This window comes from Malaclemys terrapin, chromosome 20 (genome assembly GCF_027887155.1).
Source record: "Malaclemys terrapin pileata isolate rMalTer1 chromosome 20, rMalTer1.hap1, whole genome shotgun sequence".
NCBI classification, from domain to species: domain Eukaryota; kingdom Metazoa; phylum Chordata; order Testudines; family Emydidae; genus Malaclemys; species Malaclemys terrapin.
In genome coordinates, this window is record NC_071524.1 from 2834695 (window position 1) to 2959677 (window position 124983).

At 50.0% G+C, this 124983-nt stretch overlaps 2 protein-coding genes and 1 long non-coding RNA gene across 4 annotated transcripts; 2 read left to right on the top strand and 1 right to left on the bottom strand.

Annotated features, from left to right (window-relative positions):
* Positions 1-24957: 24957 nt before the first annotated feature.
* Positions 24958-100777, bottom strand: LOC128826602 (uncharacterized). Of its 2 annotated transcripts, none has more exons than XM_054009970.1 (3): positions 100162-100777; positions 27355-27476; positions 24958-26435 (listed from the first exon to the last, which is right to left on the bottom strand). In XM_054009970.1, exons 2-3 carry the CDS (start codon positions 27462-27464, stop codon positions 25835-25837), a joined length of 711 nt encoding a protein of 236 aa, XP_053865945.1. In that variant the 5' UTR covers positions 27465-27476; positions 100162-100777; the 3' UTR covers positions 24958-25834. The 2 variants fall into 2 exon arrangements, with proteins under 2 accessions (XP_053865945.1, XP_053865943.1); XM_054009968.1 differs by lacking the exon at positions 100162-100777 and adding an exon at positions 32455-32529.
* Positions 73045-78879, top strand: LOC128826603 (uncharacterized). Its single transcript, XR_008442861.1, has 2 exons — positions 73045-73810; positions 75113-78879. It is a non-coding gene; the product is annotated as an uncharacterized LOC128826603 (long non-coding RNA).
* Positions 100778-106514: 5737 nt separating the features above from the next.
* ZBTB45 (zinc finger and BTB domain containing 45) lies at positions 106515-112335 on the top strand. Its single transcript, XM_054010028.1, has 2 exons — positions 106515-108149; positions 109192-112335. Exons 1-2 carry the CDS (start codon positions 106649-106651, stop codon positions 109737-109739), a joined length of 2049 nt encoding a protein of 682 aa, XP_053866003.1. The 5' UTR covers positions 106515-106648; the 3' UTR covers positions 109740-112335.
* The last annotated feature ends 12648 nt before the right edge of the window (positions 112336-124983 follow it).

Here is a 124983-nt window from a genome sequence, read left to right on the forward strand (position 1 = left end):
AAAAGTCCCAGTCTTATTCTCTCCTCATTCAGAAGCTGTTCCATAGTCCTAACCATTTTTGTTGTCCTTTTCAGAACCTTTCCCAATTCCAATATATCTTTTTTGAGATGGGGCGACCACATCTGCACGCAGTATTCAAGATGTGGGCATACCATGGATTTATATAGAGGCAACATGATATTTTCTGTCCTATTTTCTATCCCTTTCTTAATTATTCCCAGCATTCTGTTCGCTTTTTTGACTGCCGCTGCACATTGAGTGGATATTTTCAGAGAACTCTCCACAACGACTCCAAGATCTCTTTCTTGAGTGATAACAGCTAATTTAGACCCCATCATTTTATATGTAGAGTTGGGATTATGCTTTCCAATGTGCATTACTTTGCATTTATCAACATTAAATTTCATTGGCCATTTTGTTGCCCAGTCACTCAGTTTGGAGAGATCCTTTTGTAGCTCTTCGCAGTCTGCCTGGGTCTTAACTATCTGTAGTAATTTTGTATCATCTGCAAATTTTGCCACCTCACTGTTTACCCCTTTTTCCAGATCATTTATGAATATGTTGAATAGGACTGGTCCCAGAACAGACCCCTGGGGGACATCACTATTTACCTCTCTCCATTCTGAAAACTGACCATTTATACCTACCCTTTGTTTCCTAGCTTTTAACCAGTTACCAATCCAGGAGAGCACTTTCCCTCTTATCCCGTGGCAGCTTACTTTGCATAAGAGCCTTTGGTGAGGGACCTTGTCAAAGGCTTTCTGAAAATCTAAGTACTGTACACTATATCCACTGGATCCCCCTTGTCCACATGCTTGTTGACCCCCTCAAAGAATTCTAGTAGATTGGTGACGCATGATTTCCCTTTACTAAAACCATGTTGACTGTTCCTCAACAAATTATGTTCATCTCTATGTCTGACAATATTGTTCTTTATTATAGTTACAACCAGCTTGCCCAGTACTAAAGTCAGGCTTACAGGCCTGTAATTGCTGGGATCACCTCTGGAGCCCTTTTTAAAAACTGGCGTCACATTAACTATCCTCCTGTCATCTGGTACAGAAGCGGATTTAAATGATAGGTTACAGACTACAGTTAGTAGTTCTGCAATTTCACATTTGAGTTCCTTCAGAACTCTTGGGTGAATACCATCTGGTCCTGGTGACTTATTGCTGTTTAATTTATCAATTTGTTCCAAAACCTTCTCTAATGACACCTCAATCTGGGACAGTTCCTCAGATCTGTCACCTAAAAAGAATGGCTCAGGTTTGGGAATCTCCCTCACATCCTCAGCCATGAAGACTGATGCAAAGAATTCATTTAGTTTCTCTGCAATGGCCTCATCGTCTTTGAGTGCTCCTTTAGCACCTTGATCATCCAGTGGCCCCACTGGTTGTTTAGCAGCTTCCTGCTTCTGATGTACTTAAAAAAAATTGCTATTACTTTTTGAGTTTTTGGCTAACTGTTCCTCAAATTCTTTTTTGGCCTTCCTAATTGTATTTTTACACTTCATTTGCCAGTTTTTATGCTCCTTTCTATTTTCCTCATTAGGTGTATAACTAGGAGAACCAGTCATCCCCCATTGTGTTAGGTGCTGTACAAACTCAGAACAGCTCCATCTCACGCCAGGATCTCCATTCCCCCAGCTCTGAGAACATCAAATACAGCAGAGCAACCTGCAAAGACATGGCAGATGATTCCTCCATTGCAGGTGTGATGCTGGCAGACCAGGTCCCGCCTCGTCTCTCAGCTGAACTCTGACAAATACCGAGCTGGGCTCAGTCTGGCTCACCTGTGCATTGGTGCTGGTCATGCAGGTATTAGAATTCCAAACAGCTGTTTGGGGTTTAGACTTTATCGAGTGCTTGTGAGTTGCTGGGCACATTAATCTCACTTATAGCATCTGTACCCCATAGTGTACAGGAATATTTGAGCATCACAGTGTGAATCACCAGCCAGGAGAGAGACATTAACTAGTGGGAAGGGCTGATCTCCAGCAGAAGGTATCACATCCTGCCCAACAAGAAAGGTCCATTGACACCAATGGACCATTGTGGGTCGTTAAAGAGGACAAAATACATTGGTTGTTCTGCCCTCCCTCCTCCCCCAGGGAGATGAGTAATGTAAGTGGATTCCTCCCATCAGGGGAGTTTGCACAAGAGAGGAAGGGGATGAAAATCCTTGACAAGAAGCAACTGGATCTCTATGCAGCTTGGAGTCTGGGGGACAAGGTTTTCTAGCCATAAGCAAGAGATCCCCAGCTGCTTAGCTCTGGTTAGCCTTCAAGGTGAGATAGAGCTGGCTTATTAGAGAAGCTTCTGTTACCTTTGGAAATTTAAGATTGTAACTCCTTTGTGTATCTATGTTCACCTGCTTCAACCTTCAAAATAACTCATGTTTCCTGTTCCTAGTTAATCAATCTGTACATACACCTCTAGCTCGATATAACACTGCCCTCGGGAGCCAAAAAATCTTACCATGTTATAGGTGAAACTGCATTATATCGAACTTGCTTTGATCCACCAGAGTGTGCAGCCTCCCCTCCCCCGCCCCCGGAGCCCTGCTTTACCGCGTTATATCCAAATTCGTGTTATATCAGGTCGTATTAAATCGGGGTAGAGGTGTAGTTTATTATAGGATTGGCTACAAGCGTTGTCTTTGGTGTGAGATCTAAGGTGCAATTGAGGTAGGGTAAGTGACTGGCCCTTTGGGACTGGGAGTAACCTGAATAGTGTTGTGATTCTTGGTGTAGAGAGCCTTCTGTCCCCAAGGCAGGCTCACCTGGGTGGCAGACAGATCGGAGCACCTGGGGGACTATCTGTGGCTCCATGTTAAGGCTGGTACAGGCCTGAAGAGGTTACACGGGATAATTGGTTGGGGACATGTAAGTCTAGAGCTCACAGCCAACTCAGGGTTTGTGCCCTGCGTCCTGACAGTCTGTCCGGAGATCGGCACTCGCGCTCTTCAGCCAGGGCAGGCAGCGTTACAGACCAACACGGCCACAACACCGCAAACAATCTTAAGAGAAGCTGGTGTTGCGGGGAGCTGTATCTCAGGAACCCCTTGGTGAAATGGCTTCAAATTTCGGTCACTCACCTGACCCCAGGCCCCAGTTTATCACAGCAAATTTCAAAGTCATCTGAGGAAGCATGGAGATTTCAGAGCACTTAGACCTGGAGTGTCATCTCAATCTTGTCCTGCTATAACAGCCCCTTCTGGGAACCAAGGAGTTTGCAATGGGACCTGCCTTCTGGGGCAATAAACCTGGTGTTTGGTTCCCCCAGGTACAGCTCCTGTCAGCCAAGAGAGCAGAGAGAGGGGCTGGGAGCTCTGTCCCCCATCGTACTCCACGTGCCCCCCATCCCCGGGGGATCGGAGCTGTCTGCTCCGGGGATCCCTGCCCAGCAAGCAGGGGATGGGGGTTCTAGGGATGGGGAGGGGACCACTCAGGGGTTCTGAACCCAGTAAAACCCAAGCTGCCGCACACCCTGCCAGCTGGGAGCCAGGCTCGATGAGGGGCTGCCTTGGGGACCCAGCACCTCCACGGGACAGAGATGAGAGACCCGGACGCACGGACAGAGACGTGAGGCACCAGGATGCTCAGAAGCTTTATTGACGGCAATCGCAGGGCAGAGAAACAGCAAAAAGCATCACCCGCAGAATGGAACAACCCCAAAGCAGCCCCCAATGACAGAGCCCCGTGCTCCGAGATCCCCACTGCCCCACCGTGGCTATGGTCCATGCCCAGGAATCCCACCTACCACCATCTGAGTAAGGGGTTCCCCCTCTCATCCAGCCCCATCATATACTCACCGGGCACAATGTGCCCTGTTCCCATCCACTGCCCCCTCCCCCTAGCCTCATGCGGGGATGGAGGCTGGGTTCTAGGTACGAGTTCTGAGCTCATTGGGTGGCTCTGTGGGTGCTAGACTGTAGCTCAGAGACCCCCAGGGATGGGGGTCATGTTTTCAATTGGAGCTTGACACGCACTGCGGGGGGTGAAGGTTTAGAACAGAGCATGAGGTGCACTGGGGGTTGGCAATTCTGGATTGGCGCAAACTTGGGGAGAGGGACAGGCTTCTAGATCACAGACTGGAGCACACCCAGGGATGGGCTTCTAGGCTGGAGCACAACTAGCGATGGGGATGGGGTTTTACACTGGAGCACACCCAGCGATGGGGCTCTAGAATGGAGATTTTAGCACATCCAGGGATGGGGTTCTACATGGGAACACACTCTGGAAGCGGTTCTAGGTTGGCACACACCTGTGAATCGAGTTCTAGATCTGTGTGTGCCCGGGAATTGGGATTCTAGATTGGAGCAGACCCATGGATTGGGGCACACATCAGAATGGGGTTCTGGATTGGAGCGTGGTGCCTGGTTGGGTTTCTTTTACACTCAGCGAGCCAGAAGCGCATGGGCAGCGAGGGAGGCCAGTGGCACAAAGAGCCTCACACAGTTTCCAGCTCCACTCCATCATTTGTACCTCTTGCCATCCAGGCAGCGGTTGGGGTGTTTGGCTGTATCATTCCCGGCGCAGTTCTGGCAATCGTTGTCGCAGCGCAGCAGAGGCACATTGTGCAGCCGGTGCCAGGCCTGCAGCAGGTCCTGGCGGGTCACCGTGGACCGCGTATCGTTAACGAAGATCCTCTTGAAAACGAAGGCCTTGTACTTCTCGTTGATGTTCGAGAAGGCAGTGCTGGTCATGTTGAGGATGTTGAAGGGCTTGTTTTCCGCCAGGCACACGTTCGTGCAGGGCGAGTTGAGGGTGAATAAGATCAGGCAGCAGTTCGGTTTGCAGGTCCTGGCCTTGAGCTGGGCCACCCAGCTGTTCTGGCCCCCCTGGAGCAGGCGCCACTCACTGTGCTCCATGTATTTCCCACTCACATTCAATGGCTGGGCGGCCATGATGTTCCCACTGGGAGGGTTGTACAGGCCATCAAACGGGCGAATCGTCTCTCTCATCTCTTTTAGCTGGTGCTTGGGCAGATATGTGGCCACATCCTGGGAATTTCTGCTGTTCTCCTCCCCGTGGAGCAGGCGCCACTCGCTGTGCTCTGAGTGAGTCTTCCCATGTCTAGGCCGGGCAGCTACGATAGGCCAGTTATTCGGGATGTACTGGCCACCGTCCTCAGTGAGCGCCTGATTCATGGCATCCAGCATTTCCTTGGGCAGCTGCTTCTTCAGCTGGGTTGCGTTGGGTTGGTCACACTGCCCACGGGGCAGGCTCACGACGAAGGCGTATTGACGTTGACCTAGTTTGAGGGGCCTGAGAGGGATCAGAGCACAGTGGGGTCAGGGAGAGAAACAGGAATAGGCCCCCCAAATACCCTCTTACCACAAGGCTCCATCTCCCCCTGAACCCCAAACTCACCCCTCCCAGCTCAGGTCCCCTTCTCCCCCCTGCACCCTCAGAATCACCCCTCCAAGCTCTGGGCCCCATCTCCCCATTACAAACCAATAATCACCCCCTCCCATGTCCAGGCTACAGCTCTCTCTGTACCCCTAGAATCACCTCTCCAATCTCCTTCCAGATCCTCCACAATCAGCAACTCCCAGATAGGGGCTCAATCTCCCTCTGCTCCCCCATAACCTCCCCTCCCAGCCGTAGGCTCCATCTCCCCACAGAACGCCCAGAATCACCTTTCCTCATATCTGGGCCCCACCTCCTACACCCTGAGAATCACCCCTCCCAGCTGTGGGCTCAGTCTTCCACCTGCACCCCCAGAAACACCCCCTCCTAGCCATGGGCTTCATCTCCCCCTGTACCCCATTATCAGCCCCTCCCAGTTTTGGTCTCCATCTCCCCCTGGACGTCTAGAATCACCCCTCTCCCAGCTCTGGGCTCTATTTCCCCTCTGCACCCGCAGAATCCCCTCTCTCCAAGACTAATCTAATAATCTAAGTCAGGGGTGAATTCATCACCCAGCATGCTGGGTGCTCTCCGACTATGGTCAGTGTCTGGGCAGAGCTGGGCACAGTGGGGGGGGGCCCTGACCATGCTGGGTTTCCCTACAATCTGGTGGGATCCAACCAGGGCCATTCTCTGCTGCTCTTCACAGCTGGGCTACAGGGGCAGGGAAGGACAGGGACAAACCCCAGGCCGGTCACTCACCTATTCACATGATCCACGATTTTTTTGAGCGCGGTCGGGTCGATGCTCCTGGCGGTCTCTGGACCGAAGCAGAGGAGAAGGGGCAGCAGCAGGAGTCCAGCCCTGGGCATCCATCCCGGCACCTGCACAGGACCCCACAGCGTCAGCGCCCCTGAGCCCAGGGCACAAACCCAGAGCCCCCCCAACCAGGGCCGGTGTAACCACTAGGCGAACTAAGCGGACGCCTAGGGTGCCAAGATTTGGGGGCGCCAAAAAGCGGTGCCCAAAAATTTTGCTACCACCGCTCCCGTCTGGGCAGGGGGAGAACGGCGGGTGGCATGTGTAGGAATCCAGGTGGGGGCTAGGCCAGGCGTGGATGTGCTGCTCGCTCGGAGAGAGTGGAGCTAGGCACCAGCGGGAAGCCGCCTTGCGCTGCCTGGGCTCCGTGGGGAGCAGACCATTGGGTGAGCGGTAAGGGACCTATCGGGGCGTGTGGCGCCATGCCTACACCGCCCCCCTCTCCCCGCGCTCTGCTGCGCCTAGCATCGCAGGGTGGGGGCACCTCCGTTGGGGGCTGGAGGCTTTCGGGGCATTGCATGTGCCATTTCCAGATTGCAGGTGGGGGGGGGGGAGGGGGTGATGGACTTGTCCTCTTGCAGTCCCTGGAGTTTCCTAGGGGAGGATCGGTCTGGGTTCAAAGTGGACAACCCCCCCTCCTTCCCCCGTTGTCCTAATGCAACAAGCCAAGGATCCGAACTACAGCTTCTTTCACCCCTTTCGAGAGGCGCCTCTAATAGTTGCCAGGTGTGCAAAATCAACAACGGTGGGGCCCGATCTGCCCTCAGAGGGTGCCCCAGGACGGCAAGATCAGGCCCCTCCGGCTAGCTAGGCAGCCGCGGCTGAGCCAGTTGTGCTGGCAGTGGCCGATATTCCCCCGCCAAACCCAGCGTTTGCCTGGTCTGGAGCTCTGCAAACACGAGCAGGAATGCGTTTGTCAAAGCCCACATCGCTCGCTCGCTCCCCCTCCACCCCCAATGGTTAGAGCCCTGAAGTTGCATGACCTGTACAGCTCTGTCCAGTAACAGCCCTGGTCACAAACGAACAGCAGCTTACCAAAAACAATTATAAAGCCAGATGATTTCCAGCCTGCATCTGTGTGTCCACATCTACCAGGGCAGCAAAATATGCTGAGCCAGCACTAAATTTTTCATGAAATGTTGCATTACAGTATGGGTGAGCTGTGAAATCTCACCGTGATTACAAGGCAGGAGTGAGCGCTAATGTTCTGTAGTTGCTGTTTCCACACAAATTCAGGGATTTGAGGAAATATATCAACTATACCGAGAACGAAGCAACAAGGTGTCTTTCTTAGAGTGCATGAAAAATTGAAATAATTGGGTTTATTTTGAGATCCTTTGATGTACAATTACAGCTGGCAATAGTCTTTTATTCTTTATCATACTTCCCTTGTTGAGGAGCTGCACATTAACAGTGCAAGACTTTTTTTTTTTCTTTCTTTTTTTTCCCCTAGAGCTGTTGATTGCTTGTGCTACTGGATTTCTTTTCTTTTAGTGGTCTAAGATGTCACAGAAAACACAGCACCCTCATTTCAGGTAACACTTCCCTGGATTTGTTTGGGTGATAAATGTTTTGATCTTGAAAATGTGTAGAAGTGGGGAGGGAGGGTGCAAGGTGGAAGATTCGCCTAGGGCCCCCAACCCACATCCCCTAGCCCCTGCTGTGCTACCAACAGGAGAGGGGGCAGTCAGACCCTCTGGGGCTACATGGGGGGAGAGGGAGTCATCAGGGTTTCCAAGGGTAGGAGGAGGTGGAGGGCAGGAAGCACTCCCCTGGTGCTCCATGGGATAGTGAAGGTGGGGGGCAGAGGGGATTCATAAGAACATAAGAATAGCCATAGTGGGTCAGACCAAAGGTCCATCTAGCCCAGCATCCTGTCTACCGACAGTGGCCAATGGCACGTGCCCCAGAGTTTATGAACAGAACAGGGAATCATCAAGTCACCCATCCCATGTTGCCCATTCTCAGCTTCTAACAAACAGAGGCTAGGGACACCATTCCTGCCCATCCTGGCTTATAGCCATTGATGGACCTGTCCAGGTCCGGCGCAACCCATTAGGCGACCTAGGTGGTTGCCTAGGGCGCTAACATTTGGGGGGCGGCGACCGCGGCAGCCGGATCTTCGGCCGCCCTGGTCATCGGCGGTATTTTGGGGATGGGATATTCCGCAGCCTCTGTTGGGAGCGGCATTTTGGGGGCGGGACCTTCCACCACCTAGGGCAGCAAAAAAGCTGGCGGCGCTCCTGGACCTGTCCTCCATGAATGTATCTAGTTCTTTTTTGAACCCTGTTATAGTCTTGGCCTTTACAACATCCTCTGGCAAAGAGTTCCACAGGTTGAATATGCATTGGGTGAAGAAATACTTCCTTTTATTTGTTGTAAACCTGCTGCCTATTAATTTCATTGGGTGGCCCCTAGTTCGTGTTGTGATGTTACCAGGGCCGGCTCCAGGCACCAGCCCACCAAGCTTGTGCTTGGGGCGGCACCTGGAGGGGGGCAGCGCGGCGCTCCGGCCCCTGGGGAGAGCGGGGCCACGGCCGGGCTCGCCGCCCTCCCCCCGGCGCTCTGGCCGCCCTCCCCCCCGGCGGCCTTCCCCCGGCTGCCGGGGGGAGAGCGGTGAGCCCTGGCTGGGGCTTGCCGCCCTCTCGCCGCCCTGCCCCCTGCACTCTGGCCGCCGGCGGGAGAACGGAGCCCCGGCCGGGGCTCGCCGCCCTCCTCCCAGGGCTCCGGCCGCCCTCTCCCCGGGGCTCGCCGCGTCCTCCCAGGGCTCCGGACGCCCTCCCCCTCCCAGGGCGGGGGGGGCGGCCGGCGGCTTTTTTGCCTGGGGCGGCAAAAAAGCCAGAGCCGGCCCTGGATGTTACATCCCATATTCTTCATAAAAATATGGTATGACTAAGAGATACTTCATGTAAAATGGCTCATGTAAAATATCATTGGAAAGGTTATGATTTACTGAATGTGCTTATCCAATTTGTATACATGTATCATTTATGTATCTGAAGTTAGGAATATTGACTATGTAACAATTACAACTGTGTGTGTACTTGGGAAAACACCCACCAGACAGTAAGGCTGTGTTGACACAGCCTTGTCGCTAAAAGTCAGCATGTGTGAATGCTCTCGGTTGGTATTTTTTCGGCACTTTTGTCAACAAAATACTTCCAGCCCCGTGAGCGGCATTAGCTTTGTCAGGAGGAGAGCGCTCCTGCCGACAAAGCCGCATTCACACTGCCACTTGTGTCGGCAAAAATTTGTCTTTCACAGAGGGCCTTTTTTAAGTACCCGTGAAAGACAAAAGTTTTGTCAACAACGTTGCAGTGTAGACAAGCCCTGAGAGGCTTCCTGGGACCCAGCTGTGACACTACCAGGGCAGGTGGTCCTGTCACCTGATACAAAATACCACCTTGGACACTGCTGGTACTTTTCTTCTGTAGGGGGATGGGGATCAAACAAAGGCTTCGCACTTTAGGTCAATCCTTTTAAAGGGCTGGGGAGGGGGTTGATCTGGACTCTCCTCCATTGCCTACCCAAGAAGAAGGACTGCTGAGAGAACCTGAAGGGAAAGGCAGGGGTGAGTCCAGACTGAGACAGGGGTCCAGTCTGTAAGAAGAAATAACTGGAACTCTAAGCTACAGAAACTCTGCATCCTGCCTAATTCAACATTTAGGGTGAGAAATTACATTTTGTAACCTGTTTCTTTAGTGAATCAAGCTTAGTTTGCGTGTTTTGTTTTATTTGTTTAGTAATCTGCTTTGTTCTGTTTGCTATCACCTATAATCACTTATAATCTGCCCTTTATAGTTAACAAATTTGTTTTGTTTATTATTAAACCCACTTTGTGCAATTTCTAACTGGGGGGGGCAAGGAATTGTGCATATCTCTCTTCACATTGAGGAAGAGGGTGAATTTTTATGAGCTTGTGCTGTGCAGATCTTTCTATACAGCACTGGACAATATACTTTTGGCTCTGCACTCCAAAGGAGGTGGGTACCTGAGTGCTGGGGCAAGTCCCTTCAGCTGAGTCTTCCCAGAGCCGATCTGAGTGTCTGTGTCTTTCTGCAGCTGGCTGTGGCCATGCCTGTGTGTGTGCTAGAGGAGGCTTAAGAGCCCAGCTCAGCAAGACAGGGTAAAGAGGGCCCAGGCTGGCAGAACAGGCAGGCTCAGTGGTATCTCAGTACATCAGGTGGCACCTTAAGGGGGGCCAACCCATCACACACGTGTTATGAGAAGGAATAAATAACACTTCCTTATTTACTTTCTCCACAGAGTCATGATTTTATGGACCTCCATCGTATCCTCCCTTAGTTGTTTCTTTTCCAAGATGAAAAGTTCCAATCTGATTAATCTCTCCTCATACAGAAGCTATTCCATACCCCTGATCTTTTTTGTTATCCTTTTCAGAACCTTTTCCAATTCCAATATATCTTTGCTGAGATGGGGCAACCAGAGTGGCACGCAGCATTCGTGATCATAGAATCATAGACTATAGGACTGGAAGGGACGTGGAGAGGTTATCTAGTCCAGTCCCCTGCACTCATTTTTTATCTAGACCATCCCTGACAGGTGTTAGTCTAACTTGTTCTTAATAATCCCCAATGATGGAGATTCCACAACCTCCGTAGGCAATTTATTTTGATGTTTATTTTGATGATGTGGGCGTACCATGGATTTATATAGAGGCAATACGATATTTTCTGTCTTATTATCCCTCCCTCTCTTAATGATTCCCAGCACTCTGTTCGCTTTTTTTTTTTTTTTTTTTTACATAGAAGAACATAAATTGTTAGGCAAAAGTCAACATGGTTTCTGTAAAGGAAAATTGTGTCTTACTAATCTATTAGAGTTCTTTAAAGGGGTCAACAAACATGTGGACAAGGGGGATCCAGTGGACATAGTGTACTTAGATTTCCAGAAAGCCTTTGACAAGGTCGCTCACCAAAGGCTCTTACGTAAATTAAGTTGTCAAGGGATAAAAGGGAAGGTCATTTCATGGATTGAGAACTGGTTAAAAGACAGGGAACAAAGGGTAGGAATTAATGGTAAATTCTCAGAATGGAGAGGGGTAACTAGTGGTGTTCCCCAAGGATCAGTCCTAGGACCAATCCTATTCAACTTATTCATAAATGATCTGGAGAAAGGGGTAAAAAGTGAGGTGGCAAAGTTTGCAGATGATACTAAACTGCTCAAGATAGTTAAGACTAAAGCAGACTGTGAAGAACTTCAAAAAGAATTCACAAAACTAAGTGATTGGGCAACAAAATGGCAAATGAAATTTAATGTGGATAAATGTAAAGTAATGCACATTGGAAAAAATAACTCCAACTATACATACAATGATGGGGGCTAATTTAGCTACAACAAATCAGGAAAAAGATCTTGGAGTCATTGTGGATAGTTCTCTGAAGATGTCCACGCAGTGTGCAGAGGAGGTCAAAAAAGCAAACAGGATGTTAGGAATATTAAAAAGTGGATAGAGAATAAGACTGAGAATATATTATTGCCCTTATATAAATCGATGGTACGCCCACATCTCGAATACTGCGTACAGATGTGGTCTCCTCTTCTCAAAAAAGATATACTGGCACTGGAAAAGGTTCAGAGAAGGGCAACTAAAATGATTAGGGGTTTGGAACGGGTCCCATATGAGGAGAGATTAAAGAGGCTAGGACTTTTCAGCTTGGCAAAGAGGAGACTAAGGGGGGATATGATAGAGGTCTATAAAATCATGAGTGATGTGGAGAAAATAGATAAGGAAAAGTTATTTACTTATTCCCATAATACAAGAACTAGGGGTCACCAAATGAAATTAATAGGCAGCAGGTTTAAAACAAATAAAAGGAAGTTCTACTTTACACAGCGCACAGTGAACTTGCGGAACTCCTTACCTGAGGAGGTTGTGAAGGCTAGGACTATAACTGCGTTTAAAAGAACTGGATCAATTCATGGTGGTTAAGTCCATTAATGGCTATTAGCCAGGACGGGTAAGGAATGGTGTCCCTAGCCTCTGTTTGTCAGAGGGTGGAGATGGATGGCAGGAGAGAGATCACTTGATCATTGCCTGTTAGGTTCACTCCCTCTGGGGCACCTGGCATTGGCCACTGTCGGTAGACAGGATACTGGGCTGGATGGACCTTTGGTCTGACCCGGTACGGCCGTTCTTATGTTCTTATTTTTTGACTGCCGCTGCACATTGAGTGGATATTTTCATCCACCACGACTCCAAGATCTTTTTCTTGAGTGGTAACAGCTAATTTAGGCCCCATCGTTTTGTAGGTATAATTGGGATTTTTTTTCCCAATGTGCATTACTTTTCATTGATCAACATCACATTTCATCTGCTGTTTTGCTGCCCAGACACCCAGTTTGCTGAGATCCTTTTGTAACCCTTCGCAGTCTGCTTTGGACTTAACTCTGAAGTAGTTTTGTATCATCTGCAAATTTTGCCACCTCACTGTTTACCCCTTTTACCAGATCATTTATGAACATCTTGCATAGCACTGGTCCCAGTACAGATCCCTGGGTGGGGATGCCGCTAATTACCTCTCTCCCCGGGGCTCCATGGGGTAGTGAGGGCAGGGGATTCCCCTGGGCTCCATGGGGCAGAGGTGTTGGGGGTTAGGGGGGCTCACCTGGGGCTCCATGGCGGGTGGTGAAGGGTCCCTGTCTCTGCTGACAGATGCTCACACTCACTCCTGGTGCGACGGGCTCCCTGCACTGCTCTGTGCAGCGCTGCCCCAGGCAGACCAGGTGAATCGCGGGGGGGGGGGGGGGGGGGGGCTGCTGGCCACAGACTCCGGAATCTGGGGGCAGGTGACAGGCCGGGGGGCTGAACAGGGGCTCTGAGAACTTCCTGCTCATCGCAGTGTGACAGCAGCGCGGTCACTGCGGTGCCGGGCTTACCAAGGGACCAGAACCGCCCCCATGCGGGGGTAAGCCCAGCGGGCGCCGGGGCAGGAGCCACCCGCAGGTGCCGCACGGCAGCCGCCACCCAGCGCTGCACCCCGGGCTCGGCCAAGCGGCCGGAGCCGGCCAGGGGATGCGGCAGGGCGGCGCGGAGCAGCGGGAGCGGGACTGGTGCTGCGGGGGGCGCTGCTCTGCGGGGCCCCGCGTTCCGCTCTCCGGCCGGGGCGCGGCTCCCTCCCTCCGCGGCTCAGCCCCTGGCGGGCCGGTCACTCCCCCAGCCGGCTCTGGGTCCCCTCTGCCCCGGCGGGGAGCCGCTGCTGCTGGGGTGAGCGCTCCGCCCGGACACTCGCCCCGACCCTCCCCGCTGCGCTGCCCCTGCCGGCGCCGGGCCGGGCTGGAGGCGAAGGGGGAGCAGCCCGGACACCTGCCCCCCAGTTACAAGTCAGCCCCGGGCGCCAGCCCCCCAAGCCTGTCAGCCCGCAGCCAGCCACTCCTCTCCCCCTAGACCCCGCACTAACTGCCCACGGCCCCCAGAGATTCCCGGTCCAGGATTTGCCTTTAGTCCGCCGATGTAAAGAACCATGTGTCCCCAAGACAGGCTGAGCTGGGGGGCAGACAGATCAGAGGACCCGGGGGACTATCGGTGGCTCCATGTTAAGGCTGGTACAGGCCTGAATAGGTTACAGGGGATAATTGGTTGGGAACAGCTAATTATAGGGCTCCAGCCAACTCAGGTTTGTGCCCTGCGTCCTGACAGTCTGTCCGGAGATCGGCACTCGCGCTCTTCAGCCAGTGCAGGCCGCATTACAGACCAACCCGGCCACAACACCGCAAACAATCTCCCGGCCTCACGCAGGGATGGACGCTGGGCTCTAGATCTGAGTTAAGAGCTCCCAGGGTGGCTCTGTGGGTTCTAGACTGGATTGGTGCACACTTGGGGAGAGGGACAGGGTTCTAGATCACAGTTTGGCGCACTTGGGGATGAGGTTTTACACTGGAGCACACCCAGCGATGGGGTTCTAGATTGGGGTACACATTAAAATGGGGTTCTGGATTGGAGCTTGGTGCCTGTTTGGGAAGTCTTTCTATTATACTCAGTGATCCAGAATCGCATGGGCAGTGAGGGAGGCCAGTGGCAGAAAGAGCCGCACGCGGTTTCCAGCCCCGCTCCATTGTCTATATCTGCCCAGTATCACAGGGGAAGCTGTGTTAGCCTGGATCTGTAAAAAGCAACAAACAGTCCTGTGGCACCTTACAGACTAACAGACATATTGGAGCATAAGCTTTCGTGGGTGAATACCCACTTCATCAGACGCATGTCACATGGTGCCACAGGACTCTTTGTTGCTTTATATCTGCCCAGTCAGGCAGGGGTTGGACGTATCATCCCTGACACAGTCCTGGTAGCCGCTGTTGTCGCAGCGCAGCAGGGGCACGTCGCGCAGCCGGTGACCTGAGCAAACATCTACCCTTCTATCTCTAAGGGTACGTCTATACTTACCTCCAGGTTCGGCGGTAAGCAATCGATCTTCTGGGATCGATTTATCGCGTCTTGTCTAGACGTGATAAATCAATCCTGGATCGATCCCGGAAGTGCTCGCCGTCGACGCCGGTACTCCTGCTCCGTGAGAGAAGTACGCGGAGTCGACGGGGGAGCCTGCCTGCCATGTGTGGACCTTTGGTAAGTACCTTTAAGTTCGAACTAAGGTACTTCGACTTCAGCTACGTTAGTCACGTAGCTGAAGTTGCGTATCTTAGTTCGAACTGGGGGGTTAGTGTGGACCAGCCCGAACAATGCAGACTTGCATTTCAAAGCTCTATTCATTTACATATCTTCCTAACCAGTCTCTAAAGTTCGGCCATGGGTCAGGTCAGTCTGTGAGTTAATTAACTCTTTCTGGCACTGTTACCTTTCAATGAGATATTATATTATACTTATAACGTCACAGCTGGTGCTTGTGCAGATAGGTGGCCACATTCTGGGGGTTACTGTAGGTGGCATGGGGCAGCGTGGCGGCGAAGGCGTATTGACTGTTAACTCCGAAGTTACTGAAAGAGGGCAGGAGACAGAGGTGTCAGGGGACACCCGGCTCCTGGAACTGAGCCAGGAGATGCCTAGTAGAAGGGAGAGAAAGGGGAATGGTTTATTTTATATATAACTTATAACTTAATAGAGAAGTATAATCATATATCATCATAGCTAATGTCATTTATAATAGAATAGACTATAAAATAAATGAAAACAAAGAGTCTTTTCAGAAGGAAAAATTAAATGACACAAAATTTCATCCAAATTGACACAATGCCAGTTTTCATTTCAAGGCAACTGCATTTTCCAATTGAAAACCCACCATCAGAAATTTTTTGAGCAGCCCCATTGTTTATTCTTAATCTTCTGGTAGCGCTTACGAGCCCCAGAGATGGACAAGTACCTCGTAGTGCTAGGTGCTGTATATTATTTATTATGTGTTAGGACAGCACTTGGGAACCAAGGCATGGACCAATGTCCCATTGTTCTAGGTGCTGTACAAGATTTATTAGGTGCATTACGGTAGTCCTAGGAGTACCAGTCATGCACAGGACCCCATTGTGTTAGGTGCTGTACAAACTCAGACCAGCTCCATCTCACCCCAGGATCTCCATCCCCCAGCCCTGAGAATGTCCAATACAGCAGAGCAACCTGCAAAGACAGTGCAGATGATTCCTCCGTTGCAGGTGAGACGCTGGCAGACCAGGTCCCAGCTCGTGACAAAGTCCGCGTGTCTCAGCTGAACTGTGATGAACACTGAGCTGGGCTCAGTCTGGCTCACTGTGCGTTGATGCTGGTCACGCAGGTATTAGAACTCGTCCCCATCCCCCTGTTGTTTTCTTGGAACTGGTTGAAATAAGTGTGGGAAATGGTTTGGGGTGTTATTTCCTGTTGGTTTCTATGAAGGGACACCTTCAGTTTCAAAGTTAAAAACGGCAAAGTGTTCATTATACAGTTTATTTTATAGGCTAACCGATAGTGAAGTCAAGTTCTTTATTTTAGAACCTAAGTAAGTTCTATTTGAAGTGTTAAGATCAGTAAAACAAGGGCAAGAGTTGCTCGCAGTTTGGCTTTAAAAAACTTCGCCAGAAAATACATTCACAAACACGAAGGAGGTTTAGTACAACTAAGAAATAACAAAATGATCTCTGACCATTGTAATACCATAAAGTTTTGTAAGTCAGGTGTTTATTGTAAAAACAGAGCAGAGGAAAAGCGAGGCTGAGCTGGTGACAGGAATAGTTGTCAAATGTCTGCTTGTGGCTTGTAGCTCGCTGGGAGGAAATTAAACAAAAAATTTAAGTTACTCAAAAAAACCCAGCAAACTTGGAAGGAAAAAGAAAAGGCTTTTAAGGAGTTAACAAATCGGCTACATGTCCTGTCGGAGAAGCAATTAGTCCTTTTTCCAAAGAAGCAGGAGTTCAAGAAAAAGGGAGAATGAAGTCGGCATCAAGTGCAGAAAGCAGGAAAGGAAACACGCTTTTGGCAGGAGCGAGCGGCTGGGCTGCCAGCTTACAATCGTGGGGCGGATATAAATCAAACCGTGGTCAGCTGTTGAAAAGAATCAGGGAGTTGAAAAGTGTTTGTCACGTGTTAGAGAGATGAGATTTGTAGCAGTGCAAAGTGCCCACTGTTAAGAGAGAGAAAGAGAAAGCACAGAGGTGCAGACAGTGACACAAATTGTAAAAAAAAATAGAAAATAAGTTAAAGGAGGACGAAGCATCAGTTCCCATCCCCATTGGTCTGGTGGCACCAACAGAAATAAAGCAACCAGTGGAGCTAATTACTTACAAGCCAATAATGACTTTAACTATAACCCCAGCGGGAGAATATAGACAAGAAATGTAGGTGTACTTTGGATAGTTAAATTCAGACAGGCCGGGTCAGACTGGAGGATGGTGATGTTTTTAAAAGTGGGAATAGGGAAAATTGCTTGGTTCCCTATTAAAGTAGGTTGCTTTGGAGTAAAACCAAAATTTTGGTTTGTAAGAGGACACTCCAAGGTACCTTTTTTGATTAGTTACCATGCAAAATTGGCTATTTTTCGCATAGGTTACCCTTTTCATTTGGAGGTTTTTGTCTTGGTTAGCCTTACCAAGCATGACGATGATGATGATTTACTTTGTAACTTCTTTTCCTGTAGTTCACACAGAACAGTGTCTGTTTTAAACACATTACATCTGCAGATGTCCTGAGGCCATTTTTTAGAGCAACAGGCCATCGGTGGCACTTTCCAGGTTGGAGTTTGAGTGTGAATGGCTGATCTCCTGCAGAAGGTGTCACGTCCTGCCCAACAAGAAAGGTCTATCGATATCTGATGGACCATTATAGGTCATTAAAGAGGACAAAAGCCATTGGTTGTTCTGCTCTCCTTCTTCCCCCCACCCCATGAAAATCAGTCATGCAAGTGGATTCTTCCCCTCAGCTGAGTTTGCACAAGGGAGGAAGGGGATAAAAATGCCTGAGAAGAAGCAACTGGATCTCTATGTTACTTGGACTCTGGGGGGCAAGGTTTTCAAGGCATAAGCAAGAGATCCCCAGCTGCTTAGCCTGGGTTAGCCTTAAAGGACACATAAAGCTTACTTAAATATATAACCTTCTATTACCTTTTGAAATTTACAATTGTAACTTGTTTGTGTTCCTATGTTCACCTGCTTTAACCTTCTCAATAAATTTCATGTTTCCATTTCCTAGTTAATAAATCTGTATATAGTTTATTATAGGATTGGCTACAAGTGTTGTCTTTGGTGTGAGATCTAAGGTGCACATGACGTGGGGTAAGTGATTGGCCCTTTGGGACTGAGAGTAACCTGAATATTGCTGTGATTCTTGGTGTAAAGGACCATCGGTGGCCAAGGCACACTTCAAATACAACAACTATTTGTTCTATTGGAAGTGTTAAGATCAGTAAAACAAGGGCAAGAGTTACTCGCAGTTTGGCTTTTAAAAAACTTTGTCGGAAAATACATTCACAAACACGAAAGAGGATTAATACAACCAGGGGCGGCTCTAGCTTTTTTGTTGCCCCAAGCACGGCAGGCAGGCTGCCTTCGGCGGCGTGCCTGCGGGAGGTCCACCGGTCCCACGGCTTCGGCATACCCGCTGCCGAATTGCTGCCGAATCCACGGGACCGGCGGACCTCCCGCAGGCAAGCCGCCGAAGGCAGCCTGCCTGCCGCCCTCGCAGGGACTGGCAGGGCACCCCCCGTGGCTTGCCGCCCCAGGCACGTGCTTGGAGCGCTGGCGCCTGGAGCCGCCGCTGAATACAACTAAGAAATAGCAAAATGATCTCTGACCATTGTAATCCATAAAGTTTTGTAAGTCAGGTGTTTAATGTAAAAACAGAGCAGAAGAAAAGAAAGGCTGAGCTGGTGACAGGAATAGCTGTCGAATGTCTGCTCGTGGCTTGTAGCTCGCTGGGGGGAAATTAAACAAAACATTTAAGCTATTCAAAAAAAGTGAGCAGACTTTGAAGGACACTCCAAGGGACCATATTAGTACCTTTTCTGATTGGTTATCATGCAAAATTGGCTATTTTTAGCATAGGTTACCCTTTTTATTGGAGTTTTTTACTTGGTTAGCCTTACCAGGCATGACGATGATGATGATGATTTATTTTGTAACTTCTTTTCCTGTAGTTCACACAGAACAGTGTCTGTTTTAAACACATTACATCTGCAGATGTCCTGAGGCCCTTTTTTAGAACAACAGTGCGAAAGTTTGAGAACCACTGCTGTAGCGTATGCAGACAAGTAGTCCACAGGGTCCCCTTCTATCTCCTCAGAGGCAGCCAACTCTATACGAGGTGAGGCTGTTCAGAGGGGAGAAGGAAATGAGTCAACAGAGGCCACAGGACGATTCGAGGGTGCTGGGCCTTGGCCTTCTAGCATCAGCTCATTCAAGCATGCTCAGAGTTCCCGAATATCCTGTCGTTGAGCCTCAAGCGTCTGCTGCACTGCCTCAAACATTGTTACAACTGAGTTCTCATCTCTGCGGGAGGCGGTGATCTGGATCCCTGCAGGCGGGAATGGTTCGGGGCTGCATCTGAAAAGAAAGGAACACGGTTCCGGGCCCCCACACGGAGTTTAAACGCATAACCCTGTTGAGGGGTACGTCCACTCGAAGGTCCAGGATTCTTACGTGGGTCAGTTCATTTTGCCAACGCTGGTACCTAGGGAATTTAGGAACACCTCGGCCTAACCCTGGAGGTCCCTCAATCCTCACGGTTGGATTAGCTTGTGGTTCCCGAAGCTTAGCAACAGGGGCTCCGCGACGACCTACTTTTGGGCCTCTCTGGGAATGTGCCTTGTCCAATAGGGCCAATGCCTCCTTCAAAGAAGTGTCATCATTTATATGCATGTTAACCCTTTCCTGCAAATGGGGAAGAGAGTTATTGACCAACAGACTAACATCTTGTGGCTTATCTGTTGTTCTTCTTTATGTGATTGTGCCATGTTGCACTTAGGTGTGGATGGACTTGATGTGGGGACTCATTGGGTCTTTGCTTTAGGTTAGACAGGATGGCCACTCCAGCTTGCCCTGGGTGCTGGTTATGTTCCAATAGGGCTACTGTTTTTTTAAAAGATCTCTCTCCTCCCCTATACTCAGGGGGTAAGGTACTTCATGATGCTTGATTCACTCTGGGCTGTAGGATTTTAACCCAATTTTCCCTTTGTAAGTCAAACACTTTCACTGTTACTTGCACACCCTGTGCATGCATCACAACCGAAGAATTCCTCGTCATTCCTACTTGCTTAGCGACCAAATTTAGGGTCTTAATATCTGTTACAACTGCTACGGGGCAATCTGAATCAGAATCTGGGGTTTTCTCTCTGGATTAGGATCTGGACTTTTTCCATCTGGATCGGAATCTATGGTTTTAGGCTTCGACTTCCCAATGGAGGGGATGGGCTTCTGTGACATTATCTGATTAGAATATGACCATATAGATCATTGTTGCAACCACTGTTCTATATTTGCAGTAAATATTGTACAAAGGTTGTGGAGAGAGGTGTCTATGGAAAGGTTATGTTTTGCTGGTTATTAATTCTGCTATCTGTATGCATGTAGCGTTTTTGTATGTGAAGTTATAAGTACTGGAATATCCACCAGCTTTATGGGATTGTCTGCCCCATTCTTTGCACTTCACCCTAATTGAGTGACCATAGCTATCCCCCCACTGGGGCACCGGTCACAGCCAGATACGCCATGCAAGATATCTGCAAAAATGTTATAATTTGCCAGGTATGATAAACTTGTTTATATGTTTGTATCACCTTTGTACTATGAGTTATGGGTTTGTATGTATGTCTGTATTTCAAACTTGTGCTATGCTTCTGGGTGACACCCCAGACAGTTTGGCATCAGCACTGCCTAGCCTGCTTGATGGCCCATTAAGGACCATCAGCTATACAATTGTCCCATTGACGGATAGCAGATACACCTTATGACTCAGCCAGGCAGGCAGGGGCTGCCTATGGACAGAACTCGAAGGCTTCCAGGCCCTGTGCTGGGCAGCTTGTGTTTGAAACAAAGGAAGCACAGGCCGTATGGCAAAAGACTATAAAAGAGAGCTTCATCTTCTCCATTTTGTCTTCAATCCTGCTTCTGACCTCTGGAGGAACCTTGCAACAAACTGAAACTCTGAACAAGGGACCGAATGACCCATCCCAGCTGGGGATGTTCCAGAGACTTGACTTAAGCCAGCAGTTTATTCCATCACTGCTACAAGCCTGAACCAAGAACTTGGCCATTACTGTATATAATTGATTCCTTTAAACTATTTTAACTCTCACCTTTCTTTCTTTCTTTTTATAAATAAATCTTTAGATTTTAGATACTAAAGGATTGGCACCAGCGTGATTTTTGGGTAAGATCTAAGTTGTGTATTGTCCTGGGTGTGTGGCTGGTCCTTTGGGATCAGAAGAACTTATTATTTGATGAGACTGAATCCAGTGTTTTTGGTGGTGATATAAGAACTGGAATGCCTGAGGAAACTGCCTTTATGTTTTCTTGTTAGCCAGTGTGGTGAGACAGGAGTTTACTTTTGTGGCTGGTTGGTATATATTATAAAAGAATAACCACCATTTTGGGGTTGTGTTTGCCCTATTTCTCAGCAGTTCGTCCTGAATTTGGCATCCTCAGTTGTGACCCACTAAAGCGCGGTTACAGGTTATTTTACCCGAATAACCATTTTCCTTATCAAAGTTATCAGAACTGTCCCCTGAATATAATCCTGGGCGAGCAGGGTAACTTTCCATAAAACCTCTACGTCCTACACATAAGGCATCTCCACACTGATGCAGGACATCCCTCAGTCCATTAAGACTTGGTGTTACTGGGTGTTCTACAGGCACACCAGGTGATACCAGCATATACCAAGGGGGTGAAGAAGGTTCATGAAATTTTAGGGATCTAGGCAGTGTTGGTGATTGCTCAGATGCCAATAAGTGCCCACCCGAAGGGGCTGGGTCTTCCGGCCTACATGGTTGCCAGTGTAACACTGGGTGGAGGAGCAGGAATGGCATATCCCTTTGTTGTTGTGTCTTTCTTTGTTGTAACCTAGAGATTACTACATCACAGCCACTAGCTACTTGTGTCACCTGTGATGCCGCATTTTTTAGTGCCTGAACCAGGGGTCTCAAACTCAAATGACCATGAGGGCCACATGAGGACTAATACATTGGCCCGAGGGCCGCATTACTGACACCTCCCCGCTGCCGCCCTCAGCCCCGCCCCCATTCCACCCCTTCTATGAGGCCCCGCCCCTGCCCCGCCTCTTCCCACCCCTTCCCTGCCCCCATTCCAACCCCTTCCCTGAAATCCCCACCCCAACTCTGCCCCCTCCCTGCCCCCAGGGAGTGCAGGAGGGGTGTGGGGTGTGGCAGGGGCTCAGGGCAGAGAGTTGGGGTGTTTGGTGCAGGGTGGTGAGGGGTACAGCAAGGGGTTAGAGTGCAGGGTGCAGCGGGGGCTCAGGGCAGTGGGTTGGGGTGCAGGAGGGGTGCGGGGTAAGGCAGGGGGTTAGGGCAGAGGGTCAGGGTGCAGGAGGGGTGCGGGGTGCGGCAGGGGGCTCAGGGCAGGGGGTCGGGGTGCAGGAGGGGTGTGGGGTAAGGCAGGGGGTTAGGGCAGAGGGTCAGGGGTGCAGGAGGGGTGCGGGGTGCGGCAGGGGGCTCAGGGCAGGAGGTTCGGCTGCAGGAGGGGTTTGGGGAGCAGGATCTGGCCCGGCGCGTACCGGAGGCAGGGCAGGCTCCCTGCCTGCCTGCCTGTCTGCCCTGCCCCCGCGCTGCTCCGGGAAGAGGCTGGAACATGGGGAAGGGGGGGCAGAGGGGCTGTGTATTGGCTACGGTTCCCCATTCTTGGCAGAGACTAACAAATTTATTTGAGCATAAGCTTTCGTGGGCTACAGCCCACTTCTTCGGATGCATGGAGTGGAAAATACAGTAGGAAGATATATATATACACACACAGAGAACATGAAACAATGGGTGTTACCATAGACACTATAAGGAGAAGAACAGGAGTACTTGTGGCACCTTAGAGACTAACAAATTTATTAGAGCATAAGCTTTCGTGGACTACAGCCCACTTCTTCGGATGCATAGTCTCCAAGGTGTCACAAGTACTCCTGTTCTTCTTTTTGCGGATACAGACTAACACGGCTGCTACTCTGAAACTATAAGGAGAGAGATCAGTTAAGGTGAGCTATTATCAGCAAGAGATAACGTGATCGTTCTCCTTTATTTGACATTGGTGAGGCCTCATCTGGAATACTGTGTCCAGTTTTGGGCCCCACACTACAAGTAGGATGTGGAAAAATTGGAAAGAGTCCAGCGGAGGGCAGGAAAAATGATTAGGGGTCTGGAGCACATGACTTATGAGGAGAGGCTGAGGGAACTGGGATTGTTTAGTCTCCAGAAGAGAAGAATGAGGGGGGATTTGATAGCAGCCTTCAACTACCTGAAGGGGGGTTCCAAAGAGGATGGAGCTCGGCTGTTCTCAGTGGTGGCAGATGACAGAACAAGGAGCAATGGTCTCAAGTTGCAGTGGGGGAGGTCCAGGTTGGATATCAGGAAAAACTATTTCACTAGGAGGGTGGTGAAACACTGGAATGCGTTACCTAGGGAAGTGGTGGAGTCTCCTTCCTTGGAGGTTTTTAAGGCCCGGCTTGACAAAGCCCTGGCTGGGATGATTTAGCTGGGAATTGGTCCTGCTTTGAGCAGGGGGTTGGACTAGATGACCTCTTGAGGTCCCTTCCAACTCTGATATTCTATGATTCTATGATTCTATGATAACACACAGCTCCACCTTCTGCTGTGCCACTGTGGGACTTCCCTTTTCTACCTCAGACAGCCTGAGCTAATAATTACTTACTGTTACTGGGTAAGTAATTATGGTGGGTAAGGAAACTAAGGTTAAATATAGAAGGCTCAAGCACCTATAAAAGGGGTAACCCACCGGGCCAAGAAAGTTTTTCTAAGCTTCAAAACTTGTTTTCTACGTTTCTAAGCTCCAAGCTTCTTTGTTTTTAGTTTATTAGTCTATAGTCTGTAGGTTTTTAATTTTATGTTTTAAGTCAGTCAGTTAAGTAAAACTCTAAATTAGCTTCCATAGCTCTTAGCTCTAGCGTCTCCTAAACTCTGCACCTCCCACTCGATAATTCAAGAACCTGGCCCTGAACTCTCTTGGTAGGCCAAAGTCGAGGCTGGTTCTTTGTCTTCTACCACCAGGTTATCAAGGAAGGGTGTAAGTATATTAATCAAAAGCTTTATAGTCGATAATACCAGATGTATCTTTAAAATAATAGTTCTGCATTTGTCATTCTAATTATTTTACCATTTAATTACTAATTAATTATTATTCCATTTATCTCGGTAAAAGTCTTTAAGGCGATATCTGTCTCCGTGTGAGCATCCTGTCCTACCCCCAAGGGTCCTTTGCAAACTCTGTGTAGCCTAATTCTGGGACAAGAACCTTGTTATCTTCTGATCAAATTAATTGGCAAGACTATAACCCCTATTATCCAAATTAATAATATTAACCTCCTACAATCATGCAACACTCCATGTTAAGGCGGGTACAGCACCTGAAGAGGTTACAGGGGATAATTGGTTGGGAACAGCTAATTATAGAACTCTAGGCAACTCAGGGTTTGTGCCCTGCGTCCTGACAGTCTGTCCGGAGATCGGCACTCGCGCTCTTCAGCCAGTGCAGGCACCGATACAGACTAACCCGGCTACAACAGCACTGCAAACAATCTTCAGAGAAGCTGGTGTTTTAGGGGGAGCTGTATCTTGGGACCCCTTTGGTGAAATGGCTCCAAATTTGGGTAACTCACCTGACCCCAGACCCCCATGTATCACAGCAAATTTCAAGCTAATCCAAGGAAGCATGGAGATTTCATTGTACTTACACCAGATGTATCTTCTCAATCTTGCCCTGCTCTAACAGTCCCTTCTCGGAACCAAGGAGTTTGCAATGGGAGCTGCCATCTGGGGCTGTAAACCTGGTGTTTGGTTCCCAGATGCAGCTCCTGTCAGCCAGTGGAGCAGAGAGAGGGGCTGGGAGCTCTGTCTCCCATCGTGCGCCAGGTGCCCCCCATCCCTGGGGGATCGGGGCTGTCTGCTCAGGGGATCCCCATCCAGGGAGCAGGGGTGGGGCTTCTAGGGATGTTAAGGGGAACTCAGGGACTCTGGACTCAGTAAAACCCAAGCTGCCGCACAGGCTGTCAGCTGGGAGCCAGACTCAACGAGGGGCTGCCCTTGGGGACCCAGCACCTCCACGGGACGATGTGAGACGCCCGAGGCATGGACGGAGATGGGAGACCCAGACGCACAGACAGAGACATTAGACACCAAGATGCTCAGAAGCTTTATTGGCAGCAATCGCAGGGCAGAGAATCAGGAAAAAGTGTCACCTGCAGAATGGAACAACCCCAAAGCAGCCCCCAGTGACAGAGCCCCACACTCCGAGATCCCCTTTGCCCCACCTTGGCTATGGTCCATGCCCAGGAATCCCACCTACCACCATCTGAGTAAGGGGCTCCCCCCTCTCATCCAGCCCCATCATACTGACACTGGGCACAATGTGCCCTGCTCCCATCCACTGCCCCCCCAGCCTTGGGCAGGGATGGAAGCTGGGTTCTAGATCCAAGTTCTGAGCTCACTGGGTGGATGTGGGTTCTAGACTGCAGCTCCGAGACCACCCAGGGATGGGGGTTATGGTCTCGATTGGAGCGTGACACTGCGGGGGATGAGGATTTAGACTGAAGCATGAAGTGCACTGGGGGAATGGCAATTCTGGATTGCAGCACACTTGGGGAGAGGGACGGGCTTCTAGATCACAGATTGGAGCACACCCAGGGATGGGCTCCTAGGCTGGAGCACAACCAGAGCTAGGGATCAGCTTTTACACTAGAGCACTCCCAGCGATGGGGCTCTAGATTGAAGATTTCAGCACATACAGGGATGGGGTTCTAGATGGGAACACACTCTGGAAGGGGTTCTAGGTTGGTGCATACTTGTGAATCGGGTTCTAAATCAGAGCATGCCCATGAACGGGGTTCTAGATTGGAGTATGTCTGTGGATTGGGGTGCACATTAGAATGGGGTTCTGGATTGGAGCTTGGTGCCTGGTTGAGACACGTTTCTTTTACACTCAGCAAGCCAGAAGCGCATGGGCAGTGAAGGAGGCCAGTGGCACAAAGAGCCTCACGTGGTTCTCAGCTCCACTCCATCATTTCTCCTTCTTCCCAGCCAGGCAGGGGTTGTTTCGGGGGTCCACCGAAGCACAGTCCTGGCAGGGGTTGTTGTCGCAGCGCAGCAGGGGCACGTTGCGCAGCCGGTGCCAGGCCTCCAGCAGGTCCTTCCGGGTCACTTCAGGCTTCATGTCATAGTGGAAGATCTTCTGGAACACGAAGGCCTTGTAGTTTTTGTTGATGGCTGAGAAGGCAGCGCTGGTCATCCCCATGATGTTGAATTGCCCAGTCTTGTTCAGACACTTGGTGGAGCAGGGAGAGTTCAAAGTGAATAAGATCAGGCAGCTGTCCCGGCGGTAGGTCCTGGCCGTGAGCTGGGCCACAAGGCTGTTTGGGCCGGAGAGCAGACGCCACTCGCTGTGCTCCGTGTAGTTCCCTTTCGTTGTATTCACTTCCTTTGGCCGGGCGGCCACAATGTTCCCGCTGGGCGGGTTGTACAGGGCATTGGACTGATTTATCGTCGTTCTCATTGAGTTTAGCTCAGTCATGGGCAGATAGGTGGCCACATCCTGGGGGTCGGTGCAGGTGGCATGGGGCAGTGAGACGGCAAAGGCGTATTGATATTTAACTCCACCGTAACTGAAAGAGGGCAGGAGACAGAGGGGTCAGGGGGCACCGGGCTCCTGGGACTGAGCCAGGAGATGCAAAGTAAAAGGGAGAAAAGAGGAATAGGCCCTGAAAAAAAATCCCAGCTCTGGGCTCCATCTCCCCCTACATCCCCCAGAATTTTGTTATTTACACCTCATAACACAAGAACTAGGGGTCACCAAATGAAATTAATAGGCAGCAGGCTTTAAAAAAAGGGGAAGTATTTCTTCACCCAACGCACAGTCAACCTGTGGAACTCTTTGCCAGAGGATGTTGGGAAGGCCAAGACTATAACAGGGCTCAAAACGGAACTAGATAAATTCATGGAGGATAGGTCCATCAATGGCTATTAACCAGGATGGGCAGGGATGGTGTCCATAGCCTCTGTTTGCCAGAAGCTGGGAATGAGCGACAGGGGATGGATCACTTGAACATTACCTGTTCTGTTCATTCCCTCTGGGGCAGCCGGCATTGGCCACTGTCGGCAGACAGGAAACTGGGCTAGATGGACCTTTGGTCTGACCCAGTATGGCCATTCTTATGTTCACCCCCTCCCTCCTCTGGACTCTGTTTCCTTTGGACCCCCAGAATCACCCCTCCAGCTGTAGGCTCCATCTCCCCCTGCACCCCCAGAATCACCCCTAGCAATGATACGGTGTGTGATCTAATGCAGGGGTCAGTGCATCCCTGGCATGCTGGGTGCTCTCTGCCCTCGTTTAGGTGTCTCTAGTGCCTGGCACAATAGCAGCCCCCTGCAGGCAGGGTCTGGGCAGAGCTGGGCACAGTGGGCCCCCCCGACCCTGCTGGGCGTCCCTACAAGCCCGCTGGGTACAACCAGGGACATTCTCTGCTGCTCTTCAGAGCAGGGCTACAGGGAAGGACAGAGACAAACCCCAGGCCGGTCACTCACCGGTTCACATGATCCACAATTTTTTTGAGCGCTGTCAGGTTGATGCTCCCGGCGGTCTCTGGCCCGAAGCAGAGGAGAAGGGGCAGCAGCAGGAGTCCAGCCCTGGGCATCCATCCCGGCACCTGCACAGGACCCCGCAGTGTCAGCGCCCCTGAGCCCAGGGGACAAACCCAGAGCCCCCCAACCCACATCCCCTAGCTCCTGGTGTGCTACCAACAGGAGAGGGGGCAGTGGGGTTCCCTGGGGCATTGGGGGAATTGGGGAGCAGGCAGGACTCTGCTGAGGTGCCATGGGGCAGGATAGATGGGTGGCAGAGGGGACTCCCTGAGGCTGGGTGGAGGTGGGTGGCAGAGGGGACACCCCTGGGCCTATGAGATTGTGTTGAGTGGTTATCTCTAAAATAGGCTGTGGGTTTGGGAAGCACCCAGGTACTAGCTCCCCAAAGACAATAATTGGGGGATAACCGACACCAGGGCGGGTGTCAAACAGCCATCAACAGCCATTGTCCAGCAAGGGAGCTACAATTCAATGACTCACTTGCACGAGACCACACCAGGGAAATTGCTCAACCTTGCCTGGGGACTCAGCAACGTCCCCCAGACATGCCTGGACTTGTACTCTCCCACCTCATGGACTAAGGGTATCAAACAGAACACAGTGGCCCCATGCTTCCTCTTTTTACCTCCCCCCACCCCTGCTGCAAGCAACAAGGACACTGAGAAGACTGAAGACTCCAGCAGAGGAGGTTGGCCCAGGTTTAAGGGACAAACCTGTGAACTATGAACTGCAATATCCAGTGGGGTGAGAAAAACGGCTTAATCTAGATGTTGCCCAGTCTAATAGGGTTGAGCATTTAGACTGTGTGCTTATATTTTATTTTCATTTGGTAACTGTTGTAGGAGCACCAGTGATCTGAACGCTATGTATAACCTGTATGCTCAAAAGGTCTGTTACACTCCCCCTCCTCCCCCTTTGTCTCCTCTCCCTCTCTGAATACCTGTGAAGTGGCTTTCCCCCTCCCCCTCCCTCCTGGAATGGTTGAGGGATGAATGGGCTGGTTGAACAGCCGGAAGATCAGAAGAGCTCCCAGAGAGACAAGGTGTCTGGGACTCTAATTAGGCAGCGCTCACACACCCAATGCATGGACGCTACATGGACGCTGCCCGAGGTGGAGTGTGACCAACCAGATGCAGCCAACTCATCTCTAGTCACAGGCCATGAGGAGCAGGTCGGTAAAAGGGGAAGGGGCCATGTGCTTGGCAGTGCACTCACAAGCTTGTACCTCCCATGAAGGCCCTTCGCCCGGACTGCTTAGCCAGCGGTTCACTGCGTTACATTCCATTGTGCCTCGGGAAGACTTACCTTCATCGCACCGTCCATCGCTGCGCTGTGAGACACTTATCTGGAGACCAAAGCCCTAAGGTAAGTGGGGAAATGGGATCCTGGGAGGAAGCACGAGCAGGAGAGCGCAAGAGGGGAGGACTCCTGTCTCATGCTGAGAAAGAGGGACGATCGATGAGTTATCTTAAGTGCCTATACACAAATGCAAGAAGCCTGGGAAACAAGCAGGGAGAACTGGAAGTCCTGGCACAGTCAGGGAACTATGATGTGATTGGAATAACAGAGACTTGGTGGGATAACTCACATGACTGGAGTACTGTCATGGATGGATATAAACTGTTCAGGAAGGACAGGCAGGGCAGAAAAGGTGGGGGAGTTGCGTTGTATGTAAGAGAGGAGTATGACTGCTCAGAGCTCCGGTATGAAACTGCAGAAAAACTTGAGAGTCTCTGGATAAAGTTGAGAAGTGTGAGCAACAAGGGTGATGTCCTGGTGGGAGTCTGCTATAGACCACCAGACCAGGGGGATGAGGTGGACGAGGCTTTCTTCTGGCAACTAACAGAAGTTGCTAGATCGCAGGCCCTGGTTCTCATGGGAGACTTTAATCACCCTGATATCTGCTGGGAGAGCAATACAGCGGTGCACAGACAATCCAGGAAGTTTTTGGAAAGTGTAGGGGACAATTTCCTGGTGCAAGTGCTGGAGGAACCAACTAGGGGCAGAGCTTTTCTTAACCTGCTGCTCACAAACAGGGAAGAATTAGTAGGGGAAGTAAAAGTGGATGGGAACCTGGGAGGCAGTGACCATGAGATGTTCGAGTTCAGGATCCTGACAGAAGGAAGAAAGGAGAGCAGCAGAATACGGACCCTGGACTTCAGAAAAGCAGACTTTGACTCCCTCAGGGAACAGATGGGCAGGATCCCCTGGGAGAATAACATGAAGGGCAAAGGGGTCCAGGAGAGCTGGCTGTATTTTAAAGAATCCTTATTGCGGTTGCAGGAACAAACCATCCTGGTGTGTAGAAAGAATAGTAAATATGACAGGCGACCAGCTTGGCTTAACAGTGAAATCCTTGCTGATCTTAAACGCAAAAAAGAAGTTTACAAGAAGTGGAAGATTGGACAAATGACCAGGGAGGAGTATAAAAATATTGCTCAGGCATGCAAGAGTGAAATCAGGAAGGCCAAATTGCACTTGGAGTTGCAGCTAGCAAGAGATGTTAAGAGTAATAAGAAGGGTTTCTTCAGGTATGTTAGCAACAAGAAGAAAGTCAAGGAAAGTGTGGGCCCCTTACTCAATGAGGGAGGCAACCTAGTGACAGAGGATGTGGAAAAACCTAATGTACTCAATGCTTTTTTTGCCTCTGTCTTCACAAACAAAGTCAGCTCCCAGACTGCTGGACTGGGCAGCGCAGTATGGGGAGGAGGTGACCAGCCCTCCGTGGAGAAAGAAGTGGTTCGGGACTATTTAGAAAATCTGGATGAGCACAAATCCATGGGGTCGGATGCGCTGCATCCGAGGATGCTAAAGGAGTTGGCGGATGTGATTGCGGAGCCATTGGCCATCATCTTTGAAAACTCATGGCGATCGGGGGAGGACCCGGATGACTGGAAAAAGGCTAATGTAGTGCCCATCTTTAAAAAAGGGGAGAAGGAGGATCCGGGGAACTACAGGCCAGTCAGCCTCACCTCAGTCCCTGGAAAAATCATGGAGCAGGTCCTCAAGGAATCAATTATGAAACACTTAGAGGAGAGGAAAGTGATCAGGAACAGTCAGCATGGATTCACCAAGGGGAAGTCCTGCCTGACTAACCTAATTGCCTTCTATGATGAGATAACTGGCTCTGTGGATGAGGGGAAAGCAGTGGATGTGTTATTCCTTGACTTTAGCAAAGCTTTTGATACTGTCTCCCACAGTATTCTTGCCACCAAGTTAAAGAAGTATGGGCTGGATGAATGGATTATAAGGTGGATAGAAAGCTGGCTAGATCGTCGGGCTCAATGGGTAGTGATCAATGGCTCCATGTCTAGTTGGCAGCCGGTTTCAAGTGGAGTGCCCCAAGGGTCGGTCCTGTGGCCGGTTTTGTTTAATATCTTTATTAATGATCTGGAGGATGGTGTGGACTGCACTCTCAGCAAGTTTGCAGATGACACTAAACTGGGAGGCATGGTAGATACACTGGAGGGTAGGGATCGGATACAGCGGGACCTAGACAAATTAGAGGATTGGGCCAAAAAAAACCTGATGAGGTTCAACAAGGACAAGTGCAGAGTCCTGCACTTAGGACGGAAGAATCCTATGCACTGCTACAGACTAGGGACAGAATGGCTAGATGGCAATTTTGCAGAAAAGGACCTAGGGGTCACAGTGGACGAGAAGCTGGATATGAGTCGACAGTGTGCTCTTGTGGCCAAGAAGGCTAACAGCATTTTGGGCTGTATAAGTAGGGGCATTGCCAGCAGATCGAGGAACGTCATCGTTCCCCTTTATTTGACATTGGTGAGGCCTCATCTGGAATACTGTGTCCAGTTTTGGGCCCCACACTACAAGAAGGATGTGGAAAAATTGGAAAGAGTCCAGCGGAGGGCAACAAAAATGATTAGGGGTCTGGAGCACATGACTTATGAGGAGAGGCTGAGGGAACTGGGATTGTTTAGTCTCCAGAAGAGAAGAATGAGGGGGGATTTGATAGCAGCCTTCAACTACCTGAAGGGGGGTTCCAAAGTGGATGGAGCTCGGCTGTTCTCAGTGGTGGCAGATGACAGAACAAGGAGCAATGGTCTCAAGTTGCAGTGGGGGAGGTTTAGGTTGGATGTTAGGAAACACTATTTCACTAGGAGGGTGGTGAAGCACTGGAATGCGTTACCTAGGGAGGTGGTGGAATCTCCTTCCTTAGAGGTTTTTAAGGCCCGGCTTGATAAAGCCCTGGCTGGAATGATTTAGTTGGAAATTGGTCCTGCTTTGAGCAGGGGGTTACACTAGATGACCTCTTGAGGTCCCTTCCAACCCTGATATTCTATGATTCTATGATTCTATATTATATGTATTTTATTTTTTATGGTTTTAATTATTTGTTTTATTATAATAGGTTATAATAGGTTTATCTTAAAGTAGTTTGGCTGTAATGCAAGGGCCCCATCGTTTTGTAGGTATAGTTGGGATTTTATTTCCCAATGTGCATTACTTTGCACTTATCAACATCGCATTTCATCTGCTGTTTTGTTGCCCAGACACCCAGTTTGGTGAGATCTCTTTATAACCCTTTGCAGTCTGCTTTGGGCTTAACTCTCTTGAGTAGTTTTGTATCATCTGCAAATTTTGCCACCTCACTGTTTACCCCTTTTCCCAGATCATTTATGAACATCTTGACTAGCACTGGTCCCAGTACAGATCCATGGGTGGGGGACGCTGCTATTTACCTCTCTGACCTGGGGCTCCATGGGCAGGGGCAGCTCTATGTTTTTTGCCACCCCAAGCACAGCAGTCAGGCGGCCTTCGGTTGCACGCCTGCGGGCGGTCTGCTGATCACACAGATTCGGCGGTATTTCTGCGGGTGATCTGCTGGTCCCGCGTGTTCGGCGTATCCGCCGCCAAATTACCGCCGAAGCACCGGCAGACCTCCCGCAGGCATGCCACCGAAGGCCGCCTGACTGCCACCCTCACGGTGACCGGCACGCCGCCCCCCGTGGCTTGAAAACGCTTGCTGCGCTGGTGCCACCCCTGTCCATGGGGCAGGAGTGGTGAGGGGGGAGGACTCACCTGGGGCTCCATGGCGGGTGGTGAAGGGTCCGTGTCTCTGCTGACAGATGCTCACACCAGCTTCTGGTGCGACGGGCTCCCTGCACTGCTCTGTGCAGCTCTGCCCCAGGCAGACCCGGTGAGCAGCAGGGTGGGGGCTGCTGGCCACAGACACCGGAATCTGGGGGCAGGTGACAGGCCGGGGGGCTGAACAGGGGCTCTGAGAACTTCCTCCTCATCGCAGCTAGACAGCAGCACCGGGCAGGGCGGTCACTGCGGTGCCGGGCTGACAGCAGCACCCAGGGGCTCAGAACCGCTCCCATGTGGAGGATGAGCCCGGCGGGCACTGGCTCTGGGGCTGGGGCAGGGCGGCGCGGAGCAGCGGGAGCGGGACTGGTGCTGCGGGGGGCGCTGCTCTGCGGGGCCCCGCGTTCCGCTCTCCGGCCGGGGCGCGGCTCCCTCCCTCCGCGGCTCAGCCCCTGGCGGGCCGGTCACTCCCCCAGCCGGCTCTTGTTCCCCTCTGCCCCGGCGGGGAGCCGCTGCTGCTGGGGTGAGCGCTCCGCCCGGACACTCGCCCCGACCCTCCCCGCTGCCCTGCCTCTGCCGGCGCCGGGCCGGTCTGGAGGCGAAGGGGGAGCAGCCCGGACATCTGCCCCCCAATTACAAGTCAGCCCCGGGCGCCAGCCCCCCAAGCCTGTCAGCCCGCAGCCAGCCACTCCTCTCCCCCTAGACCCCGCACTAACTGCCCACGGCCCCCAGAGTTTCCCGGTCCAGGATTTGCCTATAGTCCGCCGATGGACAGCAGCACCTGGTGTAAAGAACCATCTGTCACGAAAACAAGCTGAGCTGGGTGGCAGACAGATCGGAGCACCGGGGGGACTATCGGTGGCTCCATGTTAAGGCTGGTACAGGCCTGAAGAGGTTACATGGAACAATTGGTTGGGAACAGCTAATTATGGAGCTCACAGCCAACTCAGGGTTTGTGCCCTGCGTCCTGACAGCCTGTCCGGAGATCGGCACTCGCGCTCTTCAGCCAGTGCAGGCACCGATACAGACCAACCCGGCCACAACACCACAAACAATCTCCCGGCCTCACGCAGGGATGGACGCTGGGCTCTAGATCTGAGTTCTGAGCTCCCTGGGTGGCTCTGTGGGTTCTAGACTGGATTGGTGCACACTTGGGGAGAGAGACAGGGTTCTAGATCACAGTTTGGCACACACCCAGGGATGGGCTCCTAGGCTGGAGCACAACCAGAGATGGGGTTCGGGTTTTACACTGGAGCACACCCAGCGATGGGGTTCTAGATTGGGGTACACATCAAAACGGGGTTCTGGATTGGAGCTTGGTGCCTGTTTGGGAAGTCTTTCTATTATACTCAGTGATCCAGAAGCACATGGGCATTGAGGAAGGCCAGTGGCAGAAAGAGCCGCACGCGGTTTCCAGCCCCGCTCCATTGTCTATATCTGCCCAGTATCAGAGGGGAAGCTGTGTTAGCCTGGATCTGTAAAAAGCAACAAACAGTCCTGTGGCACCTTACAGACTAACAGACGTATTGGAGCATAAGCTTTCATGGGTGAATACCCACTTCGTCAGATGCATGGCACCTGGTGCCACAGGACTCTTTGTTGCTTTATATCTGCCCAGTCAGGCAGGGGTTGGACGTATCATCCCTGACACAGTCCTGGTAGCCGCTGTTGTCGCAGCGCAGCAGGGGCACGTCGCGCAGCCAGTGCCAGGCCTGCAGCAGGTCCTTCCGGGTCACTTCAGGCCTCAAGTCACAGTCAAAGATCTTCTGGAACACAAAGGCCTTTTAGTTGTTGTTGATGGCTGAGAAGGCAGCACTGGTCATGTTCTCGATATTGGAGCGCCCGGCCTCGCGCAGACACTTGGTGGAGCAGGGCAAGTTGAGGGTGAATGAGATCAGGCAGCTGTTCTGGGCATAGGTCCTCGCCTTGAGCTGGGCCACAAGGCTGTTTGAGCTGGAGAGCAGACACCACTCGCTGTGCTCCGTGTATTTCCCACTCGATGTATTCACATTCACTGTCCGGGCGGCCACGATTTTTAGCTAGTGTGATGATGCTGCCCGTGGGTGCCAGCTGAGGTCTCTCAATTAGGGTGAACTGCAAACAAAACGGGGCAGACAAATGCCAAACGCTGGTGGATATTCCAATACTGAGATTCACCAAGCCAGCACAAAACAACTTCTATATTACCTCACTGGTTACTCAGAAGTCCAAACAATGCAGTTCCCTTAAAGTACCCAGCCTCAGGCCTCCATCCAGACACACATATCAGATATGATGATGATTACTGAAAATCTTATCTCATCATATAAAAGAAAAGGTTCTTCCAATCCCACACACCCAAGTTCAATTATAACTTAGATCTTACCCACAGTACACGCTTATAGCCAATTCTTATTAACTAAACTAAAATTTATTTAAAAAGAAAAGAGAGAGAATGTTGGTTAAAAGATCAATATACATGCAGACTTGAATTGAATTCTTGAGGTTCAGGTACATAGCAGAGATCAGTTTGTAGTTGCCAAAAGTTCTTTTAGAAATAGTTCATAGGTTATAGTCCAATGTCCATATTCCCGGTGACTCCAGTCAGTGACTGGGGATCTCAATCCTTATGGCTGAAGGTTTCCCCTTCTTGAAACCCAAAGCAGATCTGAGATGAAGAAGGATCGTGTCCCAGGGTTCTTATACATCTCCAGCAGCCTTTTGGCCTGAGAAAACAATAGGCTTAACTCTCCTTCTCCCAAACGTCCTGGCAATTAGCACAGGGTAATTTATCCATTAAACAGTTCAGATACAGGTTACCACAACCTTCAAAGAGACATAGAGACAATAATACTATTTCACTCAAGTATCATCATAAATGTTAATATTGCCTTTTTGATCTTTGAATCAAAGCTAGAGCAATAGACAAGACTTGTTTGCTTACATCACAAGACCTGAGCAAACATCTACCCTTCTATCTTCAAGGGTACATCTATACATACCTCCAGGTTCGGCGGTAAGCAATCGATCTTCTGGGATCGGTTTATCGCCTCTTGTCTAGACGTGATAAATCGATCCTGGATCGATCCCGGAAGTGCTCGCCGTTGACGCCGGTACTCCTGCTCCGTGAGAGAAGTACGCGGAGTCGACGGGGGAGCCTGCCTGCCATGTGTGGACCTTTGGTAAGTACCTTTAAGTTCGAACTAAGGTACTTCGACTTCAGCTACGTTAGTCACGTAGCTGAAGTTGTGTATCTTAGTTTGAACTGGGGGGTTAGTGTGGACCAGCCCAAACAATGCAGACTTGCATTTCAAAGCTCTATTCATTTACATATCTTCCTAAACAATCTCTAAAGTTTGGCCATGGGTAAGGTCAGTCTGTGGGTTAATTAACTCTTTCTGGCACTGTTACCTTTCAATGAGATATTATATTATATTTATAATGTCACAGCTGGTGCTTGTGCAGATAGGTGGCCACATTCTGGGGGTTACTGTAGGTGGCATGGGGCAGCATGGTGGCGAAGGCGTATTGACTGTTAACTTCGCCGTTACTGAAAGAAGGCAGGAGACAGAGGTGTCAGGGGACACCCGGCTCCTGGAACTGAGCCAGGAGATGCCTAGTAGAAGGGAGAGAAAGGGGAATGGTTTATTTTATATATAACTTATAACTTAATAGAGAAGTATAATCATATATCATCATAGCTAATGTCATTTATAATAGAATAGACTATAAAATAAATGAAAACAAAAAGAGTCTTTTCAGAAGGAAAAATTAAATGACACAAAATTTCATCCAAATTAACACAATTTCAAGGAAACTGCATTTTCCAATTGAAAATGCACCATCAGAAATTTTTTGAGCAGCCCCATTGTTTATTCTTAATCTTCTGGTAGTGCTTACGAGCCCCAGAGATGGAAAAGTACCTCATAGTGCTAGGTGCTGTATATTATTTATTATGTGTTAGGACAGCACCTGGGAACCAAGGCATGGACCAATGTCCCATTGTTCTAGGTGCTGTACAAGATTTATTAGGTCCCAGCTCGTGACAAAGTCCGCGTGTCTCAGCTGAACTGTGATGAACACTGAGCTGGGCTCAGTCTGGCTCACTGTGCGTTGATGCTGGTCACGCAGGTATTAGAACTCGTCCCCATCCCCCTGTTGTTTTCTTGGAACTGGTTGAAATAAGTGTGGGAAATGGTTTGGGGTGTTATTTCCTGTTGGTTTCTATGAAGGGACACCTTCAGTTTCAAAGTTAAAAACGGCAAAGTGTTCATTATACAGTTTATTTTATAGGCTAACCGATAGTGAAGTCAAGTTCTTTATTTTAGAACCTAAGTAAGTTCTATCTGAAGTGTTAAGATCAGTAAAACAAGGGCAAGGGTTGCTCGCAGTTTGGCTTTAAAAAACTTTGCCAGAAAATACATTCACAAACACGAAGGAGGTTTAGTACAACTAAGAAATAGCAAAATGATCTCTGACCATTGTAATACCATAAAGTTTTGTAAGTCAGGTGTTTATTGTAAAAACAGAGCAGAGGAAAAGCGAGGCTAAACTGGGGACAGGAATAGTTGTCAAATGTCTGCTTGTGGCTTGTAGCTCGCTGGGAGGAAATTAAACAAAAAATTTAAGTTACTCAAAAAAACCCAGCAAACTTGGAAGGAAAAAGAAAAGGCTTTTAAGGAGTTAACAAATCGGCTACATGTCCTGTCGGAGAAGCAATTAGTCCTTTTTCCAAAGAAGCAGGAGTTCAAGAAAAAGGGAGAATGAAGTCGGCATCAAGTGCAGAAAGCAGGAAAGGAAACACGCTTTTGGCAAGAGCGAGCGGCTGGGCTGCCAGCTTACAATCGTGGGGCGGATATAAATCAAACCGTGGTCAGCTGTTGAAAAGAATCAGGGAGTTGAAAAGTGTTTGTGACGTGTTAGAGAGATGAGACTTGTAGCAGTGCAAAGTGCCCACTGTTAAGACAGAGAAAGAGAAAGCACAGAGGTGCAGACACTGACACAAATTGTAAAAAACAAATAGAAAATAAGTTAAAGGAGGACAAAGCATCAGTTCCCATCCCCATTGGTCTGGTGGCACCAACGGAAATAAAACAACCAGTGGAGCTAATTACTTACAAGCCAATAATGACTTTAACTATAACCCGAGCGGGAGAATATAGACAAGAAATGTGGGTGTACTTTGGATAGTTAAATTCAGACAGGCCGGGTCAGACTGGAGGATGGTGATGTTTTTAAAAGTGGGAATAGGGAAAATTGCTTGGTTCCATATTAAAGTAGGTTGCTTTGGAGTAAAACAAAAATTTGAGTTTGTGACAGGACACTCCTAGGTACCTTTTTTGATTGGTTACCATGCAAAATTGGTGGTATCTCCTGTCTCTGGAGATTTCCATTACTTGCATCTGAAGAAGTAAGGTTCTTACCCATGAAAGCTTATGCTCCCAATACTTCTGTCTTAAAGGTGCCACAGGACCCTCTGTTGCTTTTTACAGATTCAGACTAACACGGCTACCCCTCTGATACTTGACCCAAAATTGGCTATTTTTAGCATAGGTTACCCGTTTCATTGGAGTTTTTTACTTGGTTAGCCTTACCAGGCATGACGATGATGATGATTTACTTTGTAACTTCTTTTCCTGTAGTTCACACAGAACAGTGTCTGTTTTAAACACATTACATCTGCAGATATCCTGAGGCCATTTTTTAGAGCAACAGGCCATCGGTGGCACTTTCCAGGTTGGAGTTTGAGTGTGAATGGCTGATCTCCTGCAGAAGGTGTCACGTCCTGCCCAACAAGAAAGGTCTATCGATACCAGACGGACCATTATAGGTCATTAAAGAGGACAAAAGCCATTGGTTGTTCTCTCTCCTTCTTCCCCCCACCCCATGAAAATCAGTCATGCAAGTGGATTCTTCCCCTCAGCTGAGTTTGCACAAGGGAGGAAGGGGATAAAAATGCCTGAGAAGAAGCAACTGGATCTCTATGCTGCTTGGACTCTGGGGGGCAAGGTTTTCAAGGCATAAGCAAGTGGTCCCCAGCTGCTTAGCCTGGGTTAGCATTAAAGGACACATAAAGCTTACTTAAATATAGAACCTTCTATTACCTTTTGAAATTTACAATTGTAACTTGTTTGTGTACCTATGTTCACCTGCTTTAACCTTCTCAATAAATTTCATGTTTCCATTTCCTAGTTAATAAATCTGTATATAGTTTATTATAGGATTGGCTACAAGTGTTGTCTTTGGTGTGAGATCTAAGGTGCACATGACGTGGGGTAAGTGATTGGCCCTTTGGGACTGAGAGTAACCTGAATATTGCTGTGATTCTTGGTGTAAAGGACCATCGGTGGCCAAGGCACACTTCAAATACAACAACTATTTGTTCTATTGGAAGTGTTAAGATCAGTAAAACAAGGGCAAGAGTTACTCGCAGTTTGGCTTTTAAAAAACTTTGTCGGAAAATACATTCACAAACACGAAAGAGGATTAATACAACCAGGGGCGGCTCTAGCTTTTTTGTTGCCCCAAGCACGGCAGGCAGGCTGCCTTCGGCGGCGTGCCTGCGGGAGGTCCACCAGTCCCACGGCTTTGGCATACACGCTGCCGAATTGCTGCCGAATCCACGGGACCGGCGGACCTTCCGCAGGCAAGCCGCCGAAGGCAGCCTGCCTGCCGCCCTCGCAGGGACCGGCAGGGCACCCCTCGTGGCTTGCCGCCCCAGGTACGCGCTTGGAGCGCTGGCGCCTGGAGCCGCCGCTGAATACAACTAAGAAATAGCAAAATGATCTCTGACCATTGTAATCCATAAAGTTTTGTAAGTCAGGTGTTTAATGTAAAAACAGAGCAGAAGAAAAGAAAGGCTAATCTGGTGAAAGGAATAGCTGTCGAATGTCTGCTCGTGGCTTGTAGCTCGCTGGGGCGAAATTAAATAAAAAATTTAAGGTATTCAAAAAAAGTGAGCAAACTTTGAAGGACACTCCAAGGGACCATATTAGTACCTTTTTTGATTGGTTATCATGCAAAATTGTCTATTTTTAGCATGGGTTACCCTTTTTATTGGAGTTTTTTACTTGGTTAGCCTTACCAGGCATGACGATGATGATGATGATTTATTTTGTAACTTCTTTTCCTGTAGTTCACACAGAACAGTGTCTGTTTTAAACACATTACATCTGCAGATGTCCTGAGGCCCTTTTTTAGAGCAACAGTGCAAAAGTTTGAGAACCACTGCTGTAGCGTATGCAGACAAGTAGTCCACAGGGTCCCCTTCTATCTCCTCAGAGGCAGCCAACTCTATACGAGGTGAGGCTGTTCAGAGGGGAGAAGGAAATGAGTCAACGGAGGCCACAGGACGATTCGAGGGTGCTGGGCCTTGGCCTTCTACCATCAGCTCATTCAAGCATGCTCAGAGTTCCCGAATATCCTGTCGTTGAGCCTCAAGCGTCTGCTGCACTGCCTCAAACATTGTTACAACTGAGTTCTCATCTCTGCGGGAGGCGGTGATCTGGATCCCTGCAGGCGGGAATGGTTTGGGGCTGCATCTGAAAAGACAGGAACACGGTTCCGGGCCCCCACACGGAGTTTAAACGCATAACCCTGTTGAGGGGTACGTCCACTCGAAGCTCCAGGATTCTTACGTGGGTCAGTTCATTTTGCCAACGCTGGTACCTAGGGAATTTAGGAACACCGCGGCCTAACCCTGGGGGTCCCTCAATCCTCACGGTGGGATTAGCTTATGGTTCCCGAAGCTTAGCAACAGGGGCTCCGCGCCGATCTACTTTTGGGCCTCCATGGGAATGTGCCTTGTCCAATAGGGCCAATGCCTCCTTCAAAGAAGCGTCATCATTTATATGCATGTTAACCCTTTCCTGCAAATGGGGAAGAGAGTTATTGACCAACAGACTAACATCTTGTGGCTTATCTGTTGTTCTTCTTTATGTGATTGTGCCATGTTGCACTTAGATGTGGCTGGGATTGATGTGGGGACTCATTGGGTCTTTGCTTTAGGTTAGACAGGATGGCCATTCCAGCTTGTCCTGGGTGCTGGTTAGGGTTACCATACGTCCGGATTTTCCTGGACATCTCTGGCTTTTTGGGCTCCAAATCCCCGTTCGGGGGCAAATCCCAAAAAGCTGGACGTGTCCGGGAAAATCGGGACATGCGGGGCCGGCGGTGCTGGGCCGGGGGCCGGGCCGGCGGTCGGCGGTGCCGAGCCAGGGGCTTGGGGGCCGGCAGTGCCGAGCCGGGGGCTCGGGGGCCGGGCTGGCGGTGCAGTGCCGGCCCGGGGTCTCAGGGGCCGGGCCGGCGGTGCGGTGCTGGGGGCCGGGGGCCGGGCTGGCGGTGCGGTGCCGGGGGCCGGGCCGGGGACCGGCAGTGCTGGACGGGCCGGGGGTGCTCGGCCGGGGGCCCAGGGGCCGGGCACCGGCAGTGCTGGGCGGGCCGGGGGTGCTTGGCCGGGGGCCGGGCCCGGGGCCGGCACCCCAGGGCCTGAGCCGACCCAGGCTGGAGACGCCGGGGGGGCCAGACTGGGCCACGCCTCCTCCCCCCACACCTCCCTTACCTGCTTCAGGCTTCCCTCGAATCAAGGGCCCGGAGGGTAGGAACTCACATCCCAGGACGGAACAGGTTACATGCTATCACTGTGGTATGCTGGGCCACATGAGACCAGACTGCCCGACACTGAAGGGCAGCCCAAAACCAGCAACCCCAAATGCCACGGCCAATGCTAACCCTGTTGTTGTAAACTCACAGGCAAGCCACACAGAGCCCAGCATTGGTGCCCTGTGTGCAAATGCTGTTTCTGTGGTCTCTGAAGAATTTGACCTTAAAACTCACATTAAAGCTAAATATGGGGGAAATAATGCAGAGTTTATTAGCAGTGCAGAAGTGAATGGAGTGAGGTGTATGGCATGGAGGGACACCGCAGCAGATATTACTCTGGTTAAAGCAAGTCTTGTCAGGAAGGAAGATTATTTGCCTGGTGAAGATGTAACTGTTGTAGCCTTATCTAAGTATTTTGTCAGGGTGCCTTTGGCTACAATCCACCTGAAATGGAAAGGATTGGAGGGCACCATGATTGTGGGAGTAAAAGACACAATCCCTAAGGATATTATGATTGGCAATGATATTAAAGCTATGGTCAGTCAAGTTAATACAAACCAGGCACAGGAGAGGACTGATCCTAAGGTTGTGCCTATGGAGGGTTTCTCCAAAAGTTTGTCTTTGGAAAGTAGCTGTTCGGCTGTGAATGAAGTTTCTGAATGTCTATCTAATGTCTCAGCAGTAAATCTGGAATTAGATCAAGCGAAGGGAGAGGAGAACAAGGAGATTTTGGATGAGCCTAGGCAGTCTTGAGAGCTGATGGCTTTATCTAGTCAGCAGTTTGGGAAGGCAAGGAGAGTGGAAGATGAGTGTCCCTATACCTTATCTGTTTCCTGTGCGAAGAATAGCGACAGTGAAGGAAATGTGCCTGTGTCTGTCAGGGGTATTGACTTGCCTATGGAGGAAGCTACCCCAGTCTCCAAGCAGTTGTCTGTGAACAGCCCGGTGTGCTGGGACAAGGGAAATGAAATCCCAAACCGTATGTCTAGTAAAGGAAAATGCATCTCCAACTCTTTTTTGTCTGTGGAGCAGACAGAAGGTGCTTTTCGGCCTGTGATGATTGAGAGTAATTTAGTTGTCTCAGGCCTGGTCTACACTAGGCGTTTATGTCGAAGTTAGCGCCGTTACATCGAATTAACCCTGCACCCGTCCACACTGCAATGCTATTTAGTTCGACATAGAGGTCTCTTTAATTCGACTTCTGTACTCCTCCCCGACGAGGGGAGTAGTGCTAAATTCGACATGGCCATGTCGAATTAGGCTAGGTGTGGATGGAAATCGACGCTAATAGCTCCGGGACCTATCCCACAGTGCACCACTCTGTTGATGCTCTGGACAGCAGTACGAGCTCGGATGCTCTGACCAGCCACACAGGAAAAGCCCCGGGAAAATTTGAATTTGAATTCCTTTTCCTGTCTGGCCAGTTTGAATCTCATTTCCTGTCTGGACATCGTGGCGATCACAGCAGCACTGGCAACGATGCAGAGCTCTCCAGCAGTGATGGCCGTGCAGTCTGTGAATAGAAAGAGGGCCCCAGCATGGACTGATCGGGAAGTCTTGGATCTCATCGCTGTGTGGGGCGATGAGTCTGTGCTTTCCGAGCTGCGATCCAAAAGACGGAATGCAAAGATCTACGAGAAGATCTCTAAAGACATGTCAGAGAGAGGATACAGCCGGGATGCAACGCAGTGCCGCGTGAAAATCAAGGAGCTGAGACAAGGCTACCAGAAGACCAAAGAGGCAAACGGACGCTCCGGATCCCATCCCCAGACATCCCGTTTCTACGATGCACTGCATTCCATCCTCGGTGCGGCCGCCACCACTACCCCACCACTGACCGTGGACTCTGAGGATTGGATAGTGTCCACGGCCGGTTCCTCGGACATGTTAGCGGACGGGGAAGATGAGGAAGGAGATGAGGAGGGCGAGGCAGTCGGCAGCGCTCACAACGCTGATTTCCCCGACAGCCAGGATCTCTTCATCACCCTTACAGAGATCCCTTACCAACCGTCCCCAGCCGTTACCCCGGACACAGAATCTGGGGAAGGATCATCCAGTAAGTGTTGTAAACATCTAAACATTTATTTTTAACAGAACAGGAATATTAACAATTAAAAGAATGGGTTGTTCATGATTACTTTGCCCCAGGCGCTTAACGGTTCAGTCATGGGCAGTGCAAGTTTTGAAAAAAAATCTAGCAATGTCCGGTTTTCCGTGATTGTCCTGCCCAAGCCGCTCTACTGTTTAGTCCCTGCTACTGCAGCTAGAGTAAAATGCGGTCTATATGTGCGGGGATAGAGCAGTAATCCTCCTGGGACATCTCGATGAAGCTCTCCTGGAGGTAATTGGAAAGCCGTTGCATGAGGTTCCTGGGGAGAGCGGCCTTATTGGGTCCTCTGAAGTACGACACGTTGCCGCGCCACGAGACTATCAAGTACTCGGGAATCATTGCTCTGCACAGCAGGGCGGCATACGGCCCTGGTCTTTGGAGGCTTTCCCGGAGCATTCTCTCTCTCTCGCTCTCAGAGATCCTCATCAGGGTGATGTCGCCCATGGTGACCTGCTTTGAATTAGGTAGGGGAATGTTAGTGTTGGGACTGCTTGACCGTTCCTTTACAGAACTGTAACCGCTAGTTTGCAGCCACGCGGTGGAGGCGGGAGAGGGGCAGCCGAAAGGGATTGTTCCCGGGGACAGCCGCGAGGGGGTGGGACAGGGGCAGAGTTCCCGCTTGCCGGATTGCTGGCAGCAGGGACTGACATTGCTTTAAATGTGAAATGAGGCCAGTGGTTCGACCTTGTGCTGAGTGCGCATGTGATAGGTGCTGTGCATGTTCTTGTTCACAGAGAAAGACTATGTTCTTTGTTCACAACTACATTTATCTTTCTGAGGAATTCACTCCCTTTTTCCCATTTTCACAGCCCCATCTGCGACTGTCTCACAACCTAGCCTGGCATCAGACTCCCAGAGGCTAGCGCGGATTAGGCATAAGAAGAAGAGGACACGGGAGGACATGTTCTCGGAGCTTATGGCCTGTTCCCAAGCCCAGGCAGCACAGCAGACCCAGTGGCGGGAGAACTTGACCCAAATGCACCAAGCAAACATGGATCGGGAGGAGAGGTGGCGGCAGGAAGACCAGCAGGCGACTCAAACGCTGCTTGGACTACTGAGGGAGCAAACAGACACGCTCCGGCGCCTTGTGGATGTTCTGCAGGAACGGAGGCAGGAGGACAGAGCCCCGCTGCAGTCCATCTCTAACCACCCTCCCCCGCCACCAAGTCCCATACCCACCTCACCCAAAGTGCAAAGAAGGAGAGGCGGCAGAGTCCGTGCTAACTCTCACTCCACCCCTGCAGAGAGCTCTAGTAGCAGAAGGCTCTCATTCCCCAAAATTTGAAAAGTTCTTTCCTTCCCGCCTGACACAAGCCCCCGTCCAAGTTTCACCTCCCAGTTCCATGTGTAGTTGATAATAAAAAATAAGTTTCTGTTAACTACTGTTTCAATCATGTTCTTTTGGAGGAGGAGGGGAAAGGGGGTTGGTAATTGGACAGGACAGTCACCTTTGGCAGGGTACATAGGCGGGGGCAGGCACAGCAGCAGGGCATATAGACAGTGCAGTGATGCAGTGACTAGTTACCCTGGTTAGTCTGGGAGGTGGTTTTCATGTTATGTGGTGGGGGGTGGGTTGCTCTGTGACTTTGTGGCGGGGGAGGGCAGTTACAGATCTTAAGCGGTGGTCCTTATGCAGGATCACAGAGCCACGCAGCAGGGGATCTGTAACCGTCCTCCCCCTGCCACAAAGTCACATAGCCCCCCCATACACACAGTCTCGATCAGGAGGGGTGACAGGCTCCGTTGAAACAACCATCCCACCGCAGCGGAGCCTGTCAATCCTTGAGTTTAGAAGCTTCATTCGCGTCACTACACTACACCCGCTCCGCACCACAGTCTGCATCCCAGTTTTAAAAAATTCCCACGAAAACAGTAGTAAAGAAAACGGTGTGCATTAACAAAGTAGAACTATTTTTATTTCGACACGTGTGTTGCAGGGGGGGTGAAGGGGGTATGTAGCTGGATAGGATAGTCAACATTAACTGGGTAAAGAAACGGGGGCAGGTTCAGCTTCTCTGTACACAAACTTTAAAGTCACAGGTTACCCTGCTCACTCAGGAACTTTGCTTTCAAAGCCTCCCGGATGCACAGCGCGTCCCGCTGGTCTCTTCTAATCACCCGGCTGTCTGGCTGTGCGTAATCAGCAGCCAGGCTATTTTCCTCAACCTCCCACCCCGCCATAAAGGTCTCCCCCTTGCTCTCACGGAGATTGTGGAGCACACAGCAAGCTGCTATAACAATGGGGATATTGGTTTCGCTGAGATCACAGCGAGTCAGTAAGCTTCTCCATCTCCCCTTGAGACGTCCAAAAGCACACTCCACCACCATTCTGCACTTGCTCAGACGGTAGTTGAAGAGTTCTTTTTCACTGTCCAGGGCGCCAGTATAGGGCTTCATGAGCCAGGGCATTAGCGGGTAGGCTGGGTCCCCGAGGATGACTATAGGCATCTCCACATCCCCAACAGTTATTTTGTGGTCCGGGAAGTAAATACCTTGTTGCAGCCGTCTAAACAGACCAGAGTTCCTGAAAACACGAGCGTCATGAACCTTGCCCAGCCATCCCACGTAGATGTTGGTAAAACGTCCCCTGTGGTCCACCAGTGCTTGCAGCACCATGGAAAAGTAGCCCTTTCGGTTAATGTACTGGCTGGCCTGGTGGTCCGGTGCCAGGATAGGGATGTGAGTTCCATCTATGGCCCCACCGCAGTTTGGGAATCCCATCGCTGCGAAGCCATCTATGATCGCCTCCACGTTTCCCAGGGTCACTACCTTTGGCAGCAGTACATCAACGATTGCCTTCGCTACTTGCATCACAACAACCCCCATGGTAGATTTGCCCACCCCAAACTGGTTCGCGACTGACCGGTAGCTGTCTGGCGTTGCAAGCTTCCAGAGGGCTATGGCCACTCGCTTCTGGACACTCAGTGCAGCTCGCAACCGGGTGTCATTGCGCTTCAGGGCAGGGAACAGCAACTCACAAAGTTCCAGGAAAGTTCCCTTCCGCATGCGAAAGTTTCGCAGCCACTGGGATTCATCCCAGACCTGCAGCACTATGCGGTCCCACCACTCAGTGCTTGTTTCCCGTGCCCAGAATCGACGTTCCACGGCATCAACATGACCCATTGCCACCGTGATGTCCTCGGCGCTGGGTCCCGTGCTTTCTGAGAGGTCTGTGCTACTCTCAGACTTCAGGCCATCACCGCGGTGCCGTAGCCTCCTCGCCTGACTTTTCTGCATCTGCCTCAGGGAAACCTGTATGATAAGCTGCGAGGCGTTGAGAGCGGCCACAACTGCAGCGATGGTCGCAGCGTGCTCCATGCTCGCAGTGCTGTGGCGTACGCGCTGTCAATGACTGGAAAAGTGCGCGAACTGATTTCCTGCCGGCGCTTTCAGGGAGGGAGGGCGGGAGTGATGAACGGATGACGACAGTTACCCAAAAGCACCCTCGACACATTTTGTTACCCAGAAGGCATTGCCGGCTACACCCAGAATTCCAATGGGCAGAGGGGGCTGCGGGAACTGTGGGATAGCTGACCACAGTGCACCGCTTCGAATGTCGACGCTTTCACTGTTAGTGTGGACTCACAAAGTCGAATTACTGTCCTTAGTGTGGACACACACGTTCGACTTTGCAATATCGATTCCAAAAATTCGATGCAAGTAAAATCGAACTACTCTCGTAGTGTAGACAAGGCCTCAGAGTTGGTTCTGGATTCTACTAAAGCCCAGGAAGGGAATGGTCCTAAGTTTGCATCTGCTGGGGAGAATGGCACCGTAACTAGGTTGCATCCAGTTAGTGTCTTAGCAAAATCCCAGAGACCAGACAATTCTGGTGCTTGTATTTTGCCTGTTGCTCATGTGTGGCTGGAGAAGGGTGTAACAACTCTGTCTGATCAGGGTGATACCCTAGCCAGGGCACAAGGAGAGCAGAAAGGTAATTTGGTTGTGGTACCTACGGACAGTTTCACAACTTGTAGCAAAAAGGAAAACATTCCTAAGCTTGTGTGTGGCAAAGAGAAGGGAAATGTTTCTAACCTTTTATCTAGGAAGTCTATGGGTTTGCCTGAAAGGGGATTGTGTAAAGATGGGCCAAAGGTGATCCTGAATGTAAGTAAGACCCAGACAGAGTCTGTTGTTGCTCAGGGAAGTGTTCCTTTAGAGCAAGCCCTAGGTGAAGAGGGTAAGGGCAGAATTTCTGTGAGGGATGAATTGCTGCTTAGAAAAGCTCCTGGAGAAAGGAATCCTCATGGTAATCTGTTCAAGCAGTTCCCTGCAACTGAAGGGTGTGAGAGTGATTTAATCAAGGAAGTTTCAGTTCCTAGCAGCCAAAAATTGTCTGTTGTGAATGGATCCACTGACTTTCCTCTGTAGATTTGTGTGGTATTGCTTTAAGACAGAGTCCAGCCTTGGAAATGATAGCAGTTACGAATATGAAAACTGGTGGACTGGCTCTGGTCTGGGGTAGTGCAAATTACTTGCCTGGCTGGGAAAGGAAGGACTTGCTAATAGCTGTTAGCACAGAGAGCCCACCCCATCAGCCAGTGAATTCTGTTAAGCAAGAGAAATCAGGGTTTGATCCTGCAGGACAAGGAGGAAAGAGAAAACTGAATTTTGCAAAGGGAAGCCACAGGTTAACCCTAAAATGCCCAAACTCCAATGGTATTGAGCCAAAGGTGTGGCATGACAAACATGATTGTAGATGGACACTTGCAATGAACTTGTTGTTATTGCTAAATTTTGTAATGAATGTGTGGCTATTGCCACAAACTGTAAAAATGTACAATGTGCCTAATCTTTTTGAGAATCCCTTGAACATGTTAAAAGGAATACATGAGAACACACGTTATGTTAAAAGGCCTTGTTACACTGGGGTTTCACAGGTAATGCCTGTAAACAATATTGGAACTTTCCACAGGGGAAAAGACATTCCAGACCTGATGTGCTGTATGAACAGGAAGACTGAGGCACACTACCATATTGCTTTCATGGCTAAATGCCAAGATTCCTGTACTATGAAGAACATTAATATCTACATTTATTCAATGTTAATTGGGTTCCAAACATTTGCCCGAGCTTGTATGGATAAAGTAGCTATGTTCTTTAGCTCTTGGCAAGATCACATGAGACATACAGGAACGATGCTGCCAGAGCAGATCCAATCCACTATTGTTCTAACTAAGTTTTACCTTGAGTTTGTAAAGAGGTTCAATTATGTGGTTGAACAGGATTTTGATAAACCATTTCTGTTACACACTGGTACGGCTTGTAACCCAAGACTAGCTGTAGTGAGACAGAACCCAGGATGGGGAGCTCTTGGGATGCAGTCAGGGATGTTTGTGTCATCCCTTCCTGCATCAATTTTGCGTTGGGGGTGTGACGTTATTGACATAAACTGGGACCGTATAGATCATTGTTGCAACCAAGGTCCTGTAGTGGCACCCAAATCTTGTATAAAGGGGGTCAAATGGGGTGTCTAGGACAAGGTTATGGTTTACTGGTTATGATTATGCTGTCTATATGTGTGTATCTGTTTTATAGTTAAAGTTATGAATATTGGCTCTATACTGTCTGTATGGCAAACTTATGCTATGCTTCTGGGTGACATCCCAGACTCTGCCTAGCCTGCTTGATGGCCCATAAGGACCATCAGCTATACAATGGACCCATTGAGAGAAGGCAGATACGCCTTGTGACTCAGCAAAGTATGCAGGGACTGGCCCATGTGACTCCAAACTCCATTTTGCTGTAATTTTCCACAGTAAGGACAAAGAGATGTTCTTACACCTGGAAAAGACTATATAAGGCTGATGCCTCATCTCCATCTTGTCTTCAATCCTGCTTCTTACCTCTGGAAGAACTTTGCTACAAACTGAAGCTCTGAACAAAGGACTGAGGACCCATCCCAGCGGGGGATGTATTCCAGAGACTTGATTTGAACCTGCAGTTTATTCTATCGCTGCTGCAAGCCTGAACCAAGAACTTTGCCATTACTGTATGTAATTGATTCCATTTAACCAATTCTAACTCTCATCTCTATCTTTTTCCTTTTATGAATAAACCTTTAGATTTTAGATTCTAAAGGATTGGCAACAGCGTGATTTGTGGGTAAGATCTGATTTGTATATTGACCTGGGTCTGGGGCTTGGTCCTTTGGGATCAGGAGAACCTTTTTCTTTTACTGGGGTATTGGTTTTCATAACCATTTGTCCCCATAACGAGTGGCACTGGTGGTAATACTGGGAAACTGGAGTGTCTAAGGAGATTGCTTGTGAGACTTGCGGTTAGCCAGGGGGTGAGACCGAAGTCCTCCTAGTCTGGCTGGTTTGGTTTGCCTTAGAGGTGGAAAAACCCCAGCCTTGGGCTGTAACTGCCCTGTTTTAGCAATTTGTCTTGAGTTGGCGCTCTCAGTTGGGTTCCACCAGAACCGCATTGTCACAGCTACTTATGCCATGTAACATATCTCTGTAAAGGTTATGATCTACTGAGTCTATTCATCCTCATGAGTTTACCCTGACTCCCCCTTTTCCCCCCCACTACCTACTGTTTTCAGGAACCCGGGGACCAGGAACCCCAAAACTTGCTAGAACACTTATGAATGACATCATATGCTTTCAAGGTACTGAAAGGGAGTGTGACCAAAGACAAACAGGGATTTTACATGTACTGCCTCCACCGTGGACAGTGTCCAAGTCTTTGGAAGTAAGTTCAGGAGGAGGGAATGACGGTGCACCCTATACGGCTTTATGGAAATATGCTTATGAATGTATATATATGACATAACTGGAATATGTTTCATGCTACTTATGCCATGTAACATATCTCTGTAAAGGTTCTGATCTACTGAGTCTATTCATCCTCATGAGTTTACCCTGTATAAGCGTTATACAGGGTAAAACGGATTTATTTGGGGGTTGGACCCCATTGGGAGTTGGGCCACCTGAGAGTTAAAGACAAGAACACTTCTGTAAGCTGCTTTCAGGTAAGCCTACAGCTGTTAGGGGATGTGGCCCAGACCTGGGTCTGGGCTTGCAGCAGGCTAGCGAGTCTGGCTCAAACCAGGCAGGGCACTGAAGTCCCAAGCTGCCAGGGCAGGAAAGCAGGGGCAGAAGTAGTCTTGGCACATCAGCTGGCAGTCCCAAGGGGGTTTCTGTGATCCAACCCGTCACAGTGTACATAAAGAAATGGTTCTTAAGCTTGCTAGGATTAAAGGCCCGTCACATTAGCACGAGGCCTGGTTGGGGGAGTTATGCTGAAGGCTGGGAGATAGCTGAATACTGTAGATCTAAGGAGATGACCTGCCCCAGGTCAGATATTTTGCACTCTCCTCCTGAGAGACAAACAGGTAACCACAAACAGATCCAGTACACCACAGGATTCTGCAAGACGGGAGTGCTGGGGGCCTTTAGCAATTAGCTTGCCATGCAATGGCTAAGCCGTTAGACCACATTTACATACAGGAATTAAGAAATAAATAAGTGCTGCAAATCCCACATATTAATGCTTGATGCTTAATTATGGACACCCCAACGCCGTCGTAAGATTGTTTGCAGTGCTCTTGTGGCCGGGTTGGTCTGTAACGCGGCCTGCACTGGCTGAAGAGCGCGAGTGCCGATCTCCGGACAGGCTGTCAGGAAGCGGGGCACAAATCCTGAGTTGGCAGGAGCGCTATAATTAGCTGTCCCCAACCAATTATCCCCTGTAACCTCTTCAGGCCTGTACCAGCCTTAACATGGAGCCCCCGATAATTCCCCAGGTGCTCCGATCTGTCTGCCACCCAGGTCAGCCTGTCTTGGGGACAGAAGGTTCTTTACACCAAGAGTCACAACAATATTCAGGTTACTCCCAGTCCCGAAGGGTCAGTCACTTACCCTATGTCAATTGCACCTTAGATCTCACACCAAAGACAACGCTTGTAGCCAATCCTATAATAAACTATGTACAGATCAATTAACTAGGAACAGGAAACACAGGTTATTTTGAAGGTTGAAGCAGGTAAACATAGATACACAAAGGAGTTACAATTTTAAATTTCCAAAGGTAACAGAAGCTTCTCTAATAAGCAAACTCTATGTTGTCTTTAAGGCTAACCCGAGCTAAGCAGCTGGGGAGCTCTTGCTTATGGCTTGAAAACCTTGTTCCCCAGAGTCCAAGCAGCATAGGGATCCAGTTGCTTTTTCTCAGGGATATTCATCCCCTTCCTCCCTTGTGCAAACTCCCCTGATGGGAGGAATCCACTTACATGTCTCATCTTCGTGGGGGAGGAGGGAGGGCAGAACAACCAATGGTCTTTGTCCTCTTTAATGACCCACAACGGTCCATTGGTGTCAATGGACCTTTCTTGTTGGGCAGGACGTGACATCTTCTGTTGGAGATCAGCCCTTCCCACTAGTTAATGTCTCTCTCCTGGCTGGTGATTCACACTGTGATGCTCAAATATCCCTGTACACTAAGTGAGATTGATGTGCCCAGCAACTCACAAGCACTCAATAAAGTCTAAACCCCAAGCAGATGTTTGGAATTCTAATACCTACGTGACCAGCACCAACGCCCAGGTGATCCAGACTGGGCCCAACTCGGTATTCGTCACAGTTCAGCTGAGACATACGGACCTTGGCATGAGCTAGGATCTGGTCTGCCAGCGTCACACCTGCAACGGAGGAATCATCTGCCGTGTCTTTGTACGTGGCTCTGCTGTATTCGACGTTCTCAGGGCTGGGGGAAAGGAGATCCTGGGGTGAGATGGAGCTGTTCTGAGTTTGTACAGCACCTAACACAATGGGGTCTCAGGGGATGTCTGGTTCTCCTAGGCACTACCGTAATACACCTAATAAATAATATACAGCAGGGAGCACAATCGGGTCCTGGCCCATGACTGGGGGCTCCCAGGCATTACCATTGTTTTTGGATTCTCCCATAACTTCGACGGACGAGTGTTCAGCTAACGTTGCCCTGTGCTCTGGGTGTATTTGTTTTATGGCTTCTCACTTGGGAAGCAAGTCCAATCCTGGGTTTGCAAATGCGATTGCCTGTCTCGCACGTGTAGCCATTGCTGGGGGGAGGGTTTGAGGTGTTGGCCTTATGATGTTCTTTCCTCTCCTGCAGAGACCTCACACGCCACTCCCCAGAAGTGGAACTAGCACATTGGGATCCTGGCTCATGCCTGGGGCTCCCAGATGCTATGGTCCCCTACCTCATAGAGCCTCAGGTGAGCCCCCTCTGCCCCCCACTATCCCTGCCCCCTGGAAGCCTAGGGGAGCCCCTGGCCCCCATGTCCCCTGCCACATGGAACCCAAGAGAAGTCCTCCATGAGTCCCACCTTCCCTGACCCATGGAGCTTCAGGGGAGTGCTTCATGCCCCCCCCCCCCGCCTATGGAAACCCTGATGACTCCCCCTTTCCCCCTCACTATCTACTGTCCCATGGAGCCCCAGGGGGCTTCCCCTGCCCCCTCTACTGTTGGTTGCCCAGCAGGGGCTAAGGGATGTGGGTCGAGGGGCTCTAGGTTTGTGACCAGGTTCAGGGGCGCTGACGCTGCGGGTCCTGTGCAGGTGCCGGGATGGATGCCCAGGGCTGGACTCCTGCTGCTGCCCCTTCTCCTCTGCTTCGGGCCAGAGACCACCAGTAGTATCAACCCGGCCGCGCGCAGAGTGACGGTGGATCATGTGAACTGGTGAGTGACCGGCCTGGGGTTTCTCTCTGTCCTTCCCTGCCCCTGCACCCAGCTGCGAAGAGCAGCAGAGAATGTCCCTGGTTGCATCCCACTGGCTTGTAGGGATGCCCAGCAAGGTGAGGGGGACCGCACTCTACCTGGGTCTGCCCAGACACCTCCTAAGAGCCGGGGGCTGCTATTGTGCCAGGCACTAGAGACACCTAAACGAGGGCAGAGAGCACCCAGCATGCCAGGGATGCACTGAGCCCTGCATTAGATTACGTAACATCTTGATTCTGTGGGTGCAGGGGGAGATGGGCCCCAGAGGAGGGAAGGTATTTTTGGTTCCTAGTCCCCTTTCTCTCCCTTTTACTTGGCATCTCCTGGCTCAGTCCCAGGAGCCCGGTGCCCCCTGACCCCTCTGTGTTTGCCCTCTTTCAGTAACGGCAGAGTTAACAAGCAATACGCCTTTGCCACCACACTGCCCCATGCCACCTGCAGCAACCCCCAGAATGTGGCCACCTATCTGCCCACAACCCAGCTAGCAGACATGAGAGAGACGATTCGCCCGTCTGGTGCCCTGTACCAGCCGCCCAGCGGGAACATTGAGGCTGCCCGGCCAAATGAAGTGCTTATGCCGAGTGGAAATACACGGAGCACAGCGAGTGGCGTCTGTTCTCCGACCTAAACAGCCTTGTGGCCCAGCTCACGGCCAGGACCTACGGCCAGGACAGATGCCTGATCTTATTCACCTTGAACACATTCCAAAAACAGACTTTTTCTTTTCCAATTTATTTTCTACTCTCTTCTATGATAAAGACATTAGCTCTGATGCTATATGATTATACTTACATATTAAGTTCTAAGTTACATATAAAATTAAATATTCTGAACCGGAACAACACAATTCAATCTTATTAAACCAGAACGTTCCGACTGACCTGAAACAAATTTTGTTTTGTAAATGTTCATGTTGCCGGAAATTTCAAAATTCTCCCAATTTGGAACAAAACCACATTTTGAAATTGCAGAATTTCCTACAAAAGAGACATTTTCCTGCCCGTAGGTCTCTGATAAACAGCAAACCAGCAAGAAGCAGCTGCCATCTAGTGTCCATACAAGGCTATCGCAGGTGACACATTGTATCTCCTTGTTTGCAGTCAACACAAACTATGCTATGGCATGGAGAGCATGGAAAACAAGCTCTTATTGCCCATGAGGACACGCAGTTGGCGCTCTGGATGGAAAGCGAGCGATAATCAGAGCGTCCCTCTATTTCCCCCGGGGGCGATGGGGTAAATCATAGGATTGGCTACAAGCGTTGTCTTTGGTGTGAGATCTAAGTTGCAATTGACATACAGTAAATGACTGGCCCTTTGGGACTGGGAGTAACCGGAATATTGTTGTGATTCTTGTTGTAAAGGACCATCTGTCCCTAAGACAGGCTGACCTGGGTGGCAGACAGATCGGAGTACCGGGGGGACTATCGGTGGCTCCCTGTTAAGGCTGGTACAGGCCTGAATAGGTTACATGGGATAATTGGTTGGGAACAGCTAATTATAGGGCTCCAGCCAACTCAGGGTTTGTGCCCTGCGTCCTGACAGTCTGTCCGGAGATCGGCACTCGTGCTCTTCAGCCAGTGCAGGCACCGATACAGACCAACCCTGCCACAACAGCACTGCAAACAATCTTACGACGGCGTTGGGGTGTCCATAATTAAGCATCAAGTATTAATATTCAGGATTTGCAGCACTTATTTATTTCTTAGTTCCTGTGTGTAAATGTGGTCTAACGGCTTAGCCATTACATGGCAACCTAATTGCTAAAGGCCCTCAGCACTCTCGTCTTGCAGAATCCTGTGGTGTACTGGATCTGTTCGTGGTTACTTGTTTGTCTCTCAGGAGGAGAGAACAAAATATCTGACCTGGGGCAGGTTATCTCCTTAGATCTACAGTGTTCAGTTACCTCCCAGCCTTCAGCATAACTCCCTCAACCAGGCCTCGTGCTAATGCGACGGGCTTTTAATCCTAGCAAGCTTAAGAACCCATTTCTTTATGTACACCTATTAGCCTCCCATGCATGGTCCAAGCTAAGAAGCAACACACCCCTGGTAAATCTTATAGGCCAATGCCATTATATGTCTAGCAAGTATAAACGTGCCTGTGAGACAGGGTCATAGATCATAAGATCAGGTCAGGGCTCAACACCCTCTCGCCCAAGGACATAAAAATTCTGTCGCAGGTGACTAATGGATTGTTTCGCTGTTTGAAAAGGCTGCCTGGGTGTCCCGCTGTCTGTAGCAGGTCATGATCCTGAGTGCCGACTTCAGGGCAGACTGTCAGAAAACAGGGCAGGCACCCCAAGTGGTGGTGTGTTCTATAATTAGATTTCACCCAGCCAGTAACAAAGGTGAACTCCTGGATCACTGTCCCCGTCTTACCATGGAGTCACAGACAGTCCCCTTAGCCTCTCCCAGACAAACTGGGCTTTGAGATAAAATGGTCACTTACACCAAACATCACACCAAGTTGCTCCCATTCCCAAGAGACCAGTCCCTTACCCCAGATCGTCAGGTACTCCAAATCTTACACCGAAGACAACGCTGGCAGTAAACTAACTAAAGGTTTATTAGCTGAGAAAAGGGAGTGATCGTTACTGAGAGGTAAAGCAGATAAAATATATGTACAGAGGAGCCACAGTTTGTAATTCCAAATAGTAGCAGTGATGTAATAAACTGCCAGATTCTCAAAAGTCTTTTCAGGGAACCCAGATCGTCTCTGGGAATCTCCACTTTGCATCTGGTGCACTTCCCTGTAAGAGACCAAACAGTCCAGAGATGCAGGATTTTTTCCTTGAATCCATCTTTATAGCTTCTTCTCACAGAAAACGAGCTGACAGGGTCACTACCCGCGTGGGCTCTTCCTTTGATGATGAAGTGTGAGAAAAGCATTTTAAGCTTCCCATCATCATATACAAAGACCACTCGCCTTGAATCTAGCACTTTTCTGTTCAAGTTCTTCATTTGCATTCCACAAGACTTCGTTTGGTGGGTTATTTCATTACAGGGGCACACGCAAGGTAAACGTTTGCTACTGCATTATAACGGGATACAGATACGTGAAAATAATGCAGGTAACATCCCACGAGTTTTCAGGATTTAAACACGAAACACACTGGTGTACATTTTACAATCACTTTGATCTACACGAACACACAAGTGAATTGGCCTGGCGCTCTGCCACGAGCTGGCACCTGGTCTGCCAGCATCACAGTGGGGTTACTGCAAATATTCCCTGGGAGCATTGAACCCTGCAGGAGTCTGGCTGGGCTGGAGTCACTGCAGGCAGGGCCGGCTTTAGGCCAATTCCCCCGATTCCCCAGAATCGGGCCCTGTGCCTAAAAGGGCCCCGTGCCTTAGGCGCCTTTTTAATTTTTACATTTTTTTTACTCACCCGGCGGTGGCACTTCGGCGGCAGAGGGTCCGCTCTGGGTCTTCGACGGCATTTTGGCGGCAGGGGGTCCGCTCTGGGTCTTCGACGGCATATTGGCAGCGGGGAGCGGGGTCCTTCAGTGCCGTGGAAGACCCAGAGCCAAGTGAAGGACCCCCACCGCCAAAGTGACGACGATGACCCGGACCGCCGCTGGGTATTCGAATCGGGCCCGCAGGTCCTAAAGCCGGCCCTGACTGCAGGCAGCCATGGATATAAACAGGGGAGGCCGATGCCAAAGGCCCAGTCTCAGAGGCCACGGGCCTACCTCTGTGGAAGCGTATGGGTCCTTGGGGCCCAGCCCACTAAAGGGATTGCTCCCTTGGGACTGGGTCCAGGTTGGGGCATAGACCAGCCGCCGTGGATCTGTGACTGTGGTAGCAGAGGGCATTTCCTGACTGCACCAGGAGTATTTTGCGATGAGTCATGCACAGCAGTGAAAACAAGGTCGCCCCAAGGGAGCAGCAGAGAGAAACGGCGGCTGGTCACCTCTGGAGGAAGCAGCTGGTGGGGCTGTGCAGAGAGAGGCGGTGAAAGGTTGGGAAGTGGAGGAAGGCGCACCCACTGGAACTGCTCAAGAAAGGACAAGAACCAGAGTCCAGTCCCGGATAGGGCTACTATCTCTGTCTCCTCCAAGCTGGCCTTGTTTTTTGGTTCTAGTACACTGGGTCAGTCATCTACACAGGATGTTCCCAAGAGCGCTCAAGAATCTAAAAAAATCTGATTTCTTCTATCCCGTTCTGGACAGAATTATTGTAGCGCTTGATAGACGATTCACCGCCAACTCCAGTTGGCTTTCTGCACTAACTGCTTGTGAGCCAAAGAATGAACATGTTCTTGATGATGAGAAACTAAAAATAATTGCAGATCACTATGGATCAGCGGCACCAATTTTGGCAATGTGGATGCAGAAGTCGAAGTTTTTGTGCCAATATTTGCACTTAACTTAAATAACTCTTCCCCCTCCCTGGTATTTATCCCTCTGATGTATTTATAGAGAGCAATCGTATCTCCCCTCAGCCTTCTTCTGGTTAGGCTAAACAAGCCAAGCTTGTTCTCTCATAAAGTAGGTTTTCCATTTCTCGGATCATCCTAGTAGCCCCTCTCTGCACCTCTTCCAGTTTGAATTCATCTTAAACATGGGAGACCAGAATTGCACACAGTATTCCATATGAGGTCTCACCAGTGCCTTGTACAATGATACTAACACTTCCCTGTCTCTACTGGAAATGTCTTGCCTGGTGCAGCCTAGAACTGGATTAGCCTTTTTCATGGCTGCATCACATTAGCAGCTCATAGTCATCCTGAGATCAACCAATACATCCAGAAAAAAGAACAGGAGTACTTGTGGCACCTTAGAGACTAACAAATTTATTTCAGCATAAGCTTTCGTGGGCTACAGCTCACTTCTTCAGATGCACCCAGGGCTTTCTTCTCCTCTGTCGCTTCCAACTGGTAAATCCCCCAATGATAGCAAAAATTCTTGTTGTTAGTCCCTAAATTCATGACCTTGCACTTTGCATTATTAAATTTCATCCCATTTCTATTACTCCAGTTAATAAGGTCATCCAGATCTTCTTGTAGGATATTCCGGTCCTCCTCCATATTGGTAATACCTCCCAATTTTGTATCATCCACAAATTTTATTAGCACAATCCCACTTTTTGTGCCAAGGTTATTAATAAAAATGTTAAATAAGATTGGTCCCAAGACCGATCCACTAGTAACCTCCCTCTAGTCTGACAGTTCACCTTTCAGTATGACACATTGTAGTCTCCGCTTTAACCAGTTCCTTATCCACCTTTCAATTCTCATATTAACCTCAGTCTTCTCCAATTTAACTAATAATTTCTCATGTGGAACTGTGTCAAATGCCTTACTGACATCCAGGTATATTAGATCTACTGCATTTCCTTTGTCTAAAAAGTCAGTTATCTTCTCAAAGAGGGAGATCAGGTTGGTCTGGCATGATCTACCTTTTGTAAAACCATGCTGCATTTTATTCCAGTGACTCTGAAAAAGATATGGAGATCATGGTGGAAAATCAGTTCAACATGATCTCCCAGTGTGATGGTGTGACCAAAAGAGCTAATGTGATCCTGGGATGCATAAACAGGGAATCTCGAGTAGGAATGGAGATTATTTTACCTCTATATTTGGCACTAATACAACTGCTGGTTGTCCAATTCTGGTGCCCACAATTCAAGACAGATGTAGATAAATTGGAGAAGGGTCAGAGAAGAGCCACAAGAATGATTCAAGGATGTATAGTGAAAGACTCAAGGAGCTCAATCTATTTAGCTTAACAAAGAGAAGGACAAGGGATGACTTGGTTACAGTCTATAATTACCTACATGGGGAACGAATATTTAATAATGGGCTCTTCAATCTAGCAGAGAAAGGTCTAACACAATCCAATGGCTGGAAGTTGAAGCTAGACAAATTCAGACAGGAAATAAGGTGTACATTTTTGACAGTGAGAGTAATTGAATATTGGAACAATTTACCAAGGGTCATGGTGGATTCTCCATGACTGACAATTTTTCAATCAAGATGGGATGTTTTTCTAGAAGATCTGCTCTAGGAATTATTTGGAGGAAGTTCTCTGGCCTGTGTCATAGATGATCACAATGGTCCCTTCTGGCCTTGGAATGTAAGAATCTATGAAAAACCTTCCTGCTACTAATTAGCCCCTTCTTCAGTTATTCTGTCACAACAGTGCTGAGGTTGGATTTAAGGTTTTATGCTATGATGGGACTTGGATCAGGTTGTGTTGATGTTGGCATGGCTTCTGAGACCTTCTCCGCTCAGTTCCCAAGAACTCAGCTCAACTCTGAACTCATTCCTGAGGTTTCTTCATTGGTATACAATCAAACTACCCTTGAGTTGATCAAGTTCAAGCGTAGAGGATGGGTACAGGGTATACCACACATCCAACGTACATAATCGTGAGTCAGCTTATATGCACACTTATGATGTGTTAACCAGTAGTATTGTGTATATCACACATGTAATGATTGGCCTACTAATGTTTCTAGAGAGCTCCCGTCGGGGCTCTGAACTGCCGAGCCCGGAGGCGTCGGGGCCAGGAGCGGCACCAGGGTTTTTGCCGCCCTAGGCGGCAGCACTCCTCCTCTGAGCACTTCCCAGAGCGAGTGAAGGACCTGCCGCTGAATTTCCGCCAAAGACCCGGAGGGGAAGGACCCGCCCCCCCCCAACGCCGAATTTCCGCCGAGGGTGGCAAAGTGCTGCCCCTCAAATCCTGCCGCCCTAGGCAACCGCCTAGGGTCGCCTAGTGGAAGCGCCGGCCCTGGTCGGGGCTAGGGACTGCCAGGCCCGCAGGCATCGGGGTTCTGAACTGCCAGGCCCGGAGGCGCCGGGGCTCTGAACTGCCAGGCCCGGAGGCGCCGGGGCTCAGCCCTGGCACAAATTAAGCCCTGGTTATTTCCAGTATGAACCCAGGTGCAACAAAAAAGCAGCTGGTCAGGAGGAAGGAGGGGAAGAGAAAAGGAGGAAAGGCCTTGGAGAGAAAGGAGCCTGTGGATCTGATCTGGATTAAGACTGGAAATCAGGGTGAACTGTCTCCAATCCGTTTTTAGCTGAAGTCAGTAACTGGCAAAGACATCACTTGTTTGTTAAAGGTAAACTCTTAAAAGGTTCATTGCTAATCCCTGACCACGTTGTTGGGTCAATATGGGTCTAAGCACCCCAGGGTTTAGCCCATTTGTAAGTATCTTGATCAAATGCTTATCAACGTTTTGTTACCGTTGGCTGTAATCAATTGCTTATTAATAGGGCCCTTAATGTTCAGTTTTTATTTTATTTAATTTTTCCTGGGAATTTACCAGTGTTTATTACCACCACAACAAAAACAGGTGAAAATAGTGCAAAAAAACTATAAATAATTTTTCTGGGGAAATATCGGGGTTTATTTTGGTGGATGGAAAGACTGGGGGGGAAAGTATTCAGTAGATTAATGCTTTGAATTCCATTCATCAGTGTGGTTTGCTGCACAACTAAAACAGAACTAAAAACAGAACACCCTCTCCGAGTTTAAGAACACAATACATCTCTAATCCTCAAACAAAACTTTTCATGTGAATAAACAGTTTACTGTTGTAGACTTGCAACTATTAGCCTATAACTATTTACATTGAATAATTGGGCCCCATCATTTGCAGCACCTACACTCAACTTCATCCTTTCCTCCTGTTTTTGTTTTTTGAAAACTTTCGAATACTTCCTGGTGTTTTGAACCATATTCTGATACGGATTTTCATTTTCTTCCCAGTTTAGTGTGTGTCAAATCTGTAAACTGTTATCTACTAACAGCTTGAAATGTTTACGTTGTGGGCGTGAGATTCATCAGTATGTTCAGAGGCGCACGCACTCCAGAGCTTGAGTGTGTGCCTGTCTGTTTATTGTGTGTATCTTCTAGATTAATACATAGCCTTCCTTCCACAGACAGCTTTGCATACACACAGACTAATGTATTCTCGTAATGCAGATATCTCAAGGAATGTATTGTGTTTTCCTAATACAAGTTATATTTATATATTTGAATGTTACAAAAGTAGGGTGAAAATCAGAAAAAATGGAATAATGCTTTTTGTAAAACCTGGGCAATTTTCAGTAAAAATCAGTTTAAACTGAAAACGAAGGGGCTTACTTATTAGTTAGGCTTTCCAGGCATGATTAGAGTAATTCTGTAAGTCCCATTTGGCCGTTGGATTTAATAAAGGAATTTCTGATTAGATCAGGTTTTGGGGGTTTCCCATTTTAATAATTTCAACAGTCACCTGCAAATCTGGCTACCTCACTCCTCACCCCCCTTTCCAGATCATTCATAAATACATTAAACATCATGGGACTGAGTGCAGGACCTTGAGCTACCCCCCGTTAACCTTCTGCCCTGACTGAAACCCACCATTTAATGTTACTGCTCCCCTCCCCCACCCAGCACCCCATTGTAGGTACGTGCAGAGCTGCCATGGGACGCCCACTCCAGACGCCCACCCATCTGGCCTCAAGGTGAGATGACTGATTTGGGAGACCAGGCCCGCGGTCTGTGTTCAACTCGTCAGTCTGCTCATCCCCTTCCAGGGAAGTGAACCCTGCTGGAGAGCAGAGCCCTGTGACCCCAGCCAAACTCAGCAGGACCCGGCTACAAGCGTTGGGTTCAGGTCAGGTCTAAAAACCACCCGAAACTGTCGGGCGTGAGTGGGGTCAGCTCTGATCGCCTGCCCCGGCCGGTGGACTCGGGATGATGGCGACGGCTGCGTGCCCCGCTCCTGCCAGCTCCGCCTTGGGATGAGCGTCACCAGACTGCGCGTTCGCCCCCGAGAGATCATGCAGCAGGGTGGCGGGGGGAGCATGGATGCCAGTGCAGAGGTGGGGTTCTGGGGTGGGAGCACTAAGAACACGCCAGTGTAAGAATCGAGGACCTGGGGCGGTGGGGCCCTGCGTCTCTGATGCTCCCTCGTCACCACCAAGGGAGCCAGGGGAAGCAGCATCTCGCTAGTCCTGGGGGGTCAGGCCCAACGGGAAGTCCTATCAGAGCACCCAAGGCCTGTGGCCACCTGATTGCCTCGCACCTGCTACGTAAGCCAGGAAGTGAGCGGGGTGGGATGTCCGGGCAACTGTGCAAACTCCCTGCTCTGCGGACCCTGCTCTAGCCTGCCTCAGGCAATCCACATCCAATCCTGTTCCTGATCCCTGCTCCGCTCCTGGCTCCTGCCTCGGCCCTAGCTCCCACCTGCCTCCTGCTCCGGTTCCTGCTCACTCGTGGCCCTCAGCTACCAATCCTGGCTCCGACCCCCAGCTCCGACTTCTGACTCGGATTCCGGCTCGACCCTTGGCTCTGGCATTTGGTATCTGACCCCGGCTCTGATCCTCGGCGTTGATTCCTGTTCTGATGCTGGCTCTAGAATGTGGCAGCTGGCTCTGGTTGTGACCCAAACTTCTGTTCCCTGGCCTGGATGCCTGCTCTGCCCACTAGACCTGACTCCTGCTCTGACCAGTAGGCCAGACTGCCTCGGTGCTGGTTCCTAACAGCCGGGGTGTGTGAGAATCGGAGGGGGGGGGAAATAAACACTCATATTCCCCTCTACTCTTGGCAGGGAACAGTGGAAGCCAAAAACACTACAGACATTTAACTCCCCTGCAGACATTCTTTGTTTTTAGAGCTAAGAGGGACTGTCCTGATCCTCTCCTTGGACTTCCTGCATAGCACAGGCCAGAGAAGCGGGATACTGTCTCTTGAAAACCCCGGGACCAAACGGTTCCAAATCTGCACCACTAATCCTCCCTCAGACCCCAATGAGGCACCGCAATTCCCGACTACCTGAGTCGCCGTGTGGCTTTTAGAGCACTTTAAAAAAGCAGCCGCTAACCAATAAACTTGGCTTGAATCCCAGTGCTATTGGTAATCCCACCCAGCTAGACTCAGCACAGCAAAGCAGAAAACAGCCCCCCACACCCGCCCGATTTACTGCTTTACGGTGCTTTCCCCAGGGAAATCCGGTCCAAACTGGGCCTTGTTTACCACTGGCGCCACCACTGACCGTTAAAAAGGGTGGGAAACACTCCAACCGCCCTTCCAATCACATGACCAAGTCCTCCATGTTGGATCACAAAATGGATTCCATACAGGTACAATGAATCATAATGATATACACAATACAAACACAAATGTTAGGAATTTGCCCCTAATAGAAACGACAAGGAGTCCTTGTGGCACCTTAGAGACTAACAAATTTATTTGGGCATAAGCCTTCATGGGCTAGAACCCACTTCATCAGATGCATGAAGTGGAAAATACAGGAGCAGGTATAAACACATGAAAGGATGGGGGTTGCTTTACCAAGGATGAGGTCAGTCTAACGAGATGAATCAATTAACAGCAGGATGCCAAGGGAGGAAAAATAACTTTTGAAGTGGTAATGGGAATGGCCCATTACAGACAGTTGACAAGAAGGTGTGAGTAACAGTAGGGAGAAATTAGTATTAGGGAAATTAGGTTTAGGTTTTGTAATGACCCAACCACTCCCAGTCTTTATTCAGGCCTAATCTAATGGTATCCAGTTTGCAAATTAATTCCAGTTCTGCAGCTTCACGTTGGAGTCTGTTTTTGAAGTTTTTTTGTTGAAGAATTGCCATTTTTAGGTCTGTTATTGAGTGTCCAGGGAGACTGAAGTGTTCGCCGACTGGTTTTTGAATGTTATGATTCCTGATGTCAGATTTGTGTCCATTTATTCTTCTGCACAGAGACTGTGAGACTGTCCAGTTTGGCCAATGGACATGGCAGAGGGGCATTGCTGGCACATGATAAATAGAATATTTCAGCTATTATACAGCAGAACTCCATTTATCACATCCAATTGGGACTGGGGCCAGATCAAATAATCAAATTCATATAATCCGGAGAATGGGAAAGTGCAAGGCTGCAGCGCCATCTAGCGGCCACAGGAGAAATCGCCTGCTTCTGGGCCTGCGTGCGCTGGTCGATCGGTTAATATGGAGAGCCGGACACCGGAGGGTCGGATCTTCTGCATTACGTCACAATCTGCCATGACTCACCATGATAGGACACCTCATTATACACGGCTACGAGTGACACTCAAACAGATCGTCACACCTCCCCAAAGGTCTGAGAGGATTGTTATCCTAATTGACAGAGGGGGAAAAACTAACGCTGAGAAAGGTGCAGGGACTTATCTTACGTCACACAGCCAGTGAGGGGCAGCGTTAGTAATAGGACCCAGGAGTCCTGACTTTCAAACTAACCCTCAGTCTTGAATTTCATACACTGAATGATCAGAATAAAGTGGTTTCAAATGAGCTACAGACCTTCTTGTCAACTGTTTGCAATGGGCCACTCTCATTACCACTACAAAAGTGAGTTTTCCTCCCTTGGTATCCTACTGTTAATTAAATTGTCTCGTTAGACTGATCTAACACTTCGGAAGGCGACTCCCATCTTTTCATGTATTTATACCTGCTCCTATATTTTCCACTCCATGCATCTGATGAAGTGGGTTCTAGCCGACGAAAGCTTATGCCCAAATATATTTCTTAGTCTCTAACACGCGTACCACTCTGAAACCTGGGACCAACCACTGATCATTGTAATGATTCAGCAAATGTTTTAGAGGAACTAAAACATTAGGGAGAATCAGGAATAGCTCAGAGACAATTAATGGAGAGGAGCAGAACAATTAATCAAGGAGATGATTGGTTGTGGCTTATTTGCTGGGTCTTAAAAGAGAAAAAGGTCCTGAGTCTCCCCCCTGTCACTAGCCCTCCAGATCACCCAATCTGCATTGAGACTCTGCGGGGTGGGAGGCTGAGGGTTCTCACCACATAGCCCAAAGGATGGCCAAGCTCACCAGTGGGGATCACTGTCAGAGCACTCTTCCTCTCCCATCGCTTTGTGAGGGCCTCCTACAACAAAGGCTGGAGAGAAGCCCCCTCCTCGCCAGTGGAGAGAAGGAAGCAGGGAAAAGGGAAACGAAAAGAGACAAACCCCAATGTCCCCAGTGACTCTAAGGAACAAAGGACTAAGTGGGGAAAAAATTTGCCGAGCTTAATCAACTGAGAAACCTAGATCAATAGCTCCATGTAAACGAACGAATGTCAGTGCAGAGGTGTCATGGGGTTGCTGGTCCCTTTAAGTGGAGTCTGGGCCCAGGCTACGTATGGGAAGCTAATTTAAAAGCAAAGAGCCCATGTAGGGCAGATGATTGTCTGTCAGGCACCTGGCCCTGATCAAAGGCCATCAGGACTCAGTGGCAAGGAGGGGCTCTTGGGACAGGCCCGTTCTGTTGCTGCAGGACGAGACCTACAGCCTGTTTAACTCTCTAAGCTGTCAGGTAAACTGATGGAGTAGAAAGGGTGCAGCTTTAGCCCCCAGCTCGGCCAATCAGCATTGAGACTCTGCGGGGCGGGAGGCTGAGGGGTCTCACCACATGGCCCAAAGGATGGCCCAGCACACCAGTGGGGATCACTGTCAGAGCACTCTTCCTGTCCCATGGCTTTGTGAGGGCCTCCCACAATGAGGGCTGGAGAGCAGCCCCCTCCTCGCCTGTGGAGGGAGGGAAGAAGGGAAAAGGGAAAACAAAAGAGACACAAACCCCAATGTCCCCAGTGACTCTAAGGGACAAAGGCCTAAGTGGGGGGAAAATTCTCCCACCTTAACCTAGTGTTTTCCATGCCTAGAATTTGGCCGGCACCAGATGGCTCAGGCTGAACAGGTTCCAAACCGCTCGGAGGCTCTGACCTTCTCCACAGGGACGGCTGTTTTCCAGCTAAATCAGTAGTGGGAAAGGGGGAAACGCCGAAGAGGCTCCTCCTCGCGCTCACGTACCTGAACCTGAATTCTCCCTCAGGCCTCCAGGGGAGACCTCGGGAAGGAGACTGGCTGCAGCAAACCAAGGGGGGTCTCTGAGATTGCCCCTGCCCTGCAGCCTGTCCTGCCTGCCCGTTGCCATGGACTCTCTGTGAGGTCACCGCCTCCCAACCTCTTTTCACCAATCAGCCGAGGTGCTGCAAAAGGCCCTTGTGATGTCACTGCCACACCCACCCCTGCCCTGTGGGGTAATGTCCTGCTCCTGGCCAGCCCCTTTGGATCTCTGAGCTGCTCCCCCTGTATCGCCCCCACGCACACACACACACACACTCACTCTTAGCTCTAGGGATTGTGACGAAGTGGGGGGTTTTCTTGTTTTCTGTGGAGTTTCAATGGTTTGCATGCAGAGGGGGTGGGACTCAGTTTCCCTGGGTGTTACTAGTTCAGAGGTGAGGGGAGAGGGAGTGTGTTTAGCAGAGGACCGGAGAGAGGACGTGGGGACCCAGCCAATGGCCGGGAGGATGGATACCCCAGCGACCGGTGACCTGGCGACCTGGTGACCCAGAGGCCCAGCTGAGGAGACACAGCCGGTTCTGGCCAGTGGGAGGACAATGGGCTGCAGAGTGAGGACCCAGTGACCTAACCAGCCAGTTCCAGACAGAGGAGAGAAGCAGGAGCGGAGGCCCCTGTTTACGACCTTGTTTACCTGGAGAGAAGACAATGGACAGAGGCGGGGCCTGGGGCCGGGGATCTCAGATGCCCAGCTGCGAGCAGGGGGGCTCGGGGCTGGAGAGGGGAAGCAGGCAGAGCCCACCTGGTTGCAGAGAGACTGGGATGTGCTGTGCTGAGGGAGGCCAGGCCTGAGAGTCAGAGAGTTTCCTGTGCTGTGTTCAACTCTCAATAAACCCTCCTGTTTCATGCTGGCTGAGAGTCACTCCGGTCTAGAGAACAGGGTTGCATCAACCCCTTCGGGGCTGGAGGCCCCGGGGGTCCAGAGCGAGTGGACTCCCTGAGGGGGCCCACGGCAGAGACAGACGTGCTAAGGCTCAGAGAGGTGCAGATCCAGGAGGTGGAGGGGCCTGACCCCGAGAAAGAGTGGACCCCCGAGAAGGGCTGTCTCACTAAAAGGGGCACCCCCCCACGGACCGCATGGGGCCAAGGGTGGGCACGATCTGTGAGTCCGTGACAACGTGGTGTTAGAAGTGGGATTGGTCGTGGATGCACCCTGTAGACGTTGGCTGCGGGCGCAGGCGCTTTGCAGTGAGTGGCTGCCAGCGATAGAACGAGGGTATTGAACGGAACCAGCCTGGAAATGGCCTAGAACCAGCTCCGTAAGAGCGACCTGGCATATCTCTGCAGGGAGAGGGGTCTGAGCGTGGGGAGGCTCACTAAGGAGCGGCTGATTGCTCAGCTTGTAGAGAATGACCCATCTGAGGCGCAGGCTCCAGACCCCAGGGGGGCTCCCGGGATGCCCAGAGAGCCGGGGAGTAGCCGTGGGGGCAGTTTGTGTAGTGACCGGGAGTGGGTCAGACCTGACTCCTCAGACAGTACACGGAGACCCCAGTCAGGTCCCTCCCTAGAGGAGCTGCGGAGATTGGAGCTGCAGCTGAAAGCAAAGGAGCTGGAGCTAGAGGATCGGAGGCTGGTGGACAGAGAGAGAACGAGCGGACCGTGTAGAACAGCGGAAGCACGAGTTGGAGATGGACGAGAGGCGGGCCAAGAGGGCCTGCCGTGGGGTAAGTGGGGAAGGGCCCCGAGATGCCAGTGGTGTGGGGAATCTAGACACCAAACTGCTGCCCCAGTTCAAGGATGGGGAGCGGATATTGATGCCTACTTCACAGCCTTTGAGAAGGCTTGTGAACTGAACCAGATTGACCCCGCAGACAGGCTTCGCTGTCTGACCCCCGGGTTGGGTCCCAAAGCCATACAAGCGTTCAGCCAAATGGATGGTGTTGAGACGGGGGACTACGACCTGTTCAAACAGGCTTTGCTGCTGAAGTTTGAACTGACCCCCGAGGCATACAGGAAACAATTCCGGGGTGTGCACAAGGCCTCAGGTGTCTCTTACAAGGAGGTCACCAACCTGCTGGGGGAATATCTCCGCAAGTGGGGGAAGGGCGCAGGGGCCACTACCGCAGAGGATGTGTATAACCTGGTGGGGGTGGAGCAGCTGTATGACATCTGCCCTCCGGACCTTAAGATGTGGCTAGTGGACCGGAAGCCCAAGGATCTGCGCCGTGCAGGGGCACTGGCAGATGAGTTCGTGGACAGTAGATCGGGGGTAGGGTGGAGACCCACCTCAGGGACTCATAAGGGGAGTCACCCTGAGCCCTCTCAAAGGTGGGACTCCAGGAAGCCCAACTCAGGGGTGCCCGGGACTGCCGGGGCGGGGAGACCCCCCTCGTGGGACTTGAGGGACATGAGCTGTAATTACTGTGCCCAAAAGGGGCACAAGGTGGCACAGTGCCTGAAGATGAAGGAAATGGCAGCCAAGCAGAACCCGTGGGGTGTTAACTGGGTAGAAGCCCCCCGAGAGGGGGCACCGCCGGGCCCAGGGGCTGCAGTCGAGAGGACCAGCAGGTCCAGCAGGGGAAGGCGGGGCCCCAGGTCCAGAGCACACGTACCCAATCCGCCGGGTGAGCGTGGGACAGGTCCCGGGGAACAATCGCCACATCATCCCCATTGAGGTAGGGGGAAGACGTGTCCAGGGGTTCTGGGACGCGGGTGCAGAGGTGACGCTGGCGCGGTCCGAGGTGGTGGACCCAGACCAGCTAGTGCCCGATGCCTACCTGACCCTGAGGGGAGTGTTTGGGCCCCCCGTCAAGGTGCCTGTAGCGAGGATACACCTGAAATGGGGGGCTAAGGAGGGACCCAAAGAGGTTGGGGTGCATGACCACCTGCCTACCGAGGTGCTAATGGGTAATGACTTGGAGAACTGGCCGGAGTACACTCATAGCGCCCTGGTCCTTACCCGGAGCCAGAGCCAGCGAGGGGCGCGGGACCTCCCGAGGGGGGGGCTGAAGCGCCAAGGGTAGGGCTCGACAGGGCTGGGCCGGAGCCCCGTCCCAGGGTAGGGAAACTGAGGCACCACCAGCCAGGGCTGTAGCCTCAGACCCAGCAGCTGAATTCCAAACGGAGCTGCAGGTGGATCCCTCCCTGGAGAAACTGAGGGTCCTGGCTAGCCACGACAGTGCAGGATCCCAGGGGGAGGACTGCCGGGAGCAATTCCTGTGGGAGTATGGGATTCCTGTACCGGGAATGGACTGGTTCAGGGCGAACTGAATCTTGGAAAGTCGGGAGGCAGCTGGTAGTTCCCCAGAGGTACCGCTGCAAACTGTTTTTCTTGGCCCACGATATCCCCCTTTCGGGGCATAAGGGCATCCAGCGCACCAGGCAGAGGCTGCTGCAGAACTTTTACTGGCCCGGAGTCTTTGACGCTATCCGACAGTATTGCAGGACCTGTGACTCCTGCCAGAGGGTGGGAAAGGCCCAGGATAAGTGTAAAGCCCCGCTGAGACCTTTGCCTATCATAGGGGAGCCTTTCCAGAAGGTGGCCATGGACAGAGTGGGGCCCCTCAGCAGGGTGACCCGGTCAGGGAAGAAATACATCCTGGTGGTGGTAGATTTTGCTACGCGCTACCCCGAGGCGGTGGCCTTGTCCTCTATCGAGGCAGACACCGTGGCAGACGCGCTGCTGACCATCTTCAGCAGAGTGGGGTTCCCCAAGGAGGTCTTTACAGACCAGGGGTCTAACTTCACGTCAACCCTGCTCCAGTGCTTGTGGGAGAAGTGTGGGGTCCGACACACCTAGGCCTCAGCCTACCACCCTCAGTCCAACGGGCTAGTGGAGAGGTTCAATGGGACCCTAAAGAGGATGCTGAAAACCTTTATGGACCAGCACCCGCAGGATTGGGACAAGTATTTACCCCACCTGCTGTTCGCATATAGGGAAGTGCCCCAGGAATCCACAGGGTTCTCCCCGTTCGAGTTGCTGTACAGAAGGAGGGTGAGGGGTCCCCTGGACTTGATGAGGGCCAAGTGGGAGGGAAAGGCCTCTCCCAGTGGGGAATCAGTGGTAGAGTATGTACTGACTTTCCGGGAAAAGCTCGTGGATCTCATGGGCTTGGCTAGGGGGAACCTAGCAAGGGCCCAGAGGAAGCAGAAGGTCTGGTACGACCGCTCAGCCCGTGCCCGCTCATATGCTACTGGGGATCAGGTGATGCTCCTCATCCCCATGAGGAAGAACAAGCTGCAAGCGGCCTGGGACGGCCCCTTCACGGTCATCAGACAGGTAAACGAGGTGAACTATGTGGTGGAACTGTCCAACCGGGCTCACAGCCACCGGGTGTATCATGTCAATATGATGAAGCCGTACTGGGACAGGGAGAAGTTGGTGCTGGCTGTGTGTGGGCAGTGGGAGGAGAAAGGAGAGGACCCCCTGGTGAGACTCCTCCCTGAAGGTGGGGCTAACCCCTCGCTAGAATCAATTCCCCTCTCAAACCAGCTAACCTTTGCCCAGCAGTCAGAGATCGGAGCCGTGCTGCATTCATACCGGCAGCTGTTCTCCAGCCGGCCTGGGCTCACTAACCTGGCTGTCCACCGGGTGGAGACGGGAACCAATCCTCCCATCAGGTGTTCCCCATTCAGGGTCACTGGGAAAACAGCCCAGGAGCTGGAGAGAGAGGTCGGGGACATGCTGGCTTTAGGGGTGATCCAGCCGTCCGCCAGTCCCTGGGCCTCACCCGTGGTGCTGGTCCCCAAGAAGGACGGGTCGATCCGGTTCTGTGTGGACTATCGGAAGCTCAATGCCATTACCATGTCCGATGCCTACCCCATGCCCAGGACTGATGAAATCTTAGACAAGTTGGGGGGCACCCGGTACCTCACTACCATGGATCTTACCAAAGGCTACTGGCAGGTGCCTGTGGACCCGGAAGCCGGGGCGAAGTCCGCCTTCACCACACCAATAGGACTCAGGGAAAGCCGGACAAGGTGGTCTGGATCGAGCAGTGCCAGAGGGCTCTCTGTGCGCTGAAGGGGACACTTATCCAGGGCCCGGTGCTGGTAAACCCGGATTTTAACAAACCCTTCCGGGTGTTCACCGACGCCTCGAACACAGGGCTGGGGGCGGTGCTGATGCAAACTGATACTAAGGGGGAGAGACACCCCATTGTGTACCTGAGCAAGAAGCTGCTGCCCCGGGAGCAGCACTATGCGGCCATAGAGAAGAAATGCCGGGCCATGGGATGGGCCCTTAAAAAACTGCAGCCATATCTATTTGGGCGGCGCTTCACCGTGTGCACCGACCATTCATCCTGACGTGGCTGCACCAATGCCAAGCTGCTGAGGTGGGCTGCTGAGGATCCAGGAGGTGGAAGGGGCTGACCCCGAGAGAGAGTGGACCCCCGAGAAGGGCTGTCTCACTAAAAGGGGCACCCCCCACGGACCGCACGGGGCCAAGAGTGGACACGATCTGTGAGTCCGTGACAGGCACCAACTGAGAAACCTAGATAAATAGCTCCATGTAGACGAACCAATGTCAAAACAACAAGGAGTCTGGTGGCACCTTAAAGACTAACAGATTTATTTGGGCATAAGCTTTCGTGAGTAAAAACCTCACTTCTTCGGATGCATAGAGTGAAAGTTACAGATGCAGGCATTATATACTAACACACGGAGAGCAGGGAGTTACTTCGCAAGTGGAGAACCAGTGTTGACAGGGCCAATTCAATCAGGGTGGATGTAGTCCACTCCCAATAATAGATGAGGAGGTGTCAATTCCAGGAGAGGAAAAGCTGCTTCTGTAATGAGCCAGCCACTCCCAGTCCCTATTCAAGCCCAGATTAATGGTGTTGAATTTGCAAATGAATTTTAGTTCTGCTGTTTCTCTTTTAAATCTGTTTCTGAAGTTTTTTTATTCAATGATAGTGACTTTTAAATCTGTAATAGAATGACCAGGGAGACTGAAGTGTTCACTTACTGGCTTATGTATGTTACCATTCCTGATGTCCGATTTGTGTTCATTTATTCTTTTGCGGAGGGCTCTTGGGACAGGCCCGTTCTGTTGCTGCAGGAGGAGACCTACAGCCTGTTTAACTCTCTAAGCTGTCAGGTAAACTGATGGAGTAGAAAGAGTCCAGCTTTAGCCCCCAGCTCAACCAATCAGCATTGAGACTCTGCGGGGTGGGAAGCTGAGGGGTCTCACCACATGGCCCAAAGGATGGCCCAGCTCACCAGTGGGGATCTCTGTCAGAGCACTCTTCCTGTCCCATGGCTTTGTGAGGGCCTCCCACAATGAGGGCTGGAGAGCAGCCCCCTCCTCGCCTGTGGAGGGAGAGAAGAAGGGAAAAGGGAAAACAAGAGACACAAACCCCAATGTCCCCAGTGACTCTAAGGGACAAAGGCCTAAGTGGGGGGAAAATTCTCCCACCTTAACCTAGTGTTTTCCATGCCTAGAATTTGGCCGGCACCAGATGGCTCAGGCTGAACAGGGTCCAAACCGCTCTGAGGCTCTGACCTTCTCCACAGGGACGGCTGTTTTCCAGCTAAATCAGTAGCGGGAAAGGGGGAAACTCCGAAGAGGCTCCTCCTCGCGCTCACGTACCTGAACCTGAATTCTCCCTCAGGCCTCAAGGGGAGACCTCGGGAAGGAGACTGGCTGCAGCAAACCAAGGGGGGTCTCTGAGATTGCCCCTGCCCTGCAGCCTGTCCTGCCTGCCCGTTGCCATGGACTCTCTGTGAGGTCACCGCCTCCCAACCTCTTTTCACCAATCAGCCGAGGTGCTGCAAAAGGCCCTTGTGATGTCACTGCCACACCCACCCCTGCCCTGTGGGGCTAATGTCCTGCTCCTGGCCAGCCCCTTTCCATGTTTCAGCTGTTCCCCCTGTATCGCCCCCACACACACACACACACTCACTGTTAGCTCTGGGGATCAATCAGGCTACTCATGAAAACATCAGAGGCTGCTCAATGTGCCACACTCCGGTTTTCAGACATTTGTAGACTTTAAGGCCAGAAGAGACCATTAGATCATATAATCTGACCCCTTCCTCCGCCCGCCTCTTGTATAGCATCTTGTATAGCACAGTGGCTAGATATCACAGACCTCTTGTATAGCACAGTGGCTAGTTTTGGACCAAAGCACACTCCAGAAAGGCATCTAGTCTTCATTGGAAGACATCAAGAGATGGAGAAACCACCACTTCCCCTGGTAGTTTGGAGGAAACTGATGCAGAGAGGGGAAGGGAACTGACCCCAAGGCCACACCTGTGAGTCTGTATCATAAGACATACACACAACAACACCGTGCTAAGGTCATACAAGCAACCTTCATTCTGCTGTTTCCTAACGTTTAAAGGCCTGGTCTGCACACAGTTCTTGGTAGTTCTAGAACTATTTTGGGTAGTGTTGGTGTCACTAGGCATAGCTACCAGGTAACTCGGGGGAGTGGAAGGCCAAAAGTGCCGATGAAGCTCTTCTGCTCTGGGTCTGTGAGCCACAGTGACTCCATCTTGTGAACTCTCACCTACTTCTGTGCTAACTGCTGACATGCTGAAGCGGAAATGGAAGGGTCAGCTTTTCTAGCAGGCACCTGCTGTAAACTGGCCTTGCAAGGCCAAGAGATAAGCAGACGAATGGGAACTTTTCTAATTGTAACTGCTAGAGAAGGGAGGGGTGGGAGGGGTAAGAGGGAGGAACAGAACAAAGGCTTACACAGAAACTGCTTGGAATATAAAAGGGAAAAATTTATTTGTATTTGTTGCACTTGATTTGAGACATGCTGGTCTCCTAGTGCCATTTCAGAGCTCTGAAATAAACTTGGCTTGCTTTCTCCCCTCGGTGTCTTTATTGGTGCCAAGCACACCGGGCAACGAACCCCTGTTTGCCATCTCGGGGCCCAGTTCTGGGCAGGCAACAGTTTTGGCGCCCAACGTGGGGCTCGAGGCTGAAATTTAGCCTTGCGCGGATCCCTCCTGGCGGCCGACAGATTACAGCGACGACCGACGCCCAGCGCGCACCGGTGACTTCATCGGGGGCCTCGGCGGAGACGTGGTTTGCTCTACCCCGGAGGGCACAACGGTGCAACGCACTCAGACAGTGGAGAAGCAGCTGCGGGTGATGGTGGGGAACCGGTCCCGTGGATAGGGCGACGCTGCAGAACCAGACCCTTGGATAAGGTAGGAACAGTCCAGTGGGGACTTATCTGTTATGACCTTGGGACGCCCACTGTCTGCCTGTTTTGACCTGGGGATGCCCAGAGTCTCCCTATGGGACAGGGACAGAGTACAGCCGGCAGGGGACAGTGTACACCCTTAGAATGCATTCGGGGGAACTGGGAAGTGTCTGGATCTCACCAGTTCATTAAAAGTAAATTGAAAAGGTTCTGTAGAGTTGATTGGCCTCAGTATCAGCTAGAGTGCCAAGAAAGGTGGCCACCGGAAGGATCACTCAATTACAACATGATCCTTCGGTTGCTTTTGTTTAGTCAGAGGACAGGTAAATGGAGTGAACATCTCTATGCGTATACGTTTATGGTGTTAAGAAATAGGACTGATATTTTGCATAAGTGCCATTTGACACCGACAGACTCGGTAGTAAAGGCTGCTAAACCCCAGAACTCTCCCACTGTTGTAATGGCAGAATCGGTGTCCCCTTCCGCTCCTCCACCCCCACAGGCTCCAGAGAGTACCCCCTCGGTGGGATTGTATCCGTTGATTACTGAGAGTGTGGTAACCCGTCCAGGAACACAGGATTGTGCAGCCCAGATTGTGTCAGTGTATTCTCATGTGCCTTTTAACCCTGTACATCCAGCTGCTTTCAAGGCAGAGGCAGGGGAGTTCTCGATGAAGCCAAGCAGGTTTATTTCAATCTTTGAAGGGTGTCTGGCTAGCCATAAGCCTGATTGGGATGATTGCAATATACTTATGAGAACCTTGTTGTCGGAAGTGGAGCGGAATCAGGTTATAGCCAAGGCTAAGAAGGAAGATGGAGAAGGCATTTCAAGTTTGAAAGGGAAAGCTATTGGATACCAGAGGTTGTACCAAGTGGAATCCTCAGAAGTGAGTGTGCTTGTCCTGGTTTGTTGCTTCAAAGCTCTGTACAGAAGTTATGTTACTGGAAGGATGTATAATGGTAATGTGTATGTGTTAATGGTTGGAGAAAAGGTGTATGAGTGAAGAGTGGAAGGTTCCTTTGTAAGTTAGAAGAAGCCGAGAAAGGGAGAAGGAAAGAGCACAGAATGAGTTAACTGAGAGGAAAATATAGCTAACAGCTCAGTCATGCTGGCCCTATCCAAGGCCATTGTTCACAGCCAAGACTTGGCTGACAACCAAGAGAAAGGGGGGCCTGAATGTGCCCAAGCAACTGTGAGATCTGCAAAATACTGCAAGGCATAATGAGGACAACAGAAGGGTTAAGAAGCAGCTTTGCTGGACAGTATTGGCCCAAGGATTTAAAATTTCCGCACTCTGTTTGGACAGGCTCTGGCCAGAGACTTGGAGGAGTGGGATAATGAAGACAAAGCCCTCCTTCTGCAATATATAAATGATTTGCTAATTGCTGCTGTGGGTCTAACCCCCTGTCTTAGAGCTACTGTGAGTCTCCTGAACTTTGTTGGACTCCGAGGATACAGGGTAGTGGACTGTGGGCTAAACCTCTGTATGCATGTGTTAAGGGAGCGGATCATGACCCCTTTCACTGGTCCCCAGAAGCGGACAGGGCATTTCAGTTACTAGGTGCCTGGAAACGTCCTGTGGCATACCTCTCTAAGCAACTGGATCAAGTTTCAAAGGGATGGCCAGCCTGTTTGAGGGCGGTCGCAGTCACTGCCCTAGTGCTTGGGGAAGCTGAAAAACTGACACTGGGAGGAACTGTGCAAGTGTATATACCCCATATGGTTCAAGCCTTGCTGGACACTAAGGGTGGTCTTTGGCTCACACAGGCTCGGGTTGCTCGGTACCAAGCGAAGCTGTTAGAGAATCCTGAAGTCACCCTGCAAACCTGTCCCTCCCTTAATCCAGCTACCCTGTTACCAGAGACAGAAAAGCAGGAACATGACTGTCTGGAAATCATAGATGCCCACTACTCTAGCCACCCAGATTTGAAGGATCAGCCACTCCCAAATGCTGATTTGGAATGGTATACGGATGGCAGTAGTACTGTGGTGGATGGGCAAAGGAGGGCGAGTTATGCTATTGTGACACTTCATGATACCGTGGAAGCTGAGAGTTTACCGGCTGGGACATCTGCCCAACTTGCTGAACTAGTGGCCCTGACTCGTGCACTCGAGCTGGCAAAAGACAAACGGGTTAATATCTTTACTGACTCAAAGTATGCTTTTGGGGTATTGCATGCTCATGCTGGTCTGTGGAAGCAAAGGGGAATGCGAACAGCCCAAGGCTCTCCGGTTAACCATGGGTCTCAAATTCTCCGGCTGTTAGAAGTGGTACACCTCCCCTCAGCAGTAGCAGTGGTACATTCCAAAGCCCATCAAAGGGAAGATCAAAATGTACCAAGGGCAATGCCAGAGCAGACAGGGAAGCCAAGCGTGCTGCTACCCTGAAATCACCAACTGAGGAGAATGCCCAAATGCATGCCCTTATCCCATCAGTGGGTGAGCTTGCAGCCCCTCAGTACTCCCATGATGACAGAAACCTGGCTGACAGTCTCAGTCTCCAGGAAAGGAGGGATGGCTTTATTCCACAGAGGGAAGAATCCTCCTGCCCAAGGGCTTGATTCGACCAGTGTTGCAGAAACTGCATCAAACCACACACGCAGGCAGAGAGGCTCTTACCCAGATTATGAATAAATATTTTCTAACCTCTGGACTTAAACCCCTAGCAACACAGGTACAGGCTGAATGTTTAATCTGCCAAAAGAATAACCCTCGACCAGGAGTAGCAGTGCCACCAGCCACCCTGGAACCTACCCCAGGCCCAGGATTGGTGTGGCTAATAGACTTTACTGAGTTTCCCAGGACCCAAGGGTACAGGTACCTCCTCGTCTTGGTGGATGGATTCAGTGGATGCCTGAGGCCTTCCCATGTCGTAACAACACTGCCAAGACAGTGGCTCTTAAGTTTGTGAAGGAGATCATTCCTCGCTTCGGCCTCCCCCTGTGGATGGAATCTGACAATGGAACACACTTCACATCTCAAGTGGTTCAAAAGATATCAAGTGCTCTGCAAATTCCCTGGAATCTCCACACACCATGACGACCACAAGCCAGTGGAGTAGTGGAACGCACAAATCAGACACTCAAGCGACACCTCTCAAAGGTCTGTCAGGAGGCCTCTCTTAAGTGGCCTGATGCTTTGCCCCTTGTGTTACTCTCTCCCCAAGGGTAGGTTAGGGCTTAGTCCCTTCGAGATTATGTTTGGAAGGGCATGGCCTTTGAATGGTACACCGGTTCTGGCAGGGGAGTGGGAGATGGGGTATGGTTTCTTGTCTCAGTACATGTGCTCTCTGTCTGCTGTTCTTTCTTTTCTTCACAGATACATCAAAGATTCACAGCCTCTTCTGCTGGATACCCCTGGTCCACTCCTTCCAGCCTGGTGACTCCGTTCTCATGCGGATCTGGAAGGACAAGCCTCTCCAAGAGAAGTGGAAGGGACCCCACATTGTCCTGCTTGTTTCCCACACAGCGGCAAAAGTCGAAGGACACAAGAACTGGATTCATCACTCTCGACTGAAAGCAGTACCCGTTCCTGAACAGTGGACTGTCCAGCCTGCTGAGAAGACTGCTAACGACGATTTGGGACTTAAGCTGTTATTGAAAAGACAGTAAGGGTCACTGGAAATGCCTCGTGATCTCTCAGAACAGCCACAGCGCATACTCCCCGAGAGAACCCTGAGCATTGGTTTTATCTATACCTGGTTTGCAGGCATTAGTAAGTGTAGATTTTATATTGGTCCTGGTATAAGTCTCACTGTTCCTTTACTAAATGCCACCGGTTGGCAAACCGGCGCTGCATTCTTTGCTCTTTCACACAAGCCACCCTACGGGACCTACAAGACAACAATGGAAAGGCTAGTTATGGTGAAGCATTCTGGGTTTGTGGTAATAGTGCCTATAAATGGCTCCCTCATGGTTGGCATGGTAACTGTTACAAAGGCTATCTCGCTCCTCCCATCCGTGTTCTCACCAAGGCTCCCTCAGGTCGCCCTAGGTACTATCGGTCCCTGAGAGCTACCATTGAACCCATTGGAGAAGGAGACAGGTTTGGGATGATATCCCTCCCTACCTATGGGGTGGGACGGCTAACCCAACTCTACAGAAGACTGTCTAAATTTCTCACTCAGTTTGCCAATGATACCCTGGCCATAGAGAAACGCATAAGTTCTGAGCTGTACCAGCTTCGACTGCTGGCTTTGCAGAACCGCCAGGCCCTAGATTATGTGTTAGCTTTATGAGGCGGGGTATGTGCCCTTATTGGAGAAGAATGTTGTACCTATGTCCCAGAGTTTTCACAGGATATTAACAAGCATATCTTGTCAGCCAAACAGGCCTTGAATCAGTGGAAGGCCCAGGACGGGGAACACACTATTTTGGATTTCCTTTGGGGTTGGTTATCTGGTCTAAGGGGACTAGGGGGAAGCATTGTTCGCACCTTGCTCACAGGTGTGGTGGTATGTTTTGTCCTTTTCTTTTGCTCATTTGCTGTAAAGTGCTCATATGTAAGATTTGTACCTCCCCCTTCCCAGAGGTCCCTTTATATTCTCTCATTGATAATCCTGAATGCATGGAGCTTAATTGCATTTTGGTTTTAGAGTATGAGAAAACTCTAACAAAGGTTTGTTGAGTGTTCTCAAAGGAGGGATTGTTGGTGTCACTAGGCATAGCTACCAGGTAACTCGGGGGACTGGAAGGCCAAAAGTGCCGATGAAGCTCTTCTGCTCTGGGTCTGTGAGCCACAGTGACTCCATCTTGTGAACTCTCACCTACTTCTGTGCTAACTGCTGACATGCTGAAGCAGAAATGGAAGGGTCAGCTTTTCTAGCAGGCAGCTGCTGTAAACAGGCCTTGCAAGGCCAAGAGATAAGCAGACGAATGGGAACTTTTCTAATTGTAACTGCTAGAGAAGGGAGGGGTGGGAGGGGTAAGAGGGAGTAACAGAACAAAGGCTTACACAGAAACTGCTTGGAATATAAAAGGGGATATTTTATTTGTATTTGTTGCACTGGATTTGAGACATGCTGGTCTCCTAATGCCATTTCAGAGCTCTGAAATAAACTTGGCTTGCTTTCTCCCCTCGGTGTCTTTATTGGTGCCAAGCACACCGGGCAACGAACCCCTGTTTGCCATCTCGGGGCCCAGTTCTGGGCAGGCAACAGTAGGGATGAATTTATTTACATCTCCCTTAATAGTTGTCCCAGCACAACTTCTACTGTGCACACAGTTATATCCTCATACAAGTGTCTTACACCAATATAGCTTATTCCCCTCACTGTACTGGTATAAAGCACCGTTATACTGATAGGACTGTCCCCATGCTAGGGGGGTTGTACGGCTTGAACTATACTAGTAGAGCTCAAGCACTACAACTTTCTAGTGTAAACAAGGCCCTTCTCACTATCACTCGTGCACCTTTCTATTGAATTAGAACAAAAAAGTCAGTCTCTTGTTACGGGGGAACAGACATTGCCTCCCCACAGGACAAATGACACTCAGACACTTGGCCCTCAGATACTGTGGTGATGGCCACCAACTGAGAAACCTCGATAAATAGCTCCATGTAGACGAACGAATGTCAGTGCAGAGGTGTCATGGGGTTGCTGGTCCCTTTAAGTGGAGTCTGGGCCCAGGCTACGTATGGGAAGCTAATTAAAAAGCAAAGAGCCCACGTAGGGCAGATCATTGTCTGTCAGGCATCTGGCCCTGATCAAAGGCCATCAGGACTCAGTGGCAAGGAGGGGCTCTTCAGACAGGCCCGTTCTGTTGCTGCAGGACGAGACCTACAGCCTGTTTAACTCTCTAAGCTGTCAGGTAAACTGATGGAGTAGAAAGGGTCCAGCTTTAGCCCCCAGCTCAGCCAATCAGCATTGAGACTCTGTGGGGCGGGAGGCTGAGGGGTCTCACCACATGGCCCAAAGGATAGCCCAGCTCACCAATGGGGATCACTGTCAGAGCACTCTTCCTGTCCCATGGCTTTGTGAGGGCCTCCCACAATGAGGGCTGGAGAGCAGCCCCCTCCTCGCCTGTGGAGGGAGAGAAGAAGGGAAAAGGGAAAACAAAAGAGACACAAACCCCAATGTCCCCAGTGACTCTAAGGGACAAAGGCCTAAGTGGGGGGAAAATTCTCCCACCTTAACCTAGTGTTTTCCATGCCTAGAATTTGGCTGGCACCAGATGGCTCAGGCTGAACAGGGTCCAAACCGCTCTGAGGCTCTGACCTTCTCAACAGGGACGGCTGTTTTCCAGCTAAATCAGTAGTGGGAAAGGGGGAAACTCCGAAGAGGCTCCTCCTCGCGCTCACGTACCTGAACCTGAATTCTCCCTCAGGCCTCAAGGGGAGACCTCAGGAAGGAGACTGGCTGCAGCAAACCAAGGGGAGTCTCTGAGATTGCCCCTGCCCTGCAGCCTGTCCTGCCTGCCCGCTGCCGTGGACTCTCTGTGAGGTCACCGCCTCCCAACCTCTCTTCACCAATCAGCCGAGGTGCTGCAAAAGGCCCTTGTGATGTCACTGCCACACCCACCCCTGCCCTGTGGGGCTAATGTCCTGCCTCTGGCCAGCCCCTTTCCATGTTTGAGCTGCTCCCCCTGTATCGCCCCCCCCCCCACCCACACACACACACAAACACACTCACTGTTAGCTCTGGGGATCAATCAGGCTACTCATGAAAACATCAGAGGCTGCTCAATGTGCCACACTCCGGTTTTCAGAGATTTCTAGACTTTAAGGCCAGAAGAGACCATTAGATCATATAATCTGACCCCTCCCTTCCCCCGCCTCTTGTATAGCATCTTGTATAGCACAGTGGCTAGATATCACAGACCTCTTGTATAACACAGTGGCTAGATATCACAGACCTCTTGTATAGCACAGTGGCTAGTTTTGGACCAAAGCACACCCAGAAAGGCATCTAGTCTTCATTGGAAGACAGCAAGAGATGGAGAAACCACCACTTCCCCTGGTAGTTTGGAGGAAACTGATGCAGAGAGGGGAAGGGAACTGACCCTAAGGCCACACCTGTGAGTCTGTATCATAAGATATACGCACAACCACACCGTGCTAAGGTCGTACAAGCAACCTTCATTCTGGTGTTTCCTAACGTTTAAAGGCCTGGTCTGCACACAGTTCTAGGTAGTTCTAGAACTATTTTGGGTAGGGATGCATTTATTTACATCTCCCTTAATAGTTGTCCCAGCACAACTTCTACTGTGCACATAGTTATGTCCTCATACAAGTGTCTTACACCAATATAGCTTATTCCCCTCACTGTACTGGTCTAAAGCACCGTTATACTGATAGGACTGTCCCCATACTAGCGGGGTTGTACTGCTTCAACTATACTAGTAGAGCTCAAGCACTACAACTTTCTAGTGTAAACAAGCCCCTGCTCACTATCACTAGTGCACCTTTATATTGAATTAGAACAAAAAAGTCAGTCTCTTTTTACGGGGGAACAGAGATTGCCTCCCCACAGGACAAATGACACTCAGATACTTGGCCGTCAGATACTACACTACGAGTTTAGGTCGACTTTAGCAGCGTTAAATCGAATTAAGCCTGGACACGTTCACACGACGAAGCCCTGTCTTTCGACTTAAAGGGCCCTTTAAACCGGTTTCTTTACACCACCTTCGATGAGGGGATTGGCGATAAAATCGGCCTTTGCGGGTCGGAATTGGGGTAGTGTGGACGGAATTCGACGGTATTGGCCTCCGGGAGCTATCCCACAGTGCTTCATTGTGACCGCTCTGGACAGCACTCTTAACTTAGATGCACTGACCAGGTAGACAGGAAAAGACCCGCGAACATTTGAATTTCATTTCCTGTTTGCCCAGCGTGGAGAGCACAGGTAACCACGCAGAGCTCATCAGCACAGGTAACCGTGATGGAGTCCCAGGATCGCAAAAGAGCTCCGTCATGGACCGAACGGGAGGTACGGGATCTGCTCGCCATATGGGGAGATGATGAATCAGTGCTAGCTGAACTCCGTAGCAGTAAAAGAAATGGCTAAGTATTAGAAAAGGTCTCCAGGCCATGAAGGACAGAGGCCATAACAGGGACACACAGCAGTGCCGCGTGAAAATTAAAGAGCTACGGCAAGCCTACCACAAAGCCAGAGAAGCAAACGGAAGGTCCGGGGCAGAGCCGCAAACTTGCCGCTTCTACGCGGAGCTGCATGCCATTCTAGGGGGTGCAGCCACCACTACCCCAACCGGGTGCTATGACTCCCTCACTGGAGAAACACACAGGGAAGAGGGTTCGGGGAACGAGGAAGATGAGGATGGAGGTACTGTAGGTAGCTCACAGCAGCAAGGAAGCGGAGAAACCGGTTTCCCCAACAGCCAGGATATGTTTGTCACCCTGGACCTGGAACCAGTAACCCCCGAACTCACCCAAGACCCTGAGGGCGCACAAGGGACCTCTGGTGAGTGTACCTTTGTAAATATTACACATGGTTTAAAAGCAAGCGTGTTTAATGATTAATGATTAATTTGCCCTGGCAATCGCGGCCAGTACAGCTACTGGAAAAGTCTGTTAACGTGTATGGGGATGGAGCGGAAATCCTCCAGGGACATCTCCAGAAAGCTCTCCTTCATGTACTCCCAAAGCCTTTGCAAAAGGTTTCTGGGGAGGGCTGCCTTATCCCGTCCGCCATGGTAGGACACTTTACCACGCCAGGCCAGTAGCACGTAGTCTGGAATCATTGCATAACAAAGCATGGCAGCGTATGGTCCCGGTGTTTCCTGGCATTCAGACAACATCCATTCCTTATCACTCTTTGTTATCCTCAGGAGAGTGATATCATTCACGGTCACCTGGTTGAAATGGGGTGATTTTATTAAGGGGACATTCAGAGGTGCCCGTTCCTGCTCTTCTGAACAGAAATGTTCCCTGCTGTTAGCCACGCAGTGGGGGGAGGGGTGAAGTGATCATCCCAGAGAATTGGGTGTGGCGGGGGGAGGGGGTTTACTTGGGTTTGTGCTGCATTTTAACCCGGAAACTGCAGCCCCTCCTTTTACATTGAAAACCCATTTTAAATGGCCAACCCAATTCATCCTTGATATGGGAAATGAGGGCGCTGCTGTTTGAAACCATTCCCACATGTTAAGAAGGTTAAAAAAGCCAAAAGACTGTGGCTTACCATGGCTGCCTGCAAGCCGAAATCTGTTGCCTGGCACTGCGTGAGTGATCTCTCATACCAAACCGGCAGGCCCTCACTATAAGAGGAAAAATGCGACCTTGTAACGAAAGAGTGTACCCATTGTTCTCTAAAATGTGTCTTTTTTAACCACCTCTCCCTTCTCCTCCTCCAGCTGCAAATGTTTCTCTTTCACAGAGGCAAGTGAACATTAGACAGAGAAAACGGAGGATGCGGGACGATATGTTCACGGAGCTCCAGATGTCCTCCCACGCTGATAGAGCACAGCAGAATGCGTGGAGGCAGTCAATGTCAGACATGAGAAAAGCACAATATGAACGAGAGGAGAGGTGGCGGGCTGAATCGCGGGATGAACAGAGCAAACTGTGACGGTATGGATCACAGAAACCCCCTTGGGAGCTGTCACCCGATGTGCAAAGACTACCCCTGCTTCTGTTTTCCCTGCCAGCTCAGGACTCCAGCACCCTGTCTTGCTGAGCCAGCCACTCCTGTCTGGCTCTAACGCAGATCCAGAGTCTGAATCACTTGCCCCAAAGCTGCAGGTTTACCTGAAAACAGCTCACAGTAGTGTGCTTGTCTTTAGCACTCAGATGCCCAACTCCCAATGGGGTCTAAACCCAGATAAATCCATTTTACCCTGCATAAAGCTTATGCAGGGCAAACTCATAAATTGTTCGCCCTCTATAACACTGATAGAGAGATATGCACAGTTGTTTGCTCCCTCAGGTATTAATACATACTCTGAGTAAATTACTAAATAAAAAGTGATTTTATTAAATACATACAGACAGTAGGATTTAAGTGGTTCAAAGTAGTAACAGACAGAACAAAGTAAGTCACCAAGCAAAATAAAATAAAATGCGCAAATCTATGTCTAATCAAACTAAATACAGATAATCTCACCCTCAGAGATGTTTCAGTAAGTTTTTCTCAGACTGGACACCTTCCAGGCCTGGGCACAATTCTTTCCCCTGGTACAGCTCTTGTTGCAGCTCAGGTGATAGCTAGGGGATTCTTCATGATGGCTTCTCTCTCCCCTTGTTCTCTTCCACCCCTTTATATATCTTTTGCATAAGGTGGGAACCCTTTGTCCCTCTAGGTTTCCACCCCCCTCACTGGAAAAGCACCAGGTTAAAGATGGATTCCACTTCAGGTGACATGATCACATGTCACTGCAAGACTTCATTACTCACTTGCCAGCACATACATATACAGGAAGACTCACAGGTAAATACAGCCATCTGGCCAGTGGGGATCACTGTCAGAGCACTCTTCCTGTCCCATGGCTTTGTGAGGGCCTCCCACAATGAGGGCTGGACAGCAGCCCCCTCCTCGCCTGTGGAGGGAGAGAAGAAGGGAAAAGGGAAAACAAAAGAGACACAAACCCCAATGTCCCCAGTGACTCTAAGGGACAAAGGTCTAAGTGGGGGGAAAATTCTCACACCTTAACCTAGTGTTTTCCGTGCCTAGAATTTGGCCGGCACCAGATGGCTCAGGCTGAACAGGTTCCAAACCGCTCGGAGGCTCTGACCTTCTCAACAGGGACGGCTGTTTTCCAGCTAAATCAGTAGTGGGAAAGGGGGAAACTCCGAAGAGGCTCCTCCTCGCGCTCACGTACCTGAACCTGAATTCTCCCTCAGGCCTCAAGGGGAGACCTCGGGAAGGAGACTGGCTGCAGCAAACCAAGGGGGGTCTCTGAGATTGCCCCTGCCCTGCAGCCTGTCCTGCCTGCCCGTTGCCATGGACTCTCTGTGAGGTCACCGCCTCCCAACCTCTTTTCACCAATCAGCCGAGGTGCTGCAAAAGGCCCTTGTGATGTCACTGCCACACCCACCCCTGCCCTGTGGCGCTAATGTCCTGCTCCTGGCCAGCCCCTTTCCATGTTTCAGCTGCTCCCCCTGTATCGCCCCCACGCACACACACACACACACACACACACACTCTTTGCTCTGGGGATCAATCAGGCTACTCATGAAAACATCAGAGTCTGCTCAATGTGCACACTCCAGTTTTCAGAGATTTCTAGACTTTAAGGCCAGAAGAGACCATTAGATCATATAATCTGACCCCTCCCCTCCCCGCCTCTTGTATAGCATCTTGTATAGCACAGGGGCGAGATATCACAGACCTCTTGTATAGCACAGTGGCTAGTTTTAGACTAAAGCACACTCCAGAAAGGCATCTAGTCTTCATTGGAAGACATCAAGAGATGGAGAAACCACCACTTCCCCTGGTAGTTTGGAGGAAACTGATGCAGAGAGGGGAAGGGAACTGACCCCAAGGCCACACCTGTGAGTCTGTATCATAAGACATACGCACAACGACACCGTGCTAAGGTCGTATAAGCAACCTTCATTCTGGTGTTTCCTAACGTTTAAAGGCCTGGTCTGCACACAGTTCTTGGTAGTTCTACAACTATTTTGGGTAGGGATGCATTTATTTACATCTCCCTTAATAGTTGTCCCAGCACAACTTCTACTGTGCACACAGTTCTATCCTCATACAAGTGTCTTACACCAATATAGCTTATTCCCCTCACTGTACTGGTATAAAGCACCGTTATACTGATAGGACTGTCCCCATACTAGGGGGGTTGTACTGCTTCAACTATACTAGTAGAGCTCAAGTACTACAACTTTCTAGTGTAAACAAGCCCCTGCTCACTATCACTTGTGCACCTTTATATTGAATTAGAACAAAAAAGTCAGTACCTTGTTACGGAGGAACAGAGATTGCCTCCCCACAGGACAAATGACACTCAAATCCTTGGCCCTCAATACTGTGGTGATGGGCACCAACTGAGAAACCTCGATAAATAGCTCCATGTAGACGAACGAATGTCAGTGCAGAGGTGTCATGGGGTTGCTGGTCCCTTTAAGTGGAGTCTGGTCCCAGGCTACATATGGGAAGCTCATTTAAAAGCAAAGAGCCCATGTAGGGCAGGTGATTGTCTGTCAGGCACCTGGCCCTGATCAAAGGCCATCAGGACTCAGTGGCAAGGAGGGGCTCTTGGGACAGGCCCGTTCTGTTGCTGCAGGACGAGACCTACAGCCTGTTTAACTTTCTAAGCTGTTAGGTAAACTGATGGAGTAGAAAGAGTCCAGCTTTTAGCCCCCAGCTCAACCAATCAGCATTGAGACTCTGCGGGGCGGGAGGCTGAGGGATCTCACCACATGGCCCAAAGGATGGCCCAGCTCACCAGTGGGGATTACTGTCAGAGCACACTTCCTGTCCCATGGTTTTGTGAGGGCCTCCCACAATGAGGGCTGGAGAGCAGCCCCCTCCTCGCCTGTGGAGGGAGAGAAGAAGGGAAAAGGGAAAACAAAAGAGACACAAACCCCAATGTCCCCAGTGATTCTAAGGGACAAAGGCCTAAGTGGGGAAAACATTCATAGATTCATAGATTCTTGGACTGGAAGGGACCTCGAGAGGTCATCGAGTCCAGTCCCCTGCCCGCATGGCAGGACCAAATATTGTCTAGACCATCCCTGATAGACATTTATCTAACCTACTCTTAAATATCTCCAGAGATGGAGATTCCACAACCTCCCTAGGCAATTTATTCCAGCATTTAACCACCCTGACAGTTAGGAACTTTTTCCTAATGTCCAACCTAAACCTCCCTTGCTGCAATTTAAGCCCATTGCTTCTTGTTCTATCCTTAGAGGCTAAGGTGAACAAGTTTTCTCCCTCCTCCTTATGACACCCTTTTAGATACCTGAAAACTGCTATCATGTCCCCTCTCAGTCTTCTCTTTTCCAAACTAAACAAACCCAATTCTTTCAGCCTTCCTTCATAGGTCATGTTCTCAAGACCTTTAATCATTCTTGTTGCTCTTCTCTGGACCCGCTCCAATTTCTCCACATCTTTCTTGAAATGCGGTGCCCAGAACTGGACACAATACTCCAGTTGAGGCCTAACCAGTGCAGAGTAGAGCGGAAGAATGACCTCTCATGTCTTGCTCACAACACACCTGTTAATACATCCCAGAATCATGTTTGCTTTTTTTGCAACAGCGTCACACTGTTGACTCATATTTAGCTTGTGGTCCACTATAACCCCTAGATCCCTCTCTGCTGTACTCCTTCTTAGACAGTCTCTTCCCATTCTGTATGTGTGAAACTGATTGTTCCTTCCTAAGTGGAGCACTTTGCATTCGTCTTTGTTAAACCTCATCCTGTTTACCTCAGACCATTTCTCCAATTTGTCCAGATCATTTTGAATTATGACCCTGTCCTCCAAAGCAGTTGCAATCCCTCCCAGTTTGATATCATCTGCAAACTTAATAAGCGTACTTTCTATGCCAATATCTAAGTCGTTGAGGAAGATATTGAACAGAGCCGGTCCCAAAACAGACCCCTGCAGAACCCCACTTGTTATACCTTTCCAGCAGAATTGGGAACCATTAATAACTACTCTCTGAGTACGGTTATCCAGCCAGTTATACATCCACCTTATAGTAGCCCCATCTAAGTTGTATTTGCCTAGTTTATCAATAAGAATATCATGCGAGACTGTATCAAATGCCTTACCAAATTCTAGGTATACCACATCCACCGCTTCTCCCTTATCCACAAGATTTGTTATCCTATCAAAGAAAGCTATCAGATTGGTTTGACACGATTTGTTCTTTACAAATCCATGCTGGCTATTCCCCATCACCTTACCATCTGTGACGGTGCTGCCCGTGGGAGCCAGCTGAGGTCACTCAATCAGGGTGAACTGCAAACAGAACGGGGCAGACCAACCCCAAACGCTGGTGGATATTCCAATACTTAGATTTACCACGCCAGCACAAAACAGCTTCTATAGTACCTCACTGGTTACTAAGAAGTCCAAACAACGCAGTTCCCTTAAAGTACCCAGCCTCAGGCCTCCGTCCAGACACACCTGTCAGATATGATGATGATTACTGAGAATCTTCCTTCATCATATAAAAGAAAAGGTTCTTCCAATCCCAAAGGATCAGCCACATACCCACGTCCAATTATAACTTAGATCTTACCCAAAATACACGCTAATAACCAATTCTTATTAACTAAACTAAAATGTATTAAAAAAGAAAAGAGAGTGTTGGTTAAAAGATCAATATACATAGAGACTTGAATTCAATTCTTGAGGTTCAGATACATAGCAAAGGTGAGCTTGCAGTTGACAAAAGTCCTTTTAGATATAGTCCATAGGTTATAGTCCAATGTCCATATTCAGGGTGACTCCAGTCAGTGACTGGGGATCTCAATCCTTGTGGCTTAAGATTTCCCCCTCTTGAAACCCAAAGCAGATCTGAGACGAAGCAGAATCGTGTCTCAGGGTTCTTATACATTTCCAGCAGCCTTTCGGCCTGAGAAAACAATAGGCTTAACTCTCCTTCTCCCAAACATCCTGGCAGTTAGCACAGGGTAATTTATCCATTAAACAGTTCAGATACAGGTTACCACAACCTTCAAAGAGACATAGAGACAATAATACTATTTCACTCAAGTATCATCATAAATGTTAATATTCCTTTTTGATCTTTGAATTAAAGTTACAGCAATAGACAAGACTTGTTTGTTTACATCACAAGACCTGAGCAAACATCTACCCTTGAGATCTCTAACAATGCAGACTTGCATTTCAAAGCTCTATTCATTTACATATCTTCCTAACCAGTTTCTACAATTCACCCATGGGTCAGGCCAGTCTGAGTTAATTAACTCTTTCTGGCCCTGTCATCTTTCAATGAAATATTATTTTACACTCATAACGTCACACCACCTTCCAAGTGTTTGCAGATTATTTCCTTAATTACTTGCTCCATTATCTTCCCTGGCATAGAAGTTAAACTAACTGGTCTGTAATTTCCTGGGTTGTTTTTATCTCCCTTTTTATAGATGGGCACTATATTTGTCCTTTTCCAGTCTTCTGGAATCTCTCCTGTCTCCCATGATTTTCCAAAGATAATAGCTAGAGGCTCAGATACCTCCTCTATTAGCCCCTTGAGTATTCTAGGATGCATTTCATCAGGCCCTGGTGACTTGCAGGCACGAATGTTTATGCTGAAATAAATTTGATAGTCTCTAAGGTGCCACAAGTACTCCTGTTCTTTTAAATTTTCTAAGTGATTTTTAACTTGTTCTTATTTTATTTTATCTTCTAAACCTACCCCCTTCCCATTAGCATTCACTATGTTAGTCATTCCTGCAGACTTCTTGGTGAAGACCGAAACAAAGAAGCAGGGCCACCTCTAACTTTTTTGCTGCCCCAAGCAGCAAAAAAAAGCGCTGCCCCCCCGCCCCCACCGAGCGCCGCGCCACCCCCCCCAGCGCCGCGCTCCATGCCGCCCCTCCACCGAGTGCCGCGCCGCCAGAGCCCGCCCCCCCCGCCAAGCGCCGCCGGAACCCCCCCCCGAGCACCGAGCCCCGCGCCACCCCCCCGCCAAGTGCCGCGCCGCCGGAGCCCGCCCCCCCCCCACCGAGCGCCACGCCGCCGGAGTGCGCCCCCCCCCGCGGAATGCCGGCGCTCCCCCTGCCGCCCCTTACCAGGTGCCGCCCCAAGCATGTGCTTGGCTGCCTGGTGCCTGGAGCCTGGAGCCGGCCCTGCAAAGAAGTCATTAAGCATCTCTGCCATTTCCAAGTTTCCTGTTAGTGTTTCTCCCTCTTCACTGAGCAGTGGGCCTACCCTGTCCTTGGTCTTCCTCTTGCTCAGGGGCGGCTCTAGGCACCAGCAAAGCAAGCACATGCTTGGGGCAGCCCATTTGCGGGGTGGCAGGGATCCAGCATGGGAGCTGAGAACCAACAGGGGTCCCTGGGAGCTGTAGTTCCTTGGTTAGCTCCCTGCCTATAGAGCCAGCCCTGGAGCAGGGAAAGAACTACATTTCCCAGCATTCCCTTGGCCACTACCAACAGGAAAGAGGGGGAGGGAGGGAGGTACCTGAGACCTCATGCTGCAGTGAATGGAGAGCTGCACGGTGAATAGGGATTCCATATTTTAACATTCCAAAAATAGGACACTCCATGGAGAGGGAGGGTAGCCCCACCCTGCCCCCATCCACTCCGACTGCCCCCACAGAAACCCCAACCCATCCAACCCCCCCTGCTCCCTGTCCCTTGACTGCTCCCCCCCCCCCCGGAACCTCCTACCCCTTCTCCAGCCCCCCAGCCCCCTTACCGTGCCACTCAGACCAGCGTGTCTGGCTTTGCGCAGCGCCAGACACACTGCTGCATACATGCTGCCGTGCTCCCCTGTGGAGCCACAGCCCCCCCCACCCCCCAGCACCTGCCTTCCAGATTTGAACACCTCAAAATTCAGGAGTGCTCAAGCTCAGTTTGGGCAGCTGTTACTTCATTTCTCCCAAATCAAATCTACTGATCCACTGTAACTTGCTGTAGAAAAAGTAGGATAAAATTGAGCAAGAAATGCTTCTCAGTGGTTATTAGGACTGGAATTGCTATTTTCAACAACCATTGCTTTTTTTTGTTTGTTTGTTTAAAAGGAAGACAGTGATATTGCCTTGTGAAATTCCCCACAGAAACAAAGAGTGGAACAAAAGAATAATAAAGGCACCTCAACTTTTCCTCATTTATGTAGGACAGTCTTATAATATGCATCCAGATATCCTCCAATCACACAAGCTGAAAATTGTTCCACTTTACTGCAGTTCTGTGACCATATGGGAACCAATCCTGTCTGTGTTCTGTGCACATCCAAAATTCCTGCTGAATGACCTGCCCTGGGAGCGAGTTACCAGTGACCCAGGGCTGCGGCAGAAGGAGGGTGCAGGTGGGGGTGGGGGAGAGCCCAGGGCTGGGGCAGCAGAGGGTGCGGGTGAAGGGGGCAGAGCCCAGGGCTGGGGCGGCAGGGGGTTGGTGGGGGGGAAGGGGTGAGCCCAGAGCTGGGGCAGTAGGGGGTGTATGTGGGGGGGTGAAGAGCCCAGGGCTGGGACGGCAGGGGGTACGGGTGGAGGGGGCAGAGCCCAGGGCTGGGGCGGCAGGGGGTTGGTGGGGGGGAAGGGGTGAGCCCAGAGCTGGGGTGGCAGGGGGTGTGGGGAGGCCCAGAGCTGGGGCGGCAGGGGGTGTAGGTGGGGGGGGAAGAGCCCAGGGCTGGGGCAGCAGGAGGTGTGTGGGGGGGGCAAGGGGTGAGCCCAGAGCTGGGGTGGCACGGGGTGTGGGGAGGCCCAGAGCTGGGGCGGCAGGGGGTGTGGGGAGGCCCAGAGCTGGGGCGGCAGGGGTGGTGTGGCGAGGAGCCCAGGGCTGGGAGGCGGGGCAGCCAAACATTTTTTTGCTTGGGGCAGCAAAAAACCTAGAGCCGGCCCTGGACCTAGACCTGCCGTTCTCACACACCAAAGTCTTTCAGATAAGGTGACTAATAAATTGTTTCTTGTTTTCTTGGAGAGGCTGCCTGGGGTTGCTACAGGTACTCCATAAGAGCATCGCACCCTGGAGGTGACAGTACCAGCCGAAAGCCCAGTCTTGGAGTCATGGAGGTCACAGGCCTGCTCCAGTGGAAGTGTGGGGGTCCATGGGGTCCAGCCCGCTAAAGTGATCAATCCAAAGAGACTGGTTACAGGTTGGGAATTAGGCCAGACCCTGTGGATTAGTGACAGCTCTGGACCAGAATCCCACCCCCTACTCCCTGGCTGGGGTTCCAAGTGCTAGTGCTACACCAGGGATTGGAGGATTGCAAGGCAAATCCAGGGCCAAGACACCAGGGTAATGGGCACCCTAGCAATAAGATAGAAAAGTTGCAAGAGGGGTATGTGAACTAGATGGATGGATGGATGGTTTGAAGGCCTAAGGCCTTTGTCTGCAGCCAGATTAGGAAAGCAGCAGCCATAGCTAAGAAGCAGGAAGTCACAGCCTCAAATTCCATCTAAATTACATTAAAACAATGTAATGTCGGGTTGTTAAGGCGGCTCCTGTCCTAATAGCCCCCACCATTGCCAGATAAAGAAACAGATCTTAAGATGGTTAAAGAAAACTTACCTTGACAGCATCCTGTCTGGCAAGAAATCACGTACCAATGGTTGTTAACTCCTCATTTCTTTATTGTTCTGTCATTATGGTCCCCACTTCCCTATTGTTTGCTGGATGATCTCGGTCTGGTTCTTCGATTATTTCTGTCTGTTACATAATTCATTTTGCTAGGTGTAAATTAAGGTGGTGGGGTAGGATTGGTTAGAGAATTCTGTTACAATATGTTAGGATTGGTTAGTAAAATTTTAGTAAAATGATTGATTAAGGTATAGCTAAGCAGGACCCGAGTTTCACTATGGAGACCAGCAGAGAAAGAACAGAAGAATAAGACGAAGGAAAGACCTGGAAGAAGAAGAACTCACCTCCAAGACACAGCCTAAGATCAAACCTGCTAAGAATCCTCTGCACAACCGTGACATGCAGCAACCAGAATCCAGACGAGACTGACCTTGCCTGGCCAACAGGGAAAGTCCGCCTCCCTGATCAGGATTGGTGAGCATAGCATTGTATGCTTAGCATGTGTAGTCTGCTTGGTAATTGTCAATAAATAGAGGATAAGGATATTACTGTGTAAGGCTCTTTCACTGGTGAAAGGCCCTGCAAACCCACAAAGAGCATGCCCTAAGCCCTAGGAATTGAGTAAGGGGCAGGTGTCTAAATTAAGAAGGTTACACCTAGAGCCCTAGGAACTGGGTAAAGGCGGGTGCCCTAGAATATGCGAGTAACAGAGAATTTTGTGTGGGTAACAGATTGAGCTGTTTGGTTGATGAGTGAATGTGTTGGTTGGTTGACAGATGGCTGGATGGGCTGTTTGATGGTGGATGGATGGATTGGTTGACTGGTGGATGGCTGGATAGATGACCAATGGATACGTTGGGTGAAAAATGGATGGATGGACTATTTGACTGATGGATGAGTTAGCTGACGGATGGATGAATGGGCTGTTTTGTGGTGTGTGGATGGATGGATGGATGGATGGATGGATGGGTTGGTTGGCTGGATGGATGGACTGTTTGGATGACCAATGGATAGGTTGGGTAAAAGATGGATGGTTGGACTGTTTGGTTGGTAGATGAGTTAGCTGACAGATGGATGAATGGGGTGACTGATTGATTATATTGCAGCTGGCACTTTCCTCCTGCTCCATCACCGAAGGGCTGTGTTCGGTGCTCGCGCTGATTTGTCTTTCATTTTCTCTAGGCAGATGTTCTTGTTGACATTCATCTTCTCACAGCTGGGGCAGGTGTCTTGGCCACACAGGTACAGAGGGACATTACAGAGTGAGCACCAGCCATTACACACCACTTGCTTCCCCACACCAATATCCTGAGGGGTGATTTGCCTGCAGACCCAGACTCGAGAGTGATTATGTATAGTTCTGAATACCCCTTCCAGGAGATCCTGCAAGTGGTGGGCATCCTTCAAGTCCAGGCAGGGGCTCAAGCAAGAGGAGAAGTTGGTGAAGAAGATGAAGCAGCTCTTCCAGCTTGTTCTCAATCTGCAGGAGGTTGCAATAGTGGCTGTAGCTTTCACCCAAGGCACAGGTCTCCGGGGAAATGCTCTCAGTCTGGGCCTTGTCCAGGGCAGGGCTTAATTTGTGCCAGAGCTTGCCAGCGCTGAGCCCCGGCACCTCTAGGCTTGGAAGTTCCGAGCCCTGACACCTCTGGAATTCCTGCATCAGTTATCAGAGTAACAGCCGTGTTAGTCTGTATCCGCAAAAAGAAGAACAGGAGTACTTGTGGCACCTTAGAGACTAACAAATTTATTAGTTAGTCTCTAAGGTGCCACAAGTACTCCTGTTCTTCTTTTTGCATCAGTTATGAATGTAAAAAAATTGCTTGAGCCTCGGAACCTCTTTCATTATAAATTAAGCACTGGATCCAGCGGGACCGAGACAGGGCTGATCTTGTTCTGGTCAGGGCTGATCAACTACCACTTGGGGTGCAGGCTGGGCTTCAAACTGGTGCTGACTTGGCAGCCACGATGGGTAGCCCCTGGAGAACTTTTCTACCATAAGGCTCGGCTCACATCATCTGGAGCTCAGCCTCAGACAGGTGGTTTTCCAGCTCCTCCTGGTTGGTGCCTTAGCACATAGACTGCAGCGGAGCAGCCACCAGTGTGTATGGATTAGCAAGGCTAGGGGGATACCTGTGGGCATAGGCGCCGACAATTTTTCCACAGGGAAAAATTGGTGGGTGCTCTGCACCCACCGGCAGCACCCCACCCCTTCGCCCCAGCTCACCTCCCCCTCTTCCCGAGCATGCCCGCTTTTTCCCCCTGGCTCCCAGCGCTTGCACCACAAAACAGCTGTGGGCAGGGAGGGGGCGGAGTTGGGGCGAGGACTTTGGGGAAGGGGTTGGAATGGGGGCAGGGCAGCGGCAGGGGAGCGCGAGCACCCACCGGCGCCAGGAAAAGTTGGCGCCTATGCCTGTGGGGAGAGAGGGTAGGGTGAGCATGATCCCAGGAGGCAGAGGAATTATACACCAAACCCAAGCAGGGGTTAATGAGCATGAACTATGCAGTAACGTTTAACAACCCCAAACATTCACACTTCCCTGTGCCATCCCAGAATCACCTCCCCTCTCCTGGCTCCACATTCCCCTGCACTCCCAGCCTCACCCAAGTTCCAGCTCTGGGCTCCATCTCCCCACTGCACCCTCAGAATCACCCCCTGCCAGCTCAGGGCCCCATCTCCACTCTATACCCCAGAATATCCCCTCTCCCAGCTGTTAGCCAAATGGGCTCGTTTCCCCCTGGAGCTGCCCAATTACCCCAAGGAGGCACGGGAGTCTAGAAGACGGCTTCAAGTTCTTTATTGATCAGTCAGCTGAGCGGGTGTCCCCCTCGACTCATGCCAGAGGGAGGAGCACACCTTACAAGCGTAGAGCAAGCCTTTTTATACCCAGTAACAAATGACTTAACGTGCATACATTCTGCTGACCTATGGAATTTTTAAATTCCCTTTTAGGGGTATATAGAATACATCTGTTGGGGCCGTAAATAGGATACATTTGTTGAGCCTCTTTGATTGATTGTCTTGCTATATGTTCATATATGGGAAAGGGAGTTTATGGCCATGGGGAACAGCTGAAATAATAGGCGAGTATTTGGCCTTTGTTCTAACAAGGTTCTCCCCCCTTAAAAGCATTTTGAGAGCCCTATGGCCCCCAATCCTCAACTTTAACCGGTTGATATAATGCCATCATGCGTTGGCGTACAATTTGATTAGCCATTCGTCGGACAAATGCAACTACACAGGGAGCAAAGCAAGCTAGGGATAATAGGGTTGTAATAAAGAGTATAAAGAGAAGAAGGCCTTCTCGGAGCCATCCCAGTTGCGGTAACCAGGACGGGAACCAGTCCGTATTCCACCCACCCCATGTTTGGACTGGGACATGGGCTACTTTCCTCATTTCTTTTGTTAGCTGTTTTACCGCCTTTCCATTATCATCTATTTGTAAACAGCAATTGGATCCGTTTAATTTTGCACATATTCCCCCTTCCTCTGCCAGCAAATAATCAAGAACTAGATGGTGCTGGTAGAGCACATTCCTCATCTGAGTGGACTGATCGGCCAAGAGATCAAGAGCTGCAGCCATCTGATTAGTTATTATTTCTAAGATGGCTTGCAGCCTAATTATCCGATTCAAGTTGTAAATGGGCTCCCTTGCCCCTGAGATCCACTCATTAGGATTCCATGTGGCTGGACCATAATGTTGTATAATTCTTTCAGGGGGCCACTCTTGAGCTCCCCACTTTTGGGAGCTTCCAGCTGTTAATGCGGAATCAATGGACCGCCGCTCCCTAATCAAATCGTCATATACCTTAATTCCTAACTTATTTCCCTGAATTTGGGGTAGTAGAAAGAACAAGGGCCTAATGTACCCAACATAACATATTCCTGACCAATTTGGAGGCAATCTCCGATAAGCGTGTTGCCCACATATCCAGTAATGGCCTTTTAGGGCCCATTGTCCATTCGCAAAGGGGCCATCCCAGGCTTCGGGGTAGTCCTCGGGGCCCGGTTCTTCGTAATAAAAAGAGTTACCCATCTCCAGGGGTCCCCCTAATACAATAGATGTACCGTCAGGATTACAATAGTCACATTTCCAAGGCCCAGCCCCTTCCTTCCAAGCGCAATTACAACCAAATTTAGGGCTATTGGTAGTAGACCAAAAATGATTAAAATGGGTTACCCGCGTTCCATTAGAATGTTGCCATGCCCACTGATACCAGCGTACCACGTGATCCTTACTGTCGGTATTATCTCGCTGGCAACTTAGAAAGAGGGCATCAAAGAACCCATCTTGTCCAACTGCCTAACAGCCCTTGCCGGTATGCTGTTGGTAGGAACAACTTACCCAGCTATGATTAGTGAGTTTTACGTGGGTATGGTTCCATCGTCCCTGATATTTAGAACAGTCATACGTATGGCAACTAGGGTGATCATAGCAGTCAAATCCTAGAGATAGGGTCCAGTCACATCGGCTTTTGCCCACATATACCCCTTCTTGTTTTGTTCGGTTTAGACAAAGGATCCCCATCTCAGAGGAATAGAGTCACCAAGGGCTACTATCCTCATCCCAAACTTCTGTTCCTTTGTGGACTATACTTAAATTACTGATCCACCATTTAGCTGGCACTGGCTGGGCTATCCAAGGCCATTCATTCCAATCCCCTGGACCTCCACAAACCCAGCAGCTACTAAGATTGAAGGAACTCGCTATTGTCTCCCCTAGCTATAAAAACCTATTCTCCCAACCATAATAGTGGTGGAAGCATATAAACAAAGATATTAGCAGCAATTTCATTATCTCTTTCTAAACAGTCCCTTTAGTCCGTCCAAGTACTGGTACTCCCAGGTAGAGTCTTCACCTGTGCCACCCCGGGCGTCCGGAGCCGGGGCGGGCAGAGGGCCGGTGTCCTCTTCTGCTAGTTCAGTCTCCGGGCTAGGGCTCAGAAACCGCTTTACCCGTGTATGGTGTGTCCATTTATCGCTCCCGAGAACTTTGACCGCAGTTTGGCTGATGAGCGAGACAGTGTGCGGGCCGTCCCACCGTGGTGTAAGGGGGTCGCGTTTCCACTTCTTGACAAGGACCTGGTCACCGATCCGGAACGGATGCACGGTCTGGTCCAAGGGGAGAGCCTGGAATGGCGCCGCGTATCGATAAAGCTGCAACAAGACAGATTGCAACCCGGAAACCTGTTTCCATAGTATTATATCTACGTTGTTCAGCCTCCGGAGGTCTGGGAGGGCTAGAGCGGGAGGCTGAACCAAGGCTTCTTTTAGCTCTCGAAATGCTTTTCCCATCTCCCACGTCCAATGGAGCAGACCTTCTTTAGTTAAGGATTCATACAGTGGTTTGGCTCTTCCCCCGTAGTCAGGGATCCAGAGCCGACAAAAGCCAGTCAGTCCCAGAAAAGCCCTTAATTCTCGGGGGTGCCGGGGTTGAGGGCTATTGAGTATCACCTGGATTCTTTCTTTACCCAGACTACGACTTCCTTGGCACAAATGATACCCAAGGAAAGTGACCTGCTGCTTAACCAGTTGTGCTTTTTCCCTTGAGACCTTATATCCCTGTGCCCCAAGGTAATTAAGGAGCTTTACAGTCTGCTCTTTACAAGCTGCCTCTGTTTCAGTACTTAAGAGCAAATCATCGCAATACTGGACTATGTTACATGAGGGGTGTCTAGCCAGGAATGGGGCAAGGTCCCTTCTCAACTGGCTGCCAAAAATCTCGGGTGCACAGGTAAGTCCCTGTGGGACCACGGTCCAGAGGTATTGAGCCTTATAGTGAGTATCTGGGTCCTCCCACTCGAAGGCAAACAGTTTCTAAGATTCCAAATCAAGGGGGATGGAAAAGAAGGCATCTTTTAGGTCTATTACAGAGAACCAACTGTGCTCTTTGGGAACTTGGCCCAAAATAGTATGGGGATTTGGGACGACTGGATAGGGAGCCTCTATTAACTTGTTAACCTGTCTTAGGTTCTGGACCAACCGATACTGCCCATTAGGCTTAGGCACTCCCATTATCGGAGTGTTATATGGGGACGTGCCTTCCCTGATCCACCCACACTGCAGAAACTTTTGAATCAGAGGTTTTAACCCGATTCTAGTAGTCAGCTTAAGAGGGTATTGTCAAATTCGGACCGGGCTGCTTCCTTCCTTAAGGGAAATATGCACTGGTGAAGCATTCCGGGCTCGAGCGACACCTCCCTCCTCTACCCAAACCTCAAGGTTAACCCCTGACAGCTGGCTTTCTTCATTCCTCCCCCGGCACTCCGGGAAGTGATTTCCAGCGCTTATCAGGGCCATCTGGTAATTTGAGGCCTGCTGCTTAGGGATTCTAACTTCCATAGTCCCTTTTATCAAACAAGATTTCTGCCTGTAGTTTAGTAAGAATATCTCGTCCGAGCAGCGCAATGGGGCAAGAGGGGCTGCAAACAAATTGGTGGGAAATTTGGCGGTCCCCTACCTTTACTAGGAGAGGCAAAGTTTTTTCCAAAGCTGTAGTTTGTCCCTCTATCCCCTGTACCATGGCACATTCCCGAGCTCTACCTCGGGGAGCCTTACTAAGGGGGAACAAACTAAGAGTGGCCCCAGTATCAATAAGGGCTTCAATTGTGCGGCCCTCCACATTAATTTTTACCGTGGGATCCAGACTGGCAGCTTGTGCCGCCAGAAGGGGCCGCTGGGTCCCTCGGCTTCCCTATGGGGAAGATCCCTCCCCTGAACGTCCTGTACTGTTGTAGAGGATGGGAAGGGACGGGGTTTTATCTTTACGTTCCTTCCCATGGCCTGTCACCGGGGACATTCATTCTTCCAGTGCCCCTTTCCTACAGATAGCGCACTGATTTCGACCCAGGCGGGGGCCCCGGTGGCCCTGGCCGTCCCTTAACTTTGTCCCCCCTTTCTTCATATCCTTCCCTTAGGGCCATGGCTAAAATGCAGGCCCCTTTCTTCCGAGAACAGGGGATTCTGTTGCTTCCAATTATATAGATCACTAGTGGTAAAGGGAACATATACCATAGTGAGATTGCCCTCAGGGGCTACAGTTTCCCGCAGTGGACACAAATAATTCTGTTGCAGGGGCCCTTGGAGTACCGGGCCACCCTTGCTCCTGGTGTGGTTAGACACCGGGGAGCTCAGAGAGATCGGAGGGGGCTCCCGTTTGGAAAAATCCTGGTTGCTTGGCTCACCCCTTTCAGCTGAGGCATTATCCTCAGAGATGTGGGGGGGGATTTCAATTGAGGGTACCGGAGCCGGGAGGCCAGGATACAAAGGGGGAGGGGGCATAGGATCAGGGGCAGAGGGAATCACAGCCCGCAGACAAGATTTCTTAACAGGGAAACAGGGTTTCCTAACAGGGGCACGGACCATTAAGGTTTTAATAGTTTGTGATCTACATTTTTGCAACCATGGGGGATGATTGGCCACAAGGTCCTGCCAAATATCTATATAGGGATATTGGTCCCAATGCCCATCCCAGGTCACAATGCTATGTACTGCTTGTACAATTTCTGGCTTGAGTGTCCCCCCTTCGGGCCATTCCACCCCGAAGGTTGTCCACTCAAGAGTACAAAATCTTACAAGATTGTCTTTACATAATACAGTTCCATAATCAGCCTGGCGTCTAAACGCCTTCCAGTTATCCAGCATACACCCCAGGGGCGTACTGGAGAAGGAGCTTTGTCCGGACCCCATTATGTTCTACCCAGGGGTTCGTTCAAGACAAAGGTATCAAGGGGTTTTTAGGGATCTAGTTTTAACTCAGATATCCGCTGGGCCACGAGGTTCGGCTGACCCCCCTTGCAATCAAGATATCCTGGTCACCGGGTTTCCCCTCACAGGAGTCTTGGGGCGGCTGAAGTCAGCTTAAGCCTCAGACCTGTCAGCGGCACTTACTCATTTTACACAGATCCCTTAATCAGGTACAATCTCGGTTTCCAACACACCATTAAGAGGAGAAACAAGATTACCCTTCCTATAAACAAGAGTAATCCCTGAGGTTGCTCCAAGTCCCAATAATTGTTAAAAACGGCCCATGGACTTGTGGAGTTAGTTACGTTACTCATTGGCCGTTATTTGCTTACCCTTTAACCAAAAACACAACAACAAGACATTTACAAAGCTACAATAATGTTAACATACCTTCCCGTATACAGGCTGCCTAGGGGATTTCCACTGTCCAACCCACACCTCGGGGGCGTTATTCCTCAAACCCAGGAGGTAAACGCACTTACCGCCCGAAGTGGCCGCGTCCGACAGTCAGACTTCCCCTTCTTCTGAAGCCGTCTTGCTTCCGTGTCCTTCAGAGTTCTCTTTAGAGAGGACACAGCTGCCCCGGCCGATTGTGACGATCCGAGGCCCGAGCAAACCAACCGCTCGAGGTGGCCACCCCTCGGAATCGCCCTCGGCCGTCGGTCAGTGCCCTCTACAGGGAGAGAAGTCCCTTCGTGGTCGCCATTTGTTAGCCAAATGGGCTCGTTTCCCCCTGGAGCTGCCCAATTACCCCAAGGAGGCACGGGAGTCTAGAAGACGGCTTCAAGTTCTTTACTGATCAGTCAGCTGAGCGGGTGTCCCCCTCGACTCATGCCAGAGGGAGGAGCACACCTTACAAGCGTAGAGCAAGCCTTTTTATACCCAGTAACAAATGACTTAACGTGCATACATTCTGCTGACCTATGGAATTTTTAAATTCCCTTTTAGGGGTATATAGAATACATCTGTTGGGGCCGTAAATAGGATACATTTGTTGAGCCTCTTTGATTGATTGTCTTGCTATATGTTCATATATGGGAAAGGGAGTTTATGGCCATGGGGAACAGCTGAAATAATAGGCGAGTATTTGGCCTTTGTTCTAACACAGCTCCAGGCCCCATCTCCCCCCTTGTACCCCCAGAGTCAGCCATCCCTCCTCTGGGCCCCAACTACTCCTGAGCCCCCAGAATCACCCCTCTCCAAACTCTGGGCCCCATCTCCCCCACTGGATCCTCCAAATCATCCCTCCTAGCTCTGGGCTTCATCTCCCCACTGCACCCTCAGAATCACTCCCTCCCAGTTCTGGAAAAATAAATACATCCATGAAGTTGTCTGTAAATTTAAATGAAAATACAGAGAATTTCTTTCAAAAATTTCTTCAGATGTTTCAAAATTACTTCCACAGAAATTAAATGTCTATAATTTTTTTTGAAAAATCCATGTTTTAAATATTTCTGCACAATACATGCAAAAATTAATTAATAAATAAACACAAAAATTGTCTGTACATTTACATGGAAATATAGAGAATTTCTCAAAAAATATTAGATTTTCTCAGAATTACTGCCAAAAACTAAATAAATACCTGTCATTTTTTTTAAAAAGTTTAAAATATTTCTGCAAAAGTAAACCCATAAAAACCAAAAACAATATCTGTAAATGTACAGGGAAATGCGAGAATTTCTTTTAAAATATTTTCAGATTTTCTCAAAATTGCTGCCCACCCAAAAAAAAAAATCCCAGTAATTAAAAGAGTGTGTTAATTAATTAATCTATTAATTGCAACATTTAGGCCAAAATGATCTTTAAATTTAAACTAACTGGCAGATTATTTTAAAAAATCTAATTTTTTTTTTTTTTTTTGCAAAAAATAAAATAAATGTTCATCCTTTGGTTTTAGTCGTCGATAATTAGATGTATATTAACCCCCCCCGCCCATCCCCCTCCCTCCACTGGAGGAGGCTCAGCTGGGGGGGGGAGAGGGGAGCTGGGGAATCCAACCCCTCCCCCCCTCACAGGCTGAGCCACGCTCTGGAGGTCACACCTAGTGTGGCCGCTCCCTGCCTCTGGGAGGCCTCTCTATGGTCGCCCGGCTACCATTGCACTTCCGGTCTCTATGGTTTCCCCGCACCATTTCCAGTCTGGTAGCGGCCTGCCGCGCCTCCTTTCCGCTCTAGGCCGCTCACTCTATGGTCGATGCCCGCCAGGACCCGGAAGTGACTGGGCGGGCGGAAACGGGTGGGCGAGGCGGTTCCGGGTCACGGAGGGAAGTGGCCCGGCGGGTCATGGAGGGGCCCCGAGGAGGTGAGTGAGGCCCCGCCCCGACCCCCGCAGGGCCCCGGCTCCACCCCGCTCACGGAGCCTCGCCCCGCCCTCAGCCAGGGGTCTTCTGTCCCCTGGGGCCCCGCCCCCCGGACCGCTAAGCCCCGCCCCTAGGCTGGCTCTGAGCCCCGCCCCTCACCTGAGCCGCGCGCTTGTCTGCTTGACGGGCGGGGGAGGGGCGGGAGCCAGGACTCCTGGGTTCTCTCCCCGGCTCAGGGAGGGGAGGGAGAGTGGGGTCTAGTGGTTAGAGAAGGAGGGAGCTGGGAAACAGGACGCCTGGGTTCCATCCCTGGCTCTGGGAGGGGAGTGGGGTCCAGTGGTTAGAGCCGGTGGGGGAGGGCTGGGAGCCAGGACTCCTGGGTTCCATCCCTGGCTCTGGGGGGGGAGTGGGGTCCAGTGGTTAGAGCCGGTGGGGGAGGGCTGGGAGCCAGGACTCCTGGGTTCTCTCCCCTGCTCTGCTCCTGACGCCCTGAGTGACCTGGAGCGAACCCCCCCACTTCCTCCCGCCCGTGTCCGGTTCCCCTCTGCCATGGGGACGGTGATTCCCTGCTGCGGCCTTCAGCGCTCGGACCCCCCCCCCCCCCGTCCCGCCCCATCCTCCACAGCTGCCTTTGGCCTAAAACCCACGAGAGTTAATGATTCTCGCAACACATGTTGGGCTCAGTTCTTTGCCGTCTGCTTTCGGGGCGTGTTCGCGCCCCAGCTTTCCACGGCAGCTGTTAGGGGTCGACCCTCCCCTTCGTGTTTTATAAGGGGAAGCCGAGGTTCTTGCTCCAGGAGCCGGGGCGTGAAGAAACACCCCGCAGCTACCACAAAAGCCAGAAGAACTGGCAACCCCCCACCTTGTACAGCGCCTTGCGTGGGGCAGCAGCGTCTGTGGGTGAGCCTTGGACTCATCATCAGACCCGGCTTCTGTTCCTGGCTCTGCCGCTCGCCTGTGTGACCCTGGGCAAGTCACTTAGGCCTGAATGCCCAAAAGGATTTAGTCGTCCTGGCATCTGGGAGAATCACTGCAATTCACAAAGTCTGGGTTAGGTGCCTAAGCTGTCTAAGCAATGAATGGGCAGAGATTGGCGCCTTAGACTGAGATGCACGAAAACAAGCACACCAGTCGGGGAGCCACCTAAGCTATCCAAATGTGCTAAGCCCCCACCCGCCACCTCTCTCAGAGATAGATGCCTAAGTCCAGGCAGCAGGGAAGTGCCAATTTCTGCTAGCGAGCAGCTGGGAACCTTCTTTGGCATAAGATGCCTTATGCCAATGGCTCTCAAACTTTTTTTACTGGTCACCCCTTTCATATAGCAAGACTCTGAGTGCGACCCCCCTTACAAATTAAAAACACTTTTTTAATATATTTAACACCATTATAAATGCTGGAGGCAAAGCGGGGTTTGGGGAGGAGGTTGACAGCTCGCGACCCCCCAAGTAATAACCTGGCGACCCTCTGAGGGGTCCCGACCCTCAGTTTGAGAACCCCTGCCTTATGCCGTTTTAGCAAGAAGTTAAGGGAAGGAAGAAAGTTTTAACCCAGTGGTTAGGATACTCGCCTGGTATGTGAGAGACTCATGTTCTGTTCCCCCTCTGCCCTAAGCACCAGGCTGCAGGGTCATTCTCACTCTCTTTCTGAGCCCAATGACTCTTTAAACAGAAGAAAGGGTGTGCGAGAGAGAGTACACGAGCATGACTGCATAGTATAGTGGTTAGAGCACTCGCCCGGGCGGTGGAAGACCCAAGATTCAGTTCTCCTGCTCCAATGACTCTTTAATTATTATGTAATTATAATTCAACCCCACCCCCGTGGTTGCTTTGTGTGAACTCATTTGAGAGGCCCAATCTGGTCGTCTGAACATGCTTAACCAGATCAGGCCTCACTTGTGATTAAGGCAGGCAAACAGCTATCTTCCCCTGATCTGTGAATCATTCTGAGCTCTAGGCAGGAGAGAGGCATCTGGACACCTGGCGCGGGGCTGCTGTGTGCCTCCCTAGAGGCAGAAACAATAGGCACCTAGGTGCTGAGTGAGTTTAGGCATCATAGGGTTTGCTGGGGGAGGGGGAGTTAGTCGCAGTGATGCTGAAACCAGGGCTTGGGCGCCTAAAATAGGAACTTTGGCACCTAACTCTGTTGTGCCTTCAGGCCTTACCCTCTCTGAGCCTTACTTACCCCATCTTTAAAATGGGAATAATGACACTTTATAAAATGCTTTGAAATCTGTGGATGAGAAGTGCCATATAAGAGCTCTGTGTAGCTCGTAAGCTTGTCTCTCACTAACAGAAGTTGATCCAAGAAAGGACATTACCTCACCCACCTTGTCTCTCATATGTAAGAGCTAGGCGTTATTATCTACAGAGGAAGCGGGATTGTCTGTGCAGGAAAGTTTTACCAGTTAAACTGGTTTAATTATACTAGTGTACTTACATTTCTACTGTAATACTGGTATAAGTCCCATGGGGATGCTCTGATACGAGTGCTTGCTTTTGGTTAACTTAAACCCCTTCCAAAGCAACATAAACTAACCCCAAACAAGGACCTCTCACATTGACAGAGAAGAGCAACAAGAATGATTAAAGGTCTTGAGAGCATGACCTATGAAGGAGGCTGAAAGGATTGGATTTGTTTAGTTTGGAAAAGAGAAGACTGAGAGGGGACATGATAGCAGTTTTCAGGTATCTAAAAGGATGTCATAAGGAGGAGGGAGAAAACTTGTTCATTTTAGCCTCTAAGGATAGAACAAGAAGCAATGGGCTTAAACTGCAGCAAGGGAGGTTTAGGTTGGACATTAGGAAAAAGTTCCTAACTGTCAGGGTGGTTAAACACTGGAATAAATTGCCTAGGGAGGTTGTGGAATCTCCATCTCTGGAGATATTTAAGAGTAGGTTAGATAAATGTCTATCAGGGATGGTCTAGACCAGTGGTTCCCAAACTTTAACTATCAGTGAACACCTTTCACTAAAATGTCAATTCTCATGAACCCCCTCCTAAAAATGAATATTTCCAGGGATTTTCTCCTTTACCTGAGTATAAATTATAAAAGCAGTGATCTTGGAAATATAAAATTTGTTTTTGACATGCTTATTATACACTATTATTAATTATTATTTATCATTACAATATTTTTATTACATTATGAAAACGGCAACACTCTTCCAAGATCTCACTTTTGTAGCTTGTATCACTTTGAATAAGCCTGTTATAAGACAAGGCTCCTATGTTTCATCAAGGAGTATCAGATGTAAAACAGCGTGAAGGTATTTAAGAAGCCAACTCACAGAGTTCCTCCTACACAAGCATTCAGGTCTTGAGCAGTCCAGGCAAACAACGCACGTTACATCAAAGCTTAAACTTGTTCTTCATAATAATTTTAAAAACAATACTGGCTGCCTATTTAATTTTAAAAAGAGCAAAAAAAATCCACCTCCCTTTCCATTTCTTATAAGGAATCTTGAAGTTTAAATCTCCTCAGTGTGATAGGCTTGCTTTGATCTGCTTCACTCTTGGAAGTCCAGGGGCTCCAGGCTGCTGGCCCCGTGCTGCCAGGGATCCCTAAGGACAGCTCTGTCCACCATTTAGGGAATTTTTTCCCAAGAACCCCCGTAACATTTTATGAACCCCCAGGGGTTCACGAACGCCAGTTTGGGAACCACTGGTCTAGACAGTATTTGGTCCTGCCATGAGGGCAGGGGATTGGACTCGATGACCTCTCAAAGTCCCTTCCAGTCCTAGAATCCTAGAATCTATGACACCTGGAGCGCTTTGATTGCATAATACTAATACCTCCCTGTTATCTAGTGCTTTTAACCCGGTCTCAAAGCACTTTACAAAGGAAGTCAGTATCATTATTCCCCATCTGTGGCACAGGGGCCTGGGGTGGGGGAGGGGGGTATTGTCTTGCCCAAGGTCACCCAGCAGGGCAGAGCCGGGAATAGAACCCAGGTGTCCTGAGTCCCAATATCTCTCCACTAGGCCCCACAGCCCGCTCTACCAGCGAAGCGCTCCTAGCATGGGTGCAGCTTTACCAGCCAAACTGTGCTGCTCTATATCAGACGAGCGTCCACCCAGAGAGTTAGACCAGTAAAACTCCAGTACTTTAAACTCCCACCTGAGCCCATAGCAGTGTAACTAAGCTAAGGGTTGGTACTGATACTAGTCACCCCCTACCCAGCCCTCACTCCGGGCGCAGCCCTTTCAAATCCCTCCCCTTTCCACACCTTGCTCACCCCTTCCCACAAACGCTCCTGTCCGTCCTCTGTGTCAGCTGAGGGCCCCATAAGGAGGAGAGGCGCTTAGGGTGGTAGGCAGAGAGTTGGACTACTTGGGCTGGTGGCAGCTGTGCTATTTAGATTCATGGAGCTTAAGGCCAGAAGTGACCCCAGATCATCTAGTCTGATATCACAAGCCACCGACAACCACCCAGCAGCTGCTGTTCCTTGTCTCTCTCTCTTTCTGTTTCAGGCTTTGCATGAAGCACATCCCTGCAGCCCTGCTCAAAGCAGCATCTGGTGATGTTTTCAACCCCACCACCACCCCAGGCTCCTCCACATGGCACTGATGCATACCCAGCCCTCCGGTGAGCCCTGAGCGCTTCCCCCGCCATTGGCACAGAGATACATTTCCCCCGCCTTGCCCTCTCGGCCCGGAACGAAGCGGCCATGGCTGAGGCCGTCCATTACATCCACCTGCAGAACTTCAGCAAGTCCCTGCTGGAGACGCTGAACGGGCAGCGCCTGGGTGGGCACTTCTGCGACGTGACTGTGCACATCCACGAGGCCACCCTGCGGGCCCACCGGTGTGTGCTGGCCGCCGGCAGCCCCTTCTTCCACGACAAGCTGCTGCTGGGCTACTCGGAGATCGAGGTGCCCGCCGTGGTGCCCAGCCAGGTGGTGCAGCAGCTGGTGGAGTTCATGTACAGTGGCTCTCTGGTGGTGGCCCAATCCGAGGCCTTGCAGATCCTGACGGCCGCCTCCATCCTCCAGATCAAGACGGTCATCGATGAATGCACCCAGATCATCTCCCAGAGCCGCAGCCCCAAGCCGCCCGCCGCTGCTCCCTCCGTGCCCCTCTCCGTCCCCAGGCCGCTGGTCGTCAAGCCCCAGGAGCAAACCAAGGAGAGCCCAGGTGCTGTCGGTCTCCCAGCCTCCCGGCCCGGCGAGCTGGAGCCCCCCGGCACCGCCCAGCTGGAGGCCCCCAAGCTGCTGTGCGCCTCAGAGGTGCGCTACAAGCTCCGCGACCTGCTCTCCTCCCAGCAAAGGCAGCTGGGGGAGGCCAGGGAGAGGGCAGCGTCCGAGGGGGAACTGGCAGCCGCCGGCAGCGACGGCGAGGGGCCCTACAGCGGGCTGCACCCAGCCGAGGCTCAGCCCAGCTGCCACAGCCGCAAGCAGCGGCAGCCGGTGCGGCTCCAGCTTTCCGACGCCTTGCCTGTCATCATCAAGGACGAGGAGGAGGAGGAGGAAGACGAGGAGGAGGAGGAGGGCGGGGGAAAGCTGAGCTGCTTCGGGGAATGTGGCGGGGGAGACTTCCCCAGCTGCAGCGAGGCCAAAGACACCGGGGGCGGGAGCAGCGGAGGTGGGGCGGGCAGGAAGGACGGCGTCCAGCTTGACTACCCCGCCGTGGAGGGGCAGGATTTCTTCGGCGGGCAGGACGTCTTCTCCGAGTCCTTCATCCCGGCCTGGCAGAGCGAGGAGGGCGGCCAGGGGGCGGCCCGGGAGGGCGAGAAGTTCCGCACCGATTGCAGCCTGGAGGCCTCCAACATGAGGACGCTGGCTGGAGACTTCAAGCCAGCCCCGGCCGGCTTCCCGGCCCGGGCGCCCGAGCCCCGCAGCTTGGCGTTCGTCTCCTCCCTGGGCATCCAGCGGGAGCTGAAAGCCGAGGTGAGCGCCGCCGGACCCGGCACCACCACCACCACCAGCATCTTCCAGTTCCACCTGCCGCAGCCCGGCGTGGCCCAGAGTTTCTACAGCGTCCAGCAGGAGGCCGGCGCCGCCAACATGGTACAGCTCAGCCCCGGCGCCATGGTGACGGGCTCCCTGCACGGCGAGCAGGCCCAGCGCCCGGGGCCTTCCCGCTGCTCTGAGCCCTCCTACCAGTGCAGCCACTGCCAGAAGACCTTCAGCTCCCGCAAGAACTACACCAAGCACATGTTCATCCACTCAGGTGAGGGGGTGGGTGGGTGGGCGTGAGGCACTGGGGGCAGACACCCTTTGCTCCCTCCCTGGCTGCTATAAGCCGCAGGGTGAATTCTCTCACTGTGATTGGCTGGAAGAGCCTCAGCAGGGGCGGCACCGGGGGCTCAGCCAATGAATAGCGTGGGTGGTGCCAGGGCGCTCATGGAGAGCGACTGTGATGACCGCCCTCGCGGCTGACATCCCCAGGGTCAAACCAGGGGCCTCCTAAGCTGGGGTCATGTGCTGCAGTGTAGGAGGGTGTTCAATCACTATGTGTGTGGAAGAAGCAGAGGGCTTTTGCTATCTGATCTGGATCACCCTGGTGACTCTCCACCCCTCCGTCCCACTTGGCTAAGGGTCTCTGCTCCAGGTACTCCCCTCTGGCCAGGGCTCTGTGCTGTCCCCTCCTGGAGAGTCTGCCCCAGCGGTGAGACGATCCCCACCTCCATCCCCTATGGCTGAGAGCCAGTCTGCCCTTGGCCAAAGCACGCTGGCCACCTCTCGTTCACTCCAGCTGGGGTCACGCAGAGCTGTGTAGAAAGGGGCTCTCCCCTCCCTTCTCTGGGACATCAGGCCTCTGGGATTGGGGTGCCCAGCGTGAGTGAAGGGTCTCCCCAGAGCTTTAGAGAGAGGGACCTCTCTGCTCCCAGGGAGAAAATCCACCTATATACAAAGGCCAGTTTCCAATGGATGGTCCGTTTCTTCCCCAGAAGCTGTCATCTAGGAAGCTGGGATTTGAGAGGTGGGGGGCAGTGTGTCAGGACTGGGGATGAGCCCTAGGAAGCCAGGACGGAGGCGGGGGGATCAAGGCCAGGGTGGGATGTGAGGGATGGGACTCTGCCCTAGAAAGCTGGGACCAAGGGGTGTCAGGTCCGATGCTGCGCCCTAGAAAGCCGGAATCAGGGGGGGTCGGGGCTGGGGCCGAGCCAGGGGTATCTGGGAGGCTGATCCGCTGCACATGATGGGGTCTGGACTCACTGACCCTGGAGCTCCCTTCCAGTCCTACATCCTCCTGTGCTGCTGTCTTGCAGGCGAGAAACCCCACCAGTGCAGCATCTGCTGGCGCTCCTTCTCACTGCGGGACTACCTGCTGAAGCACATGGTGACGCACACGGGCGTGCGGGCCTTCCAGTGCTCCATCTGCTGCAAGCGCTTCACCCAGAAGAGCTCCCTCAACGTCCACATGCGCACGCACCGCCCCGAGCGCTTCCAGTGCTGTATCTGCAACAAGTACTTCTCCCACCGCACCCTGCTCGAGCGCCATGTGGCCACCCACACCGCTTGGAAAGCCGGCGAGCCTGATGTGGCCGGAGGCGCCTGGAAGGAGAAGCCTGACCCGGGAGAAGGCGCCAGCGTCACCGCCTGGAAAGGGGACCCAGCTGCCGAGGGCGCCATGGTGGCGTGGAAAGGGGACCCAGGCGGGGAAGGCACCATGGTGGCGTGGAAAGGGGACCCGGGCGGGGAAGGCACCATCGCAGCCTGGAAGGGGGACTCTGTTGCAGAGGGGGCTCTCCCCACCCAGCCTGCGTGGAAAGGGGACCCTGCTGGAGATGGCCCCATGCCAGCCCACACAGCCTAAGAGAGGGGCCCGGCTGGAGTGGGCACAGGTAAAGAGGGGACCAAAGTGGGCCCATCTCAGCCCAGCCAGCCTGGAAAGGCTCCCAGGCCTAGCACAACCCGTGTGCCCTGGAAAGAGAAGCCGTAGAGTAACCCACTCAGCTCAGAGAGGCATCTGGGGTACCAGTTACTTTCCTGATGCCCTCCACCCCAGCCGGTACGACGTGCACTCAAGACCAACTGGCTTGGTCAAGTCCTGTTTTGATCTCCAAGATGAGTTCTCTCTGTGGGCTCAACTCCCTTCCGAGCCCCTCAATGGGCCATGCCCTGTGGACGCTCCCTCCTCCCAGTCACACCAGTTGGGAGCAGTACCGTCCCCTCCAGCAGACCATCTCTGAGCCAGGTGACAGAAACCAACGGAAACCCTAGCAGTGACCAAAGAGTCTGTCCGGCTCCCTGGGGAAGGGACAGAAAGGAACTGCACGGCTATGGAGCCCCTAAACCTTCCTTTGTGAGCAGCTGTTCCTCCATCTTCAGGCGTTCAGAGGTGGATCAGAGTTCTAGCTACTCCCTGGCTACAGAATCCCTCACTTGCCATCGGTGTTCTCCAGCAGCCCTTGTCATTGCAAAGAGGAACTTCCCGATGTTTGCCTGAGTCTGCGGACAGCCTGAAACAGACCCTGGGAGAGGCACAAACTACCCCTTTGGTTATTAACCCTGAAACTTAACAATGGCCGTTTAAATGTCGGCATCACTAACTGCAGCTCTCCCAGTAGTTTTAGCAGCCACATCCAGCTAACGTACTTGTCCCACAATGCCAAACAATTCCCCAGTTCTCAAATCTCCCCGCTCACTCCCCCATCGCCCCCTGAGAACATGTATAAGACAGGGTTTGAAGAGCAGTGGGGCACAGAAAATTTAAGGGCAGAGTAACTAGAGTTCAATATAAAATAAATAACACACTGATGAGGTACTGATTGCGCTGATGGAGGGGTTGCTGGCAGCTGGTGAACCCCTCCTTCTGTATAAAAATATTGCACCCATAAGTCATACCTGAGAACACTTAAATGGAAGGGGATTAGAGAGCAGAAGTGGGTGAAATTTTTTAACTGAACCTTTTTTCAATGTAAAATGCAGATTTGGCAATGCCAAAAAGTTTCATAAATTCGTGTCGGTTTTGCCAAATGGTTTTGAGGAGAAAAAAAATTAAAAATAACATTCTGAAGAAATCAAAATCTTTCATTTGGACTTTTCTGGGAGGAAAATCCTTTTGGTTTTTCAATTTGAAATCTCCTTGAATTTTATTTTTTAAAAATAAAAATGCTCAAAACAAAACCTATCCCTTTTTTTGGTTCAAAATGACTTGTTTCAAAATTTCCTTTTATTTTAAAAAAAGGTCACATATGTTTAAAAATGCTCAAAATCAAGCCAAAATATTTAGATATTTTGTTTCAAAATGACTTTGTGTTTAGAAAGGTCCTTTAATTTTACTTTTTCAAACTAAATAAAGGTTTAAAATACTCAAAATCAAAATGTTTCAACCCAAATGAATTTTTTTACTTTGATTTGCTGAAAATTTTCCTTTTCAGTCCAACCCGAAATGATTTTTTTTCCCAATTTTTAAAAGCGCCAAGGAACCAAAAAGACCTGTTCTTAGTCCCACAAGATTGAAGAGTCACTTTCTTCTGTTTTCCCAGTGTCCGTTCAATTACACATTCTCCTGCTGGTGGAGCGTAGAGTGAACACTTCAGATCACGCATTTCCCAAAAGCCCAGTCTCCTGCCAATATTGTGGCCTGCTCTATGTTAAGGCTGAGGCGGGCAAGGTTGGAAGCCATGACCTTCCTCCAGCATGTGTGAGGCTGACCATAAGGTCTTCTCCATCCAGCTTTTGTTGGATCATGCATAAAGCTGGTGGGCTGGTATTGACTCTGATGTACTGAGCAGATGGCCAAACCACCTGAGTCACTTGGGAAGACATTGGAGGCCAACTGGGCTCAACACTTGACATCTTCGTTCATAATGTGATAAAACCATCATATGCCTTCAATACCCAGCATCCCATCTGCAGTAATCAACAGTTCTGTGACTGATCCGTTTCAATTCCTGTTGTGTTGCCATGAAGGCCTCGTTCATGCACTGCTCCATGCAGAGAGACCTGGGCCGGACCTGAACTTTCCCAGCTCCTGGGGCAAAGATCTCACACACCTATATTCTGCCTCAGTCACTACAAGAGGACATTGACCGGGACACAACAGTTTAGGCTGCTGCTGACTGGGGTCTGGGAACGAGTCCCCTCTACCATGGAAACCCTGGGGGAACCCCCACTTAGCATCACAGAGGTCAAGGCCAGAAGGGACCATTAGATCATCTGTCTAACCTTCTCTATAGCTAGGCTTGGCAGAATTCGATTTTTATTTTTTTTATAATTTTGATGGAAAATATCAATGTTTATTTTAAGCATTTTTTTTCAATTTTTATCAATTTACGTTTTTACAGGTGCACAAAATTATGGGTTTTAAGTGTTTTTTTCCTTGATTTTTATCAATTTAAGTTTTCGTAGTTGCTGGAAATTGGGGGGCAGAGACAATCATTATTTAATGACCATAGACATTGAAATTAAAAGAACAGGAGTACTCGTGGCACCTTAGAGACTAACAAATTTATTAGAGCATAAGCTTTCGTGGACTACAGCCCACTTCTTCGGATCCACGAAAGCTTATGCTCTAATAAATTTGTTGGTCTCTAAGGTGCCACAAGTACTCCTGTTCTTTTTGCGGATACAGACTAACACGGCTGCTGCTCTGAAACCTGAGATTAAAAGGTAAAGCTTTTTAACCGTGAAAACGCAAATTGTCGCCATCATATGTCAAATGTACAAACTAAATAGCCTTAAGTCAAACTTAGGAAGTTCTCAAGCAGCATTTTTCTTACTTTGCCTAGCTGTGAATTTCAGTTATTATCGATGAAAATATTTTATCTTTAGTTTGTGGTTGTCTGGTGAAATAGATGTTCATCAGCGTTTACTGATAAAAATTGAATCCTTCCAAGCCTATGTATAGCACCAGCCACAGACACCACCCAGAACCCTGCTCACTATACCTAAGAGCCAGAGAGTCACTTTCTGAACCCCTGTGTGGGTCTAACTAGTAGCAAATTCTGGGGGAAAGAGGAAGTGCCCAGCTGTGGGGACTGGAGAGGCCCCACCAGTTCAGGGGCAGGAGATTGGAGTCAGCCGAGGAGAAGGAATGGATCCCACCCCTATTTGGTGTGGGACATAATCTCGGCTTGTTGAGCTCACTGCTGTCTCTGGCTATGCGGCATATTGTGGTTGCACAGCCAAGCTTTTCCCATGACTTTGGGTATGTCTTCGCTACACCGTTAACTGCCGTGATTAGCACCCAGGTTAAGCTAGCCCAGGAGTGAGCATCCTCACAGCAAAGCCCTGTGCCCATGTTACTATTTCTTCATGCACACTAGGATTCTTTCCTCATCAGTTGTGGAAGAACTCATCTGTCCTTCAGGGAAAGGCGTTGGAGGAGATCAGTGCTCAAGCGATGGAGAATCCATCACCACCCTTGGGAAATTGTTCCAATGGTTAATTACCATCACTGTCAACAATTTATTTCAAGTCTGAATTTGTCTAGTTTCAACTTCTAGCCATTGGATCGTGTTAGACCTTTCTCTGCTGGATTGAAGAGCCTGTTATTAAATATTTGTTCCCTCTGTAGGTACATATAGATGAGATAAAGGCACCCCTGTACCTTCTCTTTGTAAAGCTAAAGTTCTTTGAATCTATCACTGTAGGGCATGTTTTCTAATCCTTTAATCAGTCGTGTGGCTCTTCTCTGAACTCTCCAATTGATCAACATACTTGTTGAGGACTGAAGGTGAACTGTAATGAAGACAGCCCCTCTCAGTGTCCCATGTACCCCACTTGAGATCAGGGGAGGTGTTTCTGTTAACAGGCTCTAGATTTTAGCATTGGGCGTGGACCTGGAAATGAGGTGTGCTCCAGCTCCATTGGAGCCCACGTCTACTGGGTTTGTCTATGTGGGATGGGGGGGAGGTGAGTGCCCCACTTCATGGGACCCCAGTTGGTTCAGGGAGTTAAAAGTATGAGCCTGGAGTTGGCTGCGGATAGCCAGCGTTCAGTTAGCTGCAGCACTCCGCATGCCGGGGGCTTTCCCAGCAGCAGGGAATGACCCTGCAACCTGCAGGGTTCTGACTGATTCCTTGATGTCCATCCTCTACTCTCCCGATTCACACACGCGCTTCCTGGGCAGTGGATCTGGACATGCCACAGGGCTGTAGGGCTGAAGAGAGCCAGGATGGTTGAATGGCACGATCTGAGCTCTCATTGCCAGTCAGAGCAGTCTAGACTCTGACGGGGGGCTCGGCGGTCACAAGTCATAGACTTTAAGGGACCATTGTGATTATCTAGTCACAGAACCTCACCCACCCACTCCTGTAACAGACCCCTAACCTCTGGCTGAGTTACCGAAGTCCCCAAATCATGATTTAAAACTTCAAGTTACAGAGACTCCACCATTTACACTAGTTTAAACCTGAAAGTGACCCGTGCTCCATGCTGCAGAGGAAGGCGAAAACCCCCCAGGGTCTCTGCCAATCTGACCTTGGGGAAAATTCCTTCCCAACCCCAAATACGGCCAATCAGTTGGACCCTGAGCATGTGGGCAAGACCCACCAGCCAGACACCTGGGAATGAATTCGCTGTAGTAAGTCAGAGCCTGTCCCATCCCTGGTCGTTGGAGATATTTGCTGCTATCATTTGCATTTGGGCCAGATGTTGTAGGCAATCTCATCATACCATCCCCTGCATAAACTTTTCAAGCTTGAAGACAGTTATGTTTTCGGCCCTCACTGCTCCCCTTGGGAGGCTGTTCCAGAACTTCACTCCTCTGATAGAAACTTTCATCTAATTTCAAGCCTAAATGTGTCGTTGGCCAGTTTATATCCATTTGTTCTTGTTCCAGCATTGGTGCTTAACTTAAATAACTCCTCTCCCTCCCTGGTGTTTATCCCTCTGATGTAGTTATAGAGAGCAATCATATCTCCCCTCAGCCTGCGTTTGGTTAGGCTAAACAAGCCAAGCTCCTTAAGTCTCCTGTCCTAAAGTAGGTTCTCCATTCCTTGGATCATCCTAGTAGCCCTTCTCTGCACCTGCTCTAGTTTGAATTCATCTTTCTGAAACATGGGAGACCAAAACCACACACACTATTCCAGGTGAGGTCTCACCAGTGCCTTGTATAATGGTACTAACACCTCCCTAGTTCTACTGGAAATATCTCACCTCATGCATCCTAGAATTGCATTACAACGTTTAAAAGAAAACTGGATACATTAATGGTGGTTAAGTCCATTAATGGCTATTAGCCAGGATGGGTAAGGAATGGTGTCCCTAGCCTCTGTTTGTCAGAGGATGGAGATGGATGGCAGGAGAGAGATCACTTGATCATTGCCTGTTAGGTCCACTCCCTCTGGGGCACCTGGCATTGGCCCCCGTCGGTAGACAGGGTACTGGGCTAGATGGACCTTTGGTCTGACCTGGTACGGCCGTTCTTATGTTCTTATGTACCCTTTTTCATCAATTTAAATCAATTAGGCGTTGCAATGCTGAGCACAGCAATACCTAAATACTTCTAAAAACCTCCATTTAAGTGGCTTAGACACCCTTAAGCCCTTGTCTACACACAAAAATAGTACCTCTTATGCAGAGTGTTCCTATGCTTTCCTTATGCCTGGGCATCCCGTGACTGACTCATTTATAGGAGTGTCATTTTCGTGACGTATCGCTGAAGAGTTTCTTTCATTGTGGCAGTGCACATCTCCTCTCCAGGACTGGTGTAATTAAAGCAGTATAAAGGTTCTTGTACCCACACCGGAACGGGAATATAATGGCATAATGCACCTTTATACCAGTATAATTGCATGCACACCAGGGTTGTACGGGGATCGCTATTTCAGTTTTTAAAAATCACGCCCTCCCTGCCCCCCCTCCCCGCCCAACTGACATTTTTACGAGCGAGACAAGGTGCTTGAGGTAATATCTTTGATTAAACCAACTTCTGTTAGTGAGAGAGACAAGCTTTTGAGCTTAGGGCAGGTCTCCACTTCAGGGTTAAGTCGACCTAAGTTACGCAACTCCAGCTATGTCATGTAGCTTAGGTCAACTGATTGCGGTGTCTACACCATGCTGGGTCGATGGGAGAAACTCTCCTGTCGACATACTTTACGCTTCTCGTTCTGGTGGACTACTGGAGTCGACAGGAGAGTGATCTGCAGTCAATTTAGTGGGTCTTCACTAGACCCATTAAATCAACCTCCGGTGGATCGCTCGGTAAGTGTAGACATACCCTTTCACAGAGCTGTTCAGAAGAAGAAGACACTGTGTAAGCTCGAAATGATCATCTCTTTCACCAACGTCCCATAAAAGCTATTACATCACCCACCTTGTTTCTCTCATATTCTGGGGCCAACACGGCTACAGCAATACTTCATACAATATTTTTTTACTAGCACAAATTCTGGCTGTAGGCCAGGTTCAAGCCACGTGGGCACTTTATAAAATATTACCCTGTTAGGGCTTGGTTGAAAAATTCCCAAATTGCATTTTTGACAGAATTACTTTCTCCCTGTGGAAAAAGTCAGATTTCCTCAACAGTTTTTGGTTGTGGGTTATTTTTTGTTTGTTTTGTGTTGTATTTTTGTTGTTGTTTGTTTTGTTGCTGGAAAATGTTTCCGTTTTGGGGCAAAAACCTTTCAACAAAAACCTTCACAATGCTCCACTCATGAACAAAACTCTTTTTTCCAACTGGACCAGACATTCTGATATTGGTTTAAATGAGGCTTATTTGGGGTTAGTTTAATTCAGTTAGGAATCAGCCTAACCTAAACTTAATGATTAAAGGAGTAGAAAACAGGTTGTGTAGTAATAGACTCATGGAGCTTAATCTATTTAGTTTAATAAAGAGAAGGTTAAGGGGTGACAATTATCCCAGTCTTTAAGTACCTGCATGGGGAACAAATATTTGACAATGGGTTCTTCAATCTAGCAGATAAGGTCTAAGAAGATCCAATGGCTGGCAGTTGGACAAATTCAGGCAGGAAATTTTTAACAGTGAGGAGAATTAATCATTGGAACAACTTGCCAGGAGTTGTGATAGATTCTCCATCAGTGCAATTATTAACTCAAGATTGAATGTTTTTGTTGTTGTTGTTTTGTTTTTTAATTGATCTAGATCAACAGAATTATTTGGGGGCCTGGCCTGTGTCATACAGGAGGTCAGACTATGTGATCACAATGGTCCCTTGTGGCTTTGGAATCTTTGACTCTATAAACTGCAACAAGATGCTCTGAAACTGGCTTTGCCCTGGTTTTAAAAATCATCCTTTTCGTTTATTCCTAGATTTGGGTGCCAGAAGTGACCACTGTGATCATCCAGTCTGCCCTCCAGTGAAACACAGGCCAGTGAACTGCCCCCAAATAATCCCTGTTTGAACTAGAGCAGATCGTGAAGAAAAAATCCACTCTTGATTTTAAAATGGCCACCATGACCCATGACCACCGGTGGGAACTTCCCCAGGGCCATTATAACCACCACAGGGAGTGTAACTGCAACTGAAGTTATGCAATTCAGAGTAGTCTAGTAAATAAAGCACTGGATGCTGGTGGTTAGGAAAGGGAGGGAATGGACTAGATGACCTCTCAAGGTCCCTTCCCGACATTTCTGTGATTCCGTGGGAGTGGTGTGTTGGCAGTGGGAGGTTTTGAATGTGAAGCGAAGATCGTAAAACTTCACAGACAGTAAAGTTACTTACGTCTACACTACAAATAAAGACCCAGTGCAGCCTTGGGTCAACGGACTCGGGATCGCGGGGATCACGCTACTTGGCTAAAAGTAGCAGTGTAGACATTCGGGCTCAGGCTGGAATCCGGGCTCTGAAACCTTGGGAGCAGGGTATGTCTCAGATCCCAGGCTCCAGCCCAAGATTGAACATCTACACTGCTATTTTTAGCCCCATAGCACAAGCCCGGCTCAGTTGACCCTGTCTCTGAGATTTGCTGGCATGTTTTTTTTGTTTGTTTGTGTGGTGTAGACATTCAATTATGACCTGAACATAAGAATTCCCAGTACAGAGTTATGCTCAACCAAGCACAGAACAGAACCAGACCACGTACGACCTTCACTTTCAGTCAAACCAGCTGGAATGTTGACTGTTAACAGCTCGTGAACCTCAGGCCAAGAGTAATTGCCGATAATGGCCAATCAGTCCGAATCATGAATGCATTTGAGAAAAACTGTCACGTGCTCATAGATTTAAAGCTGGAGGGGCCGACTGTGATCATCTAGAGAACCTCACCCAGTAATTCCTGCACTGTGCCTAACCATTTGGCAGGGTATAGCATTTAGAAAAAGACATCCAATTCTGATGGGAAATCTCCAAATCCCTCGGTAATCTGTTCCATCGGCTCAGGACCATCGCCTTCAAAAAGCTGCATCTTCTTTCCCGTTTGAATTTTTCTAGCTTCCATCCTCCAGCCACTGCATTGCCTTAGGCCGTTGTCTGCCAGGCTAAAGTTTCAAAGCAGGAGACTATGCTGATTTACACCAGCTGAAAATATGGCCCTAAATGCATCAGTAGCGTCTTGACCCTGCGTTTGTACATGGACAATTGGCAAATGGAAAAAGGCAAAATACACTGAGCACATTATGTGCTCCAAACCTTTTGCCCGGCTCTGTTCTTGTTAGCCATGAGTAACAGTAGATTCCACTGTGGCTTATGCATCATCAGTACAACCATGAGCTGTCACGACGGATGATACCATTAACCATTAAAAAAAACCCATCTTTAAGAAGATCTTAGCTGAAGTTGTTGATAACCACACAAATTCAAATTAGAAATAAGGCACACATTTTTTAACAGTGAGGGTAATTGATCACTGGAGCAAACTACCCAGGGAAGTGATGGATTTTCCATCTCTTGAGATTTTCAAATCCAGACTGGAGTCATAGCTCCTAAGGTGAGAAGGAACCACTGTGACCATCTAGTTTAACCTCCTGTATAGCACGGGCCAGAGAACGGCCCCAAAATAATTGGATGTTTTTTCTAAAAGATCTGCTCTAGGAATTATTTCGGGGCCGTTCTCAGGCCTGTGCTATACAGGAGGTCAGATTAGATCATCACAATGGTCCCTTCTGGCCTTCGAATCTTTGAGTTTTTGTTTGAACTGGAACTGATCTCTTAGAAAAGCACCCAGTCTTGATTTAAAAATTGCCAGTGATGGAGAATCGACCACCGCCCTTGGTAAATTGTTCCATTGGTGAATTACACTCACTGTTAAAAACATGGTGTCAAGTATCAGAGGGGTAGCCGTGTTAGTCTAGATCTGTAAAAAGCAACAGAGAGTCCTGTGGCACCTTTAAGACGAACAGATGTATTGGAGCATAAGCTTTCGTGGGTGAATGCCCACTTCATCGGATGCATGTAATCATGCATGTAATCATGCATCCGACGAAGTGGGCATTCACCCACGAAAGCTTATGCTCCAATACATCTGTTCATCTTAAAGGTGCCACAGGACTCTCTGTTGCTGTTAAAAACATGTATACCTTATTTCCCATCTGAATTTGTCTAGCTTCAACTTCCAACTATTGGATCTTGTTTGACCTTGTTTGTCTTCTAGGTAAGTATTGACAGGGATCAAGTCATCCCTCAACAGTCTCTTTGTTAAGCGAAATAGATTGAGCTCCTTGACTCATGTTTTCCAATCCTTTAATCATTCTCATGGCTCGTCTTTGAACCTTCTCCAGTTTATAAAGATGCTCTTTGAATTGTCGGCAGGAGAACTGGACACAGTCGACCAGCAAGAATCACACCAATGTCAAATACTGAGTAAACAAATTTCTTCACTCCTACTCAAATTCCCCTGTTTATACGTCCCAGGATGCCTTTCTGGAAGATGCTTTAGCCGAACACAAGTTATTGGAATTAATGCATGGGTAACTGGGTGAAATTCTCTGGCCTGCGTTATGTAGGCAGTCTGACTGGCTGACCTAAGGGTTCTCTCTGGCCTTAAAACCATCTGTGAATCTGTGCCCCCTACCTGGTGCAGTCATTTACCTGAGACCAAAGTGTGCAGAATAACCACTTTGGGAATATTTTACATTCCCCTTGCACAAGGCAACATGTGGCTAAGACGAGTTAGCCCCATGGAGACCAATCACAGTGGAACTTCCCCAGGGCTATTATAACTGGAGTCTAACTGCAATTTCAGACAAGAAACTTTTAATAGCCCCTGATGTAGCTAACTTGCTGGCTGCTTCTCTGGGAGGCTCCAAAGGCCTCGCTCATCCCCTTGATGTTTATTTACGCTTCCCATCATGAGATGGCTGGGACGACTCGTGTTTTAATAAATCCCGGTGCAAGTGGCTGCAATCTTTCAGCATTGTTCCTGGTGTGCCAGTGGGCCAGTCCCCCCACGGGCAAACATCTCTGCGCAGAGAAGTTTGATGCTATGCCAGAGAGATGATGAAATCCAAACACTCTCCATTCCAAATGGCTATTCTCAGAAAACTGGAGCTGGGGCTTGGGTCAAGGTGGGTTTAGGCTGCGCTATTGTGAATCGAAGACGGGTATGAAAGGACCAGGTGGGAGTGACTCGGTGGAAAACATCTAGGTCGAGTCAGCTAGGTTTTCAAGCCAGCTCTTCAGCTGGTGTAAGTCAGTGTAGCGCCTTTCGCTTCAATGGAGCTATGGCTGATTTACCCCAGCTGGGATCTGGCCCCATAGAGTGGTGGCCGATTTACACTACCCGGGGACCTGGCCCCTTAATGTTTATAGCAATAAGCAAACAGGTCACGCAGTCAGCAAAGGGAGCAGAAAGCTGCCCAGCTGGGCTTTCACCACCAGTCCTGTGAGCCCTGTGCGTGGAACCTGCCACTTTCACACCCACCCCATCACGTGTATTCCCCTGATCACGGGGAAACTGAGTTGAAGGTGTTCTCATGTTCCCCAGAGGCCAGATGGGCCTCCTCCTACATGGCCTCCTGCGCCACGTTAGCTGGGCACCTCATAAACGTTAATGAATTTATCCCACAACAAGCAGGCAGGAAGGATGGGGAAAGTGAGTCATAGGTTGATGGAGTCCCGAGTTGACACAGGGAGAGTGTGGAAGAGCTGGGAACTGAATCCACCTCTCCAGGCCTAGTGTTGTGTCTTAACCAGCAAGAAGGCTTCCTGATGTTTGCAGTGACTCCAGCAGATCTTGAGAGGCATTTTCATAGCTGGGCCTCTATACAGTGTATTCTGTGGCCTGCCTTACTCTTGCTGGTGAGTCGGGATGGTCAGAAATTGGCAATTCCATCCTGCAGGAAATTACATGTTTCTATTTTCCCCATTCCAACCTGAACGAAACGCCAAAATTTTAAGATTTCCCACTGCCGAAAAATTCAGAAAAATTGCAATTCAGAACCATCATTGTGACAGCGGCAAATCATTTCGGTATCGTAAAAATATTTCGTTTCGGTGTCAATTCATTTTGTTTTGACGTTTATATTATAGTAACGCATTAAATATAATAGATTGGATAAACTATGTGGATATATAATATTAAAATATGAATTGTAATAGAATAGCAAAGTTTAAATGAAAGGAATGGAAGCAATACTGACCCCAAAAAAGGTAGATATAAATATAAGATTAAAATTAATATTTTATTAGAATATTAATGTTGAAAGAAAATGAAGCAAAATAATAAAAGATAAAACATGCGTAAGATTAAAATCAATATTTTAATATAAGTTGAAATGAAATTAATGAGGCACAACCAACAGTGGCCAATTACCCACTGGGCCAATGGGGCCCATGCCCAGGGACAATTGGGGCACCAGAAAAATGGGTGCCCCAGCACCCTGGCCCACTTCACCCACCCAGTGGTCCTGCTGGGAAGCAGGGTTGGGGCATGGGGGCTTGCTCCACTCTGCCCGCCTGGCACTCTAGGAGGCCAAATTCATGTACCTGGTAAGTAGTCACGTTGTAACAATCACCCTGTTGTCTAAAGGCCCTGGCCGGCTCTAGGAGTCTTTACCATTCCACAGTTGAAGCTGGAACAAGCACACATGGGCTGAAAGACGCCTCTCCAAATACTCAGTAAGTGGCTGGTGGTGCATAGCTCCCCTGCTTCTATGAGGCCCCATCTGCAAGCTTTCTGCCCCAGGGAATTCTTGTGCTGAAGCGGCTTTTTATGGGTCCCCCTCCCCAATCTGCTCTTCTGATTAGAGATGGTGTCATGTCAAACATGGCCCCCTATCAGGGCCGGCTCCAGGCACCAGCTAAAGAAGCAGGTGCTTGGGGCAGCCAATAGGAAGGGGCGGCACTTCGGCTGCTATTGGGGCGGCACGTCCGGGGTCTTCAGCGGCAATTTGGTGGCAAGTCCCTCTCGGAGCGAAGGACTTTTTTTTTTTTTTGCCACTTGGGGCGGCAGAAAACCTGGAGCCGGCCCTGCCCCCTATTAAGGTCTTTGGATGTTTAAAGGCAAAATGTTACTGACCCAAAGTCCAATAGAAACAGTCCCAGGATTTTCCTGAATTCCAGTAGAAACAAGCTAAATAAATCCTCCCATGGGCTATTGCAGGAGAAGCATGGAAGGAGCTGTCTGCTGTTTTCATTGCTCAGCTCAAAAACAATGCAGAAAATAAACAGGAGTGCCGGGCTGGGGGGGGCAGGGCAAGCCCCCGTGCCCTGACCCCATTTCCCCAGCAGGAGTGCGGAGGGAACTGCAGGTGGAAGGGGTAGGGAGCCCCCCCCCCACTTGCTCTGGCCCCAGGCCCCACAAAACACTAATCCACCCCTGCCTAAATCTCCCTTGCTGCAGTTGAAGCCCATTACTTCTTGTCCTGCCCTTGGTGAGCATGGAGAGCAATTGATTCCCATCCTCTTTATCACAGGCGCGTATTGTTTTTCTGCTTTGGGCGTGATCTAGGTACGACATTCACCAGCACACTGCTGCGGTAATGGGCTGGCTATCAAATCTAGAGATACATTTGTAATTGTTGCTACCTACCCAAGCCATACGAAAGAAGATGACTTCATGCCTAAGTTTGTACGTGCTCCCCATTCCTCCCTTCTCTATATACCAGAGTCCCCCATTCCTCCTTCCAGTTTTCCGCTCTTCCCCCAAATCAGTAGGTTTCTGCCTAGAACATTCCCTGAAGTTTAGGAATTGAGCTAATGTGACACTCAGAAGGCGTCACATCCCAGACAGACAATGCCATTGATTTGAGTGTAAGACCTTGCTTGGCTTGGCCAACGAGACGCCAAGCAGTGAGGTGTTCTTCACAAAGATGCCAGGAGAGCTTTTGTTAAAGAAATAAGTTATTTTAAAATTAACGGGTTGCTAGCACCTAGATGGGAGCTGTCCACACACAGAGAGGGAGACAGGCCCTTCCCCAGAGAGTTTACAGTCTAAATAAAAGATGGGAATAGAAATATGGGAACAGAAAGAACCCAAGTCTCATAAGCCAACACAATCCTGGGAGACATAAACAGTGGAATATCAAGCAGGAGTAGAGAGGGTATTTTGCCTCTGGATTTGGCACCGGTACGACCACTGCTGGAAACCTGTGTCCAGTTCTGGTGCCCAAATTGGAGAGAGGTCAGAGAAGAGCCACGAGAATGACTAAAGGGTTAGAAAAACTGCCTTATAGACTCCAGGCACGCAATCTAGTTAGCTTAACGAAGAGAAGGTTGAGGAGTGACTTGATCCCAGGCTGTAAGTAGCTACATGGGGAACAAACATTTAATAATGGGATCTTCAGTCTAGGAGAGGAAGATCTAACATGATCCAATGGGTGGAAGTTGAAGCTAAGCAAATTCGGATTGGAAATAAGGTGCAAATCAGGGGTTCTCAAACTAGGGGTCCGGACCTCACAGGGTGGTTGTGAGGTTATTACATGGAGGGTTGTGAGCTGTCAGCCTCCACCCCAAGCCCTGCTTTGCCTCCAACATTTATAATGGTGTTAAATATATAAACAAGTGTTTTTAATTTATAAGGGGGGGGCCTCAGAGGCCTGCTGTGTGAAAGGGGTCACCAGTACAATAGTTTGAGAACCGCTGGTATAAATGTTTAACAGTGAGAGTAATTAACTATTAGAACAATTTACCGGGGTCATGGTAGAATCTCCGGTACTGACAAGGTTTAAATCAAGATTGAATGTTTCATGTTGGGTTTGTTTTTTTAATTGATCTAGTGCCACAGAATTATTTGGGGGCAGTTCTCTGGCCTGGGTTATGCAGGAGGTCGGACTGGATGAGCACAGTGGTCCCTTCTGGGCTTGGAGTCTATGAATCTCTAATGCCCAATCTACAGTCTATGTGTCAGGCCTTACTGCCTTATCCCTTCACAACACAGAAAGCAGAGCCTGCTCCGGGCCTCAGCCGGCAGCTCTCTCTTTCTCTCAGCAGCCCCAGTGCTGTGCATTGGCATATGAACTCACAAGGAGGGTTGATCTGAAATAGGCTGTTGAATTTTTTTCAATGGAAAATAGTTTGTTTGTTTTTCGGAAAAAAATGTGTTGCAGAAAGCTGCCCACTTTCATCAATAAACCCTGTACCCAAAATATTCAACCAACTGAAATGCCAGCCCAGTGCCTCCTGGGAGTTGTATGTCAGTTACCTCAATTCCCCATTCTTCTGCATGAGCCTGGCTCTCCAGTGGACTACATCTCCCATGATGCATCCACCGCCGCCTTTCTCCAAGACAGGATATCATGAAGCATCATGGGAGATGTAGTCCAACCAGGGAGCCTGGTCTATAGAGAAGAATGGGAGCATGAGGCACCTAAACTACAACTCCCATTAGGCACTGTGGTGGCTCAGAAAGAAGAGGGGACTGTGATGCATCATGGGAGATGTAGTCCTACCAAGGAGGCCAGCCTATAGAGGAGAATGGGAGCATGAGGCTCCTGAACTACACCTCCCATGAGAACCTGTGGCAACATTTCCAAATAGAAATATTTCCAATTTTGAATTTTTGCCAAAAAGCTGAAATTCAGCACAGAAAAACAAAACATTTGCCACCAGCTCTACTCACCATCCACTCCCACCCTTGCATGGCAGTAGTGACTGCCACATACAAGGTTGCCAAAGCTCACAGCAGCAGCTTGCAGGCTTCTTGCTAATACCATGAGTGAAGAAATGGCCACCAACTAGCCCTCAGGTCAATAATTCTTTATATTGTGCTAG

What these genes read in the sequence shown, in the direction of transcription:
- LOC128826602 (XM_054009968.1), bottom strand. An exon ending in ATTGTGGATCATGTGAACCG is followed by an intron (nt 26,436 to 27,354) that starts GTGAGTGACCGG and finishes GCCCTCTTTCAG; the next exon opens with TTACGGTGGAGTTAAATATC.
- ZBTB45 (XM_054010028.1), top strand. Translation starts at nt 106,649, where the DNA reads ATGGCTGAGGCCGTCCATTACATCCACCTGCAGAACTTCAGCAAGTCC. An exon ending in GCACATGTTCATCCACTCAG is followed by an intron (nt 108,150 to 109,191) that starts GTGAGGGGGTGG and finishes GCTGTCTTGCAG; the next exon opens with GCGAGAAACCCCACCAGTGC.